Source organism: Sciurus carolinensis, chromosome 6 (assembly GCF_902686445.1).
Source record: "Sciurus carolinensis chromosome 6, mSciCar1.2, whole genome shotgun sequence".
NCBI classification, from domain to species: domain Eukaryota; kingdom Metazoa; phylum Chordata; class Mammalia; order Rodentia; family Sciuridae; genus Sciurus; species Sciurus carolinensis.
Window position 1 is genome coordinate 44748938 of NC_062218.1, and position 120695 is coordinate 44869632.

General features: G+C 39.6%; 1 protein-coding gene and 1 pseudogene across 1 annotated transcript; one reads left to right on the top strand and one right to left on the bottom strand.

Annotated features, from left to right (window-relative positions):
• Nucleotides 1-6005: 6005 nt before the first annotated feature.
• Il31ra (interleukin 31 receptor A) lies at nucleotides 6006-106107 on the top strand. The gene is made up of 15 exons (XM_047554690.1): nucleotides 6006-6138; nucleotides 58246-58336; nucleotides 63797-63914; nucleotides 66274-66446; nucleotides 72268-72419; nucleotides 78403-78556; nucleotides 84262-84341; nucleotides 86576-86792; nucleotides 91319-91501; nucleotides 92864-92965; nucleotides 94004-94150; nucleotides 96149-96289; nucleotides 98279-98372; nucleotides 99519-99600; nucleotides 101172-106107. The coding sequence occupies exons 2-15, from the start codon at nucleotides 58282-58284 to the stop codon at nucleotides 101631-101633; spliced, it is 2160 nt and encodes a 719-aa protein (XP_047410646.1). The 5' UTR covers nucleotides 6006-6138; nucleotides 58246-58281; the 3' UTR covers nucleotides 101634-106107.
• Nucleotides 37956-38536, bottom strand: LOC124986272 (60S ribosomal protein L19-like; annotated as a pseudogene).
• Nucleotides 106108-120695: the final 14588 nt, after the last annotated feature.

Consider the following 120695-nt stretch of genomic DNA (forward strand, 5'->3'; position numbering starts at 1 on the left):
AAAAGTTGAGTCTCATTTCCACTTGAGTCTTTAAAGCAGTAGTGTGTCACTCTAATGTGATAACATGATTTTCATGAAACAAAAAGTGGAAGACTGAAGCCTTTCAGTGTGATTTTGATTTGAGATCAGCTGTGTGATGAAAAGGGTTAGTTTGCAATGTGAACTCTGTACTCAATGGCATAACAAATGTTTGTTTTTATAATATACAGACTTTCCTTGGAAATAAAAGATGAAACATATTTTCCCCTAAGTTTTCCAATAGCACTTTAAATTTTTCTTTGTTACATGGGACAGTTCTCAACTTTTATATTTTGAAATATTGTTTTATTGCATCTGTGAAACCAGTGCAGTGAACATAAAACCTTACACAAGAGCTGGGCATGGTAGTGCACACCTGTAATCCCAGCTACTCAGGAGGCTGAGGCAGGAGAATCACGAGCTCAAGCCATTCTAGGCAACATAGACCCAATCAAAAAAAAAAAAATCTTACACAAATTAAATATTAATGTATAACATACATTAATACACAGATGTATTGAAAGTCAGTCTCAGAACTCAAACACAGTTAACAAGGCTGTTTACTTTTGTCATAATTTTTGATTCATTTTTATGATTAATGAGGGAAAGAACTTTTTTTCATTTACCATTATATATTTTGAACTTTCTAGGCCTAGAGTGTACATTCTTAACAAGTTAAATGAATGAACCAAATATTAAAGATACAAGTGAGATGTAAATATTGAGACAAAATGATCAGTTTTGAGTGTTATTTAACTAAACACAACCCAAACTGACATATTCCCAATGTATATCTTGTTATAGGAATTTAATAAATAAGACATCACATATGGAAAAAGAAAGTATTTGGCAGATAGATAACTGGTTACATGTCTACCCTGTGCCATATTAAAAATTTCATGTGAACAGAAAAATTCAGGCTACAAAGATAGTTAAAAACTTTCATATTGGGGGAAAAGGTTCAAGTTAGGCTCTGAGGACTGAACTCACAAAGATAACAATGAACAGATTTGATCAAAAGAAAATAATTGCCTAGATAGAGTTAAAAGTGGACTAGGAAGAACATTACTATGATCACAGTTGGTTATTAATGTGTAATTCTTTATATATTGACATGTAGGAATACTAATAGATGAATGCACAAAGAATAGACAAAGGGAAGTTCAGTGAACAAAAATCTGGGAAATATTTCACTCTGTAATCTCACTTCTGGGAAAGACTTAAATGAATAAACATGTTTGCATTGTTATTTGTAACATTTGCTTTGTCTTAATTTTCTAACTTATGTCGTATACAGGGAACATTTACAGTCCATTCTTCAGTTGTTTTTTTCATTTGGTTAGAAAGCTTCTTGGTCATAGCCATCCTGCTTGCTTTTTAAAAGTTTTTGATTTCACTTGATTTGTCAAATTACTATAAGTAGCATTGTTGAATCAGATCTACAAGTGGAAGGAAGGTCATACATAATCCTATCACCATTACATACCAACTGTTAATGTCCCTATGTTCAGTTAACTTACCTCTAGGTAAAAGTTTGAATGATTTCTTTAAAAATTATCAAAGTAACATCTGATTAGAAAAAAAAAGTGTTTATAATAAAAAGTTGTATTCAGGCTGGGGTTGTAAATCAGTGGTAAAGCACTACCCTAGCACGCGTAAGGCACGGGTTCAGACCTCAGCACTACATAAAAATAAAGGTATTGTGTCCATCTACAAATAAATGAGGGCAAAACTATTTTTTTAAAAAAAGGGCAGTATTCTTCTGCCCCTCCTTTTCCAAATTGCTGTCCCACATCCCATAATTGGCCATCTTTAACACTCCTGTTTGTTGCCATCATACATTTTTTTTTTTCAGATTCCATGTTTAGACACCTGTTAATATTTGATAGGTGAAAATTTGAACTCACCTCATTTCATTTCAGAAGTATGTTTTGACACGCTTTTTCCTTCCCAACTTCTCTCTTACACTACATCGGTAACCTATATATTTACATTTTCAAAGTTAACATTTACATTCTATTCTATTGCCATAAAATCTTTTCATTGTATCTCCAGGTTGATTATAAAATTGAAACTTAGTAGCCAGTATTTACATCGTATCTATGTAAACATTATTTACTGGATGTGCCAATTAGTAATCTTAATTTTTCCTTTATTCCTTAATTTTTACAACCTCTGTGTGTCTGCAGGGAGAATGGTCACAAGGATGAGGATCAAATCTTTTAAGTTTGGACCATATTCTGAGCAATATTCTGGGTTTTTGTTTTGTTTTTGTAGGAGACATTCCTTTTTCAATATTTTTGCTTAGAATCTAGGCTTAAAGTTAATTTTCCTTAAAAGATCACAGTAAATACTGTTCTTCAATTTTATAATCATGAGTGGGCCTTTTAGTCCTAGGCAGTACTTTGAAGATTGTCTTTCCTTTGAGGATGGGGGGTGGGGCCTACCAGTGCTTTTGTGTAATTTTAGTTTTCCCTAGTTTTTCGTTCGTTTGGATTCCAGAACTGCTGAACTAATCCTGTAATATCTTAAAATTTTTTTCTTTGCTTATTCTTATGTTCTTGTAGAATTTTTACTCGTGTGTGTGTGTGTGTGTGTGTGTGTGTGTGTTTTGTAGGTGGACCCAATACCTTATTTTTATGTGATGCTGAGGATTGAACCCAGTACCTTATGCATACTAGGTGAGTGCTTTGCCACTGAGTCACAAGCCCAGCCCCTACTCTTTGAATTTATATTTTTAGCAACTATTTTTAATATTAGAACTGCCCTCCCCCCATGTTTAGTATTAGCGAATTTTCTGCTTCATTAATACTTTTTTAATTCTTGTAATTTAACCTACGAAATCATTGTTTTACTTCATAATTTTTTTTTTTTTTTTTGGCTCTTGGCATCTGACATCTTAAGCCTTCATAATTCATACGTTATATATTTAATACAACTCAGGGCTATCTTTACTCAAATCTGGCAGTTCAGCTCAACTGCTTGGTTGTTGTCATCCAGATTGCTTTTTTAAAGTTTTCCATTTTGCTTGATTTGTCAAATTTTCATGCCTTTCCCCTCATTCCTTCGTGCCTTTTATTTGTTTCTGTTTAAAATCTCAGGTGTAGGACTGGGGTTGTAGCTGAATGGTAGAGCGCTTGCCTAGCATGTGTGAGGCACTGGATTCAATCCTCAGCACCATATATAAATAAGTAATAAATAAATGTATTGTGTCCTTCAACTAAAAAAAAAAATATTAAAAACATTTTAAAATCTTAGTAGGTGTAGGTTCAGATGTGGCTGATAAGGTTTAATTTTTCATTATACCCCTTTTAAAAAATTTTTTTTGACAGTAATATTAAAATTTTTTTTCATACAGATATATAGAGTATTAATCTACCATCCTTCCCATCCCCACCTGCCCCCACCCCTCTCCTCACCATCCTCTGTACAATCTGAGGTTCCTTCATTCTTCCCACCCCCACTATGAATCAGCACCCACTTATCAGAAAAAACATTTGGCCTTTGGTATTTTGGGATTGGCTTATTTCACTTAGCATGATATTCTCCAGTTCCATCCGTTTACCTGCAAATGCTATAATTTCATTCTTTCAGGCTGAGTAATATTCCATTGTGTACATGTACCACATTTTCTTTATCCATGTGTTGAAGGGCATCTAGGTTGATTCCGCAATCTGGCTATTGTAAGTTGAGCTGCTATAAATGTTGATGTGGCTGCATCATTGTAGCATGCTGATTTTAAGTCCTTTGGGTATAATCCAAGGAATGAAATTGCTGGATCAAATTGTGGTTCCATTCCAAGTTTTCTGAGGCATCTCCATACTGCTTTCCAAAGTGGTTGCACCAGTCTGCAGTTCCACCAACAATGTATGAGTACCTTTTTACCCATATCCTTGGCAAGTTTTAATATTACTTTTTTTTTTTTTCTGCGGTGCTGGGGATTGAACCCAGGGCATTGTGCTTGCAAGGCAAGCACTTTGCCAACTGAGTTATCTCCCCAGCCCCTTGCTTGTATTTTTGATAATTGCCATTCTGACTGGAGTGAGATGAAATCTTAGAGCAGTTTTGATTTGCATTTCTCTAATAGCAAGAGATGAACATTTTTTCCTATGTTTGTTGATAGATTGTATTTCTTCTGTGAAGTGTGTGTTCAGTTCCTTAGCCCATTTATTGATTGGGCTGTTTGTTTTTTTGGTGTTAAGTATTTTGAGTTCTTTATATATCCTGGAGATTAGTGCTCTATCTGAAGTGTGTGCAGTAAAGATTTTTTCCTGTTCTGTAAACTCTCTCCAAAATACTGTTTCCTTTGCTGAGAAGAAGCTTTTTTGAATCCATCCCATTTATTGATTCTTAATTTTATTTCTTGTGCTTTAGGACTCTTGTTAAGGAAGTTAGGTCCTAAGCTGACATGGTGAGGATTTGGGCCTACTTTTTCTTCTATTAGGCACAGGGTCTCTGTTTTAGTTCCTAAGTCTTTGATCTACTTTGAGTTGATTTTTGTGCAGGGTGAGAAATAGAGGTTTCATTTCATTTTGTTACATATGGATTTCCAGTATTCCCAGCGCCATTGAATAGGCTATCTTTTCTCCAATGTATATTTTCAGCACCTTTGTCTAGTATGAGATAACTGTATTTATGTGGGTTTGTCTCTGTGTCTTCTATTTTGTACCATTGGTCTACATGTCTTTTGTTGCCAATACCATGCCATTTTTGTTACTATAGCTCTGTAGTATAGTTTAAGGTGTGTTATTGTGATGCCTCCTGCTTCACTCTTCTTGCTAAGGAGTGTGTTGGCTATGAAAGACCTAAAGTACCTACCTACCTCAGATGTGGAATACCAAGCATCAGCTATATATGTGAAGGCTTGGGAGTAGTGCTGATGTAGCAGAGCACCAAGGTGAGGGGTGGTTTTGATTTCACATAGGGTGAATAACCTACAGATATTACCCATCGTTGGGGTCTTGGTGCAAAGTGGAAATGGTTATGATTTTATATGGTTCAGCATTGATAACATTTCTGTACAGGGGAGAAGCACTGGTGAGTTTAACCCTTCTGTATTTCCCCTAACTTCATATTTATGCTATTTGCATAGGTACCTCTATATTGGTCCCCTTATTTATGCAAAGTCAGCTTTTCATTGGTGTGACCCTGGTTGTTTTGTGGTGTTGGGGATCTATTTGTTCTTGTTAGATAAGAGCTTTTAGTGCTGAGCTACACCCCTGACCCTTGATGATTTTCTTTTTTTGCCCCCCTCCTACACCCCTGGCCCTGGATGATTTTTGCCCCCCAACCCCCCACCAGTTTATTTAATTTTTGGTAGTTTGTTTTTGTACTTTTATCCCTCATCTATTCTCAGTTTTTGTGTGTGCTGCCCTTGATTGTACAGAAACTCATTCCCATTTTGGTATTTCTAATCATGATAACATAAAAATAATTTTAAAAGCCACCAGAAGAAAAACCGTACTGAAAGCTTTATTTTTCTTATTTTAAAACTTAAGAAACCCTAACGTAGGGTTTTTTAGTCTTTTGTTTTGTTTTGACATGTACTTTTGATAGATGGGAAAACTGCTCTACTGAAGCATGTTCTCACCAAACAGAGCTAGTTAGGGCAGATAAGAGAACTTAGGTTGCTTAACTGCTTATTAAATGTATTGAAAAGGGTACCTATTTACTATTTTGAAGCATCTTCGGAAGGCCTAAAAACTTCGACTTGCCTGTGGCTGTTTGTGCTTTCTGTCCGACTTTAGATTCCCTCGTGGCACGTTCAATCATGCCCTGTGCACCTCTTTTGTAAAAATTAGTCCAGAACGCACTTGAGTTGTTTCCCATAGCCTACCCCGAGGGTCCAGAAAAGAGCCCAGTCTGAGCAGACCAGCCGCTGCGTGCCACTAAGTTCACGGTAGAGCTGCCGGTCCTGGAAAGCTGCTTCCGCCCGCGTTCCCAGCTCGTAGGAGGCGGTGCCCAGGGGCGGCCCTGAGCCGGTGGTCCTTCCACTCCCCCGGTTGGCGGCAGGAGCCTTCATCAGGCAGAGCGGGGGTTGGTCCGGTGAGTCCTAGGGGACTGAGCCCAGCAGCCCTGAAGGGGCCGCTGCAGCTGGGAGCTCCGGCTGGCCGCATCCAGGTGAGTGGCGCTGTGGGGTGGGACGCAGCTGACTGACCCCGCGGATTTTCTCTGGGCTCTCACTTTAGAGTTGCAGTTCCTAATCTTCTTGGATCAAGTAAATTATAGCCCCACGTTTGACATAAAATGATTTATCAACCCTTCTCTGAAACCAATTAACAGATCCACCCAAAGATTTTGGGGACTGTAGATTGAGCCCTTCTCAGAGATGGTGTCCCGAGGGATTCCATGTTGGGATAGGATGGGGAGCCAGCCATAAAGTCAGTGTATAGAAACACTACTAATGCTGGCTCCTGGAAATTGAAGTGAGCAAAGGAGATTTATTCTTTGGATTGGGAGCTGGCGACACTGGTAAATTCCTTAGACCTTTACCTGAATGATTATTTTGTAGACATCTCTATTTACTTTGTAGAATCCTTTGAAAGGTTTTTGTCTCCATCAGTGTTTTCTGGATTTGGAGTCTCCTATTTTTGTGAGATTCTTTTTCACTGTTCAGGAACAACAACAAAATAAGATATGAATTTATATCAAAGTTCTGGATATATTTATTTTAACTTGATTTTCTTTTTGATTTCCATGTGGGAGATATAAAAATTCTCAACAGAAATCAAAACACTTTAGTTCAAGAACTTTTATGTATTGGAGGAGAGGTCTTATGTATAATATGTGAACATGATGATGCTTCATAATAAGTAACTGGTCATAGTAGACTTAACATTGGCCTTTTTTTTTTTTTTTTTTGCCAGTTTATGTGGTGTCCAGTATGTCAGTGATCAGCTTTAGGCCTTGGTTTGCTTATGTGTAAAAGGAAGACAACTGAATGTTTCCCCAAATGTCTCATTTGATGAAGTCACACAGTCTATGCAGTCATATAGAACATTTTTAAAAAGGCAGTCCTATGTAAGGATGCAGGATATCATAGCTGACTGCTGGTACACTTGTATTTTGATGCTCAGATCTTATTGCAGTAGATACCTTAACAGTTTTTAATAAACAGTTCTTAACTCTGTGGTCACAGTTCTGGCTATAGTGTTTGAATCTATATTACAAATACAGTTTGCCGTTGGCATATCACACACCATGATTGATGCTTCTTAATTGATCATTTTGGCATCTTACTATATACTCATCAAGTGTTTCATCAGTCTTAGAGTGTTCCACCACTGGAGATTTACTCATTACAACCCAGGGATGCTAATCAACTGAGGATACTCCCCAATGTATTCTTGCCAATTAAATGTTGCAATGCAAGTTCTGATAGTTTCATCTTAACATGTTTGTTCTTCGGCTGAGGTATTTTATTGGGTTACCAATTAACTCTCTGAGAAAATTAGGTTTCAATAATTTATTTCAAATCTATAAGTAGAATTTGCTTTGTGTCACAAAGTAAATACTGTCCTTTGGAGTAGAATTTATACTAATTTGTGCCCAAATAAATAGTTTGCCATAATGTGGATACTATAAAGAAAATATATTCAGAGAGTTATGCTAATCCTAAAGCTAAGTAGAAACAAACTTCTTAGAGTTTTCTTATTGGTATATATAATTCATTAGAAATAAACCCTACTTTTCATGAAATGATTCAAATTGACCAAGGTTCAGTTGTGTGATCTTGAGGAGGTTAACTTTATTAGTTTTTAATTTGAAATAAAATTTGCAGGGACTGGGGATGTAGCACAGTGGTAGAATATGTGCTTAGTTAGCATGAATGAAGACTTCAGTTCAGGACCACCTTACCCACAAAAGAGAAAAGAAAATGAAATAAATTTCACAAATTAAAAAAAAAGACTACAGGGCTGGGGTTGTGGCTCAGTTGTAGAGCAAATTTGCCTGGCATGTGTGGGGCACTGGGTTTGATTCTCAGTACCACATAAAAAATAAAATAAAGATATTGTGTCCAAAAATAAATAAATGGTTACAAATCTTAAGTGTACTGCTCACAATTTTATCTGTGAATAGTCTCTATAACCATCACCCAAATCAAGATATGGAAAATTTTTTATCACCCTAGATACTTCCCTTCCTTTCATTCCTTTTGTCTGATTTTTTTTTGCCATAAATTGCCTGTTCTTAAACTACATATAAATGGAATCTTAGATTATGCCCTCTTTTGTGTCTGATTTCTTTTGCTCAACATAACATCTCAAATTCATCAATATTTTGTGTCACTAATTTTATTGTTGTATATTGTTCTTTCATTTGAATATACTACAAATTATATTTCCAGTCTCCTGTTAATGGGCATTTGGATGTTTCCAGTTGACTAGTATAAATAAAGCTGCTATGGATATTCTTCTACAAGTCTTTTGGTTAACATAAGCACTTAATTATCTGGCATATACCTAAGAGTGGGTGGAATTGATCATAAAGTGCTATATTTTAACTTTATTCTAAACAGCTAAGGAGTTTTCCAAAATGGCGGTATCATTTAATATAGCCACCAGCATTATAAAAGTGTTAACACTCGTTCCACACCTCACCATCTCTTGGTATTGCCAGTGTTGTTAATTCTAACCATTCACTGTGGTTTTCATAGATTGGTGATATTAGGCACCTTTTCATATATGTATTGACTATTCACCTGTTTACCTGTTTGGCTAGTGACAGTCTTGTACATAATACAACTGGGAGTGGTAAAAGGGTGGTGGGATAGAGAAAAGATAAAATCAAAAGATGGGTTATTTTGCTGCCCAGTGATTATCTGAGAGTTGTGAAAATGTCTTATCCTTTGGCCAAATTTCAGTCCTTTGGGTCACTGATTATATCTTTAGGGTGATGCTTGCTTGCTTCATCCCCAAACTATCATGGCTTAACAAAATAAAGGTATATTTTTTGCTTATCTAATTGTCCAAGAAGGGTGTTCTTTTAGATAAGTGGCCTCCTTAGTGGTTATTTGGGAATCCAGCTGCCTTCCATCCTGTGGCTCTGCAACCTTGGATATATGACTTAAAAGGTCTGTAAGCTTTTCTTCATCAAGGTAGAAAAAAGGATAGAGTAGGAGTGGGTGGGAGAGTTGGACTTATGAAAGATTTTTATGACTTAGGCAAATACATCTCACATTCCTGTTGAGAACTTGGTCATATCAAACCATAGGGGAAGCTGGAAAATGTAGGAATCTGGAAGTCAGCTGACACACACTGCCAATACTGAGGAATTGGGATGTTTTCTAGGATAGTAAGGGATTTCCTTACTCAGTGGCGTCAGGACAAGGACCTCTTGATCTGCTTTAGATAGCAAGGAATCCGTGTAGATTGCTAAGAGAATCTTAAATCGAACACTTTCTTTTCATGCTGTTTGCTACCTGAATATACAATAAGAATTGGAGAATGACCATCGAAATACACGTAATTATAACTTAAATTGATTCCATAATGACTTGAAGTTCTTGGGTGAAAACTTTCTTATAATGATTTTATCTGTATCTGCTTATGAAATAAACAATTTAAGGTAACAAAATTTGGTTTTCATTCATATTTGGGACTTTTAAGTTTTGCAACTTTTAAAGTCTTTGCTATTAGTGACTTCACTTGTTAGATAACGTCTTCTAAGACTATCCATGGAGAAATGCAAAGCTGTTTCTTTGACACTTTCCCCTTAAGCTACTGAGATACTCCTAATATATTGGAGTTGCCAAGTTGGGATACTATTCTTCTGTAATTGAAATCCTCTATAAGTAAGAACTTTTAAATCCTGGGCCAGCAATCTTTCTTGCTTTTATGAGTTTGGTGCACATCATTTACAACAAGGGAGGTGGGGAAGGGGAAAAAGGAAAATCATTGAATTAGACAAAGGGGAATGAAGGGAAAGGAGGAAGGATGGGAGAAGGAAAGACAGTAGAACGAATTGGACATAACTTTTCTATGCTCATATATGGATACATGACCAGTGTAACTCCACATCAATACAACCACAAGAATGGGATCCTAATTAGAATACATTATACTGCATGCATATATAGTACATCAAAATACATTCTGTTGTGTATATCTAAAAAGAATAAATAAAAAAGGGAACAAAGAAAATGAGTTAAGGCCCAGTAGGGCCTCACCAATTCAGATGTTTTATAATTAAGTGACCCTGTATTGTTTACTTTTTTTTCCTGGGCAAATCATTGCTCTAGAGCAGGTCAATAGAATTACAATGTGAGTCATATATATAAACAATATATACTAAGTATTGCCATTTCAGTATGTAATCAATCTAAGAATTAACTGAAATATTTGAAATTTTGAATTAAATCTTTGAAATTTGGTGCATATTTTATACCTCAATTTGGATGCTACGTTTTCATTGGGCATACGTGATCTGTATTTAGATTTTATAAAATGTACAGTTACAAAATACATTCAATACCAAAGTTGTTCCAAATATGCTTAAAAGTTTTCTACTAGCTTAAGTCCATTTTAAAATTTAGATTCAATGAAATTAAAATTGCAGAATGGTTATACCTTTTGGGGGGAATACTTTTTTCAAGTCCAAAGGTTGGCAATTCTGGTCAATTTCCCTATTAATTGCCTCATAATGGCTTAGCTTAACAGTTTTGAGGGTAATTTTCAGCTGTACCTTCTGAAATCCATTGTTTGAACTTGGGAAACACAAATTAAGGGATAATGAATATTGTCAAAACAAGGCCGAAATTCTGAAAAATAATCACACTTCCTATTCCATTTCAGTCCAGAGGAACCTATTTTATTGTTGTGGGAGCATTCAATTTTAATGCACAAAATCTTTTCTTAAAAATATTCCTTAGTGTAAAAAAGGACTCTATAGTCTTTGAAAATGGGAATCTTATACTCTTAGGTGTTTTTTTCCTCTGGTGACCCAAATTTTACTAGTTCAATGATGTACTCAAGTTGGCCTTCTTTCATACAGCCTTTTGTTACTATAGTTCACATTTTCCTCCCTTCCCTGAATTTCTTTCTTACTCATGATAATATCCCAGTATTTCCCAGTATTTGTTTTTCAAATATATGTCTACAATGGTGTGAATTGTTACCCATTTAATTAATGAATTTTTTCATATCTAGTACATCCAAATCAGTGTGTGTTAAGTCTCAGTAACTCAACTCTTGCTCGAGTACACAGCAAGGGCAGTGTAGAAATCCTGGCTAATAAACATCTTAAAGATGTTCCCTGCTTTGTGCTCAAGTTGATTTACTGCTTTCTGTTTGACCTGAGTATTGCCAGAAGCTCAGCTAAGCTGGGTGGAGAGAGCTGGGCTTCCAGGTGGTATTGGAATAGTGGATTAAAGGACAAGTCAAAATGAAAGTGACAGCTAAACCTTTCATCCATGTACTGTAATAGTACAAAACCAAGGTTTGAAAGTGAAGAAAGCACTTGCTTGCCCATTTCATGCCCTGACCCACCCCCCCATATAATGGCCCACTGGTTGAGGATCAGATGTATCAGCACACATGGAGAGGGGGTCATCACGGTTCTGGCAGTTGTATGGACCTAGGAGCAGTGGGGAGGGAGAGGAGAGAGCTAGGAGTAGAAAAGTATTGTGCACTGAGTCAGTGTGGAGAAAACTGGTTTCATGTTTTTCTGATAAGGAGATCTTCAAGTGGCAGTACCTGGGCCAGGAATGTAGATATGTGTAAGACCATGGCTGCACAGAGGACTGTGGTGATTTCTGGAACCTGTAATGCACTGGCAGTGTACCAGGTCTGATTTAGGGAGGGTAGCTTTCCCCTGTGGCCTGCCAGCCAAAGTCTTTGTAATTGCCTATGATCAGGCCAGAAAAATCACATAGGTTTTTTGGCCAGGAGTCATACTTCTCAAGTAGGAAATCACTTATGTTGTTAAAACTCAAAACTAATCTCATTCATTCTAGGATGCACCTTTTCCCATGTTTTAATATCTCTGAAAGCAGGACACATTTTGCAATTGATGCCTGCAGTGCTGTCAGTCAGGTAACAATTGTGTGAAAAGCTTGTCACTTTTGAGTAAAATCCAAAAAGTACCAGTATCAGAAAGGCAGGTTAGATGATACATGATAAACTTTTAGATCATGTTCATAAAAAATGTACAGGATATCTTGAGTTTGGCCAGTTATGTCCTTGGCATCTCCATTTTAAGCCTTCCTGAAATGTTCTGGTGAGCTTCCCAAGACTCACTTCTTTCTCAATTCTCTGAGAATAGTTTCTTTTTTCTTTTCATTCCCTCCCTCTATATTCCCCCCCCCCTCTCTCTTTCTCTCTCTCTCTCTCCCTCTCCCCCTTTTCTCCCTCTCCCGCCCACACACACCTGTCCCCCACAAAGCCCTTATTCTATAAAGTTCATATCGGCACTATCTTTACAAGAAGCATTCCCAGCTTGGGAAGATGTTTTTCCCGGGAAACAGCTGCAGTTGCCATATTTCAGTGTGCATTGGAAGGAAGCAAACCTACATACAAATAGTTAGAATTATTTGGAATTCATAGAATCAACAGGGACTCATTTCCCTCAGCTACAACACCCTTAGAAAGGAGAGGCTGGGGAAAAAACTAATATCAAGGACTGGGGTTGTAGCTCGGTGGTAGAGCACTTGCCTAGCATGTGTGAGGCATTGGGTTTGGTCCTCAGCACCATATAAAAATAAAAGATGTTTTGTCCATCTACAACTAAAAAATATTTAAAAAGCTAATACCAAGACACTGATTTACAATGAGTAGCAATGTTTTTGTTCAAGTTAGATCTTTCATGAGCCAGGCACAGTGCAGATAACCATTCAGGTAGTTACCCTCAACTAATTATCTCTGTCTTGTTATAAAAGCAAAGAATAATGCTTATAGAAATCAGACTTCTTGGGGTTCTATCTAGAATCCACCATTTACTTGCTATGATCATTAGGCAAGGTGCTTAACCTCTTTGGGTTGGGTTTTAATTATTTTCATCTATAAAAGGAATTGTGATGATATTGAACTATAGGTTACTGGAAGGACTGAATGAGATAACACATGTAAAACTCTTAGTAAACTAGTTGGATTATTATAAGCTCTCAATCAGTCTATATTATTATTGTTTTTGGTAAAAAGGTTGATAGTGTTAAAATATGGTCAGCAATACCCAAACTGGATGATCTCTATCAATATTTATAATCACAATTCTGATATCTGACACTCCCATGCTATTGGCAGGAACATAAACAGGCATAATTTTTCTAGAAAGCTATTTGGCAATATGTGTCAAGAGTATTACAAATACTTACTTCACCCAGAAAGTGTGCAGCTAGAAATTTATTTATTTTAGAAGTGTGATCCAGTATGGGGACAGATACATGCCCAAGAATGCCAACATGTTTTTGCTAATAGTAAAAATGGGGAAAAAAACCCCTATCAGATCTTATGTCCTCCTCACTGTCTTATTTTTTCCTTTCACAGATGTTTACCTTTTCCAGGGATTGTTAGAACCTCAAATCATGCCAAGCTTTTCTGGGAATGACTTGAAGGCTTGCTTAGGAGTTTTGAAAAACAACATGATTGAAAATGAAACCATTCATTTGGCTAGCTCATGGGTCTCACTAAGGAGAGGGAATTGGGAAGAAAATTCACATATAAAATAGGTCACTTCACTGGACTGTGTGAGGAATGCCATGAACTGTTCCATAAGCTCTGCCACGCAGAATAAATGGAATGTTCTAGGGGCTTCTCCAAAATTCAACTGCAGCCATTTCAAAATCTAGCTGTTAAACCTGCACAAGATCAAGGACTGGGGATATGATTCTGATGACATTATAGTGAAACAGACTCTGTCTTCATTGTTATTTATTTTTTGTTACTGGGAATTGAACACAGGGGCATTTAACTACTGAGCCACACTCCAACCCTTTTTATTTTTTATTTTGAGAAAGGATCTTGCCAAGTTGCTGAGGTTGGCCTTGAACTTGTGATCCTCCTGCCTCAGTCTCCCAAGTTGCTGGGTTGCAGGTGTGTGTCACCACTGTCTATCTTCGTTTTTATTACCCCAAACCTTTCTATATATTTCTCCCTTCTTTTATTGGTGGGTGAGGGAGATACTAGGGATTAAACTCAGGGGTGCTTAACCACTGAACCACATCCAAAGTCCTTTTATTTTTTATTTTGAGACAGGGTCTCACTAAGTTACTTAAGGCCTTGCTGAATGGCTGAGGCTAGCTTTGAACTTGTAATCCTCCTACTTCAGCCTCTTGAGTTGCTGGGATTAGGTGTGTGCCACTGCACCAGGTTTATTTCTTCTTTATAACATTACCCTTAGCCTTGGGTTATTCTGATGTGCACCCCTGCTTAAGAAACTCTGGATAGAGTCACTTTACATACTGATAGTATGTATAGATAGATATATATTGACAACTTCTCTTTTTTTCTACTTTCTTAAAATTTGTTTAGTACCCCAAAATGGAGTGACATAAAACAACATTTAGTATCTTTTCCTTTCTGTGAGTTAGGAATCTGAGCATGGTTTAGCTGCTTCTCTCGTTTGAACTCTCTCACAAGGTTACAATTAAGGTATTAGCTGGGATATAGTCACTCAGGGCTTGACTAGGAAAGGATCTACTTCCAAGATCATTCAAATAGTTTTTGAACTAAGGGTCTGAGTTTTCTTATCAATTGTTGACCAAGAACTGCCCTGAGTTCCCTGCCACGTGTGCCTCTCCATAGAACAGTTTACAACATGGCAAGCTGGCCTCATCAGAGTGAGCAAGTCATGAGAAGGAACGATAAAGAGTTGCAGTCCCCAAACTTGAACTTGGAAATAACATCCCATCACTTTTGCTGTATTCTTTGTTAGAAGTGAGTCACTAGTTCACTTGAGAGAAAGCATTACATGAAAGCATGAATAACTTAAAACATCAACCATAAAAATAAATCAACCTTTTTTTGTGTGTGGAGGGGGATACTGGGGATTGAACTCAGGGGCACTCAACCACTAAGCCACACCCCCAGCTCTTTTTTTGTATTTTATTTAGAGGCAGGGTCTCACTGAGTTTCTTAGTGCCTTGCTTTGGCTGAGGCTGGCTTTGAACTCATCATCCTCCTGCCTCATCCTCCCGAGCCGCTGGGATTACAGGCATGCACCACTGTGCTCAGGTATATCAACCATTTTATTATTTCTTATTGCTAGGGTTTAGATGTTGAGTGTCTCCAATGGTTCGTATATAAAAGCTTGGTCCCCAGGGTGGTGGTATGGGGAGGTGCTACAGACCTTTATGAGTTAGGGCCTAGTGAAAGTCCTTATGTCATTGAGGTATGCTCTCGGAGAGGATTGTGGGATCCCAGTGTTGCTCGCCATCTCTGTTCCTGGCTCAAGATGCAACTGCTTGCTCCTACATGTGTTCCTGCAATGATGGGTCATCATCTGACACCCTTACCAGATGCCAAATCAATAGGACTCTTTGATCTTGGACTTTTGAATCTCCCAAACTATGAGCTACATGAACCTTTATAAAGTTAGTTGCCTTGAGTATTTTGTTATAATGATAGACAACTGACTAATACACTTCTGGTTCAATGGGTTAGGAATTCATACAAGGCACAGCAGGATGGCTTATCACTGTTCTGTGTGATGTCTATTGTGTTAAAATGTCCAAGGTGGCTTCTCAGGTAGGATGGATCAAATGACTGGCTACAATAACTGAACTGGTACTTATATATTTGACCTTAGTTCTTCTTAATGACTGGGTTCCCTGGTTCTTAGCTGTGTAGTATTAGGGCCTCTTTTTCACCTCTCCTTTCCTCATGTTCTCTTCATGGGAGCTTTTGAGCAGATAGCCCTATTTCTTACATGTGAGCTCAGAGCTTCCAATAATGCAAAAATGGAAACTGCTAAAACTCTTTTAGATCTGAGTCTGGCATAGTTATAATTTCTGCTATGTTCTATTGGTTGAAACAAGTCATTGGACTAACCCATATTTAAGGGAGGGTACTCCCAAGAACAACACTCTCTGTGACAGCCAAATTTTGTCTTGGGCCTGCAGTTGTTTTGAGCTAGGGAATTTCCTGTTCCTCCTAGTGCTAACAATCCTTTTGTGGATAAAAGTGTAGGATCCTGGGCTTTGGCTGGTTTCACCATTAGTAGAGGGATTTGTTTGCTTTTATCCTTCCCTGTGGCAAATGGATCTTTGCCTGTCTTGGAATGAGAGGATTTCCTGCCATTTCCCAGAAGCAGAAGGACTTTTCTTTTATTCCTCCTACAGATGCAGTGGGATTTCATTTATGCTCTGGGAGTGCCAGGGTTCCTTTCCTATGCTTTTGACACTGGGGAAAGCAGTTGGGGTGAAAGAAGTCATGTTTTCTTCCCTGCTGTAATCTTTCTTGTGAGCACTTAGTAGAGGACCCTGGTAGGAGCTACTTCGTATTGGTGTCTTCAAATTATTTGAAACAGACATGCTTGTCCACACTTGTCTTTAGAATTCATCACAAATTTTACTGAGCCTTTAACCAGTTTGTTTGGTGGCCACTTCTTTTTCCTGTGCTTGCTAAGGGAGGAGATGGTTCATGTGTTCCATCTCTCCTTGCTGTGCTTGTTCCTCTTTAGAATTCATTCTATTGATTGCCAATGACTCTAACTCTTTGATAGATTGAGGAAAAGTTTTCTATGTTATTTGGCTTTTTTGTTAAGATGGGGGTGATGGTCTCTTGTAGTTTTCTACTTTCTAAACAGAAGTTCAATTTCAATTTTCTATGATATTACATAAACACAAGGTTTTCCAGAAACACAAGTATATTAATCTTAAAGGTAAAGATTCTATTATAAAAAGTGAATACAAGCTGCACTGTGGCACATGCCCATAATCCCAGCAGCTCAGGAGGCTGAGGCAGGATGATTTCAAGTGCAAAACCAGTCTCAGCAACTCAGTGAGGCCCTAAGCAACTCAGTAAGACGCTGTCTCAAAATAAAAAATAAAAAATGGGCTGGGGAAGTGTCTCAGTGGTTGAGTACCCCTGGGTGCAATCCCTGGCACCAAAAAATACAGAAAAAAAAAGTGAACATAGAAGTGCCCATTGCAGTGAACATAGAATCTCATAAAATTACTCCTTGCTAATAAAACATCTACAACAGGGTTGGGGTATAACTTAGTGGTTGAGCACTTGCCTAACATATGTGAGGTCCTGGGTTCGGTCCCCAACACTGCAAAAAAATCCAACCAAACAGAACCAACCAAATAAATAAAAAAACATTAGCACATATACAGTATGATGATAAGATGAGGAGACACATTACTAAGAAAGGAATCTTACTCCCAACTTAGTTGATATCTATGTTCTTAGTGTCTTCAAGATCCTTTTTCTTTGTATATTTTAACTTTTTAGTTTACCCATATGGCAAGATCTCTGTTCAGCTGTTTTCATTTTTTAAAAGTCTTTGTTAAGTTGCAGTTTGAGTCTTTGTTCTCTAGGCTTCAGCTCTGCTTGGCCAAGGCTGAGTTATTGACATTGAATATACTAAACACACTAGGAATAATAAAGGCTGTGTTTGGATCCTTTGCTTTTACACTACTAGACTTAAACCTTTCTTTATTTTTATCTGCTCCTCTGGACCCATAAGATAAATACAGAGTATGTGTATGCTTTAAATCAGCTCTCCCTGTTCCACTTTATGACAGGGCTTCCTTTGCAATCAATTAACTCCTCCCATTTCCCCTCACATATTCTACAGACTTCAAGGAATGTTCTGGAGAAGATTGTAGTTACCTACTGTGTGATATATACCTTCTCTTGTCTTTGGGGCAGGTTGGTATCAGAAACAGTGGGTGTTCTCCATGACAAAACCCTTCTCTAGTAGGGATTTTGATTTTTATAAACCTTAGCTTTGATTCTGCCCCTGCCACTCAGACTATAGTTAGGTAGTATCTGCTTCCTGTGTTGTTCAAAGAGCTTGAAAAAAATGGATGCTTTGGTTATGATGTGAAAAAACCTGGCACCGAAGTTAGGCCAAATGTGTCAAAACCTGGCAGACCTCTCCTGCTGATGACTGTGCCCTTTCCAAATATTTAGCTCAGTGTCCATGGAGGAACCTTCATGTATCACTTTAGCATTCTTATCAACATGACTCATTTGATATTTATTGAGTGAGGGAGTGTCACAAAAAGATGGATATTAAGAACTATTGGAAGGAAGCAAGGGAAGAGAATGGTAAATTCTCTTGCTTCTAGGGTACCATTTGAAAAATGATTATTTCCAATAAATTACCCTTCTAAAGTTTCATTTGGATGATGTTCCTTTCTTTGAGACTCACGATGGTTCCTAATTTTTTGATTTGTGACACCCAATCATCCAGTGTGTGAGTCATGGGAAGGCCTTTCCAGTATATCTCAGGATGAGCTCACTCCTATCATTTGGCAGAAGTGTCTTCTGTGCCTCAAAATCCTCCTTTTCCACTATGCTCTAGGAGTAAGCACCTATCAGTCTTTTACCCAGAATGCTGTTACTCTGTGGAGCCACATTTCCTTCCTTTACTGAAATTCTTTTTGTGTTAGTCAGCTTTCTATCACCATAACAAATACATAAGTGAATCAAGTATAAAGAGAAAAAGTTCATTTTTACTTATAGTTTTGGAGATTCCAGTTCATGATGGGTTGGCTGTATTGTGTTTAAGCCTGTGACAGGGCAGTAGATCATGGCAGGAGCATGTGGTGGAGCAAAACAACTAACTTCATGGTCATGAAGTGAAAGAAAGGGAGGAGGGGGCCAAAATTCCAAAATCAAGGGCCTGTCCCAATCACCTAAATACCTCCTGCTAGGTCCCACTTCCTCAAAGTTCTACCATTTCCCAAAAGTGCCACTCAGGAAATAAGCCTTTACCACATGGACTTTTGGGGACGACCTAAGATCCAAACTATAACACTATTTGAGACCTTTCACTTTATAAAGTTTCCCCTACCAGTTCACCTAGATTAATAGTAAATATGTATCACATTCTGCTGAGACTGTGAACCTTTCATAAGAAGGGACTGTGTAGTACTAGCACATGAATTTAATATGTGGGTGCATAGTAAAAGATTACTGAATGATTGTACCAGAATCTCTTTGGGTGTAGCTCCCATGCTTTGTGCCAGAAGAGGAAGCAGAAGGAGAGATAGGATGTGACTAGACAAGGGAGTATAGGAATCATAGCAAATGTATCTGATAGTAGAGTCAAAGTAAAAACAAATTACAATAATGAATTCTTAGTATGGCAAGTGTATTAGGAAAATAATTTTTTAGATGATTTTGGTTAGCACCATTTATTAAGAACCAGACCTATATAGACAGGAGGAGCTACATTATTTGTGGAACTTAGTGTAAAGTAAAAATTTGGGGTCTGTTGTTCAGAAACTATTACATAATGTCAAGACAGCAATAGCAAGACATTAAACCAAAGCAGGGACCTTCTAAGTGTAGGGCCCTGAGTGATGCTATTCCACAGGTCACATGAACTATCTGTAGAAAATATAGGCGATGGAAGTTTGAAAAGTGACTGACTAAAAACAAAGGTTCATTTATTTAAAATCAAAACCCCAAAGGGCATTATATTCCCAATACCAATTACAAAGAATAACATTAGACATTGAGATTTTTAAAAGTTGAGAAACACAGCTATAGAAAAGAGATACAGTTGGATAGGAAAGACTGCCATGAGATTTGTAAGATACAAAGATTCATTTATTCATTCATTGAATAAATGTGAAATGCCTAATATGCTATGAAATGCCAATCTTCATAGAAATTGGGCAGACTTTCTCTTATATGGTGAGAATTTCTTGTGGTTACTTTACTTTTGGGTTTTTGGGTATAACATGCTTATCAATGCCTTGAGAGGGAGAGATAGGAAGCAGGATTGGGAAGAGGGAGAACTTGAATTGAGAGGTAGGTCCAGCAAAGCACAAGAATCTGCATTTCTAAACAATCTCCCGGTTAATGCCCATATAACTGACTGTGGCCTATGCTAATGTAAAAGAGTGAAAGAAGACATGTTTAGCTGCTCTCTGTGTCCATTGTTTCTCCATGGTTTCTTTTTAGTTGCAATAATATGGAAAACCATTTGGTATTTTTGAACTATGCTTAATTATGGGAAAATGCAAATATTGCTTTCCATTCATTGGTCTTTTTTTTTTTTTTTGTATCAGGGATTTAACTGAGGGGCGCTTAACCACTGAGCCACATCCCCAGTGCAGCCATTTTTATTTTTTTATTTATAGACAGGGTCTTACTAAGTTGCTTATGGTCTTACTAAGTTGCTTAGGGCCTCGCCAAGTTGCTGAGGCTGGTTTTGAACTTGCAGTCTTCCTGCTTCAGCCACTGAGCCTCTGGGATCACAGGCATGCACCACCATGCCCAGTTACATTCACTGGTCTTAATGAATGATTTTTGAAGAGTATTTAATGAGGCAAGTGCTTGGAAGACTTGTACAGTTTCCAGAAAGTGTGATCCTGCATTAGTTCTTGGCAGGCTAATGCAATGCATTCCATTTGTATTTCCTTGGAAAGGTATTATGTGATTCTATTATGTTTCAGGAAAGGAGATTTCAGAAATCCCACTTGAAAGTGTCTTATTCAATTCCCATCAGTGTTCTTACTGAAGTGGAATTGTGTGCACAGAGGTTTTGGCATTTTGTTGTGGTTTTCCTTTTCTGAGTTAGTGGAATCATACCCACATTCTGTGATTAGCTGATTACACTCCCAAACCTGAAAGTGAAATTATGGCTTATACAGTTTAAAGATTTAATTTTAAAAAGATAATCAGAACTTATTAATCTAAAGAAGAGTTATCATCAGGGTATGTGTTTATTAAATCACAAACGTACTTCAAATATCATAATGGTTCAACATCCAGCAATTCCAAATATGTTTTTGGAAGCCCACTTCAGCTGACCTCTCTGAGGCATCTGCATAAGACTTAAGCCTAATGCCCTAAAGGCATCCATTATATATAACATTTTATTGCATATTATGTGAATGAACTTCTGGGCATCTTGATTGATACTAATTATGTCCTGTTCTTGGCAAAATCATCACTTATTTTCTGTTTTGTGGTTCAGATGAGGAGTCTGGATGAGAAAGGCTGCTATTGATTTTTTTAGTTTTAAGAGCTATAATTGATCATTTACAGATTTCTGTGTAATTAGCTATGGTTATTCTTATTATAATGGGATAAGGAGGGAATCAGGAGTTTATTTATTTATGTATTTATTTATGTTTTGGTACCTTGGTTGAACCCAAGGTGCTTAACCACTGAACCATATTCCCAGCCTTTTTTATGAAAGAATATTGTTCTTTAGTTGTCGATGAACCTTTATTTTATTTATATGCAGTGCTGAGAATCGAACCCAGTGCCTCACACATACTAGGCAAGCACTTTGTCACTGAGCTTCAGACCCAGTACCCAGTCCCAGTCCTTTCGATTTTTGATTTTGAGACAGGGTCTTGCTAAGTTGCTTAGGACCTTGCTAAGTTGCTGAGGCTGGCTTTGAATTTGTGATCTTCCTGATTCAACCCAAGCCTCTGGGTGGAATTACAGGCATGTGCCACTATGCCCAGAGGGAATTGGGAGTTTATATAACAACATTTGCAACCTCCCATTAAGGCAGTGTCAGGAAAATAGTCTTTGATTTAGCACCATAATTCTGTTCTGTTGAAATAATATCACAGAGCTGAAGTTTTCAGTTGAATGCTGCAGAAATATGAGAATTTTTTTCAGTAATGAACATCTGAAACTAAGAATATTTCATTTGTAGGTGATGGAGAATCCTGGATGCTGCTCCACTAACCTTGTCTTCACCACAGTAGCTAGTTCCTCTCCTCAGCTGTTTCAAAATGTACTGATGTCCTTAGATACCTTCTTGTAGCAGATGGATGTTTCTTTTGTTTTAGTGAGGAGACAGAAGCTGTCTGGTGGAAAGATCTCCCAGCTACAACTATATGTATGTTCAAGCTTGTTCTTAGTTCTGAGAAGATAAACAGAATTCCTTCCATTAGGCACCCTGCCCAGATGTCCTTTCTTCACAGCCTTCATTTCAGAGTCAAGCTTCTTTCAAACTAGTTGCTACCCTTCCCTCACTTGCACATACTCTTTCTGCTGTATCCATGGCCTGCTGCTAAAACATTAGTGTTGCTGGTTCTAAGAAGATGTGTCAAATATAAAATGGATTTACTTTTACAATATATATGGTGAAGAAGGTGGGTGATTTCAGTATTAGACAAGGGCAGAGGTTACTTCTATTTTCTTAAGAATATAGAAATAAAAACTTCAGTGACCATAAAAAGCTCTACTAGGAACTCATTGTATAAACAGGTGGACTACAAGGTGACATAAATTTGAGGAATCATTATAGTTTCGGAAAAGATAATTCAGTTGACTGAGTCTTGAAATGCAATGTAGTATTACGGTTGGAGGGGCATAGGATTACACTTCTTTTTCTACAAGTATAAAATATTACTTGGTTCTGCTGCAGTTACTGATTACATATTATAATATTTTAAGTTCTATCTACTGATGATTAAATTTTTGAATCAAGGTATAGAGAAACACATGAAAGACATAATTAAAATAATGTAAACCTTACAAACCTTGAGAATGTAAAATTAGTAGTATAGTTGAAGATTTTTGAAGGTGGAATAGGGGAAAAGAGAGTTGGTGGGGAAGGTTAAAGTAAAACTCTAGAGCAGCATAGTTCAATGGGAATACAATGAGAGCTTTACCACCTTGGAGGCAGTGGTGTCTTGGAGCCAGCTTGTATTAGTTCATGAAGGGTGATTGTTCAATTTTCAGGAATTTATTTAAAAAAAGTTTTTACGTTGCTATTATAACATTTATTAAAATAATTCTATGCATTAATAGAAGTAGCAAAGAACCAAAGAATTAAAATGCAAGCTATGTAAAATCCCAACTAAAACCCAAAAGTGTCTAAATAATATATTCATTCATTAGCTAACTAAAAACTCAAGAAAGACAAGGCAGGGCTGGGGAGATAGCTCAGTTGGTAGAGTGCTTGCCTTGCAAGCACAAGGCCCTGGGTTCAATCCCCAGCACCACAAAAAAAAAAAAAAAAAAAAAAAAAAGAAAGACAAGGCACCCAATATAATTAATAAACGGCAAATCAATTGGCAGTTTTCAGTTTTCAAAATTGTGGATTTTGCATTTTGTATCCTTTTCTCAATCAAGAAAAAATTCTTTTGAATGTTATATAGCATGCATATAAAACAAGATAGAAAAATACATTATAAACTTGTAACAAGTAAGTACATTATCTTACATGTTTCTCATAGGCAATAGGTTGGTTATGGTACATAGAGAGCATGAGAACTACTAAGATAATGAAGAATAGACAAAAAATACATGTCAGCTGTACAGTAACATACCAGTGACGCTCCCATCTACCCATGCTAAAAATTACATAATAGGGTCAGAAAAAAAAAGTCTTAGAGACTACATACTTTAATAAGAAATAAATTCAATGAAGAATGATAATGTTGAGAACCAAGGCATTCAAATTTCAAAAGTCTTGTCTCACCTGGAACTGTTTTCAGTCTATTTACTATGCGATAGACAGTCATTGTTTGGTATTCAGCTAGCTTTGGTTTAATGTGCCACTGCTCTTTCTGTTACACATGCTGGTTGTTTTGATTTATTTACAATATATACCTTGCCATTTTCATTTTTACTTTGTTTGGTTGGTTGAATAAATTTGCGACACTCAAACATTTGAGGTAATTTGTTAAAATAATACCAGTATTTGATCCAGCTTCATCTCAACTATGTTAAACATGGACATTTTATATGTTTATCAAAGATTTTTTTATGAGGAAAAAGTAAATGTATAAAATAATAAATGTGTGACATTTATGAGTAGTGTCAGCTCTGAACAAACTTTCAAAAACTTTGTTGACAAAATTCGAGATCAACTGAAAAGAAACATGACTTGAAATCTGATTTTTCAGGAATTTAGTTGCCAGGCCTAACCATTATTAAAAATTAAATTATATGAACTTATTAAATAAACTATGTCAAAATCAAAAGTAATAAGTAGCCCAAACAATGGTATATGCTACTGCACATCTCTTTCTAGTGTAATATCACATTGGTAGCTTGAAATTACACATCGTAGGAGTATTTATACCACAGCAATTGGCAAATGCAATGAATCAGAGCTTTTAAAAATTTTCTTTGAGAACTTGTTGTTAAACATTTACCAGCACACCTCTACCTCAAAGCCAAGAGGAGGTGAATTATCAAGGTGAGTGACTGACTGTGTCAAATGCTGCTACTACGAGGTCAGTAAAATGAGACCTGGGAATTGATCATTAGATTAATTTACATGGATTTCACAGTGACCAAGAAAAACAATCACTGCCTTCATGGACCTTACATTTTGATGACTGATCATTGCATTTAATTACTGGGATGTGGCAGTAAATAGAATAGAAAAAGAAAAATCTCTGCCTTCCCATCCCTGATCTGATCATTGCCTAACACAGCGGACATGCTGAAGGACCTGCTGCTTTTAGAGTGAACTTCATTCTACCTTCCAGTCTTTCTGCATTCCAGATATTTACACTTCTGTTTGTTGCTTTATTCTGCTGGTGTACATCTGCCTACTCATTCTTTGGGATTTGATATGAATGTTTCTTTCTTTCTTTTCTTTTTCTTCTTCTTTTTTTGAGGGGGCGGTGCCAGAGATTAATGCCGGGGTGCTTAACAACTGAGTCACACCTTCAGCCCTTTATATTTTAAGACAGGGTCTTGCTAAGTTGCTTAGTGCCTCGCTAAGTTGTTGAGGCTGGATTTGAACTTGCAGTCTTCCTGCCTCAGTCTCCTAAGTCACTGGGATTATAGGCATGCGCCACTGCACCCAGCATATTTATTCCTTTTGACAGTTTTTTCCAAACTTTCCAGACAACTGCCCTAAACATGCCCATGTTTTTCTCACTCCTGTATTTTTCTCACTGGTCTTAACAGTGGCCTGTTTCTACATCCACCCTACAATGAGACCACTAACAGATAACAGTTGGAATTTTCATTATCCTTAGTAAATAGTAATAGATGCTAATACATATTTAGAGACTAAAAGAATCAAGTAATTAATCTGACATATAAGATATTGAGACCTGATCCTTGGCAGAGGCCACAATATCTACTCTGTGGAGGCATATAAATGGTGTCAATAGAGCTGTGATTGTTTCAGTCTCTGGATCTTTGAGATTCTCTTTCTTTGTCATCTTCTTCCCTGATTTGAATATCTAATCTGGGGTCTGAAATAATCAAAATGCTATATTGTTAGAGAAAATTTGTTTGCTTTCTATTCAGAGAGCTCTTATGTTGTTAAAATTTCTCATTTGTTACATTTTGTTTCCTGATCAATTTATACTTTAAATTTATTTGCTTAGTAATTTCTATTTTTACTTCCATCACCTCATATTTTCTTAAAACCAAGTTACTCCTAAGCATCATTATTAAGAATCATTTTGGTTGCAAGGAACAAAAACTTGTTTAGGCTAACTTTAATATGCATCAGCTTATTGTAATCATATATAATAGCAATGTCATGGATATCCACATGTTCCACATGGGCATCTGGAAGTTGGGAATAGAACGTTGGCCTTCATATGACTCTCATCTTTGTTTCTTTCTTTGATCCTCTTTACTTCACTCTTCTTAATCTTTCTTTCTTTGCATATCTACACATGGCTGCTGGGATCCTTGATGTGATAGCACCCTTGTCCACCACTATACAGCTAACTCTATTTCCCATTCCCAGGTGAGAAATCTGAAAGGGTAGCTTGGCCACTTATAACCTGAGATTCAATAAGGATGGGATGGTGTATTAGTTTCCTATGGCTATCATTACAAATTACCACAAACTTGATGACTAAAAACAACAGAAATTTATTTCCTCATGGTTCTAGAGATCAAAAGTACAAAATGAAATAGTCAATAGGGTTGGATATATCCTGGCTTCTGGTAGTTCTGGAAATTCTGAGTACTCCTTGATTTGTAGATGCATCATGAAAATCTCTGCTTCCACAGTCACATGCTTTTCCCCTGATGACCTTCTCTAGTAATTATCTCTCCTTTTATGTCTCTTATAATGACACTGGTTATTGGATTTATGGTCCACCTGAATCCAGGATGATCATATCTTTATTACATCTGCAAAGACCCTTGTTATACTTAAGGTAATATTTTGGGGTACAAGTTGGACATATCTTCTGGGGGCCACATTTGGACCTACTCTGGGAGGAATAATCATAGCAAATGTCTGTATTCTCCACTCCTACCAGGAATATTTGTTTTACCATTTTGTATCTTTCCTTCCAAGTAACATGATCTGCCATAACAGTTTCTTTGTCATAGTAACTTTCTGGGGTGCTCTTCCCTTTGGGCTAAGTTAATGGCTCTTCTTTCCTTTTCCCGTAGCATTCTGTGCACACCTCTTTGACAGCTGCTTTTTATTTATAGCACTTTGTTTACATGTCCGTTTTGCCATTTAAACTGTGCACTTTTCCTGGGCGGGGCTCTTGCCATACTCAGTTGTATTTCCACAGGTCAAGCACAGGACCTGACATTAAGTTGTTTGAAGTGTGGAGTTGAAAGGCATGCATTAAGTCTTTCCCCCCTCAGCCTCAAAGTTACTTTATTCAGTTGTATTGTCTCCATTCCAATCAGTTTTATTTGATGTACTGTGTCATGTTCTCTTTTACATGCTCAGATCTGCCCCATCTCTTCCTTTCCTGATGCTACCACCTGGTTTAACCTTCATCAGCATATCTTGTTGCCTGCTAAGGTTTGGGTATAGTTTGTCCTCCAAGGGTTCATGTCTTGGAAGCTTGACCCCCACAGCAATGTTAAGAGGTTGTGGGTCCTTTTAAGAGGTGGAGCCTAAAGCAAGGTAAATGAGTCATTGGGGGCACTGTCCTCAGAAGCATTGATAGAGTTCTCATGGGTCCCTGATTAGTTCTCATGAGAGTGTAGTTATAAAAGAGCAACCTCAGCCTCTCTAGTTTATGTCTCACATGTAAACTCACCCTCTTGCATGCATTGCTGTTGTGGTATCTCTGCCATGATGTGATGCAGTCAGGGGGCCCTCACTAGAGGCCAAACAATGGAACCCCCTGATCCTGAACTTTCAAACCCCCAAATTGTCAGCTAAGTAAACCTATTTTCTTTAAAGTTATTCAACCTCAGGTATTTTGTTATAGTAATGAGAAATGTGCAAATATACTGCCTTAGGTTCAGTAAGCCCTGCATGTTCAAATTGCCCCTGTGCTACTTCAATTCACATTAATCTTCCCCATTGCACAGATATGCCCATTCAGGGCATCTATTTTATATATTTTTATATTGGCCTGGGATCTTAGTCATGATCAGTGTAGTTATTTCGGATCAGTTTGAAAATGGACTTCAATTAGTTGTACATGTATTTTTCAAACTCCAGGGCATGATCAGTTAGTATTTCTGAATTACATTATTACTACTAAACTGGGCTTGAAAAGGGGGTAGAGGGAGAACTGTGGTCTTGGAAATCATAGTACAAAAAAATTAGGATTTCAGAAAATATTGCTTGATTCTTCAGGAAGTAAACAGTGTTTTCTAATAATTTTGAAAGAGCAAAATATGCCAAGTTTTTCTGAAGAATAGTAGTAGTAGTAGTAGTAGTAGTAGTAGTAGAAGTAGTTTTTCTGAAGAAGAGTAGTGAAGTCACTAGTGGGAAATACGTCCTCCATTCCCTGTTAAGTTTTCTGTGGCGGGTCTTGAATGTTGGCAGTTAGTGGCTACTCCTTTTCAAAGGATGAAGAAAATTAAGCAGCTGTGAATTTTCAGTTAAACTATCTACTTACTTATATTCTACCTGTTGGATCTACCCATATCTGAGAGAGGAGTGCTACAGTCTTCAACCGAAATAGTCCATTCTTCTACTTTTCCTTATAGTTCTTTCAATCTTTGCCTCATGTGTATTGACACACTGTTTTTAGAATAGTTTAGAGATTGTTCAGGTTTCTTGAAAACTGACCCCTTTATCATTATGCAATGCCCTGATAAGTTTCCTTACTGTGAAGAATGCTTTGTCTGAAATTAATGTTGCTATTCCTACTTTCTTTTAATTAGTTGCTACTATGGCATATCTTTCTCCATCCCTTTACCTTCTAATTTATATGAATCTTTATGTTGAAAGTAGGTTTCCTGTAAACAACATTTACAGGATGTTGATCCTTGTTTTTTTTTTTTTTTGGGTACCAGGGATTGAACTCAGGGGCACTCGATAACTGAGTCACATCCTCAGCCCTATTTTGTATTTTTTATTTAGACAGATCTCACTGAGTGACTTAGCACCTCACCATTGCTGAGACTGACTTTGAACTCACAATCCCTCCTGTCTCAGCCTCTTGAGTCAATCCTCAATTTTTCGGTCCACTTGAATAATCCCTGCCTTGTAATTGGCGTATATAGACCACTAAAATTTAAAAGGATTATTAATGTAGTTGGATTAATACCTAACATAGGTTTTCCTTAACCCTTCATACATGGCCATCTGGACTCAGGATTGAAGAAGAGGAGATATTGAGAGACTTGGGACCAACTCAAAGCCACCGGGTGAGTCTCTCCCATTGGGGAGGCGTCCCGGATGGGGCGGTAGTCCCAGAACGCAGGGAACTTTGTGAAGTAGAGCTGCCCAACGAGACACCCCTCCCCCCGCTGGAGCAGTGAACACGGACAACTGGGAGCATTGTAGAGGAGGCTGCCCAGCACAGCGCTTGGACTTGGAGCAACCCACCAGGGCTCCGGGCAGCTGCCCAGAGGAGGAGCTGCACAGCAAGCTGTTTGGACTCAAAGCGACCACTCCTGAACACCGGGGAGCTGCCCAGAGGAGAAGGACGAGCACGGCGGGTCGCTTGGACTCGGAGTGATGCACCAGGGCTCAGGCAGTGGCCCAGAGGAGGAGGTGCGCAGTGAGTTGTTTGGACTCAGAGTGACCGCTCCTGAACACCGTGGGAGGGGCTGCCCGGAGGAGGAGGAGGAGCGCGGCAGGTCACTTGGACTCGGAGTGACTGTACCAGGGCTACGGGTGATTGTCGGGAGGAAGAGGTGCGCAGTGAGTTGCTTGGACTCCTAGAGACTGCACTGGAACACCGGGTGGCTGCCCGGAGGAAGAGGAGTGTGGCAGGTCGCTGGGACTCGGAGTGACTGTACGGGGCTCCAGGTGGCTGCTCAGAGGAGGGGCTGCATAGCCAGGCGATTAGGTGCAGAGCAGGTTCCCAGGACCTAGGCGGCTTCTTGGTGGAAGAGCCACACAGAGACAAGCTGAGGGGTGGAGCGAAGGTTCCAGGACTGTGGGCAGATTCTTTGAGGAGAGGCAGCCTAAGGAGACTCGTCTGCAAAGGGTGAGGCTCCCAGGCCCAGGAGGTAGGTCCGGGCCCCTGGGAACATTGCAAAGGAAGGCAGCCCAACCCAGGTGGTAGTTGTAGATTGAGGGGAACCTCTAAGATGGAAACTGACCAGTGAGACCTCCCCACCAGGTGAGTCTTTCCTGCTGGGTGAGGTTTTCTCACAAGGACAGCAAAACCAGAGACACAGGCCCAAACAGGCCTTGCCTCAGCCCGCAGCCTAGTTCCCCTTTAGATGACCATTGGTCAACAAGTGGAGGCACCTCTGCCCACTAGCAAGGAACATACCCCACCTGAATTCCACCACCCCTAGAGAGGCAGCTTCCTTGTGGAGTACCGCATTATCAACTTCCTCCAAGACTTCAGGCTACTGAAGGCTAAGAGGGGATATATTAGAAATCTTCAGGGACATTGTAAGTCAATAGAGGAAATCTGCAATATCTCAGCGGTCCACTGATACCTGAACAGTATGAGAAAAGGGAAGAAAATGCCCCAAACAAATCTAGATTTTACATCAATAAAATCCAATGACAGCATGGCAGAAGAAATGACAGAAAGGGAGTTCAGAATGTACATAATTAAAATGATCGGGGAAACAAACGATGAGATGAAAGAGCAAATGCAGGCATTGAATGATGAGATGAAAGAGCAAATGCAGGCATTGAATGATTGCACCAATCAACAGTTAAAAGACCAAATACGGGAAGGAAGAGATCATTTCAATAAAGAGTTATAGAGATATTGACAAAAAACCAAACAGAAATCCTTGAAATGAAGGAAACAATAAACCAAATTAAAAACTCCATAGAAAGCACAACCAATAGGATAGAACACCTGAAAGACAGAACCTCAGATATTGAAGACAAAATATTTAACCCTGAAAACAAAGTTGACCAAATAGAGAAGATGGTAAGAAATCATGAACAGAATCTCCAAGAACTATGGGATATCATGAAAAGGCCAAATTTAAGAATTATTGGGATTGAGGAAGGCTTAGAGAAACAAACCAAAGGAATGAACAATCTATTCAATGAAATAATATCAGAAAATTTCCCAAATCTGAAGAATGAAATGGAAAATCAAGTTCAAGAGGCTTATAGGACTCCAAATACACAAAATTACAACAGACCCACACCAAGGCACATTATAATGAAAATACCTAACATACAAAATAAAGACAGAATTTTAAAGGCTGTGAGAGAAAAGAACCAAATTACACTCAGTGGGAAACCAATATGGATATCAGCAGATTTTTCAATCCAGACCCTAAAAGCTAGAAGGGCCTGGAACAACATTTTTCAAGCCCTGAAAGAAAATGAATGCCAAGCAAGAATTTTATACCTAGCAAAACTTACCTTCAAATTTGACGATGAAATAAAATCCTTCCATGATAAACAAAAGCTAAAAGAATTTACAGTGGACCCCTGTGGTGGGAGGTGCCTTTCAAGGCTAGCTTCTCGGAGCAGACTGCCCAGTGAAAGTCTTTCTACATAGAACCAGCCACAAGCCCCCGAACCAACGGAGAGCTTCGATCCGCAAGCAGCCTCTGGGATCAGGGCAGGGCAGCCAGAGATCTCTTCAGGCGGCTCTGCCCACTCCGGCTGCAGGCTCTCTTCATGGGGCGATCCAAGATGGGGGCCTAGAGGGAGACTGCACCCCCAGTCGCTCCAGAACCCAGGAGTTAAGAAGGGGAGGCATTGAGAGACTCGGACTTAAATAGAGCCACGGGTGAGTCTGCCCACTGGGTAAAGCTCCGCCCGGGTGGCAGGCCCAGATAGAGGTGGCTTATCGGAGCCGGGCAGGGCAGCTAGAGTCTTCCACAGGCAGCCCTGCGCACTCCGGAGGTGGGCCCCGCCCACACAGCCAGCTTCTCCAGGTTCCCGGAGCGGGCCCGCTAGTGAGAGCCTTTCTGACCAGAACAAGCTCCAAGTCCTGGAGCCAGCACAGCACAGTGTACTCTGGCACACAAGCAGCTTCAGGGACCAGGATAGGGCAGCCAGAGACCTCCCCAAGTAGCCTGGACCCCTGAGGTGGGAGGTGCCTTTCAAGGCTAGCTTCTCAGACCAGACCGCCCAGTGAGAGGTATTCTACATAGAACCAGCCACAAGCCCCCGAACCAACGGAGAGCTTCGATCTGCAAGCAGCCTCTGGGATCAGGGCAGGGCAGCCAGACACCTCTTCAAGCGGCTCTGCCCACTCCGGCCGCAGGCTCTCTTCACGAGGCGATCCAAGATGGCGGCCTAGAGGGTGACTGCACCCCCAGTCGCTCCAGAACCCAGGAGTTAAGAAGGGGAGGCATTGAGAGACTCGGACTGAAATAGAGCCACAGGTGAGTCTGCCCACTGGGTAAAGCTCGGCCCGGGTGGCAGGCCCAGATAGAGGTGGCTTATCGGAGCCGGGCAGGGCAGCTAGAGTCTTCCCAAGGTAGCCTTCTACACTCCGGCAGTGGGCTCCTCCCACACGGCCAGCTGCACGGTGCAGGCCCACAGTGAGAGCATTTCCGCACAGAGCCAGTTCCAAACCGTGGAACCCGTAGGGGGCTAGGGGCAGTTTTCTTCGGATGTGCTGCTTTATCAGATTCCTCCAAGACTTCAGGCTACTGAAGGCTGGGAGGTGATACACTGGAAATCTACCGGGACACTATAAGCCAATAGCGGAAAACTGCAATATCTCAGGGTCCCACTGACAGCTGACCAATATGAGAAAACAAGGGAAGAAAATGTCCCAAACAAACCTAGATACTACATCAATAAAACCCAATGACAGCACAGCAGAAGAAATGTCAGAAAGGGAGTTCAGAATGTATGTAATTAAAACGATCAGGGAAGCTAATGAGGAGATGAAAGAGCAAATGCAGGCATTGAAGGAGGAGATGAAAGAGCAAATGCAGGCATTAAATGATTGCACCAATCAACAGTTAAAAGACCAAATACGGGAAGCAAGAGATCATTTCAATAAAGAGTTAGAGATACTGAAAAAAAAAACATACTGAAATACTTGAAATGAAGGAAACAATAAACCAAGTTAAAAACTCCATAGAAAGCATAACCAATAGGATAGAACACCTGGAAGACAGAACCTCAGACATTGAAGACAAATTATTTAATCTTGAAAGTAAAGTTGGCCAAACAGAAAAGATGGTAAGAAATCATGAACAGAATCTACAAGAATTATGGGATATCATGAAAAGGCCAAATTTAAGAATTATTGGGATTGAGGAAGGCTTAGAGAAACAAACCAAAGGAATGAACAATCTATTCAATGAAATAATAACAGAAAAATTCCCAAATCTGAAGAATGAAATGGAAAACCAAGTACAAGAGGCTTATAGAACTCCAAACATACAAAATTACAACAGACCCACACCAAGGCACATTATTATGAAAATACCTAACATACAAAATAAAGACAGAATTTTAAAGGCCGCGAGAGAAAAGAATCAAATTACATTCAGGGGGAAACCAATAAGAATATCAGCAGATTTTTCAATCCAGACCCTAAAAGCTAGAAGGGCCTGGAACAACATATACCAAGCCCTGAAAGAAAACGGATGCCAACCAAGAATCTTATACCCAGCAAAACTTACCTTCAAATTTGACGATGAAATAAAATCCTTCCATGATAAACAAAAGCTAAAGGAATTTACAAAAAGAAAGCCGGCATTACAGAACATTCTCAGCAAAATATTCCATGAGGAAGAGATGAAAAACAATGATGCAAATCAGCAACAGGAGGCGCTAGCCTAAAGGAATAGCCAAATAAAGGAGAAACCAAATCATGTCAAAAACAAATATGAGTCAATTGACTGGGAATACAAATCATATCACAATAATAACCCTGAATGTCAATGGCCTGAACTCATCAATCAAAAGACACAGACTGGCAGATTGGATTAAAAAGAAAAATCGAACAATATGCTGCCTGCAAGAGACTCACCTCATAGAAAGAGACACCCATAGACTAAAGGTGAAAGGATGGGGAAAAACATACCATGCACACGGACACAGCAAAAAAGCTGGAGTATCCATCCTCATCTCAGATAATGTGGACTTCAAACCAAAACTAGTCAGAAGGGATAAAGAAGGACATTACATGCTGCTTAAGGGAAGCATAAATCAGCAAGACATAACAATCATAAATATCTATGCCCCGAACATTGGCTCATCCACGTACGTCAAACAAATCCTTCTCAATTCCAGAAATCAAATAGACCACAACACAATAATACTAGGCGATTTTAACACGCCTCTCTCACCACTGGATAGATCGTCCAAACAAAAATTGAATAAAGAAACTATAGATCTCAACAACACAATCAACAATTTAGACTTAACGGACATATATAGAATATAACATCCAACAAAGAACGAATACACTTTCTTCTCAGCAGCACATGGATCCTTCTCTAAAATAGACCATATTTTATGCCACAAAGCTACTGTTAGCAAATACAAGAAGATAGAGATACTACCCTGTACTCTATCAGATCATAATGGATTGAAATTAGAAATAAATGGCAGAATAAAAAACAGAAACTTCTCCAATACCTGGAGATTAAATAATACACTATTATATGATGAATGGAAAACAGAAGACATCAGGAGGGAAATAAAAAAATTCTTAGAAGTAAACGAGAACACAGACACATCATATCAAAATCTCTGGGACACTATGAAAGCAGTACTTAGAGGAAGATTTATTTCATGGGGCGCATTCAAAAAAAGAAGTAGAAATCAACAAATAAACAACTTAACACTACAGCTCAAAGTCCTAGAAAAAGAAGAGCAGACCAATACCAAAAGTAGTAGAAGACAGGAAATAGTTAAAATCAGAGCCGAAATCAACGAAATCGAAACAAAAGAAACAATTGGAAAAATTAACAAAATAAATAGTTGGTTCTTTGAAAAAATAAATAAAATTGATAAACCCTTAGCCACACTAACAAAAGAAAGAGGGAGAAAACTCAAATTACTAAAATTCGGAATGAACAAGGAAACATCACAACAGACACGAGTGAAATACAAAACATAATTAGAAGCTATTTCGAAAATCTATACTCCAACAAAACAGAAAACCTCGAAGACATCAACAAATTTCTAGAGACATATGAATTACCTAAACTGAACGAGGAGGACATACACAACTTAAATAAACCAATTTCAAGCAATGAAATAGAAGAGGTCATCAAAAGCCTACCAACAAAGAAAAGTCCAGGACCAGATGGGTTCTCAGCTGAGTTCTACAAAACCTTTAAAGAAGAGCTCATTCCAATACTCCTCAAACTATTCCATGAAATAGAAGAGGAGGGAACCCTCCCAAACTCGTTCTATGAAGCCAATATCACCCTGATACCTAAACCAGACAGAGACACATCGAGGAAAGAAAATTTCAGACCAATATCCTTAATGAACATCGACGCAAAAATTCTCAACAAAATTTTAGCAAATCGCATACAAATATATATTAAAAAGATAGTGCACCACGATCAAGTGGGTTTTATCCCAGGGATGCAAGGTTGGTTCAACATTCGGAAATCAATAAATGTCATTCACCATATCAACAGACTTAAAGTTAAGAATCACATGATTATTTCAATAGATGCAGAAAAAGCATTTGATAAAATACAGTATCCCTTCATGCTCAAAACACTAGAAAAAATTGGGGTAGTGGGAACATTCCTAAACATTATAAAGGCAATCTACGCTAAGCCCATGGCTAATATCATTCTAAATGGTGAAAAACTGAAAGCGTTCCCCCTAAAAACTGGAACAAGGCAGAGATGCCCTCTTTCACCGCTTCTATTCAACATCGTCCTTGAGACTCTAGCCAGAGCAATCAGACAAACCAAAGAAATTAAAGGGATACGAATAGGAAAAGAAGAACTCAAACAATCCCTGTTCGCTTATGACATGATTATATATTTAGAGGAACCTGGAAATTCCACCAGAAAACTTTTAGAACTCATAAGTGAATTCAGTAAAGTAGCAGGTTACAAGATCAATGCTCATAAATCCAATGCATTTTTATACATAAGTGATGAATCTTCAGAAAGAGAAATTAGGATAACTACCCCATTCACAATAGCATCGGAAAAAATAAAATACTTGGGAATCAATCTCACAAAAGAGGTGAAAGACCTCTACAATGAGAGCTACAGAACACTAAAGAAAGAAATTAAAGAAAACCTTAGAAGATGGAAAGATCTCCCATGTTTCTGGATAGGCAGAATTAATATTGTCAAAATGGCTATACTACCTAAAGTGCTATACAGATTCAATGCAATTCCAATTAAAATCCCAATGATGTACCTTGCAGAAATAGAGCAAGCAATTATGAAATTCATCTGGAAGAATAGAAAACCTAGAATAGCTAAAGCAATCCTCAGTAGCAAGAGTGAAGCAGGGGGTATTGCAATACCAGATCTTCAACTCTACTACAAAGCAATAGTAACAAAAACGGCATGGTATTGGTACCAAAATAGACAGGTAGATCAATGGTACAGAATAGAGGACATGGACACAAACCCAACTAAATACAATTTTCTCATACTAGACAAAGGTTCCAACAATATGCAATGGAGAAAAGATAGCCTCTTCAACAAATGGTGCTGGGAAAACTGGAAAACCATATGCAATAGAATGAAATTAAACCCCTATCTCTCACCCTACACAAAACTCAACTCAAAATGGATCAAGGACCTCGGAATCAGACCAGAGACCCTGCATCTTATAGAAGAAAAAGTAGGTCCAAATCTTCAACTTGTTGGCTTAGGATCAGACTTCCTTAACAGGACTCCCATAGCACAAGAAATAAAAGCAAGAATCAACAACTGGGATAGATTCAAACTAAAAAGCTTTCTCTCAGCAAAGGAAACTATCAGAAATGTGAAGAGAGAGCCTACAGAGTGGGAGAATATCTTTGCCAACCATACCTCAGATAGAGCGCTAATTTCCAGAATCTATAAAGAACTCAAAAAACTCTACACCAAGAATACAAATAATCCAATCAACAAATGGGCTAAGGAAATGAACAGACACTTCACAGAAGAAGATGTACAAGTAATCAACAGATATATGAAAAAATGTTCAACATCCCTAGTAATAAGGGAAATGCAAATCAAAACTACCCTAAGATTTCATCTCACCCCAATTAGAATGGCGATTATCAAGAATACAAGCAACAATAGGTGTTGGCGAGGATGTGGTGAAAAAGGTACACTCACATTGCTGGTGGGGTTGCAAATTAGTGCAGCCACTCTGGAAAGGAGTGTGGAGATTCCTCAGAAAGCTTGGAATGGAAACACCATTTGACCCAGCTATCCCACTCCTCGGCCTATACCCAAAGGACTTAAAATCAGCATACTACAGAGATACAGCCACATCAATGTTCATTGCTGCTCAATTCACCATAGCCAGACTGTGGAACCAACCTAGATGCCCTTCAGTTGATGAATGGATAAAGAAACTGTGATATATATATATACAATGGAATATTACTCAGCCATAAAGAATGATAAAATTATGGCATTTGCAGGCAAATGGATGAAATTGGAGAATACCATGCTAAGTGAGATAAGCCAATCTCAAAAAACCAAAGGATGAATGATCTCGCTGATAAGTGGATGATGACACATAATGGGGGGGTGGGAGGGGTTAGTGTTAGGGTTAGAGTTAGGGTTAGGGAGGGGGGCAAGAATGGAGGAAGGACTGTATAGAGGGAAAAGAGGGATGGGAGGAAGGAAAAAATAACAGAATGAATCAAACAACATTACCCTATGTAAATTTATGATTACACAAATGGTATGCCTTTACTCCATGTACAAACAGAAACAACATATATCCCATTTGTTTACTATAAAAAAAAATAAAGCATCTGAAAGTTAAAAAAAAAATACCTATCATATTTGTTACTGTTTTCTATTTGTTTTCCTTATTCTTTGTTCTTATTGTCTTCAACTACTTTTCTGTGTTAGTGGTTTTAATTGAGCATTTTATATGATCCTATTTCACTTCTTACTTCTCATATTAAACTTTTTAACTTATTTTAGCAATTGCCCTGGAGTTTGAAAAATACATGTACAACTAATTGAAGTCCACTTACAAATGACACTAGAATGCAAATAATTCCAATCCCTTTCTCCTGTCTCTTGGATAATGGTGGTCATTCATTTTTCTTATGTATAAGCTATATTCATTCCCACTATCTTGGGAGGCTGAGGCAGGAAAAGTCCTAGGTCAACCTGGGCCTGAGACCCTTTCTCAAAATAAAAAATGGGATGGTCTGGGAATGTAGCTCAATGTTAGAGTGTCCATGGGTTCCATTCCCAGTACCACACACAAAACAACACACAAGCACACACAAAACACAACCAGGCAAACCCCCTCCAAATGATAATGATTGAATACATTGTTGCTATTATTATTATTATTTTTTTAAACAGATAAAGCTTGTTTTTATTTAAAGGACTGAGACCACTATGTACAGACACAAGAGGGGAGCTTTATTTCTTGGTCTCTTTCTCCTTGGACTGTGTTTGATGACCTCTTCCTTCTTGGTCTGCAGGCGCTCTTTGCGGGGCTTGCGTGCCTCCTTGGTCTTAGACCTGTGGGCCTCAGCCTGGTCAGCCAGGAGCTCCTTGCGGGCCTTATCTGCCTTCAACTTGTGGACGTGTTCCATGAGAATCCGCTTGTTTTTGAACACATTCCCCTTTACCTTCAGGTAGAGGCTGTGATACGTGTGTTGGTCAATCTTCTTAGACTCATGGTAGCTCCTGAGCAGCCTGCGCAGAATCTGCATCCTCCTCACCCAGGTTACCTCCTCCGGCCTTGGAGCATTAGCTGTGCCCGTCAGCTTACCTGTGCCCATATGCCTGCCCTTCCCGCGAGCCAATGTATTTTTCCGGCATCGAGCCCGGGAATGGACAGTCACTGGTTTGCGGATGATCAGCCCATCTTTGATCAGCTTCCGGATCTGCTGACGAGAGTTGGCACTGGCGATTTCACTGGGGTCCAACCAGACCTCCTTTTTCCCACAGCGCAGGACGCTGGAGACAAACCTCTGCTGAAGCCTGAGCGTACTCATGGCTGCGGCTGCGGCAGCGAAAGGAGCTATTACTATTTTGAATAAACTTATCTGCTAGGTCCATTCACAATAAGAAAAATAAAAGGGTTTGTTTCACTTTCACTTGTTCTTTATCTTTTTTTTGTTTAGGTAGATCCAAGTTTCTGACCTATGTCATTTTCCTTCTCTAAAAAAAAAACTTCTTTTAACATTTCTCTCAAGGCAGGTCTACTGACAACAAATTTCCTCAATTTTTTTTTGTCAGAGAATATATTTCTTTTTCATGTTGAAGGATAATTTCATAGGATATAAAATTCTAGGTTAATGTATTTTTTCTCTCAGTGCTATAATATTTCACCCCACTTTCTTCTTCCTTGTTTAGTTTCTGAAGAGAAGTTGGATGTGTTTCTTTTCTTCACTCCTCCATAGGTAAGGTGCTTTTCCCCTCTGGCTTTTTAGATTTTTTTCTTTAGTTTTCCACTTTCTTAGTTTGACTATGATACACCTAGGTATAGTTCTTCTGAAATATATCCTGCTTGCTGTTCTATGTGTTTCCTTAATGTGTGATTTGGTGTCTGACATAAATTTGACGAAATCACAGTCTTTATTGTTTCAAATATTGCTGCAGTTCTATTATTTCATTTCTTTTCTCTCTGGTATTCCTATTTATTATGCATACATTAAACCTTTTGTACTTGTCCCACAATGCTTGGATATTCTGTTATTATTTATTAAGAATTTTTTATCCTCTTTGGATTTCCACTTGGAGAATCTGTTGTTTATTCTCAAGCTCAGAGTCTTTCTTCAGCCATGTGTGGTCTACTAATGAGCCCATCAAAGGCATTCTTTTTCTGCTAGAGTTTTTTGATCTCTAGTTTTTTTTTTTTTTTAAATTCTTTTTTAGAATTTCAACTCTCTGCATACATTATCCAGTTGTTCTGGCATGCGATCTGCTTTTTTCATTTGAACCCTTAGCATATTAATCATAGTTATTTTAAATTCATGGTCTAGTAATTCTAATATTCCCTGCCAAATCTGGGTGTGCTTCTGATGCTTTCTCTGTTTCTTTCAAGTGTGCCTTTTGCCTTTTAGTATAGTTTGTAATTTTTTGTTGAGAGGCAGACATAATGTATTACATAAAAGGAACTGTGGAGAATAGGCCTTTAGCAGCGTGGTGCTAAGGTGTGGAGGGAGGGGAAGCCCTATGATTGGGTCTCAGTCATTTAGTGAGCATGTGTTCTTGGACTGTGAATTTTACAGATGAGTCTAAGCTTTCTCTCCCCTCACCGCCTAGGTGGTACAGGATTTCTAGAGAGGTTGTAGTTCAGTATTTCCCTTCTCCCTTTAGAGTAAGCTCTGGTTTCTCTCCAGGGCAGTCCTTGTTAAGAAGAACAGAATGTTCTGCTATATTTCTCAATGATTACTCTTTCCTTCTCCCTGCCAGAAACCCAATAGGATTTTTCTCCAATTATTTTTATGAGAGCTTGGTAGAGCTTGTTAGAGCTTCTGGAGGAAGAACTCAACAAAGTGTTCCGCACATTCCATAACAGGCACCCTGGAATATTTAACTCTCACATTGTTCACACTGACCCTCCAGCAATTCATCAATTACCATCTGCTCTCTAAACCTGTTGCACTGTTTGAATTTTGGGATCTTCCTTTGTCATCATTTCTGGAATTCTCTCCTATTTGAAATTCTTTGTTTTCAGGAGTCCATTCTTTCCCTTTTAATTTGATTTATCTTCTTGTTTTGATTGTGTGTGCTTTTCAATAACATCTTGAAGAAGTTTTCCTGGAGAAATATTTCTTTAAACACTGCTTTTAAAAAAATGCCTGTGTTCTATTCTCCTCCCTGAACTGATATTTGGATTTATAGAACATCCTAGGTTAGAAGTAATTTTCCATTAGAATTAAATAAAGAAGGCATTGATCCATTAGTTTCTAGCTTCTGGTTTTGCTAATGAGAAGCTGAGAAATTTCAAACAAACCATCCTCACTCCTGACCTGAAAAGTTTTTTATTTTTCCTCTTTATTTTTTTATCTATTTATTACACTATTCTTTTTGTTTATGTTATTAGCACATTATAGTTATACATAATAGTAGGATTCATTTTGACATATTTATAAATGCATATAATATAAATTACTTCAATTCAATCCCAAGTACTTCGATTTCCCTTCCCTCCTCCCTTCCTCAATCCTCTTCCTCTGTTCTCCTGGTTTTCCCTCTATTTATTGATGTTTTTTAAAATTAATACATTATACTTATAAATAAAAGTGGAATTAATTGTGATATATTCATACACACGCATAGCATAATTTGGTCAATTTCATTTTGCATTTCCTCTTTCCCCTTTTCCCATCCCTTCTCCCTCACCTTGAATTTTTTTTTTTTTTTTTAAGAGACAGAGTCTTGCTCTGTTGCACAGGATGCTCTTAAACTCCTGTATTCAAGTGATCCTAACAACCTCTGCTTTCCAAGTGCTGAGATTATAGACATGCACCACAATACCTGACTTCTCTTTATTTTTAATATTCTGCATCTTCACTGTTTTGCAATTTAGTGTTGATTTATTTTCATTAATTTGGCTGAGGACAGCAAAGGCCTTTCAATCTTGAAACAGACGTTCTTCAATTCTTAGAACTTTTATTTCATTATTTCTTCCCCTCCATTTCTCTGTTCGCTATGTAACTTCTCATAGTAAGATGTTGACTTATCCTCATGTCTTTGTCTTTTCTTCTGTCTTATGGGAAATTTCCTCAATTGTATTTTCTAAGCTTTAAGTTTCAGTTCTCATATTAGTAATTTCTGGAAGCTCTTTTTCTCTGATTATGCCTTTTTCTTAACATCTTATTTATTTATATTTTTTAGCACTTAGTAACTCTTAATCTTATTTTATAGATACAATGTTTTTCTCATTTTTTTCCCTGAGGGTTAACTAATAGTTTATAATTAAAAAATATTTTTCTTTCTACATTGCCTTTGTTTATTCTGATTCCTTTCTACACATTGTTGGATAGGAGAAATTTAGTCAGTTGACTTTGTGGCCTAAGAAGTTGGATGGTCTTTTTCAGATTTTCAAGAATCTTCCTGTTTTCATTTCCCACAATTACAGTCAGTTCTTATTATTCCTGATAATTGTGTTCTACAAATATGCTGAAAACACTGAATTAGCAAATACTGAACCCTTCTCTGCAGGAGAAATTCATGGTTGGCTTCCCTTGAACCTCTGGTCATATTTTCAGAACTATCCTCAGGGGCCATTTGAAATAGTGAAATCACTACCAAAAGACACCAAAATGCAAAACTTGTGGCACTAAATAAACCATGGGAAGCGGGTTTGGGGGATAGGGGTTGTAGCTCAGTGGTAGAGCGCTTTCTTAGCACGTGTAAGTTTCAATACTAAGCACAACATAAAAATAAATAAAATAAAGGTATTGTGTCCATTTACAATTAAAAATATTTAAAAAAAGACATGGGAAGGACACTTGTAAATAGTCTGGGAGGTCAAACAAGAAAGTAGAGTGTTGCTTTATCCCAACTCAGCTGGGAATGCATGCATAGGGGTAACTTAAATTTTCTAATACTCCCTGTCTATGAATTAATGAAAAAGCATGGTGAGTATTGATTTGGAAGTTACAAATAAATTTTAGCAAGTAGGTGAAGTCAAAAATAAGAAATACATGAATAGTGAAAGTAGATTAAACTGACATGGTGTCTCAAATTCCTGAGCTGTGTGAGAGTTCATGGCATAATTCTGCTTCCTTCTTCTTGTCATCCCTTTTATGAATTCTAGGTTTCAATTTTCTCATCTTTACCAATTAGTTTACCACTGATTCATTTCTCATTTTCCAAAAATTTGTTAATATCTTTGTTATTTGCTATTGTCTCTTTTCCCATGTGCTTTTCTTCATGGTTCTGTACTTTTCCTATACATTTACTATGATTTCTCTGGAGTTTCCTGACAGAGTGGAGATAAACTCAGATGCTTAACTGGCCATGTCTTAACTGGAATTCTGTGACACACAGTACTTTAAGTAAAGTGTTGTACATATAATAGATGTTTGCATGTTTGGTTGAATAAATTAAAGAAGTGCTTGGTATTTTTATACTAACATTTACCTTTCCTACATAGTACACTATAATGGAATCTTAAGTATCTTATACTTATGATGTACTATGTAAAAGACTACTCCCTCATCCTTGTTTCTGCTAACCTCTTCTAGTTAGTAGAGTATTGCTTAAGGAAGTTGAGGAATGGGTTTTAAAAGAAAAAGAACTACAAAGCATACCTTGTTTTAAAACTTAGGTTGGGTTTCTTTCTGATTGCATCATAACCTACTCATTAGTCTGTTTTCTTTATGATTTTGTCAGTTAGTTATAAAAGATCGTAAAAATTACAGTGCCCAAAGGGATACCAGAAATCCCAATTTAACCCTTTGGTTTATAGAAATTCAGAGTTAGGCTGCCTTGGTTCAATTCTTGACTTTACTACTTAACTTTGGACAGTTTCTCAATTGTTTTGACTTCAGTTTTTTCATCTGTACAATAGGAATAAGGGTACTGCCAATGTCAGAGGATTATTATGAAGATTAAATGAGATAATTTAATTTTTTAATAATATCCCTGACATATAGTAAGAGCTCTACATATTATTAATTATCATTATTATTAATAGTGGCTAATCTGAGGCTCTTGCCTGTCAGTTCAGTGAATTTTCCTTTACATATGAATAAGAATTATAAACATTATTTCTGAGTAGCTATCATTATTTCCTTTCCATTGTTTTTTTTTCTTTGTTTGAAGATAATTGCATGATTGCATATTTCTGTTTTCAAGTTAAAATACTCTCAGGATTTCACCTATTACCACATTCATAAGAACTTCCTGAATAGAAACTTTAAAATTTAGTCATTTCTTTTATTTATGGTTCTTTCAGATGATACTTCTTTAAAGTTGAGTGACTTGACAGATGCAGATGATTATTTATTTATTTATTTATTTCAATTACAATAATACAATCCATTTCCCAGCATGAGTGGATAAGTGCCACTGTGGGTTGGGCTGGGCTTAAAAGCAAAGGAAAAGCCCCCAAACAACTAGAGAGGAAATGCAGAGTATAAATTAAAGTCCAGATCATCCTCTCAGTCCTGATTTGTGCTGTAGGGGAAGGAGTTGCCTTTGAGGTGGATCCTTTGAATCAGCACCTGTGGGATACCACCAAGTACTAAAGGTGAGTGCCAACTCATTTAGAACAGTGACAACCCAAGCCCTCTTTTCCTACCATGTAAGAATCTTCTGCTGTCTTCAGTCAAACTATGGGTCAGAACCTATCACACGAATTACTCCTTAATCAGACTGATTGTTGACAGTTATAGGGAATTTACTCTTTTGGCAGGTAATATTTAAAATGCTGGGGTGTGGTTGGGAAGTCATGGGTGTCAGGAATCAGAGACTGGGGAAAGTATTTAAATGTAGTGAATTTATCTTTCAGAAACTCAAAGTAGAGAAAATTATACTAGGAGAGGCAAAAAAAAAATCCTTGCATGTATTGGTGTTTCATGGCAGGAGAGCTAGGGAGACCAATTGTTAATAATATGTGACTTTAGTGGAGAGCTAAGCTTTGGAATCAGACAGTATGGTTTTGAATTCTCTTTATGCCACTTACACTCTTATTTTTTAACTGTTTACATGATGTCTCTGAGCCTCAATTTCCTTATCTGTGAAGAGGAGATACCAACTCTATAGGGATTTTAAGGAGAGGATAAAATTCATGTAATGTAATTAGCACTTGGTAGTCTCTTATGTTACATTATTTTGTTGTTCTTTCCAATCTTGTTTCTGGTCATCTCAGAATGTTCTTGTATGGAGTGAGTTTATAGGCTTTAAAATGAAGGCAGCCATCTGATTGCTCTTATGCTTATTTTGGGATTGGTATGTACTCAGTGTCCTCATTCAAAAAATAAGGATGCTATTACTTATTAGGTAAAAATTATCAATATTTGACTGTTTTTGGCTTATGAAAATAGTAATTTCATATAACTCAACTGAAAATATAATAATAAATGAATCATAAAATACACAAATGTAAATATAAAACATATAAGTAAATATAAAATATGCAAATATCTGCCTTATTTACCTCAAAGGTGAGGAAGGATCTAGTAAAAAAAGTACTTGAAAAGTGCTTTGTAACTCTAGGGTCATTGTTATTACTACAATGATATCTGCAGGCTCCAAATCAACTTTGAAAAGAGAATGAGAACAGGGAACCCTTGTATTTGATCGATGAAAGTAAAACTTTAAGCCAAACCCTCTAGTCTGTGAGGAATTCTGAGAGATCAAGGAAGGCTGGGCAGCCTGCCGCTTGCTTCCCATAGTTAGGGTGGGAATTTTAGAGTGGGCAAAGAGGAAGGAGTGAATTCTAAGGACAGCACTCTGGCCATAGAGTCAAGTAGCTATAGACTGCTAACCCTGGGAGAGGGAATCAAGCAGTAAGCCGCCCATCCTCAGTCAATCCCTCAGAATTTCTCACCAACCAGGAAACTTGGATTAAAGTTTTCCTGCTCTGTACCTGGCACAGAATGGCTATCAACAAATATTAGTTGAGTGAATGACTGGATGGAAGAAGTGCAGTCAGTCCTGGGAAAATCATGAGGTGGTACATTTTTGTACAAGTGAAATAAGATAAAGCTTGGCCTCCAGGACACAGCCTGGTGTGAGAACTGATTTGCCAGAGGACAGTACATGTGTGTGAGAGTGTGTTATCGGGGGAGTGCAGGGGACTTGAACAGCCACATTGTAGTTTCCTAACTTTGGTCCTATGAGATAGGATATAGGCAGACGGGAATAATTTAACATGCTAAAGTTTGCAGCAAGTACTGTCAGAGGCAGTAGCTTCTTGCTTTGCTTCTCCCTCCTGCCTTGTCCCCAGCCACTGATGATAGCCAGCAATACCTGCTTGGATTTATTTCTAGTCTTCCTAGTCCTAATGATGGCTGCTTGTAGGTTTACGTAGGACATCATCCCTTACTTAAGTGGCATCACTGTGTATTTAAGAGTCCTTTAGTCTAGCATGGCATGTTCATAGTACTGTTTGAAAATTCTAGGCTTCCAGTAAATGCTTTATTTAAATGAAGTCTCTCCAGTATGAGACTCTCTATTTCTAGGGAGTGGCCTCTCTTTGAAAACCAGTTATTCAGAACTTTTCCATTTCAAAAGTGAAGGCTGATGAGCCAGGGATGCAGGAAATGATTGATGATTCTCCTCAAGAGCACAGAAGAATCTTAGGGAATTTCCCATATCTCAGATTTGGAGAGGACAATTTGCCTTCAAAAGACTGGCGTTGAAACATGTGAGGGATAGTGTTTCTGTTGACTGGAAGGTGCACATCCCCTTCTGTTAAATCAGTAATCTGAAAAGGCTTCACAGAGTCTGATCATTCAGGGAGGGAGATTTTTGGTTTTGAGGTCTCTTTCATCAAGGCTGTGGTGAGGTCTTGTGGCTACCCTGCTAGAGTCTATTGCTCCAGTGATAGGAAATTTCATCATTTCCTCATGTAGACATAACTGGATTAAAAACTATTAACTTTTGTATTTTATCTAAAAATATTTTTAGTTGTAGATGGACACAATACCTTTATTTTGTTTATTTAGTTTTTTTATGTGGTGCTGGGAGTTGAACCCAGTGCCTCACACATGCTAGGCAAGTGCTCTACCACTGAGCCACAACCCCAGCCCTAGCTTTTATATTTTAACCATTAATGTTTTACATTCAAAGTTGATCTCTTCTTTCTGCCCTTAAAGTGTCCTTCCATTTAGGATACAATTAGTTGCAAAGTTTCCTGCAATTAAACAACAATGAAAATTTTCCAATTCCAACTGTCTGAGATTATGCACAGATTTCCTTGACTGGAATTCTGAGTAAATGCAGGTTCTTCAGGTACACAGTTACCCACCACAGATAACTAGGATCAGCTTTGTGCACAGATTTACTAGATGAACTCACTTGAACTTATTTCTAAACTCCTGGGAATTATTTCACATTTGTTTGCATTTCCTACCAATAATCAGTCAATTCTTTTTTTTTATATTGATTCTTTTTAGTTATAAATGACATAGAGTGTATTTTGACATATTATAATACGTGGAGTATAACTTACTCTAATTAGTATTCCATTCTTGTGGTTGTACATGATGTGGAGTTACACTGGTTGTGTATTCATAGATGAACATGGGAAAGATATGTTCAATTTATTCTACTGTCTTTCCTATTCCTGTCTCCTCTCCCTTCCCTTCATCCCCCTTTGTCTAATCCAATGAATTTCTATTCTCTGTCCCTGCTTATTATGTGTTAGCATCCATATATCAGAAAGAACATTTGGCCTTTGTTTTTTTGGAGTTGATTTATTTCATTTAGCATGATAGTCTCCAGTTCTGTCCATTTATTGGCTTATGCCATAATTTCACTCTTCTTTATGGCTGAGTAATATTCCATTGTGATGTACACCACATTTTCTTTATCAGTTCTTCTGTTGAAGGGCACTTAGGTTGATTCCATGGCTTAGCTATTGTGAATTGAGCTGCTATAAATGTTGATATGGCTGTGTCACTGTCAAATTCTGGTTTTAAATTCTTTGGGTATAAACTGAGGAATGGGATAACTGGATCAAATGTGGTTTCATTACAAATTTTCTGAAGAATCTCCATATTGCTTTCCAGAGTGGCTGCACCAATTTGCAGTCCCACCAGCAATGTATGAATGAACCTTTTTCCCTACATCCTTGCCAAGATTTATTGTTACTTGTTTTCTTGATAATTGCCATTCTGACTGGAGTGAGATGGAATTTCAGTATAGTTTTAATTTGCATTTCTCTAATTGCTAGAGATGTTGAATATTTTTTCATATATTTGTTGACCATTCATATTTCTTCTGTGAAGTGCTTGTTTAGTTATTTTGCCCACGTATTGATTGGGTTGTTTTCTTTTTTTTATGTTAATTTTTTGAGTTTTTTTTATATATCCTGGAGATTAATGATTAATGCTCTATCTGAGGTGCTGGTGGTAAAGATTTTCTCCCATTCTGTAGGCTCTCTCTTCATGTTCTTGATTGTTTCCTTTGCTGTGAAGAGCTTTTCAGTTTGATACCATCCCATTTATTGATTCTTGATTTCACTTCTTACAAATAAGCAGTCATTTCTGTGGTGGTTCTTTGGTGTGAGAGGAAAGTGGAAAAGTTTCTGGAGGATGAACAAGCATTAGAATAAGGGTGTCATTAGAAGAAGGGAATCGTCAGAATGGCAATGCTCATTGGCTTTCCACAGTCATTAGCTCGTTTCTCTCCATAGGTGCTCTGTGCCCTCTGTGTACAGCACTTACTATGTGATATCTGAAATTAATGCCCATGCTCTGTCTCTACAAGTAGACCCACGGCCCTCAACCCTTTAATGCTCAAAACCACGGGAGGAGTTACAACACAAGATCATCAGTAACAGTAGCTCATTGTAGTAACTGAAGTTTGAAAAAAAAAATGCTACTGCTCTCCTCTCTGTCATTTGTCCTCTTTCCCTTATTAAAAATCACTGAGCTAGAATGTGAGCTCTCCGAAGTCAGGGATGGGCTCTTCTTTTATTCCCAGCCCATAACCTGTGTCTGGGTCAGTGGTGAATGAATCCAGGAATGCTTGAGGTCATTGCCAGCCAGTTCACGAGAGCACCAGGGTTAGAACATAGGGGTCTTAGTTTTTAGAATGCCACTCTCTTCAACTGCTACAACTTCTCCAGCTTTGTGTCTGGGTGTGACTTAGTACAGTCGACTTTTATTTTTCAGTTTCTTTAAAACATTTAAAAAATAATAGGTAAGCAGTCTCATGCTAAAGGAACCAAGAAATACTTACCATTCACTTAAAAACATTTTAATGTATTAATATTTTATTTAATATTTAATAGTCATAAGATTTAAAAATGCAAAAACACTTGTCAGAGGCACAGTTTTAGCTTTAGCTGACATAGTCACTCATTTATTAAATTATTGGAACTGCCAACATTTCTGTTTTTATTGTCTCCACAGTGAGACCTCTTTCACTTTCTGATATGCTTTTATATGGAAATAATGGAAGCTAAGCTTAAAGGTGTGTCTTCTGCCCAAGAGATGGAGAAAAGTGAGACAACATTCTGAATAATTAGATACAAAAAATGCTATTAGTGTTATGATTAATTTTTAAAGACACATTTATTCTTCATTGACAAATAAAAATTTCCCCTTTGTTTTGTACTCATTTAAATCAAAGTGGCTTTTTCATGAGAGATTAAAAAAATCAAAATAAAAAAAACTTCTAACAGTAGCATAGGCACTAATTGCTGCTCTGATGTAACAAGTTTTTTTTAAAAATTTAAACCATTTTATTATAATTATTAATGCATATTGTTTATGTAAAAGAATGAGGTTCTTTTCCTCTTCCCTCCCTCCCTCCCTCCCACCCACCCACCCTCCCTCCCTCCCTCCCTCCCTCCCTTCCTTCCTTCCTTCCTTCCTTCCTTCCTTCCTTCCTTCCTTCCTTTCTCCTTTCTCTCTCTCTCTCTCTCTCTCTCTCTCTCTCTCTCTCTCTCTCTCTCTCTCTCTCTCTCTCCTTCTTTCCAGGAATTGAACCCAGGGGTGCTTAACCACTGAGCTACATCCCCAGCCCTTTTTATTTTTTATTTTGAGGCAGGGTCTTGCTAAGTTGCTTAGGCCCTCACTGAGTTGCTGAGGTTGGCTTTGAACTTGTGATCCTCCTGCCTTAGCCTCCTGAGCCACTGGGGTTACAGGCGTGTTCCACCACACCCAGCTTGGATTACTCATTCTTTTGGTGTTAATTTTTCTAGTTCTTTATATATTCTGGATAGTAATCCTTTGTTAGATAAATAGCTGGCAAAGATTTTCTCTCATTTTGTGGAATGTCTCTTCACATTGTTGTTTCTTTTGCTGTGAAGAAGTCTTTAAATTTGATGTAATCCCATTTGTCAACCCTTGCTGTTACTTTCTGAGCTACTGGAGTCCTATTCAGGACATTGATGCCTGCATAAATATCTTGAAGTGTTTCCTCCGTGTTTTCCTAAAGTAGTTTCAAAATTTCAGGTCTTTTAATGTATTAAAAGTTTTGGATCCATCTTGAGTTGATTTTTATACAAAGTTATAGGAATTTAATTTCAATATTCTACATGCAAATCTCCAGTTTTCCTAGCACCATTTGTTGAAGAGGAAGAGGCTGTCTTTTCTCTAATGTGTTTTTGTCCTTTGTTTAAGAATCAGATGGCCATAGATGCATGGTTTTGTTCCTGGGTCCTCTATTGTATCCCATTGGTCTACATGTCTATTTTTGAGCCAATTCCATGTGCTTTTCTTATAGTTGCTCTATAGTGTATTTTAAAATCAGGTATTATGATGCCTCTGGCATGGTTCTTTTTGTATCAATTTTTCAGGATTGCTTTCCTGATTTCTTCCTCAGTGAGTCATTGTTGGTGTATATTCCTTTTGTACCCCGCTACATTTTTTTGTTGTTGTTCTATTTAGTTATACATAACAGCAGAATGCATTTGGAGTCATCGTACACAAATGGAGCACACCTTTTCATTTCTCTGGTTGTACACGATGTAGAGTCACACCATTCGTGCAATCGTACATGTACATAGGGTAATTATCCTGCTACATTGCTAACCTTGTTTCTCAGTTCTGAAAGGTTTCAGGTGGACTGTGGAGTTTTCTATGTATAGAATCAAAACATCTGCAAATAGGCATAATTTGACTTCCTCTTTTCTTGATCATGTCCTTTTTACTATTTATTTTGCTTGATTGCTCTGGCTAAAGTTTCCAGTACTATACTGAATAAGAGTGGTGAGAATGGACACCCTGATCACATTCCTGATTTTTGAGGAAATGCTTTCATTTTTTCCCCATTTGGTATGATGTTGGCTATGGGTTTGTCATATGTAGTCTTTATTATATTATATTGAGGTATGATCTTTCTATACCTAGTTTATTCAAAGTTTTTATCATGAAGAGAAGTTGACTTTTATCAAAGGCTTTTTTCTTCCATCTATTGATATGGTCATGTTTTTTTTTTTTTAATCCTTGATTCTATTTGTGTGGTAAATTACACTTATTAATTTGCATATATTGAACAAATCTTATATTCCTGGAATGAAACCAACTCAGTCATCATGTATGATCTTTTCAATATGATGATGACTTCAATTTGTAAGCATTTTATTAAGAATTTTTGTATCTATGTTCATCAAGGAAATTGGTCTATAGTTTTCTTTTTTTGTTGGGTCCATATCAGGTTTTGGTAGCAGGGTAATATTGGCTTTATTGAATGAGTTTGAAAGAATTCCTTCACTTTTGATTTTATGGAATAGTCTGAGGAGCATTGGTATTAATTCTTTAAAAGTTTGGTAATATCAGCAGTGAATCTATCCAGTCCCAGGCTGTTCTTTATTAGGAGACTTATTATTACTGCTTCATTCTCAAGGCTTGTTATTGATTTATTTTTTTTATATGCTCTAGTTCAATCTTGGTATGTCATATGTGTCTAATTTGCCCATTTCTTCCAGATTTTCCAATTTATTTGCATACAGCTTATGAAAATATTTCCAAGTGATCCTCTGGATTTCAGTAGTATTTATATCATAAATCCCCCTTTTTTGTCTTTAATTTTATCAGAGTATTCTTCCTTTTGGCTAAGGGTTTATCAATTTTGTTTATCTTTTCAAAGAACCAACTCTGTATAATTGATCCTTTTTTGGTTGTTGTTGTTTAAGTCTCTATTTCATGTATTTATGCTTTGATATTTCTTATTTTTTTCCTTCTACTGATCTTTGATTTGCTTTCATTATTCTAAGGCATTGAGATGAATCATTAGGCCATTCGTTTGAGATCTCTGTTTTTCTGCTGTGACATGTACAGCTATAATCTTGTTCTCATAACTGCTTTGCTGTGTCCCATATGTTCTGGCAGGTTGCATTTTCATTTTCATTTGATTCTAAAAATTTTTAAATATTCCTTCTGATTTCTTCAGTGATCTACTTCTTGTTAAAAAGTGTATTGTGGGGCTGGGGAGATAGCTCAGTTGGTAGAGTGCTTGCCTTGCAAGCACAAGGCCCTGGGTTCGATCCCCAGCACCCAAAAAAAAAAAAAAAAAAAGGTGTATTGTTCTGGGGCTGGGGCTGTAGCTGAGTGGTAGGGCACTTTCCTACCGTGTGTGAGGCACTGGGTTCAATCCTTGGCACAGCATAAAAATAAATAAAATAAAGGCATCCTGCCCATCTACAACTACAAAAAAAAATTTTTTTTAAAGTGTGTTGTTCAGGGGCTGGGGTTGTGACTCAGTGGTAGAGCACTTATCTAGCATGTGTGAGGCACTGGGTTCAATTCTCAGCACCACATATAAATAAATAAAGGTCCAATGACGACTAAAAAAAGTGTACTGTTCATTATTCATGTGTTTGTATATTTTCTGTCATTTGTCTTGCTGTTTGTTTTTTTCTCTTATGGTATGATAATATGGAAAAAGTATTTAAAAATTTTCTTTTTGTTAAAAGTTCCTTTATGGTGTAAAATATGATCTATTTTAGAGAAAGTTTCATGTGCTTATGTTATAGTTTAGATATGAGGTGTCCCACAAAAGTGCATGTATTAGACAGTGCAAGAATTTTCGGAGATGAAATGATTATGAGATATAATCTAATCAGTGGATTAATCCACTGATATGGATTAACTGGATGGCAGCTGTAGGCAAGTAGAGTATGGTTGAGGATATAGGTGAGTGGGGTGTGCCTTTGGGACTTATATTTTGTCCCTGGTGAGTGGAGCTTTCTCTATTTCTTGTTTCCATGTCCTGAGCTGCTTTCCTCCTCCATGCCCTTCCACCATGATGTTCTGCCTTACCCTGGGCTCAGAGTTATAGAGTTGGCTGTATATGGCCTGAACCCTCTTAAACCATAAGCCAAAATAAACTTTTCCTCTTCTAAATTTTCTTGTTAGGTCTTTTTGTCACAATAATGAAAAAGCTAACTAAAACATGTTGAAAATTTATATTCTCCAAGCCCATTTGATCAATAGTAAAATTTAACTCTGATTTTTTTTCTTGACTTTTTATCTGGAAGGTCTAACTATTGGTGAGAGTAGGGTATTGAAGTCACTCACTATCATTGTATTTGGGCCTGTATCTCCTTTTTATGTCCTATAGTGGAAAATTGGGTGCTCCAACATTTGGTGGTTGTATATTTGTAATTGTTATATCTTTTTTTTTTAATGGTGCTGGGGATTGAACCCAGGGCCTTATGCTCGTGAGAACAAGCACTGTGCCAACTGAGCTATATTCCCAGCCTAATTCTTATATCTTGATGGATATTTCCTTTTTTCTTCTCACTGATTTTTGGCTTAACTTCTATTTTGTTAGATATAAGTGTAGCTACTCCTACTTGATTAGGATACCATTTGATTAGAATATTGTTCTCCATTTTTTTCATTTTCAGTCTTAGTAATTTATTTTGTATGTCTTTTCTTATGAGGAGAGTTTCTTGCAGACAGCCAACAGTTGGGTCCTTTTAAAAATCTAGTCAGCTCGTCTGTGTTTATTAATTGTAGAATTCAGACCATTTATATTCAAGGTTATTGACTTGTCCTGTCAGTTTGTTGTTTTTCTTCTTGTTTTTAATGATCTATGTTCATTTCTTTCTTTTCTATTCTTATCATTTGATGGTTTACTGAATTAATCATGTTTGAGTTATATTGCCATGTTTGATTTTTTATTGTTTGTAAATTATATACGCATGACAATAGAATTCACTTTGATATAATTACAAAAGAATGGAATATAATTTGTTCTAATTCAGTCCCCAGTACTTCCCCTTCCCCTCCTATCCTCTCACTCCTGTTCCCTTCCTTCTACTCTGCTATTTACTTATAGATTTTTTTAAATTAGTGTCTTGTGGATATACTTAATGGTGAGATTCACTGTGGTATATTTATTTATGTACATAGGAATGTTAGGTCAGATTCATTCCACTGTTTTTTCTTATGCATTTCTTCTCCCTTTCCTTCATTCCCCTGTGTCTACTTCTTTGTTCACTGATCTTTCTTTTATTCTTTTTTTAAATACCCCTCCCATTATTATTTTTTTTTATCGTAAACAAATGGAATACATTTTGATTCTCTGTACATGGAGTAAAAGCATACCATTTGTGTAATCATAAATTTACACAGGGCAATGTTGTTTGATTCATTCTGCCATTTTTCCCCCTTCCCCCCTCCCCACCCACCCCTCTTTTCCCTCTATACAGTCCTGCCTTCCCCCATTCTTGCCCCCCTCCCTAACCCTAACCATAAACCTAACCCTAACCCCTCCCACCCCCCATTATATGTCATCATCCACTTATCAGTGAGATCATTCGTCCTTTGGTTTTTTGAGATTGGCTTATCTCACTTAGCATGGTATTCTCCAATTTCATCCATTTGCCTGCAAATGCCATAATTTTATCATTCTTTATGACCGAGTAATATTTCATTGTATATATATGCCACAGTTTCTTTATCCATTCATCAATTGAAGGACATCTAGGTTGGTTCCACAATCTGGCTATGGTGAATTGAGCAGCAATGAACATTGGTGTGACTGTATCTCTGTAGTATGCTGATTTTAAATCCTTTGGGTATAGGCCAAGGAGTGGGATAGCTGGGTCAAAGGTGGTTCCATTCCAAGCTTTCTGAGGAATCTCCATACTGCTTTCCAGAGTGGTTGCACTAATTTGCAACCCTACCAGCAATGTATGAGTGTACCTTTCTCCCCACATCCTCGCCAACACCTGTTGTTGCTTGTATTCTTTTTTTTTTTTTTTTTTTTTTTTTTTTTCCTTTGCGGTGCTGGGGATTGAACCCAGGGCCTTGTGCTTGCAAGGCAATCACTCTACCAACTGAGCTATCTCCCCAGCCCGCTTGTATTCTTGATAATCGCCATTCTAATTGGGGTGAGATGGAATCTTAGGGTGGTTTTGATTTGCATTTCTCTTATTACTAGAGATGTTGAACATTTTTTCATATATCTGTTGATTGCTTGTACATCTTCTTCTGTGAAGTGTCTGTTCATTTCCTTAGCCCATTTATTGATTGGATTATTTGCATTCTTGGTGTAGAGTTTTTTGAGTTCTTTATAGATTCTGGAAATTAGTGCTCTATCTGTAATATGAGTGACAAAGATTTTCTCCCACTCTGTAGGCTCTCTCTTCACATTACTGATAGTTTCCTTTGCTGAGAGAAAGCTTTTTAGTTTGAATCTATCCCAGTTATTGATTCTTGCTTTTATTTCTTGTGCTATGGGAGTCCTGTTGAGGAAGTCTGGTCCTAAGTCGACATGTTGAAGATTTGGACCTACTTTTTCTTCTATAAGATGCAGGGTCTCTGGTCTGATTCCGAGGTCCTTGATCCAATTTGAGTTGAGTTTTGTGCAGGGTGAGAGATAGGGGTTTAATTTCATTCTGTTGCATATGGATTTCCAGTTTTCCCAGCACCATCTGTTGAAGAGACTATCTTTTCTCCATTGCATATTTTTGGCCCCTTTGTCTAGTATGAGAAAATTGTATTTGGGTCTATGTCCATGTCCTCTATTCTGTACCATTGATCTACCTGTCTATTTTGGTGCCAATACCATGCTGTTTTTGTTACTATTGCTTTGTAGTATAGTTGAAGTTCTGGTATTGCGATACCCCCTGTTTCATTCTTCCTGCTAAGGATTGCTTTAACTATTCTGGGTTTCTTATTCTTCCAGATGAATTTCATGATTGCTTGCTCTATTTCTGTAAGGTACATCATTGGGATTTTAATTGGAATTGCATTGAATCTGTATAGCACTTTTGGTAGTATGGCCATTTTGACAATATTAATTCTACCTATCCAAGAACATGGGAGATCTTTCCATCTTCTAAGGTTTTCCTCAATCTTATTTCTAAGATTTCTGATTAGTTTATTTTTAGAATCTTTATCTCTTTATTGAGTTGTTTTCTCACATCTTGTATTCTCTTCCTTAATTCATCAGCTGTTTATTTGTGTCTTCTTTGATGTCACTGATCATTTTAAAAATCCATCTTTTTAATTCTTTGGCATTTTATCTACTTTGATATCTTTGGATTCAGTTACTGAAGAGTTATGAAACTTTGGCTTCTTTTTATTTTTTGTGGTTTTTATATTGAGATTTGTGCATCTTTTGGAATTGTTCTCTCTTGTACTTTTATGAGAGGATCTTCTTGGCATCCTTTACTTGATGGCTTGATCCCCAATACCACTCAGAGAAGAGAAAACAAACCAAGTAACAATGACTTGTACTTGCAGCATCATCAGGTTTTCCTCCCTGCAGGGAGCCAGTGTTGGGGTCATGAACTGCTTTGTACTTCTCTCTGAGTTGCCTTTCTGCTTCTCTGTGCTGTTTAGTTTTCCCATTACTTCTTTCTTGAGTCTCAGAACTTTCTTTCTCTTTTTCTTCTGAGGATATAATTTCTCTTTTCTTGCCCTGACTCTTCTCACTTGTAATCACACAAAGGATACTTCAATTCCACCTCTTACCTGGAAGCCTGTAACCAGTCTTTTTATTGATGGTATCTTTATATTTATAGATCCATGTTGTCATTCTGTTTTATTACTTCAGGCATTTTGGATTACTTAGGAATTTCATTTGGTTCATGTATGAGAACATTTTATCCTTGTAAAAGCTGTATGTGACCTTTTCTGAGATGATTTATTTTACTGAAAACCCATTTTTCTTTTTCTTTTTTCTTATGGATGTGTCAGATGAAAATGTAGCATCATTTATTTCTTCTGAAAAAATGAGTTCCTGTTTTTGCATTTGTTTTATCTTTAGACTCTGTCGCCATCTCATCTGGGATAAGACAAGGAGTCAGCTGTCTTTTTGTTCTAATAAACACTTAGATGCACAAGCAATATTGAATGTCTACTATGTACCAGGCATTACCTTGAATACTAAGACCTCAAAGAGGAATAAGAGAGGTTTCATTTTCACAAAACTGGATGTGTATGGGGAAGTCAGCAAGTAAACTGTTATACACCATTCAGTGTGACAGGTGCCACAGCACAGGTGATATGTTGGAGAGGGGGGACCCAAAGGAGAGACTGACCATATAGCTCAGGGTGGGAATTCAGGGACAGCATTTTAGAGAAGGTTAGTCTTGAAATGAGTCTAGAAAGATGATTAATTTGCCCAGTAATAAGGGTGTGTGTCAGGAAAAACAAAATGTCTTGATTTTCCTCTCATACCATAATCATCACATAATGCTTCTGACATCAGGTGGGTGGGGATTTCTCCCACCAGCAAGCAGTTAATTCTGTAGCAGCAGATACTAGCTGAGTGTCTCTCTCTCTCTTTTTTTTTTTTTTGGGTCCTAGGGATTGAACTCAGGGGCACTCAACCACTAAGGCGCATCCCCAGCCCTATTTTGTATTTTTTTTAGAGATAAGGTCTCATCGAGTTGCTTAGTGTTTTGCTTTTGCTGAGGCTGGCTTTGAACATGAGATCCTCCTGTCTCTGCCTCCCAAGCCACTGGGATTAGGTGTTCACCACTGTGCCCTGCTGGCTGTCTCCTAAGCCAGTTCAGTTCTGTTGGAGGTAGCATGAGGTCCCACATGTTGGAGGCTCAGTCTGCGGAAATCCCTGTCCCCAATTTTAGGTGCCATCACAATCCCCAGGTTGTTTATTCTGTGCTTCTGACTGACTGACTGTAAGTTGGAGTTTCTACAGCTCCCTCCTTGGGTTCAGTTAATTTGTTTAAATGATTCACAGAAGTCAGGGAAACAGGTTTACTGGTTTATTATAAAGAATACTACACAGAATACAGATGAAGAGATACGTAGAGCAAGGTATGAGGGGAGGGGTGTAGAGCTTCAGAGGTCTCCAGGGGTCTCCCTATTTAGCTATCAGGAAGCTCCTGGAACCCTGTCCTTTTGATTTTTATGGAGACTTAATTGCATGGGCATGATTTCTGATAGACTGGGGAAAGCCAGCAAAGCCTGTGCATGCAGTGTTTTTTCCTCATGAGTATGGGGTGGGACCTGTGAATAAGGGGCATCCTGTGGTCTCCTGCCTGAGAGGACAAGAATAGGTCAGAGAATTTCATTATGGCCAGCTCAAAGACAAAAGCAGAAGATTAGAGTTTCTATGACCCACCTTGGAAAAGAGAAATTCTAGTTTCTATGAACTGTCTTTGGGAGGCAGTTTTGATGAAGACCAAAAAATATATATCATAATATCACAAAGGGAAAGGAGCATTGGATGCATATACAAAACATGGCGATGTGAAATAGCATGGTGCTTTGGACAACTATGAGTCGTTCCACTTGACTGCTGTGCTTGGGAACTAAGGCAAATGCCAGAGGATGACTTCATAGCTGAACAGACACACAGTATTTTTTTTTTTCATGAAGCAGATTCTTGGTGGTTGTTGTACTTTTCAGATTACATAGTGGAGTGCATTGTGGACAAAAGGAAAACATACTGTTACCACACATTTAAAACTGTTGACTGGGGTTGATGGGGTGATTAGGAAGGGATTTATGTCATCACAGCCAACAAAACAGGATAGAATAGAATAAAAATGAAACCCTTCCTACCCACAAAATCCCCAGAATGTGTTACTTGAATAGAGTTGTTAAAAAGAGTCAGGAAATAATCTCTCTGGTGACATTTTCAGCACTCTCTCCTGCCTTCGTGAACTAATTCAGGAAAAATGTGGATGTGGGCACTGTGGATACTCCCTTTACTCTACAAATTCAGCCTGACAGGTAGGTCAGCCTGGGTTCTTACTGCCTTCCCTGGACAAAAATTTTTAACTTCAGAGCAAAAAACACCCACCTATGGACAACAGGGAATTTGTGAATGCCCTGAATTTGTGTATGGTGTGTGTTATGTGTGTGTGTGTGTGTGTGTGTGTGTGTGTGCAAGCACATCTGCATTCAAAAGTTTATGTATACTCCTATATATGCAAATTTGACAAGATGGCCTATATGACCTCCAAAAAGTTAAGGTCAGGTTACAGTATGATGGTAAGAGCTTGTCTCCTTAGTTTTTGTGCTAATTGCAGTGGTTTTAGATCACACACACACACACACAAGTACAAAACTATACCATTTTTACATTATTTGCCATAAATTCCAAGGATATAACGGGACATGAGGCAACAACATATTTCTACAGTGTACCAACCCAACACTATGGGCCTAAAATTCATGGAATAATGACCGATCTAAGGTCCCTTAGTTTCATTCCATTTTATGTTAATAAATTAAGAATCAGTGCTTGTTGGGCAATGGGAGGGTAGAAAAGGTATTATTTACCAGAATTTAAATACTTCTCATATGTCAATGGTCAAGGGAAGCCACATGCCCATGCCTGATTTCAAAGGATCAAGGAAATAAATCCTCTGGTGTGTCCAAGAGGAGCAGATATTGATGAACACTGAACATATTGATGAATATTCGTTTTATCTAGCACAAATCTCTTGCCAATAGCAGTATCAAATGTCCTTCCTAAGACTGTTGCTCTCTCTTGCTACGTGGCAAGCAGTAAGGGCAAAACAAGTGTAGTCCCATTAAAAACAACCCAGGTTGAGTGGAATATCATTTTTTGGAGTTGCTTTTTCTCCTGATACCTGTGACATTTTTGGTCCTGAAGACCAGATATGTGGCTCCCTTTATGGCTTATGACTTTGAATATATGTTAACTGAAGCTGCTTCTTTTATATGTGAATTCAATATTTAAAAATATTGAGACCAAATTCACATATAATGCAATGCATCCATTGAAAGTATACAATCTGCTGGTTATTGGTATGCTTACAGAGTTGTGCAGCTATCTCTATAGTTTTCATGACCCCAAAGAGAAACTCTATAACCATTAGTAGTCATTCACTTTTCTCCTTCTCCCCTAAATATCCTCCCTCTTCTAGTCCCAAGAAATCACTTATTTCCTTTCTGTTCCTATACATGTGCTTATTCTGGACATTAAAAAATAAACCTCCTCTCTATAATTACACAGCCTTTGACTAATATTTTCTTATCTTTCCATCCATTCTAACCACCCCAGCATGTGGTAACCACCATTCTACTCTCTACTTATGTGAGATCATCTTTTTTAGATTTCATATATGAGTGAGATCATGTGGTATTTATCTTTCTGTTCCCGGATTATTTGACTAACATAATGATCTCCAATTCAATCTATGTTGTTTCAAATGACAGGATTTCAGCTTTTTGTTTTGTTTTGTATGAATAGCATTCCATTGTGCATATATACCACATTTTCTTAAACCATTCATTCATCAGTGGACACCTTGGTTGAGTCCATATCTTGACTATTATGAATAGTTCTGCAATAAACATGACAGTGCGGATGTCTCTTCAACATACTGACTTCTTCATTTCCTTTGAATATCTACTCATTAATGGAATTGTTGAGTCATATGGTAATTATATTTTTAATTTTTTGAAGAAACTCTATATTGTTTTTCTTAATAATGCTGAACTAATTACATTCCCATCAACAGTGTGTAAGGGTTTCCTTTTTTCCACATTCTCACCAAACCTGTTATATTTTACCTTTTTAAAAATATTTTTTAATTGTAGATGGACATAATACCTTTATTTTATTTGTTTATTTTGATATGGTGCTGAGGATTGAACCCAGAGCCTCATATGTGCTAGGCAAGCGCTCAACTTCTGAGCTACAACTCCAGCCCAATATGTATATTCTCTGATGATTAGTGATTTTTTTTTTCATATTCCTGCTAGCCATTTTTATGCCTTTTTTTGAGAAATGTCTATTCAGATATTTTACACATTTAAAAATAAGGCTATTTGTTTTCTTGCTATTGAGTTGTTTAAATTACTTATAAAATTTTAATATTAACCCTTTACCAGAGATATAGTTTACAAATATTTTCTCCTACTCTGAATATTGTCTTTTTATTCTGTCAATTATTTTCTTTGTTATCCAAAAGTTTTTTGGTTTGATGCAATTCCATTTGTCCATATTTTTTGTCTTTGTTTTTGAGGTCATATTTAAAAATCCATTGCCCAGACCAATGTCATAAACATTTCTTCTATGTTTTCTTCTATTAGTTTCTTCTATTAGTTTTCTTCTTTTCTGTCTTTGTGCATGTCTATCTTTATGCTAGTACCTTATAGTTTTGATTACTGCAGCTTTGTATTATGTTTGGAATTAATAAGTGTTAAACTACAGTGTTATTGTTCTTTTTCAGGATTATTTTGGCTATTTTGAATCTTTTGTGGTTCCATATGCAAGTTTTAGAATTATATTTTCTGTTTCTGTGAACAATACCATTGGTATTTTGATGGATTCCCAGAGGTTCCATGGGGGTAGATTTTGATCCATTAGTGTCTGTTCCTACATTTTTGATATTTTGGTGACTGATTTTGGATTCAGCCAATGCTAGGTAGAATTACAATGAAGAAGGAAATAAAATGAAGTGTGATTGTAGAAGATCATAATGTAGTTTAAGACCAAGAACATTCTGGGAAGACAGAAGAGGGTTTCTTGTTTCCCTATTCTGTAGCCAAGAGTTAACTTTGAAATTCTGCCAAGAATAAGTGTGGTGGGTATTGGTGAAATGCAGGTTGGGAGGAAGGCTAACATTGTGTGAATATTTGTAAGGAACTTGGACAAAGGGCCAAAGGGCCACATGTATACACTTGCACAAATACAGTACACATATACACTCTAACACACAAATACTACACACACACTACATAAACTACATACTACACAGATATGACACATGACACTACACATACCCATGCCACACACTCCACACCACACACACACTATACAATACATATACCACACATAGCATACATACTCACATGCACATATATCCACATACCACCATTCTCTCTGAGCCATGGAGACAGAGAGTGAGTTGGTCAGAGTGCCAGTTTATTTTAAACTACAGGCTTGCAGTCTTCCCCAGGTTGTACCTAGCGAAATAAGCTATAGCTCAGATCATTCCTCAGACACAGCTGCATGATTGTACTGCTCCATAGAGAACACTGACATCTGAGCTTTCTGTTGTACCTTTCTTTCCTTCCCTTCTCTTTTCCTCCATATTTTACTTGCTAGAAGTGATGGGCTTATAAAGAAAAATTAAATTATGGCATTTGCAGTAAATGAATGGAACTGAAGACTATTATGCTAAGTGAAATAAGCCAGTCCCAAGAAACCAAAGGCTGAATGTTTGTTTTGATATATGACTGCTGACTCATAATAGGGGGCAGGGGGATGTTCACCAGATTGGACAGGGTGGAGTGGGGGGAAGAGAGGTGGGGATGGGAATGGGAAAGACAGCCCAGTGAATTGGACATAACTTTCCTATGTTCATATATGAATACATTATTAGTGTAACTCCCCATCATGTACAACCACAAAAATGGGAAGTTATGCGCCACGTATGTATGTCAAAATACATTCTACTATCAGGTATAACTAAAAAGAACAAATAAAAATTAAAAAGAAAAAGATGTGATAGGCTTTTTCTACTTCTTGTCTGATAGGAAATTCCTTCCTAGGAAGAACTAAAGCCTTACTTTGACATGTGAAATTAACTTAGTAAGTGGCCTTCCTGTCTCAAATATGCTTTCTTCTTAAGATTATGGTCTTACCAAATGTTCAAAAAACAACTTAATTTGAATCTCAAAGATAAACATGACACTTAATCTAAAATTTTCTTTAGTTATTAATTGGTTGTGAGTGTGTGTGTGTGTGTGTTTGTGTATGTGTGTGAGATAAACCCCATGCTCCTCAAGTGCAGCCTATGGACCACTTCTCAGGATGTTTGTAAATGCAAAAATAACATATATAAGATTACAAAGAAACCCAAACATATTGAAATAAAATTACCAAAATATTAAAGAATCAAATTTATGATGTAGTAAGTTATATGTGCTTTTTTAGATTTTTTTTTATTGTAAGCAAATGGGGTACAACTTGTTTCTCTGGTTGTACATGAAGTAGAGGCATACCATTTGTGTAATCATACATTTACATATGGTAATAATATTTGATTCATTCTGTTATTTTTCCTTCCCCCCACCCTTCCCACCCCTCTTTTTCCTCTATATAGTCCATCCTTCCTCCATTTTTGCCTCCCTCCCCCTGCCATTATGTATCATCATCTGCTTATCAGCGAGATCATTTGTCCTTTGGTTTTTTGGGATTGGCTTATCTCACTTAGCATGATATTCTCCAGTTTCATCCATTTGCCTGCAAAAGCCATAATTTTAGTCTTCTTTATGGCTGGGTAATAATATGTGCTTTTTATTAACATAATATATAATATCTAATAATTAACCTAGGTCTAATATAATCAAATCTTAATAATTACCTTAATTTAAAAACAATGACAATAGTATTTTATATTTCAGTGTGTCTACAACTGAAATATAACATGAAAATATTTGTGATAAAGTCACAAGTAATAATATTATTATTGTAGTTTGTTGACTACATTCGTGATAGAAGGAAATTCTAAGTTTCAGCAATAGATTAGTGAAAAATAAAGATGTATATGTTTTCTCATTAATGTTCCTGAGTTCTACCTATGACTCCATAAGGGTCTAGATTCCCATTCTGATCCCTGCATCTGGTTTTCCTATTGGGTGGGGAACTACCAGGAGCAAGATATGAAAATACAGCTGAGGGGCTGGGGATATAGCTCAGTTGGTAGAGTGCTTGCCTTGCAAGCACAAGGCCCTGGGTTCAATCCCCAGCACCGAAAAAAAAAAAAAAATACAGCTGAAGACATTTCCCTGTCTTACAGTGTTCAGGGGGAAAAATTATTGTAGCTTATGCATCAATTTACGGTTGAAGTATGGCATAGTTCAGCATTTTGTATTTGCTCGCATGATCTGTTTCTCAATTATCTTGAATGATTCTATAATTTGATGCCTTAGTATTTCACTAATACTTAATATTTGCCTGTTTTTTAAAAATAATCTTTGCTTCTCAAATGTTTCATAAGAATGTAAAATATAATTATTAAAAAGTAGAATTCTAACTCTCCAAAGGGAATGACTGAAGAGCTAGAAGTAGACTCTTATCATGAATCTGATTAGGAGAACCTGTTATAGCTAGTAACTTATACCAACAAATCCAGCTTTTTGTTAGCCTGTTTTCATTGAAATGGCAATATTTATTGTGTACTGAAATTGTGTCTGTGTAATTTTTTTTAGCTCTGCCAGCTAAGCCTGAAAACACTTCTTGCATCTTATACTATAAGAAAAATTTAACTTGCACTTGGAGTCCAGAGAAAGAAACCAGTTATACCAAATATGTTGTTAAGAGAACTTAGTAAGTATGGGAGCTTGTGTTCTATCAGTGGGGGGCATGGGAAGAGGCAGAGGCTCCTGATGCATTGGGAGCAAAGTCACCTAGGAAGTAAAACGTTTTCCCAATTACAGTTTCTGTGTGATCACTTTGTATATCCAATGGCTAGGGTGACATCTTGACTACTTACATCCATGTTGACAGGATCTGTAGGGACAGAGAGAGGGGACATAGAGCTGCATGATGACCTCCTCTTAGAGCTGCTAGATTGGCTGAGAGTAGTCGCCAGTTACCAGCACAGTGGAAAAGTCTATTTATTTCCTATATTCAACACACCCCTCTTCTTTCCAGCATGTTAGACAATTGTTCATTCTTCATGGATGAAAACAGAGCAAGTGGGGCTCAGATCCAGCACTGAGAAGTGAATTTACCTCAGTCTGCCACTAATTTATTGTGTGACCCTAAACAGTATTCCACCAGGACAATGATTCTAGAATTTTCTTCACTACTGAAAGCATCCTTTTTAATTCTATTTCTATCAGAATAAAAATTTTATAATTAAAAATTATCATCCTAGTCAAAAGTTAGATGTTTTAGTTTGTGTACTTTTTTTAAAAAAAGTTTTGAAAGTAGCTCATAAAGTTTATCACTTCCTTCTTGCTTCCCTAAAAATAAAGGAACTTATTTTGAGAATTATTGTAAGATGAACTACTATCTTTTCCATTTGAAAAAGAGAGCCTATGGTTTTAAACTTTTTTTTTTTAAACACAAGATCTTGTCTTGAAAGGGAAATTCTTTTTTGTTTTACAAAGGAAGGGAAAAAGGCAAACAATTTTTTTTTTTTTTTTTTTTGCAGTACTGATGTATTAATGAGTATCTATGTCAGAGAAATGTTTTCACACAGGGCTCAGTAAACTTTCTGTAAAGGATCAGACAGTGAAGCAGAGGTGGGAAAATTAGCCACAGGTCATATACAACCCATCTCCTGTTCTTGTGTGGCCCACAGGCTAAAAATTGTTTTATGTTGTCAAAATGATCAAAAGCATAAATAATAAGAAAACTGTGTCATGTAAAAATTATAATGATATTCAAATTTCAGTGTCCATAAGTAAGGTTTTACTGGAAACCAGTCTCGTCTATTGATTACAAATTGTCCACAGCAGTTTGGGGGCTACTGCAGTAGTGTTGAATAGTCTTGACAGAGATCAATGTCTTTCCAGAGCCTGCATCTGTAACTATGACACAACACTACCCTGAGGGCCATTTTTCACTGTGTAATAACCATCGGAATTCCTTGAGATCCTTTCTGGTTTCAAGATTCTATGATTCTCTGTGTCTAAGCTCTTTTCCTTTCTCCCATCCCAGCAGACACTGGCACATTACATGCTGAACCTCCTTTTATGTTCGGCTCCACTTCCTCTGCAATTCCCAGAATCACGTTTGCTATGGTTTTACCCACCCATCTGATTCCTGCTAATATGTGCAAATTACATCTTGATAGGGCCTGTCCATCTATCATCATCTATGTTTTTTTTTTGTTTTTTTGTTTTTTTGCAGGGGGGTACCTGGGATTAAACCCAGGAGTGCTCAACCACTGAGTCACATCCCCAGCACTTTTTATTTTTTATTTTGAGACAGGTTCTCACTAAGTTGTTGAGGCTGGCTTTGAACTTGTGATTCTCCTATCTCAACCTCTCGAGTGGCTGGTATGTTCTACCACACCCGGCCATCTATGTGTTTTAATGAGTTTTCTGAAAACAATATATACTAGCAATAAAAGTCCAGTCTGAAACACATGAAGAGTGTAAAAAAAAAATCACAGCATCAAAGGTAACAACTTTAACATTTTTACTAGGACCTTTCCAGTCATCTCTATGAATAGTTACATAAATATGTGGTCATTCTGTCCATGATATGCATCCTGTTTTGTTCACCAAAATGAGAATATAGCCATCTTTACATATCAGTGAATATAGATATATTAAAAAGCATAATTAAAATCCTACTTATATATCTATCATAATTTATTTAATAAATCCTCTTTGATATTTTAAAAATAATGAAGCCTTAAAGCTATAATCTATAATCAGGGGCCTATACATTATTTCTTGCCAATAGGAAAAGCATTGTGATGTGGCTTTTAAGTGGGCTCACAGGGTTGCAAAGAAAGTCTCCAAGGCTCATAGCATCTCAGGAGAAAGGAACGAGGTAACTTTGACCTTTTCTTGAAGCAGAAGGAAACCAAATCCTGGGCCAAAAAAGACCATCCTGGACCTCAAGAGAACCCAGAAGAAAACTAAAAAATGCTGTTTCATATATTAAGTATGACCATGTTTCCAAAATACTGCACTAAACTCATATTGAATCACTTTTTCCTTCAAAGCTCTTATGGAAATAAACGTGACATTTGTAAAGCCAATAGTTCGACAGGCACTTGGTGCTCTTTTTTCAGTCCAACGATAACACCCCCAGATTATTTCACCATTGAAGTGGAAGCTCAAAATAAAGATGGTATAGTTACATCTGATATCACACATTGGACCTTAAATTCCATAGGTAAGTGTTCTTTGATATTCTTATATACTCTTTATTGAATAATTACTGTTCTTTTTTTTCTGTCTTTAAAGAAGTATCTGTAGTCTCAAAAGTATTCCCTTTGTTCAAGAGAGTAGTAGGTGTGTGTTATGGATATTCAGAAAACTCATTTTGTTATCAAAGAAGGAAGAAAAAAGGCAAGGGAAAGAGGAATGGAAGGAAGAAGGGAGGGAATGAGGGACAGAGTGAGAAGAAAGGAAGGAAGGAAGGAATTGGTCAAATAAGAAAAAAAAGAACTATCTTGCTGGTCACTGATTTCTTCTTGCAGTTTGTAACATAAATTGTACTCAGTTAAACAAAAATACCCCTTCCCCAACACATTACAAAGAAGAATAAAACTCTTATTTTAAAAAAAATCTCATTAATTCTGACCTTTTAAAATCTTTTTTGAAGACTCTTTTTTCCCAGGTTTTATTTATTCCTTTTTGGTACTGAGGATTGAACCAGGGTAATTTACCACTGAGGTACATCCCCAGTCCTTTTTCAATTTTTTTGTTTTGTGATGGGGTCTGGCTAAGTTGATGAGTCTGGCCTTGAACTTGCAGCCTCAGCCTCCCAAATTGCTGGGATTACAGGCTTTGACTGTATTTAGTATCTATTTAAATACTGTGTAACTTCCACTGCTTTAAATTTGGAGTAGGGAGGAATTTTAGTCTAAAATAGTAAAATACTAGGATTATAAAATTAATCGCTAAAGAAACTGCTCTTATAATCTGTTTTTAGGTTCTGGTAAAGTGCTGCTAAGCACTAAGATATTTTTGGATGCCTTTAATGAGAGACAAGCATATAATAAGTAACAATAATATTTTTATAATTAAAACTTTATTTGAATTCAGCTGGATGGGATTATGACAGTGCTTTTTAGAGCAATTGAAAATAGTTTGTTTTCTAACTGAAACATGTCTCCCTCCACTTAGGTTTACATTGGTAGTTTTGCTTAAACCTTTTTTTTTTTTTCCCTCATAGATAATGCTGGGGAATACTTTAACCTCTGTCATAAGTTATCTGACTAATTAAACTTTTGCTGTGTTTGATGTGTGTCCTTTTTAAACTTGAAGTCTGTTTTGTTTGCTATATACCTACTGCTGCTCTTTTGGTTACTATTTGTATTGAATGTCTTTTTCTTAGTAGTTTTTTTTATTGGTTAATTATAATTGATTGTAATAGTGCGCTTTGTCTTTACATTTACGTACGTGCACATAACATAATTTGGTCAATTATATTCCCCAGTACCTCTTGTTTCCTCTCACCTCCGGGTCCCATTTCTCTACTCTACTGGCTTCCCTGCTATTTTCATGAAATCCCCCCTGCCTTTTTTGATCTTTTCACTTTCACCTTCTGTGTCTGTAGATTTAGTCTCTTTTAGATGACATACAATGGATTTAAAAGAATCTGTTTATCAGTTTATGCCTGTTAGTAAGAGAGTTTAATTCCTTTACATATAGAGTAATTGAAAAGGGAGAACTTACTATTTTTCCCTGAATGATTTGTAGCTTTTTGGCCTCTCATTTCCTTCATTAGTGCCTTCTTTGCATTTAGTTGATTTATTGTGGTTACATGTTTTGATTTCCTTCTCCTTTCCTTTTGTGTATATTCTATAGACAATTTCTTTGTGGTTACCATGAGGATTACGGATATCACCTATGCTTATTACCTTCTAATTTGAATTGATATCAAGTTACCTTGAATTGCATACAGAACTTATTTCTTCCCAATTCCTCCTCATTTGATGCCATGGATGTCACAGATACTCATTTTTAGAGATTTATAATTAATTTTATGCTTTAATATTTTAAGTCCTGTGTAAAATAAAAGGACTTGTGAGCCAAAATTATAATAATAATGGTTTATATTATTGCTCATGTATTCATTTGTACCAGAGGTTTTTCACTTCTTCAACTGGCTTCAAGTTACTGTCTAGTATCCCTTATTTCAACCTGAAGAACTGTTTTAGTCAGCTTTTTTGCTGCTGTGACTAAAAGATCTGATCAGAACAATTTTAATAAAGGAAAGGTTTATTTGAGGGCTCACAGTTTCAGAGGTCTTAGTCTGCAGAAGGCTGGCTCCATTCCTTGAGGCTCCAGGTGAGACAGAACATCATGGTGGAAGAGCATGGTAGAGGGAAGTAGCTCACATCATTAGGAAGCAGAGACTCCATTCTTTAGATACAAAATATATACCCCAAAGCCATGCCCCAATTCCAATCTCCTCTAGCCACACCCTACCACTTTAGTTATCACTCAGTTAATCCCTATCAGGGGATTAAATCACTGATTGGGTTAAGACTCTTACAACCGAATGATTTCTCCTCTGATCCTTCTCGAATTGTTCCACACGTGAGCTTTTGGGGGACACCTTATATCTAAACCAAAAAAGACTTCTTTTAGCATTTCTTATAGGACAAGTCTACTGGTAATAAGCTCCTTTAGTTTTTGTTTTTCTGGCAATGTCTTAATTTCTCTCTTATTTTTGAAGAACAGTTTTACTAGATACAGAATTCTCAGTTAAAAAAAAGTTTTAAAAAAAAGTTTGGTGCAAAGGTACATACCTATAATTTCAGCTTTGAAGTCTGCCTGGGCAACTTAGCAAAACCCTTTCTCAAAATAACAATTTTAAAAAGGGTTGATGGATAGCCCAATGGTAGAGCATTTGCCTAGTACATGTGAGTCACTGGGCTCAATCCTCAGTACCATACACAATTAAAAAAAAAAAATTCCAACACTTTATACCATGCCTCTGCCTTCTGACCTCTAAGATTTCTGTTGAGAAATCAGTTCATAATATAATGGCATATCTCTTGCTTATTAGTTGCTTCTCTCTTGCTGCTTTTGAGATATTGTTTTATCATGTCACTGTTTAGTTGTAATATATCTTAATATGGGTCTCTTTGGGTTTATCCTACTTGAGATTTGTTAGGATTTTTGGGCGTGTAGATCCATGTATTTCATCAAATGGAAAGTTTTGCCCATTGTTGCTTTGAATAATCTTTCTGCCATTTCCTTTCTCTCTTCTCCTTCAGGGACTCCCAGTTGTGTAATTGGTTTACTTAATCATGTCCCACAAGTCTCTGAGTTTCTGTTAACTTTTCCGCATTCTTTCTTTCTGCTCTTCACACTTAGTTATTTCAATTTTCCTATTTCCAAGTTTGCTGATTCTTTCTTGTGCCTGCTCAAACTTACTCTTGAATTTCTCTACTAAATTTTTTAAATTACAGTTTTTAGCTTCAGAATTTATTTCTTTTTATAATTTCTTTGTCAGTATTTGCATTTTGTTTATATATCATTTTTCTGATTTCCTCTAGTTATTTTTCCATGTTTTTGTTTAACTCTTTGAGCACATATATGACAATGGTTTTAAAGTATTCACTTACCAAGTTTGATGTTTGAGCTTCCTATTTATTGGAATGGGCCATGTTTTGTTTCTTTGTATTCCTTGTAATTTTTATTGTTGTTGAAAATTTTATATTTGAAAAAATAGTCACCTCTCCTAGTGTTTGCATACTGACTCACCTGGGACAATCTTTCACAGGTTATCTAGGCTTGCTCTGACCCTTGGAATCCACCCACGGTGAAGGTTTACAGTCTGTTTGGGTCTTTTCTGAGCATGCATCTTGCCTGAGTCTTTATGGTGCTTTCCCACTCTATATACAGAGCTGCTTTTGAATGTTCTAATTTTCCAAAGAATCTCACTCAGCTTCTCCTTATATAGTCTATTTTAGACCTTATATAGTCTATTTTATGCCTCCATACATAATTTCTAGCCCCAGGCTTCTGCAGATGTGTAGTCTTCCTACAGCTTTCATGAGCTGTACCTGACTCTTTTCTAACCTGAGATTCAAATTAGGCAAAACAGAGCCTAATCCTTTAGCCTTCAGGCAGGTTAGAATGTTGTAAAAGAGTTCTGCTGTGTTCCCTCCAGTTGGAGGAAGGGAACCAGGAACTGGGTTGCCATCTCCTTCATACCAAGACCACTGATACATCACAGAAGGGGTGGGGCAAGGGCAAATAAGATTGCCATAAAGTGTTTTTCCTACCTTTCTGTAAGTGACATTTTCTTGACTGGATATTCTAGGTTGGTTAGTGTAAACCTCAGATAGGTTTCCAGAGTTCCTGCAAGCTTAGACTACTCAGTTTCTGTCCATTTTTGTTTTTCTTTTTTTCAATGTTTCCATGGAGGAACAAGAACGTGGAGTTTCCTAACCCACTATTTTGCTTGTGTAACTCAATATACACCGGTTCCTAATGAACTATTTTGAGAGCCATTTTAATCAGAGGAAAAAATTAATTACATATATCCTTGGTGACAGAGTTGTTTAGTTGAATGGTGAAATAATGGGGATTTGTGTTTACTCTGACTAAAAACAGTTTAATATAATAAATACAGGCAGGAACTTTGGTGTAGATATAAATGAGTCTTATCTTGGTTGTTACTAGAAATTTATTTAACTTTTTCTAAATCTTTTCTGTAAAATAGCCATCATAAATGTTATGTGGTTGAGAGGAGTCAACAAAATGATTCACCTGAAAAAATACTTATGAAGTATTCCCTAAATATCAGTAATCTTATGGCAATAATAAATATGTCTATTGTTTATAGCTTCATCTATAGAGTAGCCATACAGATTGGTCACCTTTTAGTACAGGCATAAAAAGTACACATTATTTTTTGAGTAGTCACTAACAGATTTCTGAATATTTTAATACAGTCAGTGTTTTTAATATTATAGCCCTAACTAGGGGTTTTGCTCTTCCAAATTCTTTAGGACTTGCAAATATTAAAATAATACTATTAAATTCTAGCTAATGAGAATGTGGTGAGATGGGTATTCGCACACTATTGATGAAACTGATATTGGTGTAGCCTGTCTAGGGACAAAATAGCACTGTGTGACTATTACCTAAATATCTTTATTTCCTTTTGAAAAACCAGCCAACCTATTCTAAGGGACTTAAGGAAACCATTAGAGATGCAGAGAAAGATTCAACTATTATCCATTTATTCATTCACTTAACAAGGATTTCATACTGGCTATGTGCCAGGTTTTAATTCTGGACTTTGCAATCAAGACCAGCCTCTGTTGTTAAGGAATTTTAAATGAAATATTGGAAACACTGTGAATGCCCAATAATAGAGAAGTGGTCAAACAAATTTCATTTATCCACAAGGTAGAATATCATAACACTTAAAAAAATTTTGAAGAATTTCCTGTTTTTCTGTATTAAAAAAATTTGAGCATATGCTAGTTTTATAACCAGAAAAACACACATTTCCAAAGAGAGAAAATTGGGGCTAGAAGATCTGCAGTGTGAAAAGAAAATGAGAAGTGCTTTCTAATGGGGTTTCTGTCATCCTGGGGCATCCTGGGGATCAAGAAGAGAGAGGCCAAGGGAAGAGTAGATAAGGGGAATAAGCTCATTTTCTGGTTTGTGGTCTCTCTTTAAATTTCTATTGCAGTTTATTATGTAACCATAATTTGGTTTTGATTATTATTTTTATTTATTTATCTGGCATAAGATATGACCCAATCAATAAAAGACTGACTTGCAGAAAAATCACAGGAATAATCCCATTTTCATTGGGTATTCCTTTTTTGAAAGTAATTGAGGTTGAGGGGTGGCATTCCTTTTGCACTTCCCTGCTAATGCCATCTACAGATAGCAAACAGCAAAATATGTACTACTATCTATTTTCTAGGCTTATTGTCCTTTCAGTTTGGGTTGGATGTTACTAGCATCTTCTTGTCTTCTTGCAAATATGAGAATTATGTAATTTTTATTTTCAGTGAAAATGGAGCCACCCAAGATTCTATCTGTGAAACCAATTTTGGGCTTCAAAAAAATGATGCAAATAAAATGGGAATTGTATGATTCATTATTTTCATCATCTAATTTGAATTACGCACTTCGATTCAGGACAGTAAATAGCACCCACTGGGTAAGTTATACCTTTATAATAGTTCTATTAATGGACCTGAGGAAGAAATTCATTGATAGTTTTTGTCTATCTAGAATAGCTTTTTCACTTTCTACATTGTAAATAGAAAAGGAAAAAACTGAATACTGTACTTTTCAGTTGCTTGTTTATAAGTGCTTTATCACAGGTGTACTGCAGTCTGAGCACAACAACATGTTAAAGAATGAAAAATTTACTTTTGCATTCTGCCTGGGTTTGTTTCTAGCTATGTTGGTTATCAGATATGCTGTGGTTTGACCATTTCCATTTTAATTTTTCCAACCTTTAGTAATAATTTCAAGCATAACACATTTTGGAAAGTAAACAAAACATATATTGCATTTAACAACTTGCTATTAAGTTAGCAGTAAAAGTTACCAAAGTCAAGAATAGAACACTCCCAGCATTCCAGAGTCCTTTGGTTACCCTTTCCTGATGATCACACTCTCCTCTTACAGTTAACTGCTTTCCTGTCTTCACAGTAATTGTTTCTTTGCTTTTAATAATTTACCCTTATGCCTGTATTCCTGAAATATACAATTTAAATGATTATGCTCTTATTCCCTGTCCTCAAGGATGAAGGAGTGCCCAGTAGAAATACATGAGGAACACACAAATTGAATCTATGCAATTTATATTTTTTTATGTTTGGCTTTATTCTCTGAATATTGTGCTTTTAAGATTCATTTATATAATTCTAAATGACTTCACTTATTCAAATAAATTTTTATTGACCAAATTTCAAGTGTTATGGTTTAGATATGAGAAATCCCCTAAAAGCTCATGTGTGAGACAACACAAGAAAGCTTAGAGGTGAACTGATTGGGCTATCAGAGCCTTAACCTAATCAGTGCATTAATCCACTTGCATGGATTAACTGGGGGTAACTTCAGGCAGATAGGATGTGGGTGGAGGAGATAGGTCACTAGGGATCTGTCTTCGGGGTATATATTTTGTCCCTGGTGAGCGGAGTTCTCTCTCTTCTTCCTGACTGCCATGACCTGAGCAGCTTTCCTCTGCCGTACACTTTGTCTTGATGTTCTGCCTCACCTTGGACTCAGAACAATGGAGTTGCCTGTTCATGGACTGAGACCTCTAACCATAAGCCAAAATAAACATTTTTCCTCTTCTAAAAAAATAAAAAAGATTCATTTATATTATATAATGCTGTAGTTTACACATTTTCATTACTTTGTAGTATTCCATTGTCTGAACACAATGGAATTATAGTTTTAATTTGCATTTACCTGATTTTAATGAGATTGCATGCATTTTCATGTTTAATAACCATTTTTATTCCTTCTTTTTGAAGTGCCGATTTAAACTTTTTGCACACTTTTATTGTATGGTTTGTTTGATTTGTTTTTTAAAAATTTCTTTCTCACTTTATTTATTTATTCGCTGTATTGGAATTGAACCAAGGGCTTTGCACATGCTTGGAAAGTGCTCTTCCACTGTGCCACCTCCCCAGACCTGGTCCATCTGATTTTTTAAAATTGTTTTTTGGGTACTCTTTATGTATTCTATTTATGAGTCTATTACTTGTTTATTTTGCAAACATCTTTGACTATATGGCTTGCCTTTTTGCTCTCTTATTAATGATGACTTCTGATGAACAGAACTTCTTAATTTTGATACTGTTAAATTTTATCAAACTTTTCTTTTATGCCTAATGCTCTTTGTGTCTTAAGAAACCTTTTCTTACCTTGGGGTTCAGAAGATATTCTTCTATTTCCTTCAACTCAGCCTGACAGTATATTGTGCTTCATTTTTTGGTGCCCACCTCACATTATTAAGCTAATTAAATTCTTGAGACTTTTCCCCACCCACAAGTCTTGCTAGAAAAACATATCTTCACTATTGTACAATTCGTTGGTGGGTTGTTTTGGTACTGTGTATTGAACTTAGGTGTGCTTTTCCACTGAACCACACCCCAGCCCTTTTTAATTTTTATTTTGAGACAGGATCTCAATAAGGTACTCAGAACCTTGCTAAGTTGCTGAGGCTGACCTCAAACTTGCAATCTTCCTGCCTCAGCCTCCCAAGTCTCTGGGATCAGAGGTGTGCCCCACCAAACCCAGCAATTTGTTGGGTTTTAACCAAATTTCAAATGCTTTATTTGTTCCTATCGAATTTCTTCATTTTGGTCTTATTCATCATTTTAGCCCATTTAGAATCTTCATTCTGCTACCCAAAACTACATTTTACTTCCTTTTAAATACAGATTTGATAACTTAGTTCTCTAACTTTGTCTAATCATTAACAAAAGTAGGAACTGCGTCAGAGCCCTGTGGTAAACCAGTAGACTGTCCAGGGACATCAATGCTGCCTTCTTTGAGTGTGATTATTATTCAGGTTTCTATGAATACACCTGATTCCCATGACAGTCATTCCACCTACTTTTTTCATCTTGTCCAGGAGGCTATCATGAGACCTTTTTCTTTGTAGAAATCCTCAGACACTATTTCTGTTGTGTTCTCTCCTGTTCTGGAAATCTTTCAGAAAAGAAAATTGGTTAGGTTTCATTTGTCCTGTATTCAGAGAGAAGGATGTGGACCACTGTCCTCCTCCCAGCTTCCTTTCTGAGCCAACTCTGGAATCTTTTTCCTAGAACCTGACTATGTGACACTGGACTCACCAATTTATAGTTCAGGGAGCCCCTAAGCAGAGCAGCCCTTGGCCCAGCACAAGCTCATCTTCTTTCATGCCCTGTGCCCTAGTCTCAGTGAACCTAAGGAACTGCTGGGGTGGGCTACTGGCTAGCCACCCCAGTTCTTTCTATTGGTAGGGTCCTAGAGTCACGAAAGGTTCTAGGATAGGAATCAACAAGAAAAACAAACCAGAACCTACGTCATTCTGACAAATTACTAAACCATGTGTAACACTAAGTGAGGGTGACAAGCAAAAATTACTCCAACTCTTGGCATCCTATACTCCACCTCTTGGACAAAGTCACCCCCATCTGCATTCATCTTTGCCTCCTCTCTCCCTGTCCATGAGGTGATATGTCCTTCCTCCTGCTCTCTTGGAGACCGTGAGAAGGAAGGTGGAAGGTGCATGCAGTACTGTCTCTTTCCTTTTAGATTTCAAACACAAGCAAGTCTCCTCAGTTCTAGACCCAGCTAAACTCAACCCAGCCTGCTCCAACCTCATCTCAATGGTTCACACTCTCGATGGAAAAAGGTACAAATCCTTAACCATCTTGAGACTTGGACCTGTCTTTCACCTTGCCCTTACTTCAGGAGTAATTCCGGATTGCTTGTTTTCCTTGCATCACACTGTCTCACTCTTCTGTGTCTCTATCTAGAACACCCTCTGCTTTTGTACCTCTGCTCTTGTCCCCCATTCACCTTTCAGAACTCAGGTCTGATATATTTCTTTTCTAGGGTTTAAGCGAGGTTCCCTTCCTCTGTGAGTCTGTCCTGGCACTTCATAATCAACACATTTAAACTCATTAGATTCCCCCTCATTAGACTGTAACCTCCTCAAATGCAGGGATCTTAGTTGTCAGGTTTGTTTTCCCTTTGCTTGTCACATGCCTGTGCTCAACAAACATTAGTTTCAGTAAACAAAACCATGTAAAACTAATCCTAAAATTCCAACATGTCCATATAAGAAGACCCATATTTGTATGATGTTATATGGGTAATAAAATGCTTTCTTATATGTTACCTATTTAATTATTGCAAATATCCTATAAATGAGGCATTGCTATCCTCACTTATAGATTAGGAAATTGAGATGTAGAGAGCTTAATAAACCAAAATCACCAGGTCTGCATGTTGCAAACCTAAGCCCAGGTTTTCTGACTCCAAGTTTGTCATTCATGTGACCATACTTCAACAACCTCCAAACCTTCCTGTGGTCCTTGTCTACAGGCTTTGCCTCTGTATATGATGAAGCCTTGTGGACATCCTAGAAATGGACCTCAGACTGTTTAAAGAGTTTGATTTAGGCTTTGCACCAAAACTTCTGACTCATTCCTATGATAAACACTTTGGATGAGCTAGGATTTGGCAGGGAGCATAGATTTAGAAACAAACCTGATGGACTTAATTAGTGTATTGGTAGGGTTCCAGTGCCTGTGTGGGGGTGGGGAGGCCTTAGATCTAAGCCTGTATATGAAAGATCAGTAGGCTTGGACCCCGTGAGAGCCAATGGCTCCTAGACTAGACAAAAAGCCAAGGTGTAAGTCCAAGGTAATTAACCTTAAAGGCAAAGTGTTGAAAAGACTGAACAGCCTGTTTTGGTTCTTCTGTAGCTGGGGCTGGGAACAGAAGGTTTGTGGCTACATTAGGCAGAGCTTTCTGAACACAAGCATGGTGAAAAGCACCAAGTGGGCTAAGTGTGTGCTGAGAATAAGAGCGGAGCAGGAGGAAAAATTAGGAAGATTATTTTTTAAAAGAATATTTGTTTTATTTTTATTTTTATTTATTAATTTTTTGGTACCAGGGATTGAACCTAGGGGTGCTTAACCACTGGGCAACACAATCAGCACTTAAAACAATTTTTTTTTTTTTTTAATTTAGAGACAGGGTCTCACTAAATTGCTGAGGGCCTCACTAAGTGACTGAGGCTGACTTTGAACTTGCAATCCTCTTGACTCGGCCTCCTGAGTTGCTGGGATTACAGGCATGTGTCATCATGCCCAGTAAATATTTTATATTTTAAAAGGCTTAAAAAGTAAAATAGAGCATTATTAGACTTCCTTACAGTTGGCATATGGATTAGAATTATTTTTATAACCCTATGGTGAATGACAGATTGTCCCGAGTTTTCCTCCCCATAACCCTCGTCTGCTGCCATAGTATCTCCTGGGGTTGTTTGGAAGAGGATGCTCTAAGAGTCTGGGCTTTAGCTGTGAAAATGCTGTTATTGCCTCTGGGTCCTACCTCCTTTCTCTGCCCCCAGCTTAGCTGGGAGTTCAGAAGTCCCCCTGCAGCTGGGATGCTCAGTTCTCTGTCACAGACACACTTTTTCCTTTTGCCCAATTACCTTTAGACCTGGAGCAATAATTAAGTACTTCCATTCACAGCTGTTACATACATGTAAGCAACATCAGAACTTCCTTCTCTCGCTAGGTGTATACCAATAAAGTGAACATCCTGTTGGTGAAATTCATTTTATTAATTCAATATAAGTTTAAACAACCAACAGCTAAACATTTTCATTGTTCCAGTGATGACTGTGCTCAGAAATAAAAAAAAAAAAAAATGAAATTTTTAGTTTCTCTTGGAAGGTTGGCTCCAGAAGAGACTTTTATAAATTTTATAAAATACCACCTTCATTTTGCTAATGATAAACTGACATTGATTGAGAAAAGAGAACTGATGAATTGTCCATTCTTCCCACAAGAGTATAAAAACAAATTTATACATCTGGGCTGGTGAGACTTTTAGCAGCTTGATTGGTCACTCCAGGACTAATCATTTATAATGGAATATTTGGGTAAAAGAAAGAAGCTAGTAATGAAGAAATTTGTGTTCTGGTTCTAGTTCCATTGTTCACAAATGCTGAGATTTTCTTGGGGTCACTTAACTTTCTTGGATCTCATCCCTGACCTGATACTGCTAAGATTTCTGTCCCCCTTGCTTTGTGAGGCTGTATTTCTAGGTACTGGAATCACTTCTGAGTTTAAGCTGAGGCCCAGTTTGCCCAGGGTCATGCAGTTCTGCCTTGAATTTTCTAGAACATCATTCACCAGGCCCAGAGACAGGAATCTTTGCTTCACAAGCTTAGAGACAGGAAAATGGGAGGGAGTTGGTGGTTCTTGGGGGTGATTACATCTATTTAGGTTCAAGTTGTCGCCAGGCATGGGTGGAGGTTTATTTATGAAAAGGATATGTTTTAAAATTTGAGACACACTGTTTCTAGTTCTGAAAAGGTAAGACAGCATTGAGAACTGAAGCAGAAAAGGTAAGACGTGCTGCCCCCATTTCAGCTGAGGGCTTTTTCTGTCTTGTAGGTGAAAGTCAACTTCCAGAGTGATGACCTGGTCTACAACCTCAAAGGGCTTCAAGCTTTCACAGAATACATCGTAGCCATGCAATGTGTGGTCGATGGGTCATACTTTTGGAGTGACTGGAGCCAAGAAAAAATGGGAATAACTGAGGAAGAAGGCAAGCTGCTGTCTGTAATTCCTTGTTTATGTGCTCTGGTGTAGGGCTGTCTTTGCCTAGACCTGGTGGATTTGGTCAGGTGCCAGGCTTGGGAATCATGGAATCCTGTGATCCCAGTCCCTGAGGAGTCTGTGTGTTCCCTCTCCACAGGCCCTCATGGTCCCCACTGAGCTCCTGGAAATAAGCTGTGCTCATCCGAGGGTGTTAGTTACTTTAGCGTCTTTGTATCCCAAAGGCAAAAGATCTCATCTTTAATGTTCTTATAAGGTTCTTACTTTCTATCTGAAGTGGTATTATGTATTATATCATTTAAAGTTATCCTATTATAAACTGAAAATATCTATTTAAAACCCTGGAGCTACTACTAAAAATATAAAGGTATAACTAATGAAAGGAAAATAAAAATCACCTTTAATGACAGCAAGGAAAAAGATAAGCCCTACAGAGAGCCAAGTTCCACAGGGGTCTCAGATAACATCTGGGTTCAAGTTCTGTACTCTGGTTCAACAGTTCACCCCTCTGGCTCCTGGGTGAATTTCCCATAACACCAAGTTGATATTAACAAATATTTGGCAAATTTACCGTTGTGATAAGATTCTGGAAATAATTTGATGCTTTCTGAGTCTTGTATTACCCACTGGATGTTTATGCTTAGCCTGGACTTCCCCTTTAGTGGTTGTGGTTTCAGAACGGGGATTTTTTTTTTTTTTTTTTTTTTTTTTTTTTGCAGTTCTGGAGATCAAACTCAGGGCCTTGTGCTTGCAAGGCAAGCACTCTACCAGCTGAGCTATCTCCCCAGCGCAGAACAGGGATTCTTACAACAGATGGGGAATTGGCTTAGACAGACTCCAAAGGCTCTTCTCACTCTGAATTTCTGTTCTTACATACACTGTTTTAGGAATAGGGAGAAAAATCACAGAAAACTCCAAACCATTAAATGCTTAGAACAGTGCTTAATGCATGATAAGGGAGACATATATATATATATATATATATATATATATATATATATATATATATATGTGGGCTGGGTGTGGTGGCACACGCCTCTCATCCCAACTACTTGGGAGGCTGAGACGAGAGGATCACAAGTTCGAAATCAGTCTTAGCAACTTACTGAGGCCCTAAGAAACTCAGTGAGAATGGTCTCTAAATAAAATATAAAAAGGGCTAGGGATGTGGCTCAGTGGTTTAGTGCCCCTGGGTTCAGTCCCTGGTACCAAAACAAAACAAAACAAAACAACAAATTAAAAAAAACCAAGGTGTGGATCTAATGTAAACTTAAAAATTCACATATTTGGCACATATTGACACTCTATAGACATCATCTTTAAATGTCCAATCAATACAAATATAATAGTTTACAAATATCAGACAGCACATAAATTACACAATTAAAAAAAAGTCCCAGTGGTATTTGTTGAAATAATCAGTTCATGTTGCCTATGTTTTAGTTAAACCCTCCCTTTAAAATAGTATAATGAAGCCCTGGTGATATCATTGACCTTTTTCTCTGCTATACCTTTCAGCAGGTAATTTTGTGATTAAGTACTACCTTGGGTGGGTTGGTGTTTTGTGCAGCACTTTTTAAAAAATATATATCTTAGTTATAGATGGACATAATACCTTTATTTTATTTATTTATTATTTATTTATTTATTTTCTATGTGGTGGTGAGGATCAAGCCCAGTGCCTCACACGTGCTAGGCGAGCACTCTGCCACTGAGTCACAACCCCAGTCCTTATCTGGCACTTCTTTCTGTGCCTGTCACTCTTCTTGTCTGGTGCCATTATGGCTCAGAGTCTCAAGTCTGGTTAGTTCTTCACAATCCAGCCACTACCTAATGTTAAATTTTCTCAACTTGTTTTGCTGTCAGAAACAATTTTACAATTTTATCTGATCTATTAACTCAGCATGTTTGGTTAAGAGTAATTTGCAGGGCTGGGGCTGTAACTTAGTAGCAGAGCTCTTGCCTAGCATGTACAAGACTCTGGGTTCAATCCTTAGCACTGCATAAAAACAAACAAAATAAAGACATGCCGTCCATACACAACTATAAAAAGAAATTTAAAAAAAGTAATTTGCAGAAACACTTGATGCTGGTGTTCTCATTTGCTAATTAAATCCATCAAAGCTTATTTGTTCAAGTTACCCCTAAAAAACTTGGTTTACCCCTCCCCCATATTTTCAGGATCCCAGAGGAAATTGAGGAAAATGCATCTCCAACCCCCCAGCAAGTCCTAATTTCTGATTTTCCAACTCATAAACCCTTTGTTTTCCTACTTTACAGTGAAATGCCAGTTGTCTAGTACACATGACTTCAATTTCTAATTATTTGAAAAATACTAAGTTAAATGTGAGGTACTTCCCATTTTCTTTTGGATTTAATAGAGCTGTTTACCTACATTTTGGCATTAAATATCTACTTACTAAATGATATCAGTATGATTTGATTCAATTTTTAACTTTATTACTTAGAAACTTGTTTTATTAGGCAATTGTTTATGCTTCAGATATGAGAATTGCTATATCTAAATATATGGTTTGGGATTAAATGAGATAATTCAGGTAAAATGCTTAATATAGTGATACTTGCTAAAAGGTAGCTATTATTATTGTTGGTCTTTAGCAAGGGCATCAGTATGTGTCTGCTTGCTGGTGGTTGTGGGGATACCCATATTGTGATAGATACAGCACAGCATCCTAGTGTTACTAAAACAGTCCAGGCAATTGATACCTTAGAATACATAGGTATTTTGACGGTGTTGGAAAAATTCAATTTTTTTCACAAAGGCAGAGTTACTACTCCTACTACCCTTTAGTTAAGCTGTAAATTCATTATTAACTCATGGTTAATGGAAAGTTGACTGTAATAATTGTAGATTTACATGCTAGTCAGGCAGTTTTTTACTAAGAACTTCATCGGTTGGGAAGTCTATTGGGAAGACTATTTGGATATCTGCAAGAAATAATGACTTCAAAATGCCCAAACTCATTCATTATTGCTATCTACTAAAACTAAATGGCTACCCATGAGATAAATTGAAGGAGAATTTCACTAATGTTTCTTTTCTTTTTCTTTTTTTTTTTTTTTTTTTGTGGTGCTGGGGATCGAACCCAGGGCCCTGTGCTTATAAGGCAAGCACTTTACCAACTGAGCTGTCTCCCCAGCCCTCACTAATGTTTCTAATCAAAAATTAAAAAAAAATAACAAAATGCTTGGGATGATTATTTAATAATCAATTTATTTATTTTTCCTTGAGATGCATATTTAGGATTGGATTGTAATGATCACTTTGTGTTTGGAATTTTCTTTCTTACTATCAATACTATCATCCCTGAGTTTGATTTTCCACGTGATTGGAAAAGAAAAATTCTGCAAGTTAAAAAGAAATGAGTTCCTCCATTTCTGTGTTCCTCCATTTCCTACATTTGAAGGTCTGATGGTCTTGTGGGCCTATACTAAGGCTGTCTCTGAGAGGGGCTTTACCTGTGCTTATGTATCACTGTCTTGTAGACAGGCTGAGACCAGCCTGTTCCTCCCTGGGAAAGTTGAGTACAGGCTGTTCTGTCTTGTCATTCAACAAAGACTGTTGGGAAATAGAAAACTCCTGGCAGAGTTTTTAAGACAACATCTCAGTGGAATTCAAGTGAAGTCACACGTAAAATCTAAACAGCTCCGATCTTCTTATAAGCAGTTTAAATGAAATACAGTAGATCTCATTGGGAGATGCTAAGCTAATAGCTAACCTGTGTTACCCATATTTTGGCTTTTGCAAGAGTAGTCATAGAAATGTGACTCTCCATTGAGGACAATAAGTTTTTCGCATAATTGCCCTTTGGTGTACTTTTCTACATTAAAAGTTGTCTTTAGTTGGAGACTCTAATTTCACTGTAAGATACCCGTTCATTTAAAGTTAAAAAGATCCCTAAAGACAGTCTTTCAGTACTAAAATAGTTCAGATCTTGACCTTAGCAGTAGGCTTCATTCTTTGTGGACCTAATTAGAGCATCCCTAGTCACACAACTTCCTCAAGAAAGAATTCTGAAAGTAACAGCTGCCACTCTTCATTAGGGACATTTCCTCTTTGCCCCAAACTGCAGGCCACTAACCTCCTAGAGCCTTTACTTCCTCTCCTGGCTAAAGTGTGTGGGTCATTCTATAATCAGCAGTTCAGCGTTCTGACATTGCAGATGCATGTCAGAGCACTGAACTCATAAGTTGCCGGTGATTCATCCCTTGCCCAAACTTGATTGAGGCATTTGAGAGAAAATGTAAATTCCTTGTTTTTGTATATTTTGTTCCTGTATGGTTAGAGCATCAGAACCCTATACTCTTAGACTGTGCTTTTATTGGAAGAAGTTGACTCAGAATTTATGCCCTTGAGCTTTATAGATGACAACCGTGAGAAACATATATATGTTATATTTCCATGCTTTTTCTCACCTGGGATTGTGGAAATTGGTTTTTATGTTGCCTTGTGTCCTTTCTGAGAGGATCCACATGATAAGTTCTATTTATGAACTTAGTGTTCACAGGCAGAAAATGAAAACCTCTTCATATGAATTTCTGTGTTTTCTTTTTATCAGGTTTTGAGAAATGATTCCTTTTTACTTTTCCTGCTGGGAAGACCTGCATTAAATTTAGAGCTCACTAGCTGAGCATGGTGGCACACACCTATAATTCAGTGACTCTGGAAGCTGAGGTAGGAGGATTGCAAGTTTGAGGCCAACCTCAGCAACTTAGCAAGACCCTGTCTCAAAATAAAATAATAAGAACTGGGATGTCACTCAGTGATAAAATGTTTACCTAGCATGTGTAAAACCCTGGGTTCAATTCTCAGTACTGTCAAATAAATAAATAAAATAAAAATTTAGGGTTCAGTAAGGAACAGTGAAGATTATTTCCTTGTTCCTTTCTTTTTAATTTTTTTCTTGTATCTTATACCATTATAAGTCTTCAAGTTCATTCTTTTTGGACACAGACATGGAATTCAATATACATATTTTCTTATCAATTATCTTTGTTATTCCCAGCTTTATGGACACATTTCCATCCAGATTTGAGTGACTAATTATATTACAATGGGGTCATATTATGCTTTTCTTTTTACCTTACATTAAGTTATCAGACCTGAGCTCATTTCTTCCTTTCTTCCTTCCTTTCTTTCTTTGGCACTGGAGATGAGCAGTTTTTTGTTTGTTTGTTTGTTTGTTTTTGTTTTGTATTGGTACTGTGACTAAACACAGGGAACTTTACCACTGAGCTATATCCCAGTGTATTTTTTTCTTTTTGATTTCGAGACAGGTTCTTGCTGAGTTGCTGAGGGTCTCAGGTGCCCAGGCTAGCCTTGAACTTGCAGTCCTCCTGCTTCAGCCTTCCTGGGATTATTGGCATGCATCACTGCATGCCAGGATGAGCAGTTTTTTTTTTTTTTTTTAGCTTTGGTTCATTCCAGTTCTTCAACCGCAAAGTGAAAACTACCTTGTTGGTCATTGCAAGACTACCATCCCTTCCCTCTGCCTTACTCCAGCTGGCTCCCTCCAGCATACCCTTCCCCATTGCCTTTCTCACAAGGTAGCACACTGGCTCCCTCCAGCATACCCTTCCCCATTGCCTTTCTCACAAGGTAGCACAGCTAACTTTCCCCATCTCCTGTGGCAATTTCCATCTAAGTTGAGCACCTGCTCTTGTTCCTTTCAGTTCCAAGTGGCCTGGATCTGTGGAGAGTCCTGAGACCAGCTGAGGTAGATGGAAGGAGGCCAGTACAGTTGCTCTGGAAGGTGACCTCTCTCTGAGTTCTTCTTTTTTTCCTCTTTAAAAATACTTGGTCTTTTATCTCTCTAAACACTATGATTCTTGAAATTTTACCTCCCGAATTTTCTTTCCTAGAGGGCTTTATGATGCCTCAAATCTCAATGTTTGCCCAGCTCAGAAGAGGCCCAGAGGTCATTGTGTAGATGTCCTGAATGCACATTACAGACCCTGGACCCTCTTTGGTCTGAAACACTGACATTTAGGACTGTTATGAAGTGCAATACAGGAGGCACTGTGGCCTTCTGCCAGGAGCCATCTCCCCTGGCTCCCCTAGAACACAGTGTTAAGGCTCCTCCTACACACCCAAGAGGACACTGACAGGGGTCAGCTCACCGGTGTGTCCTCAGGTCATTGCCAACATATCTGGCACATGTGTCCTTTCAAGTCCTGGGATAGTGGAGTGCAAAGACTGAACAGGGGCCAAGTGGTCCTTTACAGGATGGAGGCCTGGGAGTGAGAAACAAGGAGAAGGTGGGTGGGTAATGCAGAGAAGAGAAAGGAAGAGGTAAAAGAGAAGGAAGGAAGGATAGAAAAGAAGGGGGAGAAGTGATAATCAGGAAAGGAAAAGCACAAATAGAGAGGGAAAAACTTCATGAGAAGTAGGGAAGAATAAATGGGAAGTTAGGGGAAGAAGATATCTCTTTGGATGTCTCCAAAATTCTCAAAAAAATGTTCATTAGACAATTCCATCCTTGCTGAAGTTCAGGCAAGTTAAAATACATTTAAAAATGGAGAAATCACTCTGGTTAGCTAAATGACATCCCGGTTCCAGTTACTGGAGGCTTGGTGATTCCCTGTCTTTGCCCCTTTCATGCCCAAGGGGGACACCCTCAAGTTACAGAGGCAGCGGACAGGGGAAAGCATAACCAGCAGTGTTGGGAAATCTCTGAGAATCAATCCCAGATGCTGGGATTTCTTTCTTTTATCAAGAGTGGAAACAGATGACTCTGTCAACAGTTTTTTTGAGGGAGAGAGTAAACGATAACGCACACCCACATGTGGTCTTAGCTACACAGTGGTGGGTAAGGATTGAGTAAGCCAGCCTGTGAAATAGGCAAGATGGCTTCAATGCCCTCCTCCTACTTCCCCTTGCCTGGGGGCTGACTTTCCTTTTGCCTCAACAGACAAGCTTTTTCTAGGAATTTGAGTTGGTTAAAAAAGAATGTACTAAAATGCTCTAAAATTAGATAGTGGTAATGGTTGCAGGAGTCTGTGAATATCCTGAAAACCATCGAATTGCACACGTTTAAACAGTGAGTTTTATAGAATATGAGTTATGTCTCAAAGCTGTTGTTTTAAAAAGAGAATGGGTTTTCTTGAGAGATAAAACATCCGAGTCATTAGTAAGGTTTTATCTGGTCTTTGGCGCTGTGGTCTGTGTAAAGGAAATTCCTGAACTGGGAAAGCAATGGGCCAAAGTGACTTCTAAAGCCCTGTCTGAACCACATATCCAGTCATTCTTCTGCATCTATGTTTGTAGTCAGCAAGAGAGAGCAAAAACACTGGGAAGTCCTATAAATCCTGGGAAATGCTCAGAATGGTGATTTCTAGGCAAAACATCTGGTTCAAGGTCCAGGTTTAAGACTGAAAATAAGAGTTTGGCTTGGAGTCCCCGGGGTTCCACTAATGGCCTCTTGCCAAGGGTCTGAGACTGGTAGAGCAGGCCAGAATGTCTTAGTCCTCAGCTGGATGCCTGGCTGGGGTGCTTGGTTCAGGGAAGCTGACTGTATCCTTCGATGGGGAGGTGTGGAGATGAAAGACATGGGTACAGGTACTCTCCAGCCCTCCAGGCTCCAGGAAGACATGAGTCAGGGCTGGACCAGACTTTAGATTGCTCAGAGTGAATGCCTTGGCTTACTAGCTTTTACCCTTTTGCCTGTGTGGGATGGAGAGAAAGATACAGCCAGAATGACATGGAGGTGTCTTACTTACAGTGGTTTGGGCATTCTCCTCATTTAGTCTCATGAAATTGAACTTATGCTAAGAGCTGAAACCAAGATACCTTTTAGTAAATCTCCTCTTCTGGTACTTGAAGGTTAATCACTGTAGTAGGGCATGTTATTCATCACTGAAAGGTAATTCCCTGATTGCAGTTCAGCATCTCAGAGCTAACATTACTCCCACACTCCGTCATCACCACTGACTCAATGCCACTTTTTTCCCTGATGTTGGCAATAAGTTGTGTTTCCTTTGGCTTCAGAAAGCAAGAGGAGCCCCAGTCCTGGAGAAGACATTTGGCTACATCATATCATACTTTCCAGAAAACAACACTAACCTCACACAGACAATTAATACCACCACCCAGCAATGTGAGCTGCATCTAGGAGGCAAGACCTACTGGGTGTCCGTGGCTTCTTATAATTCTCTTGGGAAATCTCCAGTAGCCACCATGAGGATTCCAGCTGTTGGTGAGAAGCGTAAGTAGAGTGTGAACTTCTTGATGGGTGCCTGGTCCCATCCACCTGGCCAAAGTATGTCCCTGTCCTTTCAAGGATAATTGCTTCTCTTGAGTCAAAATGATAAGGGAATGAGGACGTTTTTAGGTTGTAGTGGAAAACAAATCTGCTGGTAATTAATGAGGCCCCTGAAGTAAAGATTTTTTTGGAACAAAGCTTGTGTTACAAATTAGAGACGTCATAAATGTTGGAATACAAAGGCATAAGTCTAGGCGCTCTCCACGCAGCTCACATTTGATCTGGTCCAAGCGGATGAAAGCTGGGTTGAGCCACTTGCAACGGCCATATTTGAGACCTTGATCCTCAGTGACCAAAGCCTCCCTTGATCTCCTGCAGGTGGGCTTGATCAGTTCCCAGCTGTGGGCTGAATGCTCACTTTCCTGTTTTCTTCCTTTTTTGACTCCCAAACTAGGAAAAATTCTAATGTGTGTACTTGCTAGTCAGTGACTCCTTATACTTTTGATTAAGTAGTTTTGAAGATCCTACTGTTCCCAGGAAAACTTATATTTTACATCCTGTTTTGGATGAAAATGCCTTCTGGATTCTTTTTGGAGAATTGCAAGCAATAGATTTCCCTTCTTCTGATTTATTTTTCTCTATTGAACTTAGTACTATCTCTCATTCTATATATTTTCTCATTTACTACCTTTTTCTCCTTCAGTCCCATAGGGGTGAGGATTTCTATTTTCCTTTTCTTTAAAAAAAAAATCTATTTTCCAACACCTACAGTAGCATGAGCAGTTGGCATGAGAACACCCTCAGTGGGGATTTGTCAACGCCATTGTTACAGAGTGCTCTTTCCCATCCGCCACCTCTCTCTCTTTGTTTGCCCCACACTGGTTCAGGGATTTACCCAATTAGCTTTAGACTTGTCTGTATGCCATCCCTTCCTTTTCTTCTTAAACTTAACCAACTTCCCCCTGCATTTTAGAACTCCTGGATATTCATGTTTTTGTGTGTTGAGCAAAATCTTGATACTATGTTAGTATTTACAGGTATTCCCCATAGTCCTTGGTTCCTGACTTCCTAGTTCTTGCCTGTCTGGTACTCTCATGATGAAGTTTCTGATAAATGCACGTGTCATTGGAATGTGTATTCTTTACTAGAATGCATTTTGATGAATATTAATCTCAATTTTCTGGTGTGGCCCCAGAGTGGGAAGCAGTAAAGAGTAGGGGATAGAAACATGGACCTTGGAGTCCAACAAGCTCTGAGTTCAAATCTGTGTACTTGCACAAGATGCCATTAATCTTGGGCAAGTTACTTCATCTCTCTAAACCTAGGCTTCCTGTAAAATGGAGTTATTATAGAATAACACCTACTTCACAGAGCTGTTGTGAAGAGTAAATAAGATTCTGTATGTAAAATGCTTTGTATAGTGATAAATATTATTATGCTCATTCGTAATAAAATTTCTGGTTAATTGAATTTCTATTAGACATAAATTATCAATTTAAAAATGCTATAAAATATGCTTTAGCTAAAATTATGCTAAATTCACTTAGGTTTTCTCTGTCTTAGAAACATCAGTTTCTAAGATATTGAAACATCAGTTATAATGACCCTAGAAGAGGTGTTGACTGACGATAGCTTATGTCCAAATCTGGTCTGATACCTGCTTTTGTAAATGAAGTGTTATTGAACAGCACTGTACCTGTTTGTTTATATATTGTTCATGTCTTCTTTTGTGCAACAGTGGCAAAGTAGTTGTGATAGAGACCATCTAGCCTGCAAAGCTTAAAATATTTATTATCTGGCTCTTCACAGAGGAAACTTACAGATTCCTGCACTACACATGTAAGAAAGTAATGTAGCAAGGCCCTAAGAAAAATGAACTCTGTCTCAAAATAAACTATAAAGAAAAAAAGGCTGACCGTGTATGTATAATATGTCAAAATACACTCTACTTTCATGTATATCTAAAAAGAACAAATTAAAAAAGAATACATGGGGGGAAGACATTATTTTTTGAATAAAGCTATATAATGTGTTAATTGCTCTAAAAAATTAAGGAAAGAAAGAGAGAGGAAGAAAGAAAAAGGGCTGGGGATGTAACTCAGTGGTAAAGTGCCCCTGGGTTCAATCCTTAGTACTAAAAGAGAAAGAAAAAAGAAAAAGAAAGTAATGGTCTTCAGAATTTTGCTTAATAAAGTGGAGGTAACTGGAGAATAGTTATAAATTTTTTTTAGGTATAACTGGCATCAAGTAAGTATAATTTTACATATTGTCCACTTATATGTGTCAGGCATTATACCTCATTTTAGCTTTGAAATGACCCATGATGTAGATGCTATTAGATAATTTTTGAGATGAAGAGATCCAGGAAAGTTTAATAACTTGTCCAAGGTTTCTGAGGTGGGATTCCAGCCCCTGATCTACATGAACCAAAATGGTACAATATACTTTATCCAGAGTCTTGGATTTGGTGTTAATTCTGGTCACAGATGCTGTGTGATGTTGAGCTGGTTACCTACTTACCTCTGTGGGTCTCCATGTTCTTATCTTGAGAATAAGATTGAAATAGATAAATCTTCAGGCTCCTTCCACCTGATCATGGGAGTTTTATGAGACTTTAGCCAGCAGGCAGCTGCAGAGTGTTCTGAGGCAGGGTGTGAAAAAGCATAGCCACATGGTGGTAAGGGGCCTGAGAAGGAGGAAGGAACTGTGTCCGGGTAGAGATCAGGTTGGGTCAGGAGAGTTGGCAAAGGGGAAGCAGCACATGAGAATGGCATCCGATGGATCCAGTGTGTTTGTCTTCATGCAAATCACAAGGAATCATGGTGTTTGTAGTCAAACCCCTTCCTCCTTTTCTGGAGAGGAACATGTTTCCTACCATTCCAGAACATGTATGGTATTTAGAGTAATTGCTCAAAAAGTTCTTGTTGAGTGATGGAAAAGCAATTAGTCTGTATTCAGTAGAATGATTCAGAAACTTCTATATAAATATCCCTCAATGAGGCCAGGCCCTTCCTCTTTCATGATTGCCTCATGCCTTCCTGGAACTGTTTCCATGCCTCTCATGATCTCCTCAATCTTGGTAGCACACTGGGCACTTTAGACCCAGATCCTCCTATTCCTCAGAACTCTAGGATTGGTGAGCAGAAGGAGTGTAGGATTTGCAACCAGTACTGACTCATCTTCAGGTCAGGATTTGTGGGCAAATCATTTATTAAGAAAATGTCTCTGGAAAGATTAGAATGCAGACAAAGGAAACAGGTCAGGTAGGGGAGGAGACTGAATTGCAGGTGCTTTTTCGTCCCAGGACTGCTGTAACAAAATCCCACAAGCCACATGGCTTAAAACAAGAGAAATTTATTGTCTCATATTCTAAAGGTGTTAGCTGAGTCATGCTCCCTCCAAACTCTTTAGGGGAGGATCCTTCTCACATCTTCCAGCTTCCAGTAGCCCCAGGTATTTCTTGCCTTATGGAAGCTCCACTAACTCCAGTAACTCCAATCTGCCTGGTTTTCACAGGGCCAGCCTCCTGTGTTTTTGTTTCTGGGTCCAGATTCCCCTTTTCTTATAAGGACAGCAATCATTTTGTGTTGAAGTCCCATCATCTGAACTAATTACATCTGCAGTGATCTTGTTTCCACATAAGGTCACAGTACTGGGAATATCTTTTTGGGGAGATGCATTCAACCCACAACAGGTGCAATCTGAGATAAAAGTCCTGAGGAAGGTCGTCCCTCCAAATCCTGCAGGGGACTCTGGAGTATAAATTATATCTCAGAATCATCCCAATCAAGTAAAACACACAAACAATAAGAAGGAATCTGAGAGGGTCTAAAAGAGTCAAGGTAAGATTTCCAAGGCTTCAGCAACGACCTTCAGGCTGGAGTGGCTGAAGATGCTTCAAGGCTCTGAGCAGGAGGAATCAGGGAGGAGGAAGCAGGAGCTCTGGGATGAGGTGACTTGATACCCAGCCTCTGTGCTCCTTACTGTTCTGTGGCCCCTGTTTCAGCTTCACATGTTCTTCATGCCTTAACTGTTGTTTCTCAGAGCTACCATTGCAGGTTAACAAATTACCTGGCCTTAGTTTTAGGACTAACAGCTGGAGTGTCTCATAGAGGCCCAGTTTGAGAAAAGGACCCATGAACGGTGGCTTACAAGGACAAAACTCCAAAATACACATACCACCTGGGAGATCTGTTCTTTGTCTCAGGTTTGCTTTTCTTTTGACTTGCAGAAGCATCTGTGGAAGGTTGATCTCTTTAGGTAATAATGCTCTATTGAGATCTAGTTCTGGAAACAGGTCAGTGTAGGAGAGATAAAGGCAGATAAGAAGGTATTTAAGCACCAAATGTATTGAGTAAAGAAAAAGAATACAGTAAAATAAGCAGAAACAGCATCATCTGGGGAGACTGTAGTAGAGGTTCTGAACTTTGACCTTCTTTCACAATTTGGGCAACGAATGGGTGCCAAGTTGTTGGGACATCTGTGGGTGAGCTGGGCAGCTGTGAAGCAGTCTTTTTGTTTTCTTTCAGCATTTCAGTGCATTGAGGCCATGCGGGTCTTCCTTGTCCAAGACCTGCTGGTGGTGGAATGGCAAAGCTCCGCTCCAGAGGTGGACACATGGATGGTTGAGTGGTTCCCAGATTTGGACTTGGAGCCCTCTGACATTTCCTGGGAATCTGTGTCTCAGGCCAGGAACTGGACAATCCCACAAGGTAGCTGGTGCCATACCTGCAAGTTCCCTCTATGCAGGATTTGGTTTCATTTTAATCGGCTTTTAAATCTTTAACTTTGATTTCAAAACTGTAAATGTAGTTATTAGCATTTGACAAGCTTCTGCAAGATAGTGAAGTGTCAGGCTATTTGACATTTCCCAGGTGTAGCTGGCACAGAAAGCTGTGAGTCTCAGAACATGCAACCTTTCTACCATCCTAACACCACCATCAGAGAACCCTTCCCAGATATCTTGATCATCCTGGGGATAACACCAGAGACTGGATCCTATTTGTCCTACCTAGGATACTCCTTTCTGTTCACCTGCCTGGTTAAGAGCCTGGTTAAGACCCCTTTCTCAGGTGGCTGATACAGGGAATAGCTGTCTTTTCAATTAAGTCCCTGCCCCATGCAAGATGCATAAGTGAGGCTTTAGCTTATTACTCCAGCCATTTCTGAATGCTTAATGGCACCCATATTAAGAATTATATTAGCCAAGTGTGGTGGTGCGCACCTGTAATTCTAGTAGCTTGGGAGACTGAAACAGGAGGATCGCAATTTCAAAGCCAGTTTCAGTAACTTAGAGAGGTCTTAAGCGACTTAGTGAGACTGTCTGAAAATTAAAATTTAAAAAGAAGGTGTTTGGGGATGTGACTTAGTGGTTAAACACTCCTGGGTTCAATCCCTGGTACCAAAAAAAAAAAAAAATATATATATATACACACACATATACACACATATACATATATATGTGTATATATATATATACATACATACACACACACACACACACACACACATACATACACTCATGCAGGGATGCAGGCAGAATTCATGGTATCTGAGTTCTCCAGGGTGATATGTTATCACTGGAAGGATAAATTTTAAAGATAAATTCTGCAGTGCCCTCGGTCATATGATCAAATCAGTAATGGAGAAGGGACTGGATCTCTTACTTGGATGGCTTTGTAATTTTATCAGTGTGGTACAGAGTTTAATTCTAAGAATTAATTAGAAAATCTTAGAACAAGAAGAGACATTAGGGCTGGAGTTATGGCTCAGTGGTAGAGAGCTTGCCTGGCATGTGTGAAGCCCTGAGTTCAATACTCAGCAACACATATAAGTAAATAAAGTAAAAGATCCATTGACAACTAGAAAAGTATTTTAAAAAAATGGACATTAGAGACCATCCAGCCCAACCTCTTTATTTTTCAGATGAGGAAACTGTAGAGAAATGAAATATCTTCCCTTGGAATATTAGAATATCTTTTAAGTTATGATCTTAGTAGACATTAAGCATTCCTTCTAGTCTGCCATACTCTGCAATTTGCTTAGTTTCTTTCTTTCTTTTTTTTTTTTTATAGATAAATTAAAACCTTTTTGCCTCTATAACATCTCTGTGTATCCACTGTTGCAAGACGAAGTGGGAGAGCCATATTCCATCCCGGCTTATGCTAAAGAAGGCAGTATGTATGGACAAGGTCCTTTGGGTGAAGGGAAACAGTGGGGACTGCCCAACATTCAAATAAGGTTGTGAGTGTCTATAGCTCATTCATGGGTGCCTGAGGATCCAGTTGTGCTGCACCTTCTTGTAGCAATCTGTGTGTTTGACACATTGGGGTCAGGTTATAGAGTCTCTAGATTTTAAGGATGGGGTAGACATTTAAGATCATAAAATTCAATCCTCTCACTTCACAAATGGAAAATAGAGACTCAGAGAGGCGAAACAACTTGCCCAAAGTCACCAAGAAATTTAGTGCAAATAGAGTTGTAAGGAGAAATAATAATTAAGACCAACTCAGGGACCCTATAGAGTTCATGATAAGTTAAACATGTTAAAAGTTATTTTTTATTTGTTCTAATTAATTATACATGATAGAATGTATTTCAACATATTATGCATATATGGAGCATAACTTCTCATTCTTCTGGTTGCACATGATGTAGAATTACATTGGTTGTTTAATCATATATGCACATAGGATAGTAATGTCTGATTCATTCTACTGTCTTTCCTATTCCCATTCCCCTTCCCTTCCCTTCATTCCCCTTTTAAAATTATTTTTTGTGTAATAAGTGCTTTAGTGGTGAATTGCTCAGATTTTATTTTTATCTCTGTGGAAGTTAACATATTCCAGATTCAGCATTAGAAAATATCTCCTGCTATATATACAAAGGTAGCCCATGGAGACAGTCTTCAACAATTTGATCATAGCTACACTTAGAACCTGAATGAAAGAACTAGGTACCACATCAAAGCAAAGGGAATATAAGAAAGCATTTTTTCCTCTGGTCTTTGACACCACTTTTCTTATTGTTTAAGATGCATGACTGCAGAAAACAATCTTTCCAAATAAGGTGACTCATCAGTTCCCTCTTCAACCCCCATGTCCAGCTTCAAGGACTGTGGTTTTGGTCTGAGTATGGACACAGCCTTGGGGTGTGGTAGGGAAAATCTGCTGGGGTATGTTCTGTTTGGTCATTTATCTTTCTGTCCTCTCAAGTTCCCATTGAAGGTCCTGTGGCCAAGGCAGAAAATATTGGTGTGAAGACTGTTACAATCACATGGAAAGAGATTCCCAAGAGCAAGAGAAATGGTTTTATCAGCAACTACACCATATTTTACCAAGCTGAAGGTGGAAAAGAATTCTGTAAGTGTGCTCATGACCAAGTTGAAAAACACAACTCCTCAGATGGAGGATATGGATAGACTTGTTGTAGAATGGCTCCTGCGGTTGTAAACTGCGACCTTGCATGAACCACTTAGCTTCTTTGAGCTTTGCTGAAAACTGGGTCCCTCTTGAGTTTGGGGGTTAAATAAGAGTGAAATGATAGTCCTATAGAAATGGAAGGAGTTGACAGAATTGATCTCAAACAGGTTTTGAGTGACTTTAACCCCCACCCCGAAATTCTCTGATCATTTATTTATTCCTTGGAGAAGTGTGCCTGGTTTAAAGAATTGCAGAGGACCAGTAGAATATAGGAAGGGGACCAGGGGGGAGGAGGAAGGGAGGGACTGAGGAATGAAAATGACCAAATTATACTGTTATATTGTGTGTATGTATAAATAGGCAACAACAAATCCCATTGTTTTATATGATTATGACTCACCAACAAAAAAGGGGAAAAAAAAGTGCATGTCAGAGGCATGTTTTGATGGCACTTACCTTAGTTCAAGGCTCGTTAGCATGACTTCTACTGCCCACCACCATGACATGCTTTCTTCTTGAGTCTACAGTATTTCCTGATATCCTAAATTCTGGGATATGCTTGGATTCCTGTTTAGGATATATTTTGTTTTTGTTATGGTAAAATACATGTAACATAAAATTTACCCTCTTAAACAGGGTGTACAATTTAGTGGCATTAAGAATACTTGCAATGTTATGAAGCCATTACCCCTGTTTCTAAAACTTTGCTATTCTCATTCCAAATTGAAACTCTGAACCTTTTAATCAGTCACTTCCCATCTCCTTCTTCTCATATCCTCTGAAATTCACCAGACTACTTTGTGTTTCTGTGTATTGCCTATTCAGGATATTTCATATACATATAATCAGGACTGGGGTGTGGTTGCCTAGCATGCACACTCCCCTGGGTTCAATTCTCAGTACTTCAAAAGGATGAAAAATAAAAATAAATAAATAAATAAATAAATAAATAAATAAAGCCATACAATATGTGGCTTTCAAAATTCATTTATGTTATAACATTAAAATGCCTTTTTGTGATGGAATAATATTTCATTGTGTGGTTATTCGATGTTCTGTTTACCCATTCATCATTTGATGAGGCCTTGGGTTGTTTGAACCTATGAATCCTATGAATAATGCTTCTATGAACATTGATATGCAAATATCTATTGGGGTATTTGCTTTCAATTCTTTTGAGTGTATACCTGGGAGTGGAATTGCTGGTTCACATGGTGCTTTAGTTTATTGAGACACCACCAAACTATTTTTCACAATGATTACATTCCCACCAGAAATGTATGAGGGTTTCAATTTCTCTGCAAGTTGCCAACACTTCTTACTTATCCATTCAAAAGACACTATTATGGCTATCACAGTGGGTATGAAGTGGTATCTCATTTATTTACGTTTCTCTAATCCCTAATGTTACACATCTGTTCATGTAGTTGTCCACCATTTGTATATCTTCTTCAGAGAAATCTATCTTTAATCTCTTTACCAATTTTAAAATTGGGTTGTCTTTTTGTTGCTGTTGCAAAATATTTATAGTTGTGTGGATATAAACTCCTTATCAAACATGATTTGAAAATATTTTCTCCAGTTCTGTGAATTATCTTTTCATTTTTTTGATACTCTTTTGATGAACAAAAGCTTTTAACTTTAATGAAGTTCAGTTGAATCTATTTTTTTCTTTAGTTGCTTGTGTTTTTGGCATCATATTTAAGAAAGTATCATGAAATTCAAGGTTGTGAAGATTTACCTTATGTTTATTTTCTAAGAGTTTTTATTGTTTTAGCTCTTTGGTCCATGTTGACAGGCTAATTTTAAGAAGGCCATGGACAGAGGTTAGAATAAGCGATGGAAGTACAGGTTCCAATACTCTTATTTTTGTGCTACTAAAATGAAATTTTCAGTCCACTGTGACAGTGGCGTTTGAATTCAGTATTTTTCCTTTAGCCAAGACCGTCGACTCCAGCATCCAGCAGTATGATCTGGAATCTCTGACACGAAGGACCTCTTACACTGCTCGTGTCCTGGCTCGCACCAGAGCTGGGGAAAAAAATGGGACCGAGATAAATTTCAAGACCTTGTCCCTCAGTGAGTATCCTTCTTCTTGGCATTTACACTAGGTCAGTCCGAAGTGACATTTTCTAAAGCTAAGGGAAGTCAGATGAAAGGGTAGTACCTAAGTGAGAAGAGCCACCTGCTTTCTGACTCATTTGCCTTCTTGGCAGACGTATAAGGCAGGAGAGAGGTCAGAGAGCAGGCAAATTGAGAGTTGAATTAAGAAGACCAGTTATTTTGCTCCTTTCCATTGGTAGCCCCAAATCACCTGCAGGAGAAGTGGTAAATTTAATACCAACTTCAGTCTCAGCACCATACCAGCTCCCATGACAAGCCTGTCCCTAAGGTCATAGTCATCAGTTTCTGAATGTGAGAAGTTACTGCACAGTAGGGCCTTGGAGAGACAACCTTGGTTGATCAAGGACCACTGACCCACAAGATGAACTCAGTCTAAACATTTGTGGAATTTTTTGAGCAAGAAGGTGTATAATTTGCTCACCTTACCAGCTTTTGCATTTAAAATACAGAAGAATAATTTAATAGATATAACAAATAATTTTGTATCTTCATATGATGGCTTATTGAGGCAGATGTTCAAGAAGGGTAGGGAGGAGAAAGAGTAAGGAGGGAGATGAAGAAGAAAAAAGAAACTATTAATTTTGCTAAGTCCTTGATAGCATAGATTAGATTTTCCAGGGCTTATTAAAACTTTAAGGAATGAACAGTCTTTTAGATTAGAAATGATTCTACATCATGTTCAACTGGTAGAATGAGAAGTTATACTCCGTTTGTGTATGATGTGTCAAAGTGCATTCTATTGTCATGTGTAACTAATTAGAACGAATAAAAAATGGTTAAAAAAAAAGAGAAGGAGAAAAAAGTGAAGGAATCTTACTAAGTTTTGTAATAATTAGTGTAAGCTAAAAATTGTCTGCTTGAAGTTTTCTTGAAAGTCTCTTGCTGTTTACATTCTTAAAAGATAAAACAGGGCTCTGGAAAATACAGCATGTGTCTTTACATAGAAAACATGTTCTGTTTTATGGACTAACATTGCCTTCTTGGAACTCTTCTTGGTATTGCAGCATAAGAGTCTTTAAAAAATCATGTTGTATTTTCAAAACACCAGGCACAAATTGTTTCTGCTCACGGAATTTTCGCCAAGGCTTAAACTGAAGGCAAAATTCTGCCTTGAAACCTAGAAGTTCCCTTAGTCTGCTCTATAATCATAAAGCACCCGGCTCCATCTCTGACCTTCTACCATCCGTTCTCTACACAGTCACCTCTGTTCCCAGGCCTATGATCCCTGCTTAAAACCTGCCAGTGACTGTCCTTGTATTTTAAATAAAATCCAGACTCCTTCCCATGGCTTTCAGGGTCCCTCGTCACCCACCCTTTGTCGATCTCACTTCCTGTCGCTTCTCCTGTCTTCTCTGCCTTGTTCCTGCTTCAAAGCTTTTGCTCCTTCCTGGAATGCGTCTCTACACTTTTGCGTGGTAGGCTCCTCGTTGTTAAGGTCAGCTTACATTTCACTTCTTCCTTGGTTACCCTATCCGATGCTTCTACCCTACTTTCTACCTTATCCTCGTTACTCTATTACTCTGTTTTATCTGAAGCCATCTTGTTATTTATTGGCTTAATCCATGTATTAGAACATAAACTCCATGTGAGGAGGCAACTTCTATGTCTTGCTTATTGCTGTTTGTTACCCAAAAGAGTGTTTGGTAAATGATAAATGCTCAATAAGTATTTGTTGAGTGAATGAAGATGGAAGATGACTTTGGTAAGCTCAGTGTCTTTCAATATACAATGTCGTAATGTCCGTTACATTTGGCAGGGAGAAGACAACTAGGTGGGGAACCACAAATCTCAGGGTTTGTTTTTAATTGAAAGAAATTGAATTTAGTTGAAGGAAAACTAATAAGAAATATTGATGAGCTACTAGAAGAAAAAGTTAATCTTTGATTTTGTCAAGAGAGTGAAGAACTCAGCTTACAGAAGACTTTTCTTCTTCTTTCCCCAAAGGTGTCTTTGAGATTGTCCTTATAACTTCTCTGGTTGGAGGAGGACTTCTTATATTCACTGTCCTGACTGTGGCCTCTGGTCTCAAAAAACCAATGTGAGTTTATAGGTAACAGTAGGTGCTTTAAAAACTAGGGACCAAAAAGGGTGGAAGACATCATGGGCAACTGATTTAAGAAGGCACCATGAAGGGAGTATTCATTCATTTGTTTATTTGGTAGATATTTATTGAGATTATGGTCACTTTCTGTGGGTCATGAGAATCCTGATGAAGCAGGAGGACTTTCACACCTGCATAGCTCCACACACCAGGTCTAGGCCTTTCTGAGGCCAGGGAGTGTCTGCTGCTCTTGCCATCTGACACTAGAGTTGCTATGAGGACCCCTGACAGTGACAAGAGGCAGAGCAGGAGTTGTGTACTTCTGGAGTTAGAGTGTTGACCAGTTGTATGACAACACAAATTTGTTCCTTGCTTGTGACGCAGTGTTGGAGGACTGGCTGCAGGGACATTTGTCCTTCTAACCCTGGCCAATGTGGAGAAGGAAGCCTGTCTTCAGGGTCTTGTGTTTCTCCTCACAGTGAACCTCAGGCTTCCTGACAGCCCTTCCCTGATAGAGCTCTCTGTCCACATTGGACAGTTGTGGGTCAAGCAGCTGTGTTCACTTAATAGTTAAGCTAATGTCATCCTTAGTTATCAACTATAGATTGTGTCCAAGTTATCCACAAAACTTTTTATACATTATACACTCAAGTAATTATTCTCAATTTTTTGCATGCATCAGAATTGGGCCCTGCCCCGAGGGTTTCTGATTCTGGGTTCTGGAGTGAAGTCCAAGAATTTGCATTTCTGATGAACTCTCAGTGACACTGGTGCTGCAAATTGGAATCCACTGTACTAAAGTGGTAGCTTAAAAGTGTTGCCTTTCCAAGGGAATAAATCTCAAAGGGGTGAATGTGGATGGGGGGCAGGTGTGGAGATGCAGGGGTGGGAGGGAGAAGAAAGCAGGAACAGCTTTGCAAGGGGCGAGGTCTCCTCCTATCACGTCCCCTAGGTAACTCACAACTTCATCCCCCAAACTACTTTGCTGTCCCCATCTCTGCCAAGAGACCAGCAGCTTCTCCTTATTTCATAGGGAGCCATGCCGTTCCCTTTAGCAAACCCCACTGTTTTGACTCTACCACGCAGCATGTGTAAGATGCTTCCTGAACTTACCGCCTGTTTTAATCTCTTATCTCTCATTAGCAAGTTGTCTCACCTATGTTGGCCTGATATCCCCAACCCTGCAAAAAGTAGTATAGCCACGTGGAATGGACATGCCTGCAAGGTAAACAAACACTGCTGTTTCTGTTCAGGAAACCTTTCACAGGTCCGTCGTGGGAGGTGACCAGATGAGTGGAGCTGTGGGGGAGTCGTGAGCCAGACTCTTTTTAAGGATTCATATAGAGAGAACTCAAGGTTGAAAAGTTCTGGGAAACATCTGGCAGGGCAGATGGAATCAACCTTCCTGGAATGACTTTGACCTTGTGCTCTGCACAAGAGGAAAGGACTTATTAGCAGACTCACAAGGATCCAGCGTGTTCTTAGCTTGGGGCCGGTCCTGTGAAGCTTGAGGCAGAAGAAAGACCCCAGCTCTATCCCCAATAACCTGATGACCTAAAAGAAAGAGAGAGAGAGAGAGAGAGAGAGAGAGAGAGAGAGAGAGAGAGAGAGAGAGAGGAGAGAGAGAGAGAGAGAGAGAGAGAGAGAGAGGGGAGAGAGAGAGAGAGAGAGAGAGAGAGAGGGGAGAGAGAGAGAGAGAGAGAGAGAGAGAGAGAGAGAGAGAAGAGAGAGAGAGAGGGGAGGGAGAGAGAGAGAGAGGAAGGAGGAGGAGGAGGAGGAGGAGGAGGAGGAGGAGGAGGAGGAGGAGCCGCCTAGTTATAAGATTTGAGGTCATTTAAAAGGCAGCCAAGAACACCTAGACCTAGGGACCACCTAGAGATCCTGAGGGGGTGGTCACGGTCATGGCAATCCAAAGTCTGCCTCAAATACATTTTCTCAGCTGGAGAACTTACGTAATTAGAGTCAGGGCTTTCTAGTATACTATCTTTAAGTAAAAACCCTCCTTTTTCTTAAGTTTTTAAATTGAAAACTGTTATGAAATTTCTAAGGTATAATCTCTTGCTGAAGCATCAAATATAATAACCTTTAAATCCTTATTTTTGAAAGACTGTTACCTGTTTTTCCTTGATACAGGAATTTAAAATATTTGCCCCTTATTTAATTTCAGAAGTCATTTTTGGCATGGGCATTTTTGTTAAAATGGATTTCATTTCTATTTCCTCTCTCCTCAGTCTTAAGTCACCCTCTTTGCTTTCCTACTTATTGAAAGTTATCTAGAGAATAAATGAATTCATAGTCAGTGTGGTCTGATGACTGAAGTACTTTTTGAGTAATCTGCAAGCCAGTCCTCAGCAAGTACTGATTAATCACCTACTGTGTATCAGGCCTGGGTGAGGTCCTGTGGATACAAGATGACAAGGACACGTGCCTGCTGTGAAGACCCCCTTTGATTTTCTGGTGGTCTTGGGCAGGACTGTCAGGGTGGTAGGTTTTCCATCTCTAAGAATTCTAAATTTGGTGCTCCACTTTACCTGGGATTTTGTGAATATTGTGTAGAAAACAGCCTTGAGCTCTATAGAAGATTTGTTTGAATACAGGGTACTGTTTCTTAGGACCTGTTTCTTCACTCTTGCCAAGCTCCTGTGGAGATGACTGGCCACCACTTCTGATCCAGGGAGGAAGGTGGGATGCTGTTTGAGAGGTGGGACTTTGGTGTCCCAAACCTAATGAGCTTTGGTCTATACCAAATGTAGCCCTCAAATGATGATTTGAAGTATGTTCCTTTTTCTTTTCCAGAATAAGTCAAATATTAAGGAGTTTGATGGTTCTGCGAACACAGAAGACAGCATCCTAAAATCATATTCTGCCCCCAGTGACCTCACTGACAAGTTGGTGGTGAATTTTGAGAATTTTTTGGAAGAGGTGTCCACAGAAGAAACCGAGAAGAGCCAGGAAAACATTTTGGGAGGAGAAAAGAATGAGTATGTAACCTCCCCCAACAGGCCTGACTGTCCTCCGGGAAAGAGTCTTAAGGTTTTAACTGAGATTCCTTCCGGAAAATCCCAACTCTCATATTTAGGAATGTCAGAAGAGAACTTTTCAGAAGCCGAGGAACAACTTCTCTCTTCTGGTGAAAGTTTAGATCAAGGCTACTTCTGTGAGGAAGGAGCATCAAATCCGTATTTAAAAAATTCAGTGACAACCAGAGAATTTCTTGTGCATGAAAAACTTCCAGACCACACTAAGAAAGAAGTTTAATGGTAGGAGACCCTCAGAGTCTCAGTGTGGATGACCTTGGCCTAGAGAACATATCAAGACTTGCAAGAAGTGCGTCTTTGTCCCCCTCCCCATTTTGCCTGGACTGAAATTCCCCCTGCCCTGAGCTACTACTTGAGCTTGCCTGGCACAGGTGTGAACTTGTGCTGGGAAGAAAAAGGGACATGGTCAGCCTGAGTGCTTTGTAGAGGAAAATAATTTCTTTTCTTTTGTTCAGATAATAAGCTCCACTTGAGGACTCCCTGACACATTGACTAAAAAGGAAGGACCTAGGTTCTGAACTCAGAGGACCTCTCAGGTGGATATACTGGTCTCCCCAGGAATTGAGTCATGATCACTGCCTTTGCCAGGGCTATCCCTTAGAGTTCCTAGAGGACTGTGACAGAAGATTGTTGTTTGGTTGGTGCTTGGTGCTTTGGTGGGAACCTGGGTTTTGCCCTCCCCAAGGTAGCCCTGATACCTTACTCTTCTCAACATAGGGGCCTGGAAATGGAGTAGACTGTTCGAATGGTGTGCCTGAGACTCCTTAGGGTCCTTACTAAATCTTAACTGTGTATGGCAACACCTCACCTAGGACTCTTCACCCTAGGTAGTTTTTTGTTTGTTTGTTTTTCTGTGATGGTTTTTCAACCCATGACCTCACACATGCTAGGCAAGCACTCTTATCACCAAACCACATCCTAAACCCTTTACCCCTAGTTTATAGCACATTGACTGCTAATACATCAAGGGATGAGGAAAGGTTCCAGGAGGACACAGGGCATGGACTCTGGACTGGGCAGCAGGTCTGCCCCAGCCTGCAGTCCATTTCCCATCTTCTGCTGCCCTTCCATCTTGCCTCCAGGCCTGTGAGTAAAAAGGCACCAAACGTTGCAGTGGCTTTTGTATAGGATTGCTGACCTCTCACACTGCTCAGAGCCCAGGAATACTTGCTGAACACACCCTTGAAAGGCCTCTTCCCAGCAGGGGCTGAGTGGGGCCTGGAGACATGCAATGCTTAGCAACTTTGCTATTCCATCACGGGGACTTCTGCTCCTTTGCTCCAGCTAAGCACAGAGCTCGTGACAAGCAGTAGAGCCTTTGGTGAAAGTGCTGATTCAGGATTCACTTGGTGAGAACTTGGGAACTGTGGCCTGCATGGTGGGGGAGGAGGGCATGATGGCCTGGGGATACTGGGGTGGCCAGGCAATGACTGAGCAGCTTGAGGACTGTGAACCCAGCGTTATAGCCAGGAAATCAGATAGTATTTTTTCTAAGAGAGTTCTAGAAATCAGTACTTGGGTCACAGATATGAACTTCACAAGCTACCAACTTTACTTTCCTATAACTAAAATTAATCTCTAGTGCAGGATATTTCAAATCTGGTAGGCCAATATGGTGATTTCTGAGTTCCTCTGAGTTTGTAATTTGGTTACAGTTGGGACTTTGACCTTCCTGGTCCTCCCTGGGACTGATACTGAGGGTGTTCAATGGAGCAGCATCTGTGGGGTGGGGTGGCCACCTGGTGGAGTCTTTTGAGGACATGTATATTTCCAGCCATGGTTTTGTTGCTGTTCTTATGTTTGTGCCTGTATCTCCACCTGTCCCTGTGGAGTCCCCTGCTACTCTCCTCAGCTGCATCCTCACCATGGGCACAGGAAGGTGTCGCTGCTCTCCCAACCCTCTCCCCCTCCTCATTGTGTTCCAAGGAGAGTCCTCCTGAGGTCTCAGGTGGCTGCGGTCCCAGCCCCAAGACTCTTTGAGCCTAGTTTTCAGAACAGAGACTCCTGGTAAATCTGTGAGGGAGGGAGCCCGAGGCAGGCATGGAGGAATGGGACTATTAGACTCCAGCTTACCCCCTTGTCCCTTCATCCTGCTTTCAAGCCTGGGAAGAGAAAGAGACCAAGTAAAAGGGGTACCCCAGATCTATAGCCACCTGCTCTCTCCTCCCCCAGCCCTACTGTGGCGGCTTGGGTGCTTTTGAACCTGCCCCCCTCTCCCGGGTTCTAGGTGGGCTCTCGTTCACCCCTGACTCAACACTGAGGGGGAGATTCTTGCCTTGCTTCCTGTCATGTCCTGAGGGGCAGAGAAGGCACAGGTACTCCTACAACTATTTCTTCTTTCCCTTGACCCTCCTGCCCTCCTCTGGCTGGGGGAATCCTCTGAAATTTTGTGGGAGGCGGAAGGGGGTGGAGACCCTCAAATCGGTCCTCCCCATCTTGTCTCGTACCTGATGAGGCTTTTGAACCTAAACATCCAAGAGTTTGATGGCTGGGGAGTGAGAAGCGCCCCAGATGGCTCCAGTGACTGGATTCCAAGATGAAAATATGGCGCTCTGCCCCCACCTGCTTAAGTCACCGAAGCTGACTTGGTAGTCTGCAGATGCCACCCAGCCCTTCCTGTTTCATTTCTTCTTCCCTGTTCTCACTTCTTCTCCCAGAGCATCTTTCCCCCTTCCTCTTTCTTCTCTTGTTGTTTCTTTCTTTTTTCTCTTCTCTCCTCTCTCCACTTCCCCGTTGCCTCCCTTCATCATTCGGCCTGTTTACTTTTGTCGCCTTCGAGGAGTGGGGACTGAGGCTCTGCTTCACTCCAGGTAGAAGCAAGGGGCCTCACTGGAGCCAGTTCAGGGGGTGCTTTTCATATCCAGGGGGCCACTCACTGAGCTCTCCAGGGCAGACTCAGGGCCAGGCCACCAAGCTCAGAAACCACGGGTGACTTCTTCTGGATCAAGTCCCCAAGTGTCCCTACTCCCTACTCCCAGAATTCTGGGCTGCTTCTGTGGCTAGAGAAAGGCCATCTGTGTTTTCTCGGTTTACTGTCAAAGAGACATTGTGAGGATACCAACAAGAAGACTTGTGTTTCAGCAAAGTCATTAAAAACAGACAAAATTCCTATTAAAAGAGTTTCCCAAGGTTCTGGAAACCCTGCAAAACATTTGGGTTGATGCCCAGTGATGTCCTTTCTTTTACAATGATAGAAAAAAAATGTAAAGTCAGAGAAACCACCTGTGGTATTTATTTATGTTTCACAGGGAAGCCTTCCTTCTGGTCCCTTAGGAGGCAGCAATGTGGAAACGCTGTGCGGGGCTTTTGGAAGAGGCAGGAGGGGGAAGAGATGAGAAAGGAACCGCCCCAGCATAGGTCCCTCTCAGGCCTGCTGCTCCTCCCTGTGGGCCGGGCTGTCCGGCCATCTGGGGCTGACCTGTCCTCCTTTCCAGGATGCCTTTAGTTACTACCACTGCTGCAGGCACATTACAGCCCAGGGGGGCTCAAACCATGGTCCTTGAGTCAAATCCTGGTCTCGTTTAGGTAGGACTATCAGTTAATAAAGGTACTGGCATTTTTAAATGGTTGAAAACAAAATCAAAGAAAGAATATTTTGTGAAGTGAAAAGCATATGAAATTCATGTTTCATTGTCCATCAATAAAGCTTAATTGGGACCCAGCCTCACCCATCATCGTTCCTATGTCATCTGTGACTGCTTCTCCCCATCAAAGGCAGATGGGACTTTGCTCCTGCAGCGCCTGTGACATTTGCCATCTGGTCCTTTGCAGAAAGCGTGCGGATGCCTGCTGTAGCTCACACATGTGAGGCTCCGGCTGCATTATGTTTTAACTTTGAATTAGCTGCTAATCTAAAAAAATGTCAGGATATGTCATTCTGGACCTCCAGCTGCATAGGGATTGGTCACTTTAGACAGGCACGCACGCTCCGGCTCCCCTGAGTCCTCATCACTTCCTGCCTCCTGCCCACAGCTGAGGCGGAGATTGGTGTCTGTTCTTCACTCTCACCAGAGGTCCTTAACCGTGATTTTAGCCTCACAACCTCCACTCTTAGAAGTTGAACAATTCCTGGAGATAATTTTGCTTGTCAGGAGTAGGAGGGTGCTACTGGCATCTAGTGGATAGAGGCCAGCAGTGCGGGTAATCATCCTACCACGCACACAGCAGTCCTCACGCTGAAGAATGATTGGGACCCACGTGACAGCAGTGCCCAGGCTGAGAAAGCTTGGCCTGCCTGACCTCTGCCTTTGAGACCCACAGGCTTCTCCTTGGTGCCACTCAAGCATCCACAGATAGCTCTAGATCTCTCCCCAACTCCCCCTTCACAAGTTGAAGCTTGTCTTGGGCTCAATGTTACAATAACAATTCCGAGAGCTCTAAATACCAATTATTTATGTCATTCCTAATTCACTCCTGGCGTGATATGTGTGTACCTGTGTACTTTTTATCCGTGTGTAGGTATATATTGAATCTAGTGTATTCTACCTTTACTTTCATTCATTAGTTCATATATAAAATTCATGCATGAATATAATTTATAGCATTTTGAATGGTCATAATTCTGCATTGTACCTTCATATTGTGATTTGTTAAGGAATTACTTAGTCCATAGGATTATTATTATTATTATTATTATTATTATTATTATTATTATTATTGTTTGTACCAGGGATTGAACCCAGGGGTGCTTAACCACTGAGCCACATCCCCAGCCCTTTTATATTTTATTTAGAGACAGGGTCTTGCTGAGTTCCTTAGGGCCTCGCTAAGTTGCTAAGGCTGGTCTTGAACTTGCAGTCCTCCTGCCTCAGCTTCCCAAGCCACTGGGATCACAGGTGTGTGCCACCTTGCCCAGCTAACTGATAGATTATTTTAAATATCTTCCTAGTATAGAGAGTGCAGCAAACATCTTTGTACAAAATTTTATTTTCTCACCTTTGTCCTGACTCCTTGGGGCTGTTTCCAAAAGTGCATAGCTTGGTCGTAGCTTTAAGGTTATTGTCTCATCATGCATGACTGCATTCCCCTTTTGGGTATTCTTACTTACAGTATCATCAGAGGTGTCTGAGGTATCTTTTGTATTGACAATCATCTGTTTACTGCTGTAAACTTTTCTTTCATTAATTGTTTGATGGAAATGTTAATTATCAACAAGGCCTATCTGTAATCAAAGTGTGTTGCAATGCTAGTGTCTTGCACTCATATTGAGGGGATTCAAAAGAATGGAATGTGACAAAGGATGCTAACAGACCGCATTCCCTCTGCAGCTGTCACTGGACACTGGGGCCAATGGGAGAGTTTTCTCAGCAGCACAAATAGCCCCAGTTCATGTTGGAAGTGTCCAGAGGCCACCTTTGCCCTCTGCACTGAGCTCCGTGCAGGGTGGTCTTGAGCAAGATGTCTGCCTGTGCTGGTAGAACGGTGTGGGAGGCAGCAAGAGGAAGAACTGGGGTGAGGGCAGAACCTGCAATCAGCAGAGGCTCCCATGCTTGTTCCGGGAAGCTGGGCGCATGTACTACCAATTTCACTTTTAGGAATGGAATTCTCTGGTCCTACCCAACTTTAATATATGTGTGGGGTAAGATACCAGAAATGTGTCCTGAGGCCTGACTTGGAAATAGAAATCCTAATGTGCAAGCCAAAAGAGGCTTCTTGAGTGTTCTGGATGATCATGGCGACAAGGATGATGGAACCTGTGTGCCCAGGAGGCTGGGCATGCTCTTTCCCACAGACTGATCATCTGTCCATGCAATACGTAGACGGTGTGCACGATCAAGTCGAGGATGGAAACATGGCCATGGCAATGGGAATAGCTTTTAAACTGCTTTATTGTAAATGCATTTGTATTTTAACCTATCAGACAATAAATCTATAATGCCATTCTTATGTAATGCTGTGCTTCTCTTTTAAAGTTTTGCCTATTCAGATGTAAAATGTAAACATGACAGAGGTCAGGGGAGTCTGGTGTTATGGGAAAGAGCCACAGGCGACCCGCACGTGTCACACTTCCTGGCAAGTATTTGACAGGTCTTTCCCTTCTTCCTGTTAAATTTCTCATGGCAGTGTCTCCAAACTCCTTCCAGCTCCCAGGGTTCTCTCCAAGTTTCACCTGCTGCTGTCTGCAGATGACAACATCGCCACCTTACTGAGTTTGTGCCAGTCTCCTGGGAAGGGCTCAAGCCTGCAGAGGCACTGCTCCTTCCCTGAGCTCTGCCCCCCACCCCTTGGCAGGTTCAACTTCCTTTTGGCCATTCCTTCCCGTAGCTGCTAAGCATGCTCCCTCTCAGCACTTCCATCTTAAAGGAAAGAAAAGAAAGGACCCCCCGCCATCTTCATCCCCTGCTGGATTTATATGGTTTAAGGGTAGGGTCCCCATTCTGTGCAGCAGCTTCTCCAAGCATCTTTTTCCTCTTTTGGGAGACAGAGGATTGCACTACTCAATTTTTTAGAGGCATAGGAAGCAACCAGTTGAAAGCAGATAATTTTGGGACAGAGAACAAGGTCATCAGAACAGATGGGTAAGTGCCCAAATATAAGGCCAATATCCAGTCATCCCTCCAGGAGAAGCCCTGGAGCAGGGTGGTATTTCACAGTTACCCCATCCTGTTCATTACTAAGGAGCTAAGACAAAGAGCTAAGGGTTATCAGCACTTATTTTGTGTCAGGCACTGTGCCAAGGACATTGCATGTGTTACCCAGAAGTCCTCAGGACATTTCTGTGGGGTCAGCATGGTCCACTTACAGATGGGGAAACTGAGCTTGGAAAGGCTAAGTGACTTGGTCAAAGCTCTGCAACAGGAAGTGGTGGGTTGGAACCCAGGCCTCTGATCCCCCTAGTACTATTCTGTCTCTGGTTGTAATAAAGATGGCTTAGGATAACTGGTGACAACAGTTAGTTGAATATTTCAAAATAGCTAATAGAGAGTATTTTGAATGCCACACACACACACACACACACACACAAACACACAGGTCTGAGGTGATAGATATGCCACTTACCCTGATCATTACAGGGTAATATGACATTGAAATGTCACAATTGTACCCCATAACTATATACGATTACTGTGTGTGGGAAGGAAGGAAGGAAGGAAGGAAGGAAGGAAGGAAGGAAGGAGGGAGGGAGGGAGGGAGGGAAGGGAGGGAGGGAGGAAGGAGGCCCTGAGGTCAGAGAGAGATGAAGGGGAGTGACTTAGTGGTATGGAAGACCCCTGATGTTTTTCTTGGTGGTCCACATACATCCTTTCCCTCTCCCCTGGGTGCCCCAGGACCTCTGAGGTGGGTTTTAGAGTGAGAGGAGTCTGAGAGAAATGTCTCTAGGGAGTAGGCTGAGGGAGGGGCATGTCCATGCCCACAGCACAGAAAGGACGAGTAGAAGACCAAAAGACTCTGAGCTTCAGGGTGGACTTGAGATGGCTGCAGATGCAAGAAGAGGTGCCATGACAGAAGGTAGGTGCCAGGAGCACCTGGAGGACTTGGGCAGGGCAAAGAGGGGTCTGGTGGAAGGGTGGACTTGGCGCCGTGGTTGGAATGGGTACTGCAGGTGACTTTCCTCTTCCCATTCCTTCCTGATTCTTCCCCCACTCCTTCCCTTTTCCTTTTCCCATTCCTCCCAAGTCACTCCTCTGCTGTTTGTTTCTCAGACTGCTTTTGGCTAACCTGCCCTAGAACCTGGGAGTTCCCTGGGTTTCAGTCCTGCTGTCTGCCTTCCACACCCACTTCAGCTGCACCTGCATCATCCCCAGATCTCCACCTCCACCCCCGCTGCTCAGCTGAGTCCTGCATCCACACTTCCAACTGCTTGCCGGAAATCTCCATCGGGAATGAACACGTCCAAGCCAAACTCTTACTGTGCACTTCCTACACTCAACCTGTTTCTCCTCTTTCAAATTTCCCCGCTTTGGGGCCGGGAATAAGACCTGAGGCCTTGAGCATGCTAGGCAACCCTCTGCCACTGAGTCACACCTAACCCCCTCTTTATCATTTGATCTTCCCATTCTCCTTGTTACCTAAGTTGGACACTTGGAGCCATTGAAACTCTTTCCTCCTCCTCTACTAACCTGTGGGTGGCCAATCCTTACACTCTTCTCTGCAAAACTTTTCCTGTCAATCCTTTCTGCTCCGTTCCACGGATCCCTGACAGCACCAGCCTTCATCATCTTCAGCCTGGATCTCTGAGTAGCCTCCTCCCTGGTCTCTGTGATTTCATCCCTGTTTCCTACCCCATGTTACTTCCAGAGTGCTGCTTCCATGCACAGATCCATTCCATCTCTTGCCTGCTGCCTAAGTCCCTAGGACTCGTGACTTGGATCCAAACTCCTTAGTATGGCAGTGGGTGAAGTTCCTTTAAATTATTGGTTCGTGTGCTACACTTTAAAAAAGTTCAAAGAGTCCTAAGACTGTCTTATTGCTGCTGTCCATCTTCCACACGTGACCATAAATTTAATTAAACAACACAAATTTGTTAATTGATAATAGTATTGGTTGGAAGTTCAACATGGGTCTCACCAGGCTAAACTGGAGGTGTTGGCAGGGCTATGCTCCTTTCTGGAGCACCACCCTGACCTTTCCCTGCTTTTAGAAGATGCCTTTTTCCTTGGCCCCTGGCCTTTTCCTCCTTCTACCAAGCCAGAGTGATGCCTCTCTCAGTTCTGCACTCACCCCTTGTCTGCCTGCTGGGGCTGGGTCCAGTCTGAGCCTGAAGCACATCAGTAAGCCCCTAACTAAAGCCTCAACATCCATGTGTGAACTTTCCCCTGGGATGTCATGTTTGTCTACTTCTCAATGTTCCTGGCCCGGAGACCAGACTTAAGTGATATTGGAACCAGGAACTGAGCCCAGAAATTTATCAAAATGTCATTTTATTGTTGCAAAGCTGCCTAGAAATCCTGGATTTGACCCAGCAGGCCTGCCAACAGTGCCCCAGAATTAGACACGCCAGGTCACAGGCCCCCCATGTTCCTACAGGCCTTGCTCTGTAAGGACAGACCCTCCACTTCGTGTGGGGCACAGAGCTAACCAGGGCATATCATCTTTGCTCCCAGACCAAAAGTGTGAGGGAGCAGGGGCTGCAGGCTCCAGGGACAGAACCAGGGGCCGTCCTGGCAGGCTGGGAGACTTGGCCCATCAGAACAGGCCCCTGAGAAGGGGAGCAAGGGAAGTGAGTCCAGATCCCAACCAACATCCATCTCAGTTCAGAAGTTCAAAGGATTAACAAACTTTTAGGACTGCAGAGGTTTCAGAGTTCCACAAAAGTGCACCCCAGCTAGGGAATAGCCCAGCATGCTGGAGAGTCAAAACCACAGCTGGATGTGTGCACATCATGGAGCTGCTGTATTTCAAATCTCCCTTCTTAGGAAACAACCCAAAGGACACACACTCACACCCACACATGCACAAATATCTGGTTGACCTTTAGAATCAATAATAAATATTTGCTTAGAAGCTAAGCTGCACGTTTTCTCTGTGTGTCAGCATGTGCTAATAAGGGGTCTGTGGGGCCCCTCCCAAGATGCATTTTATCAGCCAGTTTTTGTTGTCCTCCAGGAACATACATGAGTTCCAGGAAAAATGACAGGCTTGCTGGAAGTTGATTTCCTGTTGATAAAACAACAGCCTCCTAAGCAGACGTGTCCGTGACATCTCATGGGCTGGTTCCAGAGAACATTTTATCCTTTAACCCAGGGGTGAATGTTCCATCCAAAGTCATCTTCTCCAGGACCCAGAGCAGTGTTTCCTAGCATACATCAGACTCTAGAACCAAGGTCCTCGCTAGCCACCTCCAACAGCAAATAAAACATCAGAAAACAACAGTAATGAAAACCCCAAACAGAATCTTCTATAACAAGCAATCCAAGTAAAACCACAGATTGAAAACCCTGGGGCTGCGATTGACTGAATACTCTGCTCCAGGCCCTCCCCAACTTCACTGACTGGGAGACCCCAGTGAGTGTGCCCAGGACCGTCCTCCTGAATGGGACCCAACACTGGGCTGCCCGTGGCACAGTGGACCTGTAGGGCCCAGATGAGTCCCTGTGAGAGCTGATTCCTGCTCAGGGTCAGGGCACAGCTAACTTCATAGGTGGAGGAGACTGGGGCTCCTGGGGCACCTGGGATACCTGGCAGCGTGACAGTCAGAATCACAGTGTCAAATTGGGACTGGTCCTCAGCAGGACAGAGCCAACCTCAGGTGCTGAATATGGATGGTCACCCAGCTATCACCCATTCTCCCTCCACTGGCTGTGGCTTCCGGCCTGGGAGGGGGCAGTGAGGAGCAGCAGGAAGGTGGTGAGGGATGATAAAGGGTCTGGGGTCTTTGTACACTGTTGCCCTCACTTCCCCAGGCCACACCTTTGTGGGAGTAGGATATGGGTTCCATGACAAGCCAGGGCTTCTCTGGCTCATTGCTTGTGTGCCAGACACTACAGAATCCTAGCAATGCAGACCTAGGGATTCCATGAAGATTTAGGGTTTCCATGGCCCCTGCTTCTCCTATCCCACAACTCGTGACTCTGGTAGCTTGGTGGATCCTGGCTACAGTTAGAGTGCCTGTTCATGTGCATCTGAGGATTATGAGAACGAGGGACCCAGTGTTAAAACCTGAGTGTCCTGGGCACAGTGGGATGGTGAGACCCTTCAGGAGCTCAGATCCCATCCCTCTTCAGAGTTACACAGCTGCTGACGTCATCTTGGTGTGAGGTAATAAGTAGCTCCCAGGCCCTCAGTCACTGTGCCCACTGACCCTGTCTGCAGGGAGTCCCTGGGGATGTGGGGATGGCACTTGCTCCCTGTTTCCTTGGCAGGCTTGGTCGTTAAGTCAACCCACCTCCCATAAGACTCCAGGCCCCTCCTACTTCCCATAATGCTCCTTGAGACCCCAACAGCCCCTCAATATTCCTGGTCATAGGGAAGGGACCCAGGAGACATTCCTTCCTTTTCTCACAATGGTATCAAACAGGACGGTCCCCTTGCTCCACCTTGTGGCTAACCAGCGTTAAAATGGGTTAATTTGTTTTCACCACTGAGCCAGGCAGTGTGGCTGTGGGACCCAGACTTTAGGGTTTGCTTTTCCTGTCTCTTCACATGACTTGTTCTCCCAAGGGGCACTGGTGTCATGGGGCATCCACCAAAGCTCAGACAAGCCATTGGCAAAGTGGGCTGTGTCCATCTTTGTCCTCATTTTGAGGCTCTGCTCATTCCTCAGATTAAATAGCTCAAGTGTCCCCTCTCCAATAACTTGCAGCAGAATCAGATGGGTTCTGGTTAGCCTCCGACAGGTCTCCCAGAGTCTTGGTGGGTGAGTTACTGGTTAGTGAAAGTGGGTGAGGATGGTCTCCCTGAACTCTCCCAGGTCCCAGGGGGTTTACATACTGTCAAGTCATTGAAATCTCCACATTTCACATATATGATATGTTTTTTGGTTGCAAACATTTTGAAAGGGTTTTTTGTGTTTTCTTTTGGAAATGATTTGACTATATATAATTTTGTTTTCTGATTTCTCAGGAATCATTCTGCACTTACTAGGATTCTGGTGAGTTGACAATAATCCATCTATTCTAATTTGTAAATTGCTTACAAATGTAATACCATTTTAATTAAATTCTAAAAAGAGGGGCTGGGGAGATAGTTCAGTTGGTAGAGTGCTTGCTTTGTAAGCACAAGGCCCTGGGTTCGATCCCCAGCACCCCCCCCAAAAAAAATTCTAAAAAGAATGAAGCTGACATTCTCACTTAAGGAAACATTCTTCATTTTCAATTCTATAATTGAATTGAATTGACTCATTGTCTTCATGTCAAGTACATTTCTTTAGATCTCTGAAGAACTCACAGGTCTTGACTCCAGCATGTCTAGAACCAGATGTACAGAATATCTCTGGCTGGGGAAGCTGCTTCATGAACCTCTGAAGTGTATGTGTCGTTTGTCCCGCAAGTGACAAGTGGCAGCCCGTACTGGGAATGGTGAGCGCTCAGACATTGCTAATCAATCATGGCACTCTTTAACTAAATCAGGATAAGACTTCGCAATCCTCAGGGTGGCACTCCAGGAAACAACTATCAATTGATTTGAATTGGACATAAGAGTCCCACCATGGCCCTGTATTTATAAGAAGATTCGAAAGATTCAGGTGCAGAAAGCCTGTAGGACATGAAGCATGGAGAGACTGCCAAATAAGAGGAGACACAATGCAGTAACAAAAGCTCAACCTCGAAGGAAGGAGTCCCGTGCTCACTGTCTATCGTGGTTCTGGCTCTTTATATTGAAGGGTAAATGAAAGGTTCTTTGAAAGAGCAAGGATTCATTACCTTGCTTCTGTGCCGTGTGATAAATCTTTGTGAAAAAGACAAACAAGTGAAAGAAAGCCTAGGAAAGCCAATCTTTAAGGTACAAGGTGTGAATAGAACAGCCAGCAGCCTTCCTGTCCTGTCTCTGAGTGGGTGGGGGACATTTGGCTGACATTGCCACGAATTGAGGAAGATGAGCCCTACGTGAAACAGCAACCTCCTCACCAAACTCTGGTTTTCAAGTAATAGAACAAACACTCCCCATAGATTGATTGACATCCTCAGGATTACCCAGAGACAAAGTGGGGAATGAGATGAGGTTCCAGACTCTCAGGGCATATTGTTTCTTTGTGAAAACCAGGAAGGATGAGTTTTTGAAATGGACAAAACTATAGTGATGGGAATCAAAACATTTATTCAGCAAATATTGGTCCTACTCTGTCCTACTAGGCCCACTAGGAAGGTCTGGAAATATAGTCACAAAGCAAACACAGTCCTTGTCTCATATTCTATGTGCAACTTTATAAATACGCATCCATTGCTGTTTGGTACCATTAAGTCCTATGAACAAAAATAAAACAGATGAGGTGAAAGTGAAAAAAAAAAGAATATCTCTGGCTGCGTGTTGTAATAATAATAATAATAATAATAATAATAATAATAATAATAATAATAGTCCCACTGATACCGCCGTTTACCGGTGACGAGTTCTGCTTCTTCTAATGTTGAAGATTAAGCACTAGAGAAGCACGCCAAGGCAAGCATATTAAGCAGGTTTATTTAAAGGGAATAATACAGACTTCTCCCGGCAGGGAGAAGGGGGCCATGGCTGATGTTCTAAAGTCCCAAGAAGTGAGCACACCCTGCATCTTTTATAGGTTAAAGTCTCTTTTGTTCTCCAGTTCTTTCCCCCCTTATCTCTCCTTCCTGCCTCCGTGACTAGGCCCGGTTTTGCATAAGTGAGAAGCCAAGGGCAGGGGGAGGGCCAAGGTGATTCAGGCGGGTAAGGGCCAGGGGGCATTAATTAGCAGCTCCTTGTTTGCAGTCCTTGATAAAGGCAGGTAAATTTGGTAATCAATGGGCTCCGGAGATCTTTGATATTCCATTCTTCCAGGGGCAGTCTCCAACTTCCAAAGGCAGATGGCTTCATGGCTTCATTTCCTCGAATTGACCCGATTTTCTATTTCTACACTAACTACCTGTCCTTAATTCTGGCTTCACCACTAGGACCTAACTGGCCCCTAAACCTCTGTGGAAGCCACTGGCATTTAAGATGGAACGTGGAGCGGAAGCAGGCAATGCTCATTCCCTGGAGGCAGGGTGGCTGCAGGAGGAGGTGTGGGTCAGAGGTTGGCTTGCATTTGGGCCGAGAAGCAGGAAGATACCGACAGGACCCGGCTGCAGTTTCCCTCTCCCCTGCTCCTTATTTCCAAGTGGAGCTGGTGGCACACTGGGTGTTAAATGTGACTCACAAACAGGTCGTCCCGATAGATCTGGGAGTTTGGGGAGTCTGAGTTTGAGTGATTCTCCTTCTAGCCTTCGCCTGCCCGCTCCTGTGTACACCCTCCCAGTGTTACCCCAGAGAGAGGACTAGGTCCTGTGGTCACGTGAAGACTGTATTTGTACAGAAGTGGGTTTAGGGATGGTAACTTAGGTGAAGTTCTCCATAAGCAAAGCCTGAGAAAAACGCAGGTGTAACTAACGTTATCACAGGTGAAACAGATAAGGGAGAAAGGAGGACTGGCGAGAAAGGGAGATGCTGGGGAGGGAAGAGTGTGGCTTCAGACCCAGTCATGCAGGGCCGCTCCTGCCTGATCCCTGGGAGGACTCTGGAGGTAAGTGACTGCTCAGAGTCTGTGCCACCAAGGCAAGGGCCTGCACAGTCATGCGCCTAGACAGGGCCATCGCCAGGGGCTGCCCCCTTCGGGATGTGTCCTCCAGGCACTTTTGACTCTTGGTGCAGGCCTAGGGCTCCAGCAGCTGCAGGGGAGCCATGAAGAGGAGCAGAAAGAGGGGAGCAAAGCACATGGCAGCCGGCAGAGATCGGGCCATCCTCTGCAGGGCCGCCAGACACAGCGACAGGAGAGGCAGAGCCTGTATGTAGTTACACACACTGGGTACTAGCCAGTGTATTTTTCAAAGACTCCCCAGTCCTCACCAGCAGGTCTTATCTTGGGTGCTCCTGTTTTTAAGGTGGAGCACAATCAAACTTCTGGAGCAAGAGATTGGGGTTGCACCTGCTTATGAGCCCCAGCTTTGCTACCTACTCAGCTGTGGTCTCCATGACTCTCCACTTCAGTTTATCTGTAAAATGGGAGGAAATAATGGTATGATGGAGGAGAGATTAAGAGAAGGAAGAATTATACTGTGCTGAACATAATGCTCAGCATGGAGAAGGTGCTTCGTGAATAACAGCTGTGCTTTTTGTGGTTATCGTGATGAACTCACTGAGCCTCGCCAAGTTGTAGCGGGTCTGTGGGCCTCCCTAGCCCCCACCTTTTCCGCTGGTAACTTTGCGTTGCATAGAGTTCCTCGGTGGGGCTCTGTAATCAGGAGGTTGCACTCTGGAGGGTGTAAACTGGCTGTTAATAAAAAGGTGGGCAGAGTCTGGGGCAAGAACCCCCTGCCAGCCTCTTTTCCTGCCCCTGACCTTCCCTGTTGCAGTCCAAGATGGGGAGGCTGGAGGGACTGCAGAATTTCACAGGAAGCCTGCAGCCCCAGAGCAGTCTTGGGGAAGTGAGATGGTGCTCAGGTCCAGGAAGGAGGGAGGGAGACACCTGAAGGGCGAGGGCCCATGATTCTGAGAGAGCTCAGCTCGTTGCCATGGTGCTGGTAGGAGATGCCCTCGTTAGAGAGCCAGGACAGTCACAGGCCGGAAACACTTCCTCGCCCTCCTAGATGTAGGTAGAGTCACAGCAAGGGCATGCCATGGGTCCCTGAGGTAAGCCCTGCTGGTCCCAGGGTATGACTGAAAGCTCAGTCCTCGTCCCCAGTGCCAATCTAACAATGAGGACGGGTTTTGAGAAAGAGGAAAAAGATGTTTTTTTGCTTAGCTAGCGAAGAAGAAACCCCGAGGCTGTGATTCTGTCGGGGGAACAGAGGGCTTTCAAGGAGATGACTGAAAGCCTAGGTTCCAGCTGTCCCCTCTCAGGGGCCATAACTTCTGTGTAACCTTGAAAGAGCTGTTTCCTAGCTCTCTGGTGCGCCAGTCCCAAAGCCTGAAGGCCTTCATTCCTGTGGTGTGTGAGCTCAAGGACAGGTAACTCAGCCTAGGCTGGGAAGAAGGGCACTCATGCTTCCTCCAAGGTTAGGGAGGGGGAAAGGGAGAAGAGAAAGGAAAACAACAACAACAACAACAAAATGTCCGTTTTAAAACAAGCTGCAATGGTAGAGCTGCCAGGATCATGTTCAAAGCATAAAATGGGTCTCTGTTACAGGGATAGGAGGAGGGCCTGGCTTCAAGGGCCCAGAGCCTCGGCATCCCTCCGTGTCTCAGGGTGTCTCTGGGTTTGGACTTCTCTACAAACCCAGAAGCAGGGTGATGGTTCCTTAGCCACCTGGATCATTCCCGGCCCTCTTTTCCTGGAGCCTGGATCTGATGGTCATCACGCTGCTTCAGAAGGTCTTTGTCATCCTGTTTTTCTCCTGGCCTCAGCCCCCTTTCCTGCTCCACCCAGATCAAAGAAAAAAGTGTGCTGAGGATTCGTGAAGGGCTTCTGGTGCTGCCAAACAGAGACCTCGATGCCCCAGTGCAGATGAAGAGTTGAATGGAATTGTTTCATAAGATACGAGTGAAAAAATTCAGCCTTCTACATTCCTGGGTTATCCTGCGCCATCTAAGGTATGTGCTCCAGGGAACATCTTAATCAGCATCTCTAGGGCTTATGATTTAAGTGCACCCCGAGACTTTCTTTAGGATCTTCTTGAGGGATTGGGGCTGCCTCATCTTTGGTTCAGGAGGTAAGATGCGTCCTGTTTGTGTGGCCTGCACCTACAGCCTTTTGGGATGTGTTCTTTTTTCCTTTGATACCAGGGATTGAACTCAGGGGCACTCTCTGCCAGTAAGCTCATCCCCAGCCCTCTTCAGTTTCTATTTTGAGACAGGGTCTCACTAAGTTGCCCAAGCTGGCCTCAAACTTGTGATCCTCCTGCTGCAGCCTCCTGAACAGATCTTCTTTCTTAAAGCTAAACCTGATCCTGGTATTCATTTTGTCTTCCTCTCTAAACAAAGAAGGGCTGCCTTTTTTTTCTTTTGTGCCCAAAGTGTGAGTTTTCCCCTGTGCTGTTGGCAAGCATACGAATTTGACCTCTAAGAGTCCCATTTTCCTTGTCACCAGGATGAGGAGTTTGTAAGAATGACTTGTAAGGATCCATCCTGGCTTTCATTTTCTCTCAAATTTTGCTTTTGAACTCAGTGTGTATTTTGCTTTTCAAGAAAGACTTTGCCCTTGGAGCGGGTGGGTGTGGGGTGGGGAGGAATCAAAAGATGGCTTCATGTTGGAGATGGGGGGAGGGAAAACCTTCCTTGTCCATGTACTGTGTGACTCTGGGTTACACAAAAACACCTTTAAAAATTAAACACTGCCTCCACTCCTGTCTGTTTATCTCTTCACATAGCAAGCTTTAACAGACGCATGCTATAGACCCAGCACTATACTAAGTGTCAGAGGATTGGCAGTGACTAAGCTGGGCCCCTCTCTCCAGGAGGATCAGGCCCTCTGTGTGGTCTCAGGACAGAGAATGTCCTTCACTCTGGGCGAAGGATAGAGGAGATTAGAAAGTTTCACTAAGAAGAATCTCTGAGTGAATTCTTGGTGAACAATAAGAATTTTTCAGCTGAATGGGGATTGGGACCTGAAAACATTTTATAAGGGGAAGTCATGTGCATAGGCTGGGAGGTTCAAGGAAACTCAGTATGGTCTGCAAACATAGTGTAGCTGGAGAAGATGCTATGTCAGCCTGGAAAGGTGCCAGACAGAAAGCAAATGGAGTGTCAGAGCAGTTGGACCAGCGGGCTGCCTGTGCTGCCCCCCAGTGGAGATGCAGGAGGAAGACAGGAGCTGTAGGCGCCTCCAGAAATGAGAGGCTCCTGAAATGAGAGGCCAGGGAAGTCTGGACAGGATCATCCTTCTGTCACCAGCTGTATCAGGCCAGATGACAGCAATAAAGGACTCTTTGGTCAAGATGATGAGAATGTGCTTCTCCCGTGAAAGTGTGTTTACATGAAAATGCTCACCTCTCCTTTAGGTGTTGCCACAGGGGTTAAGCGAACTTGCAGGTGCTAGAGGGGAAGATCAGGCCCCAGGACAAACTCTGAAGAGGGCAAAAGTGGGAAGAACCTGTTCAAAGCACTGCTCTGGCTTCAAGGTTGGTTAGGGTGCCACAACCAGTGTGTGTGTGTCGGGGGGGAGTGGGGTGGGCGGTGGTGCGCAGCGTGAGGGGTCTCGATCACAGTGTTCCATGGGTGGGAAGGCAGCAACAAGAGAGGAGAAACACTCAAGGTCAGGAAGCTCTGGCAAACAAATGTTCTCCACAAGCTGTTGACAGTGGGCCCTGGGCGTGCTGAAAGCCATTTGAACTGTTGGTCACACACTGAAGGATGTAGGCTTTGGAGTCAGGTTTGAGTCAGAATTCCACTCTGCTGTTTGTTGACCATGACCTTGGGCAAATTATGCAAACTCTCAGCCCAAGTCTATAAATGGTGCTGGCATTTGCCCCATAAATATTTCCAAGGATTTAATGACTCAAAGCACACGTTCCACAGATGGTAGTGCTTGCTCACCTTTGGACACTGGTGCCAGCATGTGGCCCCTCTTAGCCGATCAGAAATGTCTGCGGGTTTGCCTTGAAGGAGAACCACCTTGGACAAGCAGAGAACAACTTTTTACCCCAGCGACATGATCAGCCTTGAACTTAGATTTCCTCAGAGGTCCTTTCCTATACTCTGATGCTGGCCCGGTAGCCCTGGTGTTTATAAGTCTAGATTTAACAGCCGCAAAACCCAAACCAACTTAACTGTTGAATGCCTGCGTAGAAAAATTTTCTGATGTCAGAACCTTAGTGACTTTGAGCACTCTTTTATTAAGATATTCCTTATCAGGCCTTTCATTTAAAAGAATTTTTCCCTCATAGAAGTTTATAGAATCAAAAAATAATTTATTAGGTCATTTAAAAGCTATTATTAGTCAATAGCATTTTTCTGGTTATAGTCAAAATTGGAAGGAAAACAATTTACTACCATTATGGGACCCAAGTATGTACTAATAGTTGTATCTTGCACTGTTTCTAAGACAACAGTGTTTGAGAAAGTGGACCTGGTGTGAGGCAAGCGACTTCTGGTGGCTGGGTGGGTGTCATCCAGCATTTGAACAAGTCCTGTTCAAAACCACTATGGCTGCTTAGTTCCTCTGACTACTTTGCCTTGAAAGAACTGTCCACAGCCAGGGTTATGAGGAAGCAAACTGGCAAACATTTCATCTGTTTCTTTTCTTCACTTTTGTTTGTGGGGATTCCTACTAAATGTCTTACCATGTTATCTCAGTAAGCTAGAATGTCATACAAAGGCACAATTTTATAAATAAAATGCCACAAAGTAGGGGATAGTTCTTACTAAAAAAGTTCAAGCATGATGATTCTAGTTATGTTTTCCTGACTTGTAAAAATGACATCACTAGAATCACAAAGAATAAATATAAAAGAACTAGGGTTGAATGTCGACACGTTTAAAAAAATGTTTTCTTTTTAGATATACATGACAATAGGGTATATTTTGGCATTTTATACATACATGGACTATAACTTATTCTAATTAGGATCCTATTCTTGTGGTTGTACATGATGCGGAGTTACTCTGGTTATGTATTCGAATACAAGGATAGGAAAGTTATGTCTAATTCTACAGTCCTTCCTATTCCCCTCCCCATCCCTTCCCTTCGTTGTCCTTTGTCTAATCCAATGTACTTCTGTTCTTCCCTTCCCACCCTCCCTCGTTGTGCATTAGC

Excerpts from the sequence above, each read along its gene's own strand:
- Il31ra (XM_047554690.1), top strand. The coding sequence starts at position 58,282 with ATGTGGATGTGGGCACTGTGGATACTCCCTTTACTCTACAAATTCAGC. Across the intron at positions 58,337-63,796 it reads CTACAAATTCAGCCTGACAG|CTCTGCCAGCTAAGCCTGAA; the intron begins GTAGGTCAGCCT and ends AATTTTTTTTAG. Across the intron at positions 63,915-66,273 it reads TATGTTGTTAAGAGAACTTA|CTCTTATGGAAATAAACGTG; the intron begins GTAAGTATGGGA and ends TTTCCTTCAAAG.